Genomic DNA, 144,179 nt, shown 5'->3' on the forward strand with positions numbered 1-144,179 from the left:
AAGTGCACAGCCCAGGTATGCACACAATGCTCTGGTTTTAAACTCTGGAGAGACACTCCCTTTTTCTCAGCAGACGAGAAGAACTGGAAACGCTGCGTGAAATCAGATGTACACCTGAAGCGATGCAGTGAGGAAATAACAGGCACAGCTAAAAACAATTAAAAGTTTCAGTTGTTTTTAATACAAAGTTAAGTGTCATTCTCGGTATTTTTTCATCATGAGACGTCATAACAATGTTAACCACACGAACCAGTCTGAAGCTGCACCATTTACAAAAAACACCTTAATCCCATTCATACATTATTGATCTAACTGCTTAGCATTTACATGGAGAGTGGAGCTAAACTCAATAAATGCTTCAGCAGCGGTAGAACAGGAACAAGTTTTTTTTTTTTTTTCCCCACACACATAATCCCAAATTTCTCTGGTAAGTGGTGACACTATTTCACCAACCAGTCAAGGATGGAATTACCTCCCACCAGGCCCTGCCGTGACAGCTTGTAGAGAAACTCGACCAGATACAAAATTTAGCAGCACTTAACTAGCAGAAGGTCAAGTCTTAGAACAAAACCGCTCCTCTGAAACCGGTCTCGCTGTTTGATAAGTCACATTGAGGCTTGCATCTTCCTCCTCCTCCTCCTCACTTGGCCATCTGGGCGATCAGAGCATCCATCAGTTCCTGTTTTTTGGTTCCGGTGGTCCGAATCCCAAACTGCTTGCAGGCTTCCTTCAGCACGGGCACCGTCAGCTTTCCCAGGGTGCCATTCTTTATGTGGGCCCTCAGCTCGGCTTCTGGAATCTCCACTTTGGGCTTCTTCTCATCTCCGCCTCCGGCATCAGCTGGAGGATCGGACGCAGAGCAGACTCAGTCAAAAGAGACACAAACAGAACAACACATGTCCATTCTTGTAATTTTTGGCAACTACACACTGACATGTTGTTATGACTGTTGTCCTCCAGATGTTTGCTCATGTTACTAAAAACTTAAACAGACTAATCTGAATATCTGGAACATGGTTATAAATGACTGGCCAGGCTTCGAAGACACCATGAAGCCGGGACCAGAGCGCAGTGTGCACATTATCAAAGAGCAGAAATAAAGCAACAAAGAGACAACTAAAGCATCTTTCATCTTCAGCTTCATCAGAGCATCATCAAGAAGGGCAAAACTCTTAAATCACAGACACATTACCAGATTATATTAATAACAGATCAAAGTAAACATTAATTAAAGAAACTATCTTGCCTATCTTCTTTTCCAGGCTTTTATAATAAAGTTAGCAGACTTAGACACATCAAAATTAAACAACCATTCCAGTTTTTGCTCATCTGAACTCCAGAGTATGTCAGAGTTTTGATGGTACAACAATATCATCATAATGTGTGAAGTACAAAAGAATAATGGCGCTCACTTCACCCACATCACACAGCTCAGTCTGTTTTCCACCTGAATATTTTTGAATCGACTAACTTCGACAGCCAGAGGAAGAAGACCAGCTCTGAAAGATCTTTGCCTCCCAGACTACAACTGCATTTGTTGTGTAGTAATTCATTGTAAATCAGCGTCTTTATTGCAGACTCTGATCCCCGTCTCTCACCTGACTTTGCACTATGGGGCAGTAAAAATCATATATTTTATTACGCCTTTAATAAAAACTAAAGCGATTGTAGCCCAGGGAATAAAGCGGCTTGGATCTGAGTTTGTGAGATGAATCCGGCTCTGACCTGTTTTGCGTTTGGCAGCTGGTTTGCTGTCTGGGTTGTAGCTGGCGGGATAGACGAGCTCTTTAAACTCATCGACCAGAGGACCGAGGCGCCTGTCGATCTGCTCCACCTTGGGCACTGAGGAGAGAGAGGTGGATGAAGACAGTGAGAGAGAGTCAACTGGCATCTGTGTACCAGCCGCAGATGAAACTCACTGTGTGTGTGTGTGTGTGTGTGTTTGTCTGAATCTTACTAATGAAGTCTTCTATGGACTCTGGAGCCAGCATGTCCAGAGCCAAGGCCTCCAGGTTCCTGTAGTGCTGCTGGATGACTGGATTCTCAAAAGCGTCACTCCTGTAAACACAGAAAAATAAAAGCTATGTTCACACTGCAGGATTTTATGCTCAGTTACAAAACTGCTGCTCATATCTAATGTTTTTTCCTTTTGGGATCACAGTTTATATTTATTCTAGGATGTAACCTTTATGAAATACCAATATGAACCCATAGCGATGTTGAAAAGAAACAGAGACATCAAATACATTTTCCGACCTTCACAAATCCTGATTTCGCCCAAAAATCGGTCTATTTTTGGGTTATGAAGTGCATTTTTCCCAGCATTAATTCTATTTTTGTGGCAAAACAAGAACACACAGCAAGGAGAAACACATTTAAAAATACAAAAATCTATGAAATGCATCTCTGAGAAAACAACATCAACCAATTAGCTTTCCTCCAGCAGCACCCTGAAATTCTGATATTCAGAATAGTTGATATTGTGATTTTGGTGTTTTATTGATTAACTCGGCAGTCGAGCACAGTGGAGCTTCTCACCTGTATTTGAATCGCATCTTGGTGATGATCTCCTTCATCTTGTCCACCTGTACGTCTGAGGCTGTGGGAAACTGCGGTGTGTCCAGTTTGCGGATGTCATCAGCGAACGGCAGGAAGATGGCGTTAAAACCTGATGGAGGCAAGAGATCACCAGAGAGCAAGAAAAGAGTGATATCTTCAGTCTAAGATACAGAAAAATCAGATTTATCCCAAACAGTTCCTCTTATGGATGAAGACAAGTATTATTTCATGTTGGGGTACAAAGTGAGGCTCTTAAAATGGCTTAATCTGTGAAGTTTGTCGCTCTGCGGCTGCATCACATCCCCTCACAGCCCGGCTGTGCTGTACCTGGAGGTGTGACCTGGACGTTGCTCTCGTCGACCTCCTCTCTCTGGGGCACCAGGGCTACAAATCGAGGTGGGTAGTTTCGACGAGGGGTGTAGCGACACACAGCAAACACCTTCTTTTCAGTGCACTTCTTCAGTAGGGCGGCGAACACACACGAGCTGCCTGGTGGTACAAACACAGGACATGAGGCCCAGTGGCGCCGACACAGCCAGGGTTATGGCTTCCAGACACAAATCAAATTTCATCCTGTTGAACTGAGCACTTAATAATCAAAATGATACTTGGTGCAGACATGCCAACACATATTCAAGCATACATACACATTCGAGGTGCAAGACACTGGCAAAAGTGTCAAATGAACTATAATACATGCAGAAAAATGCCAATAACAGCCTTTAATTAAATATTCGCCAGTCAGTGTCATCTCTCTCTGATATGATGGAGGTTTCTCCCTGACCACAACCACATAAAAGTCTATAAAATCTGCAATGAAGTTTTTCTTTGCACATTTTATTATCAACTTATTTTATTACTACTATTATCCTATGTTTTGCCTTTATAACCCTTTTTAGGTTTTATCGGTTATATTTTCCTTTGAACATTGAGCTCCTTTTGTCTTCTGTTTTTTTTTTTTTTAAAATACTTAGATTTTTTTCTATTGTTTCTCTTGTGAAGCACTTCTAAGTTGCATTTCATGACATGAAAGGTGCTGTATAAACAGGGTTTATTATTATGATTAGTAGAAGGACTAGTAGTATCATTATTATAAATGTATCACAAAGTCTATAGTGAAACACGGAAAGCTTGTCATTTTTGGTGAATTTGTGAATTTAAGTTGTTGGATATCAGCTCAAAATATCTGCCACGGGTGACTTTAGTCTAAAGTCACTGGCATCAGTTTAGAAAAAAATAATCAAGTCAGTCGGACCCTGGTGGACTCACCACTATAAAATAAAATGAATAGATAAATACTGAAATAATCCCAGGCATGTTGTCCGAGCAAATTTGACGCTAAAGCATACATATGTCTCGGTTTGAATGAATAAAACTGTCTTGATTATGAACGCTGATTCATGAGTGAAGATTTATGCAAAATACAACAACATTTCAGAAGGTGATGGCACCTTTCACTCCATAATGACTTTAACATCTTACCATTTGGAGATATTAGCAGACATCTATTTGATTTAAAGTTGTTTTTTTTTTTAATTGGGCGGCCTTGAAATCATATGACACACACATACACACACACCTGTGACCTGTTGCTCCTCTGGGTAGAGGAGGACGGAGGGACGGATGTGGTGGTGCAGTTTGAGTTTCTCCATGGGTTTGAATCCGATCAGGAAGATCTCAGGATCATAAAACTTCTTGATGGTGTCCACCTCGTCCTTCTCCATCACGATCTGTCTGTTACCATACACCTGCAGCAAACACACACACACACACACACACACACACACACACACACACACACACACACACACACACACACAAGCTATAAAAACAGTGCACTTGAATGGTGATGGAGATAAATTTAAATCACACAGGCCAGTTATTTAAAAGCTTGATGCAACATGTCATGAACGCAGGTTAACTACTGTGTTTACTGTGACAGTTATGACAGCGAGGTGTGAGTAAGTCTGTCCTCACCTGAGCTTTCCTGGTCTCACTGGGAAGCAGTAGGCTGCCCGTCTGAGTGTGGAAGGTGCGTGTCTTGCTGTGGACCGGCTCGTTGGTTTCCCTGTACAGCCTGATAGCTGACGGCTTCCGGGCTGTCACTGCATTTGCATAAACTCCCACCGCCACGTTCATTCCCTCACCCAGACACAGATTTACCCTGAGAGGAAGAGAGAGAGGGTAGGAAGACAAGAGGGGGGGAATGAATGAAAAGAAGATGAAGAGGATGGTGCAGAAAGGGAAGAGTAGTGTGGGACAGTAAAAGAGAGCAAAAGTGATAAAAAGGAAGGAAAACTGGGATTTTGCTATGACAGTGTGAAGTCTGGAGGGGAGGCAAAGGAAACAAGAGTAGCATTTCTGTGCTTGCAGAATGAAATGTGTTTCTCTCATCTTTACCTGGCCATGGCTCTCTTCTTCTGCTGCTTGGCTTGGACTCTCTTCTGCAGGTCGTCCAGCTTCCCGCACGGCTCCACCTGCAGCCCGAGCTCGCTCTCGTCCTCTGGTGGACTGACAATGTCGCAGAAGAAGAGCGAGACATCGAAGCCGCCCGGTTTCATCAGGTGCATCAAATCAATAACCACACCTGTGAGAGAAGGAACCGGTCAAACACTGCTTACCACAGGCTAAACATTTCATACCATTGTCTAAAGCTGCAAAAGGTTTCTATGTAAAAATGCACCTGTTTTATCAGCCTATATAATAAAGTGGAGTTAATTTCCCATAGAGACAAAATCCTATTCTATAGATATATATAGTCTATGCAAAGATTTAAAAGGTGGAAGGCTTATACATATGCAATATAAATATTTTAGTATTTTTTGTTTTTATTGCTCTTATAGGGTATGCAAGGACCCCTGTGGGCCCCTGAAACCACTTTGTAAACCACTGTCCGAAAGTAAAGTGAGCAAGCGTCTGTCCAGCTAAAACCCACCGGTCTCCTTGAGGTCCCCGGCCTTGGTGCGTGCCTGGCGGTCCTTGGTGCTGTCGCCCCCGTGTGGCTGGTCCATGCAGGTGAAGATCATCAGCCGCTTGTGTGAGAGCCGCAGCTTAATGTCGCTGTAGAGGTTGGAGCAGCACCACAGGGCGTCACCCAGCGACACCTCCCCGCTGCCCATGGTGTCGGCCGCCAGCCGGGCCCCTCTCTCCCCCCGTAAGGCCTCCACATCCTGCACACGCTTTGCCCCTGGGGTCAGCGAAGGGACAGATGGAGGGACAGAAGACATGGGACAGGGAAAAAAGAGAACAGAAAAGGATCGAAGAGAGTCAGCTTATAGAAAAAATATTATTCAAGAGGAATGAAACAACAAGTTGTGTTATAATGCAGGATTTCTCAAACATACAAGAAGAAAAAATCCAAACATTTGCTGATTCCTGTTTTACTAAGACTGACATTTCTCTGTTCAAATCATCACAAAATCAATACTGTCAGACTAAGGAAGCATTTTGAAGACTTGACTTGGGGCTCTGCTAACTTCCTATGAGTATTTGGCTGTTATTATTGCTATTTTTGATAGATATTTTACCTTGAAATCAAAGCCTTGCAAGCATTAGAGCTTTTCCACCAGTGCATGTATAAACTAACCTAACCCTATAACCACCTGTACTCAGTTTCATCTCAGAACTTTTCAGCCACAAGACCCTTGCTCTGCACACGTGACAACAGTAATGGAGCCATGATCCCAGTGTCACATCTGCAGACTCGTACCGGGCTCGTCCAGGTCGTGGTACACGTAGACGTGCTTGAAGGAGTTCCTGGGGTTCTTGCTCTTCTCTGTGCCGTAGAAAACCAGAGCCACCAGATCCCTGTGACTGCTGATGATCTTACTGGTGTACACACTGCGCACACACTGCAGGAAGAAGACACACACACACACACACACACACACACACACACACACACACACACAGGAAATCTGACTGTTAAAATGGTCAAATGGTGTACGACACTGATACTGACATGCATGAGGAATGTTCCTGTACAGTTTCAATTTCAAAATTCCACCCAACCCTAATACTTTCATTTGATTTGACAGTTTTACTGATTAGAGAGTTATGTTGCTACTAAATATGCCATATCTCTGTAAACATGTAAACTATTCTTTACAATGACCAATATTATATATTAGAATATGTGAGACAACAGGAGTGTAAAGCCACAGAGAATGTATAGCGGTGGTGGGAGCAGAGTACTTTCCCAATCTTTTCTGAAATGCACAAATGACAACCTATCAACAAACTCATATTTCGTACTTTTCCAGGGACAGAAAACACAAGAAAGAGAAAGTGCAAGAGAGGAGGAGGAGAGAGAGAGAGATGGGAGAGGGAGAGAGAAAGAGAGAGAGAGAGAGAGTGAGAGAGTGAGAGGGAGAGAGAGCTAGCTGTCTTACCTGCATAGTAATGTCAAAGTTAGAAGGCTCCCCGTCTTCTCCCTTGATGAACATTTCCTTTGAGGCGTCAACCAAGAAAACCAAACTATCTCTCCCCGTGACCTTGTAGTTCACTGAGGGGGAAAAAAGAAAATAAATAAATAAATAAATAAATAAATATTTTTTAAATTGAGCGCTTCTTTTGTTGTGCAACACTAAACAGACAAAATTTATCATAAGAAGTTATTTTTAAATCAAAATTAATAAACAATCAGTAACAATACCTGCCAGCTTATGCAATATTAAAGTAACAATGCACAGTATAATGCATTAACTAACTAACTAACTAACTAACTAACTTCAAAACTAGATGAATTTAGTCCATATCTCAATTTGTGGGATTTTTTATTAGTATTTACAACTTGACAGCAGAATGATGTATCATCAAAACTCAACATCATGTCTCATCATGATGTTAAAGACTACTGCAAGACGATACACAACCTTATTTAACTGCTACCCAGCAATAAGACTGGATCATGTACCTGGTTGCAGCATCTAAAGCAAGTCCACCACAAAGTCCAACAACAATATTCACTTTCACATTTCACACTACACATTTCAGACTGATGCCCTTACCCAGAGCAAGTCACAATGAATGAAAAAGTGCACCAGGTTTCAAACCTTCAGCTCCGACACTGCCAGCAACAAACAACAAGGGAAGCAGACGACTGAGCGGCTGATGATCAATAACCCAAGGGCAGATATGCAATAATTTATACTTGAAGGACCTTGCAACAACTGAACAGTGCAATATCCCTGTAGTTATGATGCATATAGGTATACTTTTTACATATGCTCCATTTTGACAACTGTGATTAATGCACATGCTTTTTAAAAATAAATTTCTAATGCACACATTTTTATATCTCCTTTTTCTTGTTCTTAAAATTTCACTTATGCTTATATCTTCTTGTCTTGAGAATTGGAGCAACTGCAGCTGACCCAGTTTCCTCTCGTGGATCAATACAGTGCTTCTGATTTCTGAAAACAGATTACTATTGGCACATGATGATGCAGTATGACGGGAGAGTCTGTCTGCTCCTACCTGCAGACTCCTCTCCTTCCTCCTGCTCCTCATCCGCCTCCTCGTTCTGGTAAAAGGCGTTCCACTCGGCCATGACGTTTCCCTGCGCTGCTAACAGCAAAATATCATACACACATCAAAAAAACATGTAAAAAAGCTTTCAAAAAGTAGAAAAGTGCACCTGTTATTCAACCACTGCAGCGTACACGCCTTCGAGGTTATAATTGTCTATCTTTTTGCTCTGTAGCTACACAGAACAAGAGCTGTTTTTGCCTAAAAGGTAAATCACAAACATGCAAAGACAACTTCAGGCGGGCAAACTTAGCTATCTCAGCTAGCGTGTTATTAGCCGCAGTTAGCTTCTGCATTTGCAAAGCTGACCGCCGCAACTCTGTCAAGCTCAAATACATAAAGACTGAGCAAAAATAATAATAATACTATAGTAATTAAAATAACAAAATACCGCACTGTGTTATCCGCAAGTCCAGACTAGTTTCAAATGACGGGCACACTCAAATACAGTGACGCGAACGCGCATGAGTTCCTTCTTCTTCTGTGTTAAAAATAGTGCAGCGCCACAGGTCATCTGCCACACTGCCACCTACAGACTGGAAACAGGTAACACTGCTGTTCTCAACACCCACAAGGACTGAACTGAACTGAACTGAACTGAACTGGATTTAATTTAATACAAAAAGTTGCATTGCACATGGTCAATCATTATTTGACACATTTTTACTTTTTACTTTAACCCTAACCCTAAATTAAATTTCACATTGATGCACTAGTCACAAAGCAATGATAAAACAAAATTGTTTTTTTGTACCGAAACAGAGCAAGTTTTTCAATGTCTAGTGGGAAGTGGATAATTTAGGGCTGTCTTCTTGTCTGCTTTGGATTATAGTGATGTTATCTACCATTCTTAACCCCTATACTCAGTTTATCACTCCGCCCTGACATTTATTACAGCTGACAGTTATTATACTCATTATTGCATCTTGCATGAACAGGCTAGGAGGCCATCTCTAACAGTAAGATGTGACAGGCATTGGTTAACATCTGTTTATAAAACCGTTAATGGCAACTTGCCATTGACTATCATTTCCTTACTGAAGTGGTCCTTGCCTAAAGCTCCAAGTCCTGTGTGTAAACACTAAATTTGGCAAAAATACTTTTAGTTTTTGTGCTGCACACACTAGGCACATCTTACAACCTTAAAACACAAGACAGTTATACACAGTTATACAGTTATACACTAAAACCATGGTCACAAACTATTCCCTGCCTGAATATAACTCTTAACTGTGTCCTGTCACTTGTTTCTGTTTGTTTTTAACTGCACCCTCAACATCAGTGGAAAAGGGGACATGCCCTCAATCAGACCCATATCCAGAAATGACAGGGGGGGCACTAAAGATCCCAGGGGGGGGGGGCACTGCCTGCACTGGCGAGAAATTTTTAAGTGATTTTTTCAGCCAGATGTAAAGGGATATCTCATTTCTCATTGTCATTCTCATTCTCATCATTCTCATTCTAAGTTCTCACCACACCTACCTCTGTGTTTTTGACATAAATCTATCTATCTATCTATCTATCTGTCTGTCTGTGTGTCTCTCTGTGTGTCTCTCTGTCTGTGTGTCTCTGTCTGTCTGTCTGGATAGATAGTGTGGTTTCCATGGCAACATGAAACGTTTCACTGAAACCCACATCAAAAGCCACTGTCAACTTTGTTAGCCTGCATAATGGACCGTTTTGTCAATTTTGATTTTTTTTTTTTTTTTTTTTGGCGACCTAACTTTGGATGAATGGCTGAATGAGGAAGACAAGACAGAACAGAAAAAGCCGAGATATGCGAGAGTGACGAGTGAAGAGCTGGATCAGCTGGAGAGGTCAGGAAATGAAGCCAGTACGGCCCGGTCAACATCTTGGGCCGTCAAATGTCTACAAGACTACCTGAAAAACACCAGTCAAACAGCTGATTTTTCAACGGTAAGGAAAGAAGAGCTGAACAAGATCCTCCGTGAATTTTATAGAGCTTTAATTTCTATGATAAAGAGAATGAAATGCCTCAGAAGATTCAGCACTACGGACAGTACCCGCCTCAGCAGATTCAGCACCACGGACAGTACCTGCAACCGCAGAGTCAGAACCACGGACAGTACCTGCTAAGACAGATTCAGCACCACGGACAGTACCTGCTAAGACATATTCAGCACCATGGACAGTACCTGCTGAGGCAGATTCAGCACCACGGACAGTACCTGTCAGATTTTCCACGGAGATGTGCATGCTATAAGTTTGTTCTTGTTATTAATGCGTTAATGTTATCAGTTAGCCTATTATTTGTTATTAATTTGTTTAGTCTTTATGAGTTTCCTAGGCCATTGATTTAATTAATTTGTCAATTTGTTTACATCTGTACATTGAAATGAACATTTAATAAATCAACACGTCTGTGAAAACTGTCGTCTTTATTTCAGAGGTAAACTGATAATAGCCTGAAAAGGTGATTAGCAAAAGCCCCAGGAAGGTGGGGTTGAAATGATGTAACTGTTCAGCCTTAATGTGACCGCTTACTGTCGTTACTTTTGCTGCTTAGCCACATTAATCAGAGCGTTAAATTGGAGTGACACACCCCCAGCTGAAATAAAACATCTGCTGGTGAGTTTATGAAAAGAGAGATGTTTGCTCTGGCACCAACACTGGAAAGCAGTAGCCTATATTTAAATATAACTGTTAATATAAGCTTGTTGTAGATAAAAATCAGCTGTGTTGGTGAGTCGTTGTCACGGCACCTGTTAGCTTAAAAATGACTGAGAAGTCGGCAGAAGTATAGCTATGAAAAAAAAGGCTATGAAATTTTTTTTTTTTTTTTCCAGTGGATATTCTAGTTAGACATGATTGTGCTAGCAGAGCAGTTTTGTGTTGCTAAGTGTGGTATTTATTCCGTTTTGGGAAATCACGATGTCTAGAAAACATGATAAGCTCAAGTTGGCTGGCTGACAAGGACTAGTTAACGTCAGATCACATGTATTTCCACTGAAACGGAGAGAACACTAGCATAAAACTTTTAGATTTTGAGAGCGAAATGCCCACAGTATGGATACATTTTGATTATACATTTTATTTTGTTGGTAATAGTTGTATAATCGCATTATTAGGGGGTGTGCTTGACCTTCTCGTGTAATAATGCTTAATAAAAACAGTGATCACGCCAACATGGCCTGTATCATGTATGACAGAGCGGTTCACATTCACCTGCTGCATCTCAACAGGGTTTATTCAACAGTCATGTCACGCCAATCAATAGATTCACCTGTATCTCTCAACAACACAGGATTTGCAGCATTTGAAAAATAAAGAACAATAATACAACAATAATAGAACAATACAATCAACAAAATATCCATTTCTAAACCTGCACACAACCAGTTATTTCTATCCTGTGTATTCCACCGTTTGAATGAAACGACCAAATTGATCAACTACACACTAGAGAGAGCGAGAGAGAGCGAGAGAGCGAGAGAGAGCGAGAGAGAGAGAGAGAGAGAGAGAGAGAGAGAGAGAAGACGGACCAAAACACCTTAGCTAGCCAAGCTCCCAGTCAGTGCACTCTGTACCAAAGTAGATAAACATAGCCTACCTTCTGCCTGCAATTGTTTGGCATCCATATTTGTAATTAATTCACTCCGACTTTTTTTTTTTAACAGACTAAAGTTAAGTCTCTCACTCACTCACTCCCCTCCCTCGCGTGGCACGCGAACATGAACGGTGCATTCCTTGGTTGGGATTGGTCAGGTTTTAGGCCAGAGGAGTTTGATTGGTTAAAGTAATATCAGGTAAGCCCAGGGACGTGCACAGATAGACACTAGGTGGTGCTAGAGCACCTGCCCTTCCCTAGTCTGGACCAACAACACCAGGTAACACAGAAACAAAAAGAGTGGATTTGCCCCATAAGCCTCAGTTGCCAAACTACAACTTGCATATTTGTCTTTGTTGTGAAGTAAGTCTCAGTCATACAGCGCCAAACAGCTGAGCCTAAATTAGCCCACCTGCTTAATAAGCTAGTCATAATCAATCAATGGATTTAATGATGACCAGCACACGACCAATGACGGTAGAATTTGTTGTTGGTACAGCATGTGAAGCTATCAGGAGGCTATACTTTAGCTGAATATTTAGTATTTTGTACCTTAGGTTTACATTAGGCTACACAATTAACACTTGCAGTAATCTATTTGCCAAATGATTAAGTCCAAAATGCCTGCAGAAAAAGTAGCCTGGCTTGTTGTAATGTCACCAAGCAGTCTTATCCAAACTGTTGGTCTATTTTGGGAGATTAACCAGTAATTTTTTTTCACTTGAGCACCTGCCCCCCAAAATGTCTGTGTACTCCACTGTGTAAGCCAATAAAATGCAGAATAGCCTGGGAGTCATCGCAGAGATTTAATGTGATGGAGATTTAACCTTCGTCGCTTTTCGTTCAGGTCGGGCCCAGCTGATGATCAGGGCGGGCACGGCCCCCTAAAGCCAGGCCTTGAACACGGGTCTGCCCTCAATGATCCTCAAGATTTAAATAAAGGTTCAATGAGGGAAATTAGGATATATAAAGGGTTTTATGGCAGATTAGAGGGTAAAAGTGCCTTAACATCACAAAAGGAGCATCCTATATTTACTAAATAAAAATATAGACCTGCATCACATCACAACAAGCCTGTAGAAATATTATAAGACTGCTGTAGAATAAAAAATAACAATAAAAATCAGATAATTAGAGATGCTTTTAAAATAATAAACATGTTATTAATTATTCTCATAGTTCTGAGTACAGAGTTAAGTTCTAATTGAAAAGGCAAGAATTTGGGGATAGATTTGGAAAACTTCTGTTTGTGAATGAAAAACTTAGCATACAGGGTAACAAAGTTAATTAAATATTCAAAGGTTCTGGTGACTGGGTTACTATAGTAACAAATTATATCTTTTAGTTTTAGAGAAAAGGGTGCTTTGGAAGCTTTAAGGAAGTAAGTCTCTAGATCAAACCAAAATTGTTTAGCATGCATGCAGTCAAAGAAAAAATGAGAGCAAGTCTCAGTATCATTTCCACAAAAGGAGCATGAAGAACTAATATCAGCAAATTTGGCTATCAGACAATTTACCGGATAGATATTATGCAGAATATTAAAATGCACAACCTTGGAAAAATAATAAACATGAGCTGTCATTTTTCCATGTGGCCGTGTCATACCTCCCTGCGCCCTGATTGGCTGGTTTCTGTCATATTTCCCTGCGCTCTGATTGGCTGGTTTCTGTCATATTTCCCTGCGCTCTGATTGGCTGGTTCCTGTACTGTAAAGGCATCTGGTCCGTCATTGTGTTGGAGCGGCAGTGACACAGCAGCCGGCTCAGCTGTCAAACCGCATCCACACCAGCTGCCTCACAACACTGCTCCTCCTGTCTATTTTTCACTTTTAACCGAGTGTGTATGTTTATATTCCTACCTTAATAACCGTTTACTCGTGGTTACTAACGTGTTATAGACAGTTACACAGCTGACAGAGCACTTTATTCACTGTGCTAGCTAGCGTTTTAGCTAGCCGGCTAACGCTCAGCGGTTGACTTGTAGTTTTAACATCTCGTTTTGAGGAATAAGCCTCTGAAACATGGACCAAAGCGGCTCCTCTTACCCGGTGAAGCTGTACATTTACGACCTGTCCAGAGGCATGGCCCGTCAGCTGAGTCCTCTCATGCTAGGTGAGTTGCTAGCAGGCTAGGTAGCACCGGTGACGCCGGATGGCCGGCGCGGGCTAGCCGCAGGGAGCGCACCCTCCCCCGGGGAGAGAAGTTGGGAGAGAGCGGGGATGCTAGCCGGGCCTCCGGGCAGTTAACTCTCTTGTTATCTTTTGATGTCACTTTGATCCCATTCAGTGTTTATCGCCTCCAAATACATGATTAGCATAGTTTTTAGGGTAATAACATCCTCAGTGTTAAGTATCAGTGTCTACTGTAAGGTGCTGCTTGCTGTTTTAATGGAGATAATTCTTGTTTTTAACTCACAGGAAAACAGCTTGATGGAATATGGTGAGTACAGCCACACTGCAGACATTTTCTGAATTATGGCTGGTTTTGCCATTAAAAATGAGCTGTTGCTGCCTGCTTGTACTGAAAAGCAGTTTTTTTTTGTTGTTGTTGTTGTTTACCTTACAGGCATACTGCTATTGTGGTCCATGGAGAGGAGTTCTTCTATGGAGGAGAGGGCATCGCCAGCTGTCCACCTGTAAGAATCAGCCTGCATTATTGTACTATGACACTTTGTGTTATGTTGGTCAGAGGCTTGAGAAAGAATATGGGTTTCATTCAAGGTGTGTGTGTGTGTGTGTGTATGTGTGTGTGTGTTTGTGTGTTTTAGGGTGGCACCCAGCTGGGGGAGCCCAACTCCATCGTGGACCTGGGATCCACTGAAGTGACTGAGGACATCTTCATGGACTACCTGTCTTCACTGGGAGAGTCTACATACAGGTAGAGTCCCACTGGACAATATTACCGCTGATTGTACACAGAACTGGAGTAGCCACAATTAATAGAGTGAACCAGCTGAAGGCTGGTGACTCTGACACCTCTGCCCGACGATATTTTTTATCAGTATGTTTGATTTACTGTCGTTAGTCCAGTTTTGCTGAAAATCTGGGCGCGGCCTTGGCAACAGTCAGTGTCAGTTTAACTTAATAGGAAAGAAAAAGACTTTGAACTACTGCAAGAGTTACCTTTGATAACACCTACTCCTGGTGTCATAGATAGTTTACACCAAAAAATGTCCAACTCCACTTCCCCTTTCTAAAGTTACCATTAGGGCTGGGCAGTGTAAGTGGAATACATATCACAATACTCACACAATTAAAAAATAAATGCTTTAACACAGTGTAATTTATGTATGCAAAATTACATTTTAATCAAATTAATGTTCGTCTCACTGAAACAAAAAGTAATGTGAGATGTGGTGTGAGCTGTAAAATGTTTGATGCCTGTCAGTTTTTTAATAAAAAATGTCACTGCTGAAAGACAATAAATGATAATAACACTGAATTATCACAAAAATCTTGTTTCTATACAGTTTTGAAGTAAACCTCACAAAATGCTGTATAGAATTAAAATATGCACAACAGTCCACTTGAGTATACAATTGGATATGAAGCAGACAGTCTTATACAAAATTCTTCATTTGTTATCTTGTGATAATTTCACTTCCGAATACATTTGAACTCTAAATAAAAAATGTAGCTTTTCCATCGTGCAAAGAACTATTTCGCAGTTATATTTATTTTGAATATTCTTGAGGAATGGGGGCAAATGTCATTTTTTTAAATTTAGTTTTGGCTGAAGAGCAACACAAGCAGACCAGTCATTCAGTCTTAACTGTCCTCATTGGGCAAAACAGTCTTGTAATCTGCCTTAACAGACTGTCAGTGCTCAGTCACCTGTGTCACCCATCATCACTGAGCTGTGTGTATGTGTGTGTGTAAACACTGTCTCACACACACAGTCACACACTCCACCCTCCTTCCTTTTCTTCATTTTTATCTGCCTGTCAAAATCTCCTCTGTCGCTATCTTGTCGTTTCCTGCTCCTCACCCACCCATCTCCACCCCATCTCACTTCTTGTATTTTCTCTATATGTCTGACTCCCTCTCTCTCCCTCTCTCTCCCTCTCTGTTGCTCTCTCTCTCTCTCTGTTGCTCTCTCGCTCTCTCTCTGTTGCTCTCTCACTCTCTCTCTGTTGCTCTCTCGCTCTCTCTCTCTGGTTATAGAGGTGACAGGTACCACTTGTTTGAGCACAACTGCAACACCTTCAGCAACGAGGTGGCTCAGTTCCTCACAGGCTCCAAGATCCCTGCGTACATCACTGACCTCCCATCTGAAGTTTTGTCCACGTGAGTCAACTCCCAACTTCCCTAAATTTCTGTCATAATAGCAGAATATGTATATATAATATATTTAATATCTAAAAAATATGGATATATACTCCTGCCAACCTGTGAGCAAACCAAAGAATAAACATCAAGCGATGTGGGTAACATTTTAGTGGGTCGCAAATTTCATGGTAAGTAGGTGCTGATTAGCAAGTAATATATTTGAAAATTCTTTGAAGAGACCCCCAAATTACATCAATTTTTACCTCAAAACTTATTGAATACTTTTTCTGTGTCACCAGAATTATTGTAGGTGAATTTTTCAAATCCATTAGATCATAAAAATATCATGAAATCTTAATACAGACTTTACATGTGCAACTTGAATGCAGTTCTACTGGAAAACCATTGAATAAAAATCATAAATGTGGTTTGCAGTATCATTTGGGACGTTCAGAATGAGTTTGGTGATCACAGTAAAAGTAAAAGTTTTGTTTTTTAATGAATTATGAGGTAAATATTGATGTAGTTTTGTAAGCCAGTTTTTGTGGACTGGGATTTAATTCAAATCTGTTTGATGCTGCTGTGCAGTCTGTTTTCATTTGTTTGACTCCTGAGTGCAGCAGTTTACTGTCAACACAATATCCAACCTAAAGCACATGAACATTGTTAAATACAACTGCTGGCAATTTGCCCATTTTATAGTGTAGTGATGTATTTCTTTATTTATTCTCATGACTGTATGAGAAAATTTCAGCCATCTAAAACCTCGGTAAATGTCACTGTAATGATCGTAAAGGCAGAAATCTATCATAGAAGAGGTGGACACACAAATTTAGACCATAATTCAATACAGCCGCATGTCAAGTTATATTTTGAGTAAAAGGTTGAGGTTGCATTCTGGGAAATATAGGAATTTCTTAACCAAAGTAGAAGTAGAGGCAAGTTGAGAAAAACTGGCTGCAACTAAAAGTAAATTACACTTGACACTGGATCACACTGAACATCACAGACTGATGACAAACAACAGTGTAAAAATACCTGAGGGTGGAAATGAGCCTGTGCATATACGCCCTCTGGTGGTGAAAGTATTGAATTTTAATCATAATCAGTATGAGGAGTTAATTTGAGTATCACCGTTTCTTTCTTCTGCTGTCTGTAGTACACATTTTAGCACACTTACAGCTATTGTAATCAGTGCACGCATCATTTCCTCAACCTCAAGTTTTGAATTTTCACCTGCTGTACTTCCTCCTCAGGCCATTCGGTCAAGCTATCCGTCCCATTCTGGACTCGATTGCCATTTCTCCGCCTGGAGGGAACAACTTCACGGGACAGAGATAGATGGGACTGTGCACAATCATATCTTAATCAAGCGGTCTAACCTCCTCATGTACAGGGTGGGATCGGGGTTGGGAATTAATCATGAGCCACCAGCCAGGCTTTGACACCATCTTGTGGACGCAGCTGATAAAGTTTCTTGGAGGTCCATGTCTCCTCTGCATATCATCAGTTTGAGGTGAACCAGCCTGCGTTTGGCTGGTGGACTAACAAAGTTAACTCCCTGCTCTGGGTGGGATAGATCATCTGTAACTCTGGGTTTGTGTTTACAAAGTGGTAGTACTGATAGTGGATCAGTGATAATCTTCCTGGTTTTCCATCTGATTTTTTTCCTTTTAATTAACATCTCAGACAAAAACCCTGATCCTTCCTAGCAGTGACACTTAATTATCACTGCAAAGCTTTGTGAAGACACTTCCTAATCCTTCTGAAGAGGCCCTTCATGATAGTAACTTTGTTAGGGAGTTGGTTACAATGGGATGACTTGCCCAGAAATAAACAACGGATCGACATGTTTAGACTCAGATGTGAGAGGATGAAAGTGACAGCATAATTTTTTAGCTACGTAAAAAAAAAAAGAAAATGGGTTGTGACATGCCGGTAACTCATGCTTAATTTCTGCTCTGATACTGTGAGCTATCCAAACCTCATACCTTACCAGTGCTACACCAGCAAAGCCTGCGTGACCCTGCGAAACCCTGGCCTTAACATGATCTCACCGGACCTCAGCCTTGTGTTTTACCCATTTTTATTATTATCAGACTTGTGGCAGGTCAGGGCTCCTTGGGACAGAGAGCAAAGCTTGATACCTCACAGGACTATGATGAGATGCCTGTGCCACAGTTGTTTTTCTTCCCCTCCCATCATTGCCTCCATTTCTTCATGGTCGTTCACTCAGGCTGGCCTAAGATCCATACATGGAAATTTCCAACGTCCTGTACACCGTGTGCTTTGGGGATTAGGAGATTCAGACCTCTCTTTCCTATCAGGAATGCTATTTATGAAGATTTTATCACAAGCTAAAGCTAAAACTGAATCTACATTTTTAACTTTTCATGTCAGTGGTTCTATGATGGATCTCTTAATCGTTCCCTTTGCAAATCGTGTTGCATCGTCTCCTCTCCCAAGGAGCCGAGGATCATCTGAATGTAAACTTGGGGTGTTTTTTTTTTTTTGACTTCTTGAAGTCCCAGAGCTGTCGGGCTCACTGCTGCACAGGGGTGGGTGTGGTTCCTACTTAATAGTGTTTTAATCGTTCTGCTTTTAATCACTCTTCATTGAATGGTTTGCATCTGTGTTCTTTTTTTATGGTCATTATTTTTGACTCACACACTCCAAAGGTAAAGCTACAGCAGAAGGAAAAGATAAACTGGAATTTTAACTCAACCTCACTCACTAAAGCCGTTTTACTGACTCTTGTCTGTGTATCAAGTGTGTCAGATTGTGCTAATCCACAGTGTCGTCTTGAGACTGTGCAAGCATGTAAAGTGCAGAGACGCGTCTCTGTGTAAATACACACTCAGGAACACCTTACGACCACAAAACCCTGTATCATGCTTTAGAAAATGGTGCACCAAACAACTGCGCATCTTTGAGTTGCTTCAGCAATGGTGTCTAGGAGAATTTGTTCAGTTTTTCTAAAAAGACTGACTTCATATCCAGGAACAATGTCTGGTAAACGTGAATTGTTATTGAAGAATTTGTACTGTTTTATAATCACGTGGCAAAGCCAGATGTAATAAATTATTGTCTAGGCTATATGAGGTGTTATGCCAACCGCTATTCACTGTCCTCACATTCATGTTTTTGTTTTGTGGCCATTAATCCTTCGTTAAAGAGAAAAAAAGGCTAATGGCATCAGTGTCTCTGTTCACTGTTTGTTCTCATGTTAAGGCTGGCTTCTTTTTGTGAGTTACCTACTTTAATATTTTTTCCCTAAAATGTTGTAAGTGTCATCATAAGAATAATTTGTACTCTTACATAATCAATCTTAGTTATACCGTTTATTTGACATTTGTTATTTGACTCAAGTTGTGGTATTAAAATATCCTTACTTATTCCTAAACAATCTTCTGTACTGAACTCTTTTCTGCAGCAGAATGGTTTATGAGTGTCCTGTACTTTTTTAGCCCAGCCCAGTTTAAGATGAAAAACAAAACAAAACAAAACAAAAAAACAAAACAAAACAAAACAACAACAACAACAACAAAAATCAGATGCGTCTGAGAAAAGATCTTGATTGTCTTCCAGCTTTAAAAATAGTTTTTAGTACATAATGATAGGACATCGTGGGACTGTTATGTCAAATTTGGATGGAGAAGTTCAGGGTATTTATTCACTGTGAAAGTTGCAGGCAGCTAAAGCTTTTGGGTTCATGTAGGAAACAGTCCACAAGGTGGCGCTAGAATTGCACTACAGCTCTGACTTTCAGTTTATGTCACTGTGCATCAAACAAGACAAATGAGTTTTGAGTCTTGCTGCATTTGAATTTCTAAGATCAACACATGGGCTGGTGATGATCACAGGGACAAATATGTGACTGCAGGGTCACTGGTTTAAATCCTGGGTGCGAAAATCTGGCCAGTAACTACCCTCAAGGTGTCCTTGAGCAAGGCACTCAACCCCTACTATTGAGGTTGAGTTTATACTGAGCAGATCCTAAATATGAAACACAGCACGTAGACTTAGGAAATCTTCCCTCGTTAGATAAAAGAAAAAGAAAGCAACATAAAAAGTGAAATTAAAACCAGAGAACTGTGGCTGCTATCAAAAAAAGAAAAATAATTGAAAAGAAATTGATGTGGTGTGCACTAAAAAAGGGGCCATTTGACTCTGTTATTTCACCTTCTAATTAGTCGTAGTCTCTTTTTCACATTTCACTCTGTTTCCCTTGGGCTTTATCATCACTGATGACTTTGTATAAAGCTTTGTTGCAAGTCATTTCAAATAGACTGGGTTACATCACTCTGGACAAGGAATACATATGCCCTAATTACATTGTTTTGTTGGTGCAAGCAACTCGATATAATGAAGCACGGCTGACTGCTGTCACGCTGGCATTTGCTTTGGTCTGCAGGGAGTTTGTCCATATTCGATTTGTTGAGTAATTAGCTTAGACAATTAAAGCGCCTGGCTTTTGGTGGAGCTTTTTGCCAGCATGTAACAGGTTCAACATAACCAAAAAAAAACAACAGTCAAACCAAAAGCTGTAAGGTAATTTAATAATCTTTAATATTTCATCTTCAAAAGTGACATCAGTTAATAAACAATCCTCAATAAAGAACATTTCTGGGTATAAATGAATTGCTCGGTTGTAATAAGAACTACAAGATTTTGGCGACATATTACACACCAGTATTTCCTTGGTTTTACTTCCATATTTGTATTCTGGAATTTGTACATTTATCACACACTAAATCATATTCCGTTGTTAACAGATTTCGCAAGGTACTCCAAGGCAATAATATCCTGCAGTGGTTTATGGTACCAAAATGGGGTGAATCCTCATGTTTCACCCATTTGTAGTGCAGATGCAACAATAATAGTGCAGTGTTGAAATATCGCAGCATTGAAATATCGCCTTTTGTCTCGAAGGAGAACTCTGGAGTCTGCAAGTATTACATTTGAAGGAATACTCCAATGTTTTGGGCAAAATACCCAGACTGAGACAAGATGTTCGATACCATATTCACCTCTGTACATCCAGTGGTCTAGTGGTGTATCGTGGTCAGCTGATCCACTGTGTTCAGAGTTGCTGCAGGGTTTCTTTTTCACTTTGATGGAGTGAGGCTAACAACTCCCATTGACTTCAAGTTTTTATGCCAAGCTAACATGAACTGCCACCCATAGGAACTGAAACACTGGATGTACAGAGGTGAAAAACATCTTGTCTCACTTTCTGTAAGTGCTTACAGGAGTATTTTCCCCAAAACGTTGGAATATTCCTTTAAACAGCGGTCCAGAAAGCAGCATACTTGTAAATTTGTAGCTGCAAATCAGATCTAGTACTCACTGCCAGTGAACTGGCTTTTGGCACAATGTCCCATATTAACAGTCAGTTTTGTGTGTAATTATAGAAGCATTACAATGGTTTAGTCAGACTGGCTCCTTCTCTGTGGTCGTTTCAACATATATTACAGTTAATCTGTGTTTTGTCACTAATGTATAAACCCACAACACAGTACTTCTAACCTCCTCTATTGCACAGTAAAAAATTGCACAACTTAAATATATCTCTCTATGCCTGACGTTTAAAACAATCCACATTAATAAATTTCTTTATGATTTGACATCAACAGCAATTCAGGTATAAATACTCAAATTAAAATGACTCGGATCGTAAAGCCCTTATGCAAACAAATGCATCAGAAATTCCATTAAATAACATATTTACACAAGATTATTAACCAACAAAGGTGAATGCATGATTTTCAGATGTTTTTCTCCTCTATAAAACTTAATTTTACATCATCTGTAAGCCATGTGTTCAGAAATAACAAATCATAATGTACACAAGATGTCAGACATTTATCTTTAAATACAAGAAAAAACAAATTTTGGTTTGTTTTACCTAGGAAGTACTAAGGGACGCTGTTGTTTTAGGTGGAAAAAAAAATGCATGATCTCATATTGGGGAAAAATATCGGAAGCACTTGTTCAGTTTCTCAACACGGAAATGATTCTGAAACAGCAAAGAGCTAGACTTCTATTGCTTAAATCTGTTTTGGTCCCTTGAAACCGCCGTTTCCAGATCTTTTCACATCTGAACCTACAAGACTAAGAGTGAGCAACGCCTACCCGTCATTCCTAGCTTCACAGTTAAATACTCAAACTTGAAATCAAACAGGAATCCCACAGGAGTTGTGGCCCTACCTGCTTAAGGTTCGAGTTATGATTGGGTGACGACTAACGGGCAACAGGCCAACAAATTTTATGACCAATCACAGCACTTTGTGGGCATGCCTTACGCATAACATAACATAACATAAACAATAACCTACTGAATGTATTGGTCAGACTTGAGAAGTTTCCAGAATGGGGTTGCTTGTTTCAGTTTAGTTTTTATTGCTTAAAACTATACTAAACTTTTAATTATAATATGGGGTCTCAGTGAACATCAGCGCCAACGCCTCCTTATGCTTGTTGTGTTGACACATTTGACCAAACAAACACTCAAACTAAGCACATTTTCTGTGTAATTTTATTCTATTTTAGTTTGTTTTGTTAGTGCACAATATCGTTTCAGATAGTTTTTGTTTCCTAAAGTTTAGTTTTTATTTTTATTTCAGTGAACTAAAATGGGTTTTTTTTTCACACCTAGTTTTAGTTTTTAGTTGGGTTAGTTTTAGTCAGCTATAATAACCTTGCCTGCAGCACTGTGCTCTTACCATCAACTCCTGTGATCCAATTTGGATGAAACACAGTGGAGGGTGGCTTCAGAGTCAAGAGAGCAAATTTGTCAAATTGGTCAATGTCGAGGCGGGACATCAAAGTTTACCCCATGACAATACAAGCGGCGTATATACTCAAATCTCTCTAAGCCCATTTGTAGCTGAATTTTTCACACCCAATTGTTCACACTTCCCGACTACAAGTTTGACATGACTTGGAAAGTAATCACAACTCGTAAGTGTCGTGTTTACAGGGCAGTTTTGGTAACTTGTCATCCCAGCAGTTTAGAGATTTTAGCATCAGCGACAGTGGGAGTCAAAGCAAATCATCTTCTAGTTCTTTGACTGACGGACATACCAGCAAAAACACAAGAAACAGCTAATAAATCCATTTAACAATTTAGCCCTCAGATCACATTGCTCTGCTTTAAAACATGAGCTACCGGTGCTGGCTGTCAGATGTCAATATCCATCTTCCAATACCAACTTAATCTTGCATTTTGGGGGGGTTTCCAGCAGTCGGCTCAGATCATATTCTTACTTAAATTATTATGATATATTCTTACTCATGAAGGGTGCTGCATGTTCCTTGTTAGAGGACTGCATTTACTGGCGTCTCAATGCAGTTGAAGTTGAAGTGCATTGCTCTCACTGGTCTGGTCTAATCATACTGGTCTGGGTGACGACGCTCAAATATAAAGTGCCATTTGAGGGCTGATTTCATCCACAGTGCCTTACATATGGTATATTTTATGTACCTGTGGCTCCACTGGGAATTGAAGCCCTAACTGTGACAGAATATGGGGTAAGCCCGAGCTGAAATGAGCTGAAGGCAGGGTGGTGGATCAGCTGTACAGTCTGGAGATATAGGACCGGAGGGAAAGGCAGAAATAACTAACTTGAGAGAAGGGACGAAAAAATGGGAAGGTTGGATTCAGAGGGTTAAAGAGAGAAGAAGAGGTTTGTTATCACCAGAATAATGTGAATGAACTAACTAGCCATTATACCACTTCCTCTGCAAGTGTACTTTTGGAGGTTACATGCCAAAGTGGTATTTTGTCTCTCAAACAGCAGTAGTTCAGTTAAATAAAAAAAAAAAAAAGTGCAGTCAAAAATAAGACTTTCATAATGGCTGTAACTGTAGGGGGTTATAGCTGTACACATGACTTCAAAAAAGCGCTTATCGCTCCTTTTTTTGAGGTTAACTTCCTAGAAATCAGTCACATAACTGGCTGAAGCCTCAAGTCAAAAAGTCACTCTGACTTCGATGTCCTAACTAGACTATTATGTAAAAGCCCAGATCAGTTCCAATAATCTCTGTGCTGGACAATCAGAGGGTCGTGTAAAATGATGTAAGCCTTGTATAGGTTTGAAAAGCGTTTTTGGCAACCTAATTTGAGGAGGCATCTTGTTTTTTGGGATACTAAAATATGCGAAGCAGTGGCGCCTAGTTGTTGTCACGAGGATCACAGCTGCTGTAAAGTTTCATACTTCATCTGTGTATCATCTGAAAACATTTGAGGAAGGTCGAGCTTGTCAGCGGCGCCCTGCCCAATCAATAAAGATTTGAACTGTTGTCTTTCAGGACAATAGGACGTTTGGGATCCAGTTTGACATTTGAAATGTCAGACCTATCGATTCCCTGCGTAGCTCTCACAGGAGCACGACTGCACCAGGAGTGTTAACTCTAAGGGGGCGGGCAGACAGAAACAGATGACATGTAGGAAGTTTGTGTGTGGATCTGTCACTCGGCCTTCTTTATCCAGCTGGAGATCCAAACGGAGGCGTGACATTTCTGATAATAAACAGGTGGATAATCTGTGAGCACAGAGCCAAGCTCCTTGCTCTTAAAATTCAGAGACAGCAGAATAGAAAACAATCTAGGCTAAGACTGCATAACATAAATTTACAGAGAAAAGAAAACGGAGAGCTCCACAACCCCGTCCAAGAACTCTTAGGTTTTGAACACAGAAAAACAGCAAAATCCACTTCTAATAGTAGCTCAAATGGTTTCAGTGTTTGATGAACCAAAAACTATGGATAACACTGATAAAAAACAGACATCCCTCCATTCCGTTTTTCATCGGTTTTCAACATATCAGCACTACAGAAAATACACAGGCTCAGTCCATTTAGATAGAAAATCTGTGTGGCCGTCCCCAAAGCAAGCACCATCTATGTGGCAGTGAGAGGAAACTGAAAAATTAGGACTTCAAAAAGTTCTGGAAAGTTTTGGATCGTGCTCTTCAGTATTAATTGATCACTCGGAAAAGAGTCTATGCCTGCCTACAGCATCTCAGTGATCAGGGAAGGGGCGCTATCCTCTTTCGCAGCCTCACTTTTAGCACTTTTGAGGAATGCAAATGGTTTTTAATTTTTTTAATTTTTAAAATCTAAACTACCTGCTAAAAATAGCAGATATCACTGTTTATAGCAGCCATGTGTGCCATGTTATTAGGAATCCCACCACGATGGCCAAGATACGCCAAGTTCAATCCAAAACATGGTGATTTGTTGGTAATTTATCACATTACATTGGTTAAATTTAGGTTATGATTGCCTACCGAAACTGTAGAGCATGTCCTGTATTGTGGCCCACCTAAGCAGGTGGGCCACAATACAGGGAGTTGTAAATTAGAATTAGGGAGTTGTAAATTAGAGCCTAAGCCGATAATTTCCCAGCTTCACAAAGCAGGTCTGAAATGCTGGTTAACTTGTTTACACTGAAATCGAGTCCCAGATAGCCGCAAGATTTTTAAGTGTATTTTTAGATAGCCTCATGTAGCTTTCAAGTGAGGTCTCGCGTTTGGTCAATGCTGATTTAGTAACAGTGTTGTGTTGTTTGTTTATTTGTGTTTGCACCGCACTCTGATCACCCCACATTAGCTCTTGTCGGTCCCGTTGCTCAACTCCTAATCTAATCACAGTTTTTCCCTGTCAAACAGTTTTGCATTATAAAATCTCCTCTTTCACTCTTTCTGTGCAAACATTGGCACCCAACTTTACAGAAGTCTTTACGGACACGTGTGCAGTCGTCAGCAGCTGACTCATTGTGCAGCTCTTCAGGGTCCTGCAGGCGGAAACCTTCACCGACGAGTATCGGTGGACGTGTCGCGGTCGGTGTCGCACGCTCCGCACTGCGTCCTTTGCTGTCCAGGCATCAGAGAGGAGATGTAAAATGTCTCTAAAGCTCCAGGCCTAGAAATGCCTCAGCGAATTCCCCTGCAATTGCGCCCCGGGGGTTGAAAATTACATGCAGGCATCTACACACATTCACACACTGTGACTCATGACCCAGACAGTCCAGTGGTGAGAGACCCAGATCCACAGTGACTCCCTCTCCTTTCCTTCCCCCAAGGAAGGAAAACACGCGCTCATGTGCTTTTGTTTTTCTATTTTTCCTCCTCTCTCTCTTTCTATCTGTCCCCTCTTCTCTCCCTCCCCCCCCTCTCTTACCCCTCTTTCTCTCCTTTCTAAAGAATCCCAGCCTCTGGCTCTCACTCTCCCTCTCTTTCCTCTCTCACTCTCTCTCTCTGGTTCGGATGGAGGCTGATGGGAGCTGACATGATGGTGGCATTGTCCCCACCGTCAAGTTAATGTGACCCCAGGGATGCAGTCCCTGTATGTTGGCCTGATGGAGGGTGGGAGAGGCCGAGAGGGGAGAGAGAGAGAGGAGAAAACAGCTGTGGATGGAGGTGAAGAGAGAAAGAGTTGTTTTTGTAAGGACAAGATGGACCTGGGTGAAATGCTTTGAGTCAAGGAACAGCAGCGCCTGAAAATGTCTAAAACTGTATTACTAAATGCATACATAATGTATTATCTAATTGATTTCTATATCTAAACTTTATATAAATTTTAAGACCTTATATTGAGATACAATATAATTGTAAATACAGGTAAAAATGATGTTAGTTTGATTGCAAGTCATAAAAAAGGGAAAAAATCATCCCAGTCACACTCACCAATTATATGACAGATCTACTATTCTTTGTTTCCAGTTTTATTTCACTGGAGAAACTGACCTTATATTTCACTTTAACTGGTACTGATGAGGTCTTAAATTGAATTTTAACTTGAGGACTGCAGACACTCTGTGCAAATCATGCCAGGAAAAGGACCGTTTTTGTTCTGAGTCGCGGACGTTTGGCAGTTGCTATCGTGCAGTGACAGAAATGTTATTGTCTCTAGGATGTAGTGTGTTTTCAGTGTGAACTAGTGCACAACATGGCAGGTAGTTAGACCTGCCCAGGCAGTGCTCCAAATCCTTTAATGGGCAATACATAAAGTTTTTACTGCCCCACAGCACAAACTTACCATTATATACTCTTATCTACAAGTGATGAGGTTGTTGATCAGTACCAATGACTCAGCTTACTCTCACTGTTAAAACTCAGTACTGATTTCATAGTATTTTACCTGGTGATACTCTGCTCTTCTGACCCTGTTTGAAGTAGTTTAGCTTACTCCTCTGCCATGACAATGCGACATCAATCATCTGCTACCAGTGTTGTAACTCCAACTGGTGGCTGATGGATGTCAGTAAAGGTCATAGATGACATAAAGGATGATGCCAGTGACTTTGCATGTTTAGCATATAATCTACAAAATATACGTTTCTGCCCCTTTTTCCCAAAGTAATCAGTTGTGTTTTAGAACTGCCATGTCATTTTTCCTCCCTTTTATCCAGCTGTTGGTTTCTATTTATTCCACTACAGTATGAAAATGAACTTTCAGAGACTTCAAACTTTCTCCACACTGGTATTCCATCACCGCAATAAAGTCTTCCAAATTAATTTTCCTAAAAAGCAGCAGCACTGTTGTAGTCCCGGGGAAATCGTTTGCTTTAAACAGCCAATTATCAGTTCTGTGGTTTGTGAATGTTGACGACAAGCATTCATAATCACTGGTATGGTCCTTTAACGTCTCATTAAAATGTGACAGAAGGGTGTCTGGTCTAAGCCTCAAGGTGAACAGTAGAGACTGATGTAAGGTGAAGTAATGTGCCATAATCATGTCAAATACAATTAACAGCAGTGGCTGCATGTTTGCATTTAGTGGCTCTTTGGATTGAGAATGGTATAAATTGTGGCCTCTGGCTGTAATTGTCTAGATGTTTTTCAGCACCTCGATACCTAACCATGAGTCAGGCTGTTGTGGGATGATGATCCAAATCGTAAACCCCAAACTCAAGTAATTCACTGAAACTAACCGTTATGTTAACACCGTATCACAGGTGGTGCCCCTCTCCTAAACCAACCTTATGTTTGCTCTAATCCTTGACACAAAAGAAAATATTATTTTCATCACGTGCAGGTTACGAACCGGTTGATTTCTTTTTCTTCATATTCGTGTGTAATGACTTCCATAAGCCCTGCATGACCGCAGTCATGTGGGATCACACTGTAGTGCTGTAATATAGAGGATCTGAAGTACAGAGGAGTTGTTAAGGCCATGTGGCCCTGAGGAGGCTGAGAAGAGGTTTCAAGCAGCCATGACAGATTTCCTTTCAGGGAGTCTGTATATATAATCAGTGCATGAAACTCTTGAAATGCTACTTGGGTTCAATATTATCCGTTTCCAATCGAGTCCATTATCCATAAAGTTATATCACCGGAGATAGAAATAGCGGTGATCCTGCTAAATTGTTCTCCTCCTGAATCTCACCACTCCCGCTTTTTTTTAAAAACTCAGTTTTTCATTCAATGAATCTGCATATTTTAAAGAGTGTCCACCCTTTCTATCTTTGACCTCTTGGCCCACACACTCTGGTATTTAAGTAACACCACGGTTTTCTTTTACTGCATCAGGCTGCTCTGGGAGCCTCAGACAGTCACCTCAGTCTTACTGTGGGTGGAGTAGCTCTTATGCCTGGTGTGGTGGTAGTAGGAGGGATGAGACGGTTGGAGCCCCGGCCCGATACCACCTCCCAACCCTCCATAGCCCCCTCCATAGGGCTGGTTAAAGAGATCAGGCATGTTCTCTATGCTCTGCTGCCTCCTGGTGGAGTAGGCGTGTCTCCGGCTGGAGCCGTGCATCGAGGCAGACGAGTGGCCCGGGGCGGAGGTCTGCCTCTGGACGTGGCGGCCGGTCGGCTCCCAGGCTTTGAAGGCGGAGCTGGAGAGGAACGGGTGGGTGGTGGTCTTGGGGAGGCGCGCGTGCTCCAGGTGGCTGGGGGGGATGGAGATGGAGAGCGGGGCGTGGAGGTCGTGGGGGGCCTGGTGGAGGTAGGACTTCTCTTTGGGCTGCAGTGACACAGGCTGGAAGGCAGGAGGCGCCACGGGCTGGTAGTGGGAGAAGTCCATCAGCGGGAAGCTCTTGTAGTAGCTACGAGACGCACTGTCCGCTGGAAAGGAAGTGAGGAAAAAAGAAAAAAAGAGTGCAGACTGATTTATGTGATGTGCAAACGACATGAACAGCAAGTACCAATTAGGTCAGTAATGCAAATGCATATGCTATAATAACTGGGCTACTTTAAACTTGTTTGTACTTTTGAGTCATTTTCTATTTGCCACGGTCTGATGCAGTTCTGAGTCATAGAGAAGTCGCCTGAAATGAACTGCCAATGTGCAAACACTCAGTCTGTCATTGTCGGAACATTAATGCCTGAATCACTCTTAATCCATGATGCATTTATGTCGCTGCAAACTACGTGCAGAGTTCAGTGCAAAGATCCACTTAACCTTAAATAAGTTCAGATGAAACTGATTGGGAGTGGCTATTGATTATAGCCTGAGAGCATACATTTTTATAGTATTTAAAATACTTTCAGCATCAAGAAGTGACCAAAAAGCTGGTAAAGTAACAGGACAAAAAAAAGGAGGAAGGAAGTGAGACAAAGGAATAAAAGTGTGCCTAACGAGCAGGGATGTGATCACAAGCACAAAATGAAACAGCAAAATAGGACATTTTATCGCCTCGTACAGATACATTGGAGCTGCTCATCCATGAAACTTGAAATCCAGAATTTAGAAAAAAAAAAAATTACACAGTGAGAAGGAGGTGAAGGAGGGTCAGGATGAGTGCAGGCATTTGAGGAAGATCAAAGCGGAAAGCTGGTGATTTAAGTATTCCCAATAGCTGTATGCCCTTAAGGAAAATACTGTATAAGTGGTATTCCTCTTTTACTGAGATACTGGAGGGTGGAGAGTGGGGAGGAGGAGGAAGAGGAGGGTGAAGACGAGACTGTGGAGCTAGTGGAGACAATGGAGGGAAAGGTATAGGGGACATAGGAGGAAAGGTCTATAAATGCCTTTGCCTGGAGTCTGGAGAGTGTGCATGTGTGTGTGTGTGTGTGTGTGCATGTCGTACTGAATCATGTGTAGATACTGAGGTCATTGCCGCTAGCTCTCCTACCTATATGGCAACCTTGTCTGTGTGTGTAAATGTATGTGTGTGTGTGGTCTGACTGTACCTGTGACTCATTGCGTTCGCGCTCTCGCATGTGCTGCAAGGTGCACCACGCTCTAAAACCACGCGGCTCATCTCGGGTTCTGTTGATCTCCAAACGGGGAGCCAACACACACATCAGCGTTATGACTGACTTGGAGAACATTAATACCGCCCTGCAGGGTGTTTGAGGTAACAACACACACCCAGTTATTAGGACGTTCCCCAAGAAACTGCCGGGTTCCTCCTAAACGCTTGTTTGTGTCTGATGAACCTTTAAAAGTGCACAAAGGATGCTTAGCTTTTAGAGTGTAGGACTGTATGTTCTGTACAACCTTGTGCGCTCACCTGTGGGTCCGTCATTACAAATATGTGCTGTGCATTTAGTCAGGCATGATTAAAAAACACAGAAATTTAATTTAAATTTTTGTGAATCGCCCCAGGTTTTCAGTCATGCTGTTTATGTCATGCTGAATCACATGGAAATACGTGTAAAATTATGAAGAGTGCATCTAGATTTTTGCATCCAGTATAACACTCAGTGTAACCAGAAGAAGCAGATACAAAAAGTCACACTGTTGCGCAGTGTGGATCCTCTCAGATTTTTACAAATGGTCATTTCATCTTTGTAAACGAGAAAAAGGACATGGAAACAGACTTGTGACCCGAATGTCACCGCACTGGTTGAGGTGTATGAAGTGAAGAAGAGTTACGGTACGGCAACTCTATACGTGAACTGACCGGCAACAAAATCTGCACTAGTTCATTTTCTATGGGAAGTGACTACTTCACTGCACGAAGCATGAAAGAACCAATTGCAAAATGCACACAGCCAAGAAAAGACTTGTGAAACTTGTGGCATACTTAATAATCTATCCACGTGAAAAATTATTTCTTAAGTGAATCTCTTCATTACAGTAATACTGTTCATGTTAGGCAGCCATTTTGAGATGGTCTTATTGACTTTTTGAAAATAAAACATTTGTGTGGAGGCTGGTAGAAAAGGGAGGATCTTTAATTAGTTTATCTTTTTTATGTAATTATTTTATTTATTTACCTTTAATTTAATTTGATAAACTTAAACCTAAACTTTATTTAGTGCTTTCCAAAACAAAATTACTGAGTGCTTTATAGGACATGGGACGAGTTTGACAAAGGTATTGAAAGAGGACAAAAGAAAGCAAAAAAAATAATAAAATCAACACACAAAAACTAAGTTCTGAGGAGTTATTTGAGAGGTGATACTGGTTTGACTAGTCTCTTTGGTCACTTTAGCCAGGAGTTATAAAGTCGAAGACGTGGCTGGGAGCTTAAAACCTTAAAAGGTTTCTACTGTCAAGGTGTCCTGAAGCTGCTCAGTAGCAAACAAAACCAAACAAAACCAAGCAAAACACAGTGTTTGTGCTGGGCAGTGTTGATGTTCAGGTTTTAATATGTGTAACAGTGTGAGTGTGAGGCTGTGTGTTGCTGAAAAAAGCGCTCACATAACCGACAATGTCAACAAAGTGGGCTCAATATCAAGTTCAGGCAAGGTAATAACAATGTCGTTCTCTCTGGTTTGTTTGAACTTGCCCGTCGATACGTCCCGTTCTCCCTGCCGCTCTTTCAAATTCAGTTCAAACTCAAAAAGCCTTTGCCTCTGTCTCTCAGTCAAAACTAAGTTTAGAATGAAGACAAAAAAACTGTGTGTTATTGTTTGTTTATGTCTTGTCCTTTTTGTCCCTTGTGTGTGTGTGTATGTGTGTGTGTGTGTGTGTGTGTGTGAGGTCTGGACTCTGTCAGGTTGTATCAATATTTGCTGCCAGGCGATGTATGTGTTATGCCTGACTACTCATTAGGGCCAGATGAAATCTATGAGAGGGAATGAGAGAGAGAGAGGGAGAGACTTTGATTGTAACCGAATGCATTTTGGCCTCAAGGAACAAGATCTAGTTTCCATTATGCCGTCCCTCTCTCCTCTCCTCTGTTTTTCCACTGACTCATCCCTTCATCCCAGCAAATAAACTCCATGCGACAGAGGCCGTCCTGTCCTTGCGGTTTTTCCAAAATTTACATTTTACATATGAAACAATTAGCCGAGGCTTCTGTGTTTTTTTTTTTTTTTTTTTTCTCATTACATGCGTGAGCTGCAATTACAGATATTTTTTTTAATGAATTTTGCAAAACGTCTTATGGGCTTATTCACTCTAACAGCGCTGACACAACTTCTAATTCAGTCAATAAAGTTTTTCCATCCCTGTGAACTTGAGCCTGCCAATTGTGCTTTAATTAAAGTTGTATCACAGCTTTAATATCAGACTATGAACTGTTTTATATTAATGTGCAAATTTGGGAATCTGGTCTCTGCTTGTAAACAAGAGGTGAGATACTACTGTACTTTAGGGTGAGTACGTTTCTCAAGCCAAAATAAATCGGTCAACCAATAACTAGCAGCTGTGATTGCAGTTACATTAGGACCCGCTTTCTGTCGGTCACAACCCATTCAAACAAACACCAAGACTTTTCCACCAGCTACAGTCTGTACAACTAAACAAAATTAAACAGTTACTGCTTTAAATTGGCACCCTAATGTTCACTACTAGTGGGCAATTTATTAACCAGTTAACAAGGTATTATAATCATCATTATAGCTGTCAAAATCATGTTTATAGATGGTCTACAAACCAATTATTACCAGTTAACAAAGTATTGTAAAATATCTGGTCCATCTATCTATGCAATGTTTGTAAATGTTTAACAAAAGATTTCTTAAAGGTTTCAAATCAACTGGAATTCATCAACAAATACTTAATAATATGTATAAAATATTATAATGTGTACAACAATAAACTTTTAATACATACTTTACTGTGTGATAAGTAGACCATATTAATTATCATTTTGTTGTTTGTTAACTGTAAAATAACTATTAACTAAAGTCTAATTACCTATCAATTTACCATTTATTAATGATGCTCACTGTAAACCCTGTGCTTATGTGATATTTTTGAAAATAATGGGAAACTAAGACTTTGAGAGGTCAGGCAAAATTGCAGCAGAAACCAATTATAATAAATGAATAGCAAATACGTCTGCTAGTTTAAAGGGTGAAAACACTAAAAATACATCAGTGTCATCAGAGTCTGGTGGTCCGGAGGTTTTTCTGTGAACGGAGGGTGTTAGTGAATAACTAACACCATCCTCCTGATCCACAAGCTTCCTCTGGGGTGCCCTTGAGCAAGGCACTCGCTCCAGTGCAGCTGCTCAGGTGTGAATGTAAGTGTGTGAGCGCGAGTGTGAGTGTGTGTGTGACGCAGGAAGAGTGTGCTCATGCTCAGTTTGTCTTCCCTGGATAATAAAGGTTAAAAAATCCTCCTTGACAGGGCCTGACTTGCCATTGGCTGACTGGCAGAGGTTTATGTTATTCTGATGGGACGCCTGGGGTGGTGTGTGTTTTTCTACCCATTATTCAGAGATGGTGTGTGTGTCTGACCTTTGCATGTATGTAGCCGCCTGTGTGATATATTTTGACAAAACCCTGAAGCCTCCTTCTCCAGCTATATATATATTTGTAGTAGCAACCGTATTTGTCACCGTTGTGGAAATATTTCTAAATATACCTCGCCGGGTTTTAAAAAAGATATACCTGAAAAAGATTGTTGTGGTGTGGGTGTACGCCAGTTCAGATATGCTGTAAGTGAAAGTTGATAGACTTTAAATCTGTTTTCCAAGGTAACTGTGACTCAGGAGTCTGAACCGTCTTTGGTTTCTGCTTCAAAGCACTGCAGCTTGAGAAGAGTCAGGTCCGTTAATCTAAACCAGCAGCTAAGTTTTGGTTTTGTTAGCTTAGCAAAGCAAATTGGCACTAAAATGCAAGTAGGCACCACTAACACCAGGTATCAGAGGTCAGTATTTTAATATCTGAAAGGTGCTGATCTAGACGTGGAGGAGGAAAATGAACCATGCCTATGAAAGGTCCACTATGGGGAATTACCAAAGTTCGAAATGTGAAATATGCACGTAATTTATCAACACCTATCAAATTTCATGCTTATTCCATAGTTTTTGTCAATTCAGTCTATGCAGTCCTCACCAGCAGTTTTGATGCACCTTTAAATCCTGTTAAGATGGTGAGGTTGCACATTTAGAAACATGATCTGCTTTTCACAGCCGCGGTGGCTGAAGAGCTGAGGCCCTCCAACATGGCCGCCTGTGGATGTGTTATGATGTCATGATGCACAGCGGCCCAGAAAGACAATCTGCCATAGACTTACATTGTGAAAGAGACGTCTGTAAATCAGTGGCTAATCGACTTCCCATTTGAAGCACTTCCACAACCCTTATTAAAATCATTAGCTCCTAAAAGTTGTAATGTCCACTCACAGTTTTTTTCCTGGCAAAGTGAACGGGCATCAGAGCCACGGGACGGCGCCGCCCCGCGTTCAGAAACGACCTTCCTGTTCTGCTGCATGCAGCTGCAATATATACATGGACTGTAATTCATCAACTTTATTATCTGATAATACATCCATGGGCTGTGTGTAACGCCTGAATCGTGGATGCGTTAACGTCTTCGTTCCCAAACAACTGGCTGTTGGCTAGCAGCTAGTAGCATGACATGTTTTGATTTGGTTTATTTTCCCATCCTGGTTATGACATGTGGATGCATTAAGCTGTTATGTGTCTCATTAATACATGGAGGCTGCGGCTGCGAGGCTCGGCTGCTACGAGCACGCCAGCAGTCGTGAGTCAAGAGGTTGGGCTCGCTCTGTGGGCCCCAGAGAAGAGGAACATCCTGGTCATTTTATACCCAGAAGTCGAACTCTTTTGGCTTCATGTGTCACTGAGCGAGCTTCATAGGACTGAACGAGGCCCCGTCTCTGCTGCTGCATCCAGCTCTCTTTACACATCCATGGTTACATCACCCGATAGAGCAGTAGTCCCTCAAATGTGATTTGTCATTAGGTTAAGCTCTGCAGAGCTGCCTGAATCTCAGCACGGATGCAAACCTTCCCTGTTCATAAGTGGAACTCAGACTTCACTGCTAAGATTGGCCTTAAGGTGCTGAGCTCTGTGTACTTCATTTATCAAGTTGGTCTTCAGGCCTTTACAAAAACTATGGAGTAAGTGCGAGAAGTCACATTTCACATGAGTTACTGGCTAACGTTTAGAGACATAGCATTATTCATTATCACAACACGGCAGCGGGCGGGAGCCGTGTGAGGGCTCCTCTTTAATATCAACTCTCTCTTTGCCGGGGGGGAGCCGCATCACATGACAGCTCCAGTACCTTGAACCTACTTTAAAGGTTACTGTGTCAGTCAGAGTCAGCGTCACTTTGTGTGTTTTCTGTGTGTGTGTGTGTGTGTCTGTCCAACTTACCCACAGCTTTGAGGGAGGTGTACTTGTTGAGTCCCACTGCGCTGGGGTTGCTGTGCGGGTGTGGAAGCCCTTGTCCAAACTGACCGTAACCTGCATTGTTCAGATGGTACTGCTCTGTTGGTACATACAGTAGAGAGAGGGAGAGAGACAGAGAGAGAGAGAGAGAGAGAGAGAGAGAGAGTGAGTCAGTATGTGTCAATTACATTTGGGGAAAAAAAAAAACAATAACCCTTGAAAAATGTTGCAACAACAAGCACACTTTGAGTGAAATTCACACAGGAGCCACGCAGATTAACATCACAAATCACAGCGGAGCTTCACTTTGCAAGTACTCAGTTATACTGTGTTAGCATTTAATTAAACTCTCTCTACTAAACTGTTGTTACACCCTGGTAAATAGATTATCAGGAGAGTTTTTAATTAAGTGCTAACAGAGGGTTATCATGTGCTTGAAGTTCTTTTCCATAAATTGGTGTACAGGTTCATACACTGGAATAAGACGTTTGTCAACTAGAAAGTCAACCAAAACATTTTCACATTTCTATACAGGTATATTTCTCACATCTTGTCAATTTCTTTATTGTCCACTAATACATGCAATATCAGAAACTTGTTTTTGGCAAGATGCATGGCTCGTATCCCATCATAATAACATTCACACATGAAGAGCTCACATGAAAGAACATATTTGTTGCTCTGTCACGGCGACCAACACTATCCAACTACCAGGGAGGTCCCATTGTATTCCAGTCAAGTTCCCATAATATTCACCACACTGTGTGACATCACAGTAATCCACGTATCCCTCGTAGATCATTTGACCTGGTCCTTCCTGTTAATGTTTAGCATACGCCATATTGATTGATAGTAGGTGAAATGCTTTTAAAGGGAGAACTAAAGCAGAATGTTAAGTAACTGCAAATGAAATGTGGCTAAATCTGCCAGGTTATCTGTAGGTACTCAGTTCAAAATGAAGAAACTGCATTACTTTCCCAGAATAGGGCTTGGCTGGGGTGCAGTTTTGAGCAGAGGTGGGTGTATTTTATTTTTTTAAATTTTTTTTATGTCAAAAGCCCATTTTTCTACATCATGGAAAACAGAGAATCATCAGTGCTGACAAATTTTAACCAATAAAAACATCATATTTTGATTCCTTACGCCCCTCCCATCAAATAAAACTGCCTTTCTCTCCGTAACTGATCACCCACTGGTTTACACTTTTGAAAGATGGTTTTCTGTGTTAAGCCCCGGTCTAAGACGCTGTTTCAACAGGAAACTCATCAAATTAACCCTATAAAGCCATTTGTATCATATATGATACACATTTTCAATTCCGTTTTTCGTTTCCAGTTTAATCAATACTTGACCAAAATACTGTTGTATACCTTTGAACACTTCCCCTGTTCACCCTGGACCATACCATTGGCACTTCAAGTACATATCATATATCATACACCAGAAAGGTTGTGTAGTAACATATTTTTTTATTTTTATTTTTTTATATATATTTTGTTATAGGACCAAATAAAGGGTTCAATTTCAAAAAATTGGAATTTTCTGCCAATTCTTTCATAGTTCAGGCTTTATAGGGTTAAGGAAGCACGATGCTCTCACAATGCCATTTCATTGTGGCTTTAAGGGTTAAACTGGATCCCAGCTGTAAAATACACACTGTGGGAACATCTTTTGAACGCTCGGGCAGCCTTCCAGCTAAGTAAGAGTTAAAAAGCATCTCCCTTTCAGCTCACGGCGGTAACTTTGGGTGACAGAGGGTGAGGCGGGGGTCTGACCGGGACGGCCCGCCAGTCTCGTGTCAAATGACCTGAGGTTAATGACCAGTGGAACAAAGTATCTGGGAGAGAGGAGCGCCCGCTATTAGCTTTAATGAAGTCCACTGATAGAGCCAGAGCACTGAACGCCAGCCCGAGGACAATACACACACATGCACCATGAGTGTGCACACACACATACACACACACACACACACACACACACACACAAAGCATGCTTTTTGAAGTCATTTGGGAAAAAAACAAAGACAGCAATATTCTTCTAGCTCTTATAACACCTTAAAAATACAGAGAAATTGTGCATGTTAAATTTTCACAAAATCAAATTTGAGAGTGTCTTCATGTGCTCGCCAAATCAATTTGCCATTTGTGTGTGTGTGTGTGTGTGTGTGTGTGTGTGTAGGCTGGAGAGATGCCATATTGGAAGAGGCGCAGCATCAAAGTAGGAAGGTTTCATCACATCTGTGACTGTCAGGGCTAAGAAAGAGGTACATATACAGCACAGCAGCTGAATGCTAATCGCCACACACACACGCATACACACACATGAAAGAGAGAGAGAGAGATGCATGATGGGGAATGAGGTGAGCGAGAGAGGACAGAGACAGAAGTAGAGAGGAGAAATGGGAGGATGTGCCGGTGGAATAAATTAGGAAATTATGCTGAAGCAGGAGGGGAGGAGAAATGTCAAGAGTGAGTCTTTATATTAACACTTACAGTTACAACCCTGAGCCTCTACCTTAATCACCACACACACACACACACACACACACACACACACACATGCACCATCATCATTCATGTGCTGCATTCTGCAGTTTAAGCTGATTAGCTGGTGAGATGTTTCACATGTTGTAAAATCATCCAGTGTAATCCAATGGCGCTGACCTCTCAGCATGTGCCAGATTAGGGGATTATGAGAAAGTTCTTTTTGTACTGTCACTGTCACCCTCCTCCTCCTCATCTTCATCTTCATCATCTGCACCATCCATTGTTGTGCATGAAGTTTCTCGAGCAACAGAAAACCACCGACGGAGATGAAGACGCGCTCGCTGGAGAGGAGCAGCTCGGAGGTCCCAGAAGTCTCAATGGTTGACTCTGTGTGTGTGTGTGTGTGTGTGTGTGTGTGTGTGTGTGTGAAACAGCTATTTGTACTTAAATTCAGAGCCAGTGCTATCTATGGTGCTCTTCACATTTAATAAGCTGCTGTTCTCTGCTTATCCGCTCTGATCGCCGGGGAAAAACAACCAGCTGTTACCTTCCTCACCGTTTTTATTTTTATATCTTTATACCGTTTCTTTTCCAGCATCTTTTTTTCAACTCCTTACCCCTCTCTGTCTTTCATTGTGTAACATGAAGTTTCACATGCAGGGGTGTCATTTCAAAACATGTCTAAAATATAAACTCATGCTCCTCCTAGTCACCTGGAGATATCAAGTTAAATTTGCTATTTTCTTTTTTTTTTTTTTTATAATTATAGCCTGCAACAATGGTGGTAAATGGCCAGCAGTACTGAATTATTAGATTACAGTAGCAATTTTGACTTTGTTGGTATATTGTTTTTTCCATATTGCAATGCTAAAGCGCAGAGAAAGACGACTGTTCCTGTTGTATTTTTATCAACTTATCTACTTAATGTGTGTGGTTTTTCATCTGTTTTTAAGAGCTGCACGGGGGCAAAGTCCTATCAGCTGTGTTGACGTGGCAGTAGTCTTAGGCTTAAGTATTAAACTGACTGGAAATGAATTGAACTGAATAGTTTTGGAAATGAAATAATGTGAAATTACTGTCTTCCACCATGCACACATGGACCAGATGACAATTATGTGGCCTGGATTTCCACACGTCCATCTTCATCCTCCTCCTCTCCCTCAGTGCTCTCCAGTGGGTGAAAGCCAATCCCAGATTCACTCTCATTGAGGAACGAGCTTTGTCCACTTGGCGTTTCTCCTTACTATGTTAATAATTTTCTGCATCTGCGATTTTTGTGGCTTTCCATTGGATGTCATGTAATCAATCTATCTAGCACTGCACTGCACTGTGATTGGCTGGGAGCTACACAACCACTACCAGAGGGCAGGGTCTCTGCAGACACACACACACCAACACACACTGCTAGTGGCTCACAAGTGATGACTGAGAGGGATTATTTTTATATGAGAATACAGATTGTGTTTTTCAGGAAAATCCTACTCATTCTAAGGTATGGTCTTGGTTGTCATTATAGGCTAATTAGATAGATAGATAGATAGATAGATAGATAGATTTACTTTATTGATCCCAAACTGGGAAATTCTCATGTTACAGCAGCATCAATAGAAACCTAAAATAAAGTTATGCAGAAGTATATACAATAAAGACAATAAAGACTAAATATATACAATAAAGACTAAAAATATACAATAAAGACTAACCTAAGAATATGATATATGAAATGTGAATATACAGATGGTATTGAAGCATACAGATGGTTGTAATAGATAAAAAGAGAGTTAGCATGAAACCATGAAACCAAGAAACCAAGTGGCAGAACCCGACGCCCGGTACTGGGATTCAGGAACTATCAGACTTGATTCGGCCCCTTATGGAATCACCCCTTCCCCTCCAGTCAGTATGAAAAACAGTATGAATGTATATTAAACTAGGATATAATATATAGATAATAAATAAAGAGTTAACTTAGCTCCTTTGCATTAGTTTGGATTTGAACCCAGTCTCAGATGAAGCTGATTACTTGCGAAGGAAACAAACCACAGGGAAAATGTGAGGATTGTGATTTCCTGAGATGTGGACTCCTAAAATCTATAATCACCATGATGAAATTAAAACTGAAATAAAACAACACCTGCGGTCACATGCATGGCTACATACACACACAGCAGTACAAACCAAACCCCCTATTGAGCCACCCTGCTTGACCGTACTCTCTAAGAAGGTTTCAGTTATTGTATAACGATACAGTGAGTGTGTGTATTTGTGATGACGGCTGCCTCAGTGTATATATAACTCAGTGTGAATCCACAGAACATAAAATGAGAATTGAGGGGAATTAGCAGAGGTCCTGGTCTCTTCGCGTTTTGCCGTGGCTGCACATATTAATTTCTCCATTAACCATCAGCGAGTCGAACTTTTGGCATCGGGACCTTTTAAGCGGAGAGCAAGAGGGCAGGAACGCCGCTTAATGAATTATGTAATATCTCCTCTCTCCCTGGGAATCGCAGGCGGTGTGAAATTAAGGAGCACTACGCTGATGATGAGCCATCCTCTCATCTTATCTCTCTCTCTCTCTCTCTCTCTCTCTGTGTGTACGTTCTGTCTGAACGCTGCAGGGGTGTGGAGACAAGCTGTCAGAGCTGAGGGACAAAGAGAACAAGGAGACATGGCTGTGATGGAGCAGGATGGATATCTAGATCGAAACACAGAGAGAAAGAGAGTAATATTACTGCGTATTAACCCTGTCCTGCATTAATCTAGCGGTGGATATGCTTACTGTGGTCAAGTGAAATTTAAAGTCCCCATAAAATTAACTTCCATTACTTTTACCTCCTGGAAATACTGTACCATAAAAATGGTAACCAGATCTGTTTTTATTAAGCATTATTACACGAGATGGTCAAGCACACCCTCGAGTGTAATAATGCGATTATACAACTATTACCAACAAAATAAAATGTATAGTCAAAATGTATTAATACTGTGGGCATTTCACTCTCAAAATATCAAAGTTTTTTGCTAGTATTCTCTCCGTTTCAGTGGAAATACATGAGATCTGACGTTAACTAGTCCTTGTCAGCCAACTTGAGCTTATCATGTTTTCTAGACATCGTGATTCCCCAAAACGGAATAAATATGACACATAGCAACACAAAACTGCTTTGTTAGCTCAATCATGTCTAACTAGAATATCCGCTGGAAAAAAAAAATCATGATAATTATACTTCTGCCGACTTCTCAGTCATTTTTAAGCTAAAAGGCACCGTGACGACTCACTAACACAGCTAATTTTATATCTACAACGAACTTATATTAACAGTTACATTTAAATATAGGCTACTGCTTTCCAGTGTCGGCATCAGAACAAGCATCTATCTTTTCATAAACTCACCGGCAGATGTTTTATTTCAGCTGGGGGTGTGTCACTCCAATTTAACGTTAGCTCTGATTAATGTGGCTAAGCAGCAAAAGTAACGACAGTAAGCAGTCACATTAAGGCTGAACAGTTACATCATTTCAACCCAACTTTAGGGGCTTTTGCTAATCACCTTTTCAGGCTATTATCAATTTACCTCTGAAATAAAGACGACAGTTTTCACAGATGTGTTGATTTATTAAATGTTCATTTCAATGTACAGATACAAACAAATTGACAAATTAATTAAATCAATGGCCTAGGAAACTCATAAAGACTAAACAAATTAATAACGATTCATAGGCTAAGTAATAACTGATAACATTAATGCATTAATAACAAGAACAAAGTTATAGCCTGCACATCTCTGTGGAAAATCTGACAGGTACTGTCTGTGGTGCTGAATCTGCCTCAGCGGGTACTGTCCATGGTGCTGACTCTGCAGAGGCAATTCATTCTCTTTATCATAGAAATTAAAGCTCCATAAAATTCACGGAGGATCTTGTTCAGCTCTTCTTTCCTTACAGGTGAGAAATCAGCTGTTTGCCCGGTGTTTTTCAGGTAGTCTTGTAGACATTGAAGGCCCAAGACGTTGACCGGTCCGTACCGGCTTCATTTCCTCCAGCTGATTCAGCTCTTCACTCGTCACTCTCGCGTATCTCTCCTTTTTCTCTTCTGTCTTGTCTTCCTCGTTCAGCCGTTTATCCAAACTTAGGTCGCCAAATAAATCAAAATTGGCAACAAAACGGTCCATTATGCAGACTAACAAATTTGACAGCTTCTTTTGATGCGGGTTTTCAGTGAAAAGTTTCTTGTTGCCATGGAAACCACACAGACTCGGGCAATAACATTGCCGGGCGGAGTAATATTTTCAGTGAAGAGGTTTTTTTTCATTTGAGCACGGCTAGCCGTGCTCAATTGCTCATTTGAGCACATTCTAAACATCTGATTGACCAATCAGATTGCTCGGTCAGATCTACGTGTTGTATAATAGATATTTCATATGCATGCACTATGCAATTTGAGTTCTGCTTCGTTAATTGACCCTTGGCCATGCCAAGGACCCCACAGCATGTTACTGTCTGTCTGTCTGTCTGTCTGTCTATCTATCTATCTATCTATCTATACAGACAGACAGGCAGACAGAGAGACACAGACAGAGAGACACACAGACAGTCGATAGATAGATAGGTGGGAAAGTTTCAAACCCACCCGAGCATAGAAATGCTCAAATCACCTTCATGTAACATTACATTTGGGAGAATTAATGGAATTTTTACCATTTAAACAACCCTGCCTACTTCATCACCTGTCAATCAAACAGGTTGGGCGGGGCTGTGATATCTTTCTCTTTGATGGAGTTTGAGTTTCTCTCTCTTTTTGTTTTGTTTTGTCAGGGATGCTGGCACTCTCTGCTCGTGCTAACGGCCCAGTTCTTTTCCTTCTGCTGATTCCAAACAAAACTCTGCTGCTGCTGCGGCCAAAGACACGCTGGTCAGTTGAACTGCCCACAGGTACGAAAGAGTGTGACTGTGTTTGTCTGTCAATGCATGTTAGCGCTGTGATGGACTGATGGGCCTGTCTGTGCAATGCATGCTGGGATAGACTCCAACCCCTTGCTGACCCTGCACGGGAATGAGTGGATTTGGAAATGGAGGCTGCAGACTCTTACTTTCATTTAAAAGTGATATGCATGCACATAACACTGTGAAACAAAAATACAGGTAATACTTTAGTTTCATGCTTTATAAGGTCTTAAATTTGCACTATTTAGGACTTTTTAAGGACTTTTATTTTTAATCTGTCAACAAAAACATAATTAATTATACTTCATAATCAATCATTTATCAAATGTTTGCTGATTACAGCTTCACTTTTTTTGTTTGGCTGCTGGTCAGACCAAGGAAGCAATCTGAAGACATCACTTTTGGCTCTGCTAACCTCCCATGATTAAAAATTAAATATATTATTGTTTAAATTCTCACTGGATGTGATGAGAGGCTTGGTTCAGTTAGAACACATCTCTGATTTTCTAATGTGCCTCCATTATAATCTCAATCTATTAAAACAGAAATCAGCAGCAGCACCACTGAGTGTGAATGCAAGCACGTGATTGGCTGCTGCAAAAATGTTTATTATACTCTTATTCAGGTCAGCAATTCAATCCACTGGTTAAAGTTTTTCTTGTAAGAATACTCTTCTTGCAAACACAGACACACAGACACAGACACACACACAGACACACAGACACACACACACACACACACACACTCACGCATACACGCACATGTACCTATAATGCCTGCTGTTCCCACACTACCATGTCATTGTGAGTGTTCTAACTTGTGGAAACACAAAGAAAAGCATGAGCCCAGCACATGTTTTTGTATATGGTATGTGTGTGTGTGTGTGTGTGTGTGTGTGTGTGTGTGTGTGTGTGTGTGTGTGAAATGATACATGAAAAGAGTTTTAAGTGCCTTGGGGAAATGTGATAAAGAAAGAGTGCATCACATGGCATCTGTCATCAGCAAGATAAAATACGAATGTGTGTGTGTGTGTGTGTGTGTGTGTGTGTGTATGTGTGTGTTTGAAAGAGAGAGAGAGAGAGAGGGAGAGAGAGAGAGAGAGAGAGATGGAGAGAGAGAGAGCATTCCTATATTCCCACACTCCCCAGGGGGTTAGAGGGTCCAGTGGGTCCAACAGAGGTCTGCATAATGTCACCTCCCACACTCCATACTGATGTATTTTCTCCCTAGAGTGTGCGCACACATCTGTAAAATTCATCCTGCAAGTGTTTTTAATCAAGAGTAGTCAACAGTGACCCCTGCACCTTTTGAATGCACCTTTTCCCATCTCAAAATGAACATCAAAGTCATGTTCACCAGTCCTTTATTGAAAACTGAAGCAGTTAACAGTCGGCAACTGCAAGTGGTGATATCAAATGAATAAACTTAATATCATGGTTTTGTGTTCAGCCTCATATTACCAGCTCCATATAGCACATAACTGGAACCTGAAAAGGATGTAGCCCAGCTTTATATTTGGGTGTTTAGGATTAGGGTTAGTGACTGTTAACAGACTACTGAACTGGGAGATATAGGACCCTGGGAACGTGGGACCCTGGGAACTCAGGACCCAGGGAATATTTGACCCTAGGAACATAGGACCTTGGGAACTTAAGACACTGGCAACATAGGGCTCTGGGAACTTAGGATCCTAGGAATGTAGAACCTTGGCAATTTAGGACCCTGTGAACATAGGACCTTGGGAACATAGGACCTTGGGAACATAGGACCCTGGGAACGTAGGACCCTGGGAACTTAGGTTCTGGGAACATAGGACCCTGGGAACATAGGACCCTGGGAACAGAATACTCTTGGAACTTAGGAGCCTGGGAACATAGGAGCATGGCAACTTAGGACCTAGGGAACATTCAGCCCTAGGAACATAAGACCTTGGGAACTTAAGATCCTGGCAACATAGGGCTCTGGGAACATGCGACCTGGGAACATGGGACCTTCGAAACATAGGACCTTTGGAACATAAGACCTTGGGAACTTAGGACCTGGGAATATGGGACCTTCGAAACATAGGACCTTGGAAACATAGGACCATGGTGACATAGGACCTTGGGAACCTAGGACCTGGTTACAGATACACACTGTGAAAAAGCAGAAGAGATAATTGAGAAACGAGATCATAGATGAACGCTGTTTGTATGTGTGTGAGTGTCACTGCTGTTGTAGCATCATTTTCTGCAGGAGAAACAAACTAGACACAAAACAACCATATTCTGCTTTCATGTGGTTCATAATCTGCGCTCTGTGCTTTTTGTCAGAATAACCAACATGACGTGCAGAGATTCATGCTGAGCTCATTCATTTAATTAACAAGAGTAACTAGTTCCCCTCATGACCCCGGGCAAGAGACGGAGAGGCAAACTAGAAAAAAGGAATATGTGGGTTTTAAAAAAAGGGTTAAATGTGTGTTAGAAAGAGTGATATTTGTTACTAGGTCATGCCACTTCTGCGGTCATTTCTCGTTCTTGATAAATAGGTCATTGGTTTTTGCTTCTAGCTTTTCCGTTTTTTTTTTTTTTCTGCAGTGACTCATGTTCGTTGGAGACTTCCAGAGCAAATATTAGTTTCCTGTCCTTGGTTAACATCAAATGCTAAACCGTTTGATACACTGGCCCTGACATTAATGTTTGCCGACTTTCTGATGTCCCTAACCTTTAATGTTAATGCCAGCCACAGAGAGAATGGCAACCGGCCTTTTAACACTTCCCTCCAATCAGCACAAAGGCGCTTAGTTCCTCTGTGTGTCATGAATTTTATGTTTTCTAAAAGCCTCGCTCTGCCATCTTGTTTGCTGTGGAAAAACCAATATGGTTCAGCACCACCTACATTGGCTATCTGCTTTCTGTCCGGCCAATCTATCCACTGTTCCACTGTGTCATGTGGCTTAGTCAGGGCATTGCATCTGAATTTGCACACACATGCAGCGAGAGCCACAGCAAGTTTCAATCTTAGATCAGAAAAAATCCTGCAAACCTAGAATGAGCCAGAGATACAGTATTTATTTCTTACTTCAAGACAGGCACTTTACTGTACTGCTTTCCTAAAGTGACCACCATGATCCACATTAACCAAAACCATTACATCCATGATACTCTGCTCTACCATCATGTTCGTCACAGCCATAGGCCTTTCTCTGGTGCAATTAAAAAAAAAAAATTAAATGCTTTTCTGCCTCTGCTTTTGGGAGGCCTGTCATATAAGGAGGGCAGGCTCCCGGGACACAACAAGTCTATCCTGCGAGGAAAGTCACTGCGATGGCCTCGGGAACCTGAAGCCGAATTTTTCTGCTCATGTTCTCTTCTATAGCGACCGTGGAATGACATGTATAAGACTTTCCTTTGCAAAGTTATGGCAACTTTAGTGTCAACCTCCACAGTGTCACGCTCAGCGATAACAGAGTTTTTATATCACGATCACTGAACTACTTTGACAAGTCACATATTTTTTATGAAACAAGTGATACATCAGGATCTATATGAGCAATAAACATGAGACAAACTGTGGCAAATTTAGGAGCACATGACATAAATTGCAGCTTTTTTCCTGTTTTGTGGACCGACAGCCTTGAGTGATCGACTGAAATATTACAGGCCACGTCCAACGGAAGTATTTTGACTAAATTTGGAATTTAGCATTATATGCCTTTTAGTATCAGATTTACCAAGTGTCATGACAAGCTAATTCTGAAATATAAAGCCATAGTTGGCCAAATGTATGAGATTTTGATTATGGGAAAAATATGTTTTTGATTATGGGAAGTAGGTGCAAATGAGTTCAAAATGACAGAACTATATCATTCATACTATAAGAATAAACCTGGTCCCCTAACAGATAAGAAAGAAAGAAAGAAAGAAAGAAAGAAAGAAAGAAAGAAAACAAAAAAGATAACAATAATTTGGCATCAGTTCTTTTCATTCAATCAATAAAGTGAGCTCTTTGCCAGTGCATCTGCAATGTTCCACCATGCATTTGAAAAAGACATTTAGTAGCAGGAGTCTGCCTGGCTCTCCAAAAGCTGCTTAATGACCATGTCAGTCCCCACATGGAAGAAACAGTAGGTGGTTTTCAGCAATGGGAGATTTAAAACTCCCTGGTGCACCGCTGACAACCGAATCAGACTTAAATCCTTTAGAGGAACAGCAACAGGAGGAGTGGAGGGAAAGAGGGAAGAAAGGAGCAACAGAGGTAATAAAGACAACACAGGAGGATGTAGGACTCTGACAGAGGAGTCTACATGAAATAATAATTCTTTGGTAAGTGAACGATCGAAAAAAAACAGAGGGATCTTGAGAGGAAGAGACAGAAAGCAAGAGAGAGAGAGAGAGAGAGCAGAAGTGTACACACATATCATCTAAATCCCACTTTTCAGAGGGATTCAAATCCCTCAGAGTGGAGTGGTGCATGTGCATGTGTGTGTTTGTGCGTATGTGTGTTTGCGTGCATGTGCATACATGCACCACGAGATCCGGCTTTCTGTAACCCCATCTGCGTGAGTCTCGCCACGCATAATTAACAGAATGATTTTTTTTTTTTTTTTTTTTTGCTGGACTGCCAGCTGCGGTGACGACGCTCGCGTACTTTATTTTGACGGGAACAAGTGATTTACAATCGTGCCATCGTGGCCTGAAAGTCTGCAGATTTTCATTCCGACTAAGCACGACGGCAGCTGAATTTATTGAAAATGATCCTGATTGACTGATCCGGGTCACACGATATTTACAATCTTGAATCTGCCGGGTCCCCTGGTGTCTGAGGATCACAGACCACCAGCAGCCAATGAGAGCCAGGCTTACTTAGTCATATTGAGGCAGAGTGAGTCATATTTTAATTGTCTGCCTCTGTTGTGCTGTGAGTCATGTTGCATTGGGCAAATCCTGCGAGATTCGAGGTCCTCGCTTCATGACCAAGAGAAAACGCGTGAAAGTTTTATGATGCAAACTTAGAATTTTGAATCTTAGTTTGTCCTCCCAAAATCCACCAAAATGCAACCGAGAACTGTAAAACAACTAGTAAAGACAAAACCCAAGGATTGCATTGGTGCAGTATAATGTATGTACTGATTGTCAGATATGCAATTTTGAGTCGTGGGAGAAAAAACAGGACAATTTAGTAGTGAATCTTGAAAACAGGGACATTTTAGTGATTTTGTCAGGACTTCGGACACCCAGCTTGAAAGCGGGACGTCTGGTCACCCTATCTTAGTCGTCACCAGGTTGAACGTTTCATTGAGAAGTGATTTCAACTTCGACTACAGCTGTGAGATGAAGCGCATGTGGATACCTGCTGGAAAAGTTGAACCATTTTCAACTTCATCCCTCCCCATCACAGGGTGTCGTGTCGTGAGCGTCTCACTGGCAGCGCTGCCTCGTTGGGCTAATTTTACCTAACAAACATCTGCCTGGCTCTCGCTGACAGTGAACGCCAAGCAGCAAATCCGCCGCTGTCTGGAGTATTTTCTCGACAGACGGAGAGACGGCGCTCTGACAGGGACACAGGTGAATGCGTCTCCGTTTTTTTTGCCCGGGATTTGTACGTTTACCTTACAGTAACCTCCGTTAATAAAGTGTGTATGATCAGTGTGAGGCGCCGAGGATAAAAGCGTCCACCGAATGGCACTCTGTGTGTTACGCCTTGTCATCAGCGGAGTGTGAGACAGCAGCGGGAGACAGAGGGAGAGCTGCAGGGGGCCCCTCATATCAAACACTCCGCTGCACTTCTTTCCCTCTGACACACACACACACACACACACGCACATGCAAGCACACTCACACACATATGCACATATGCATAACATGAACACAAATACATACTAATGCTCAAGACACACACACTGCCACACAACTCACATGAAGAGCAGCTCAAGCATGAACTAGATAAAAACACTCCTACTCCCTCTTTCCCCCTCCACCATAAACAAACAAACAAACAAACAAACAAACAAACAGCTGTGTGTCCTGTCCTGGTCACAAATCAGTTCTGCTGTATCTCCATGTACAGAAAATGGCATGTGCTCTCTGTGGGGGTGCAGCCTGGATTCATTAACATAGTAATTAAAGTGTGTGTGTGGTGTGTGTGTGTGTGTGTGTGTGTGTGTGTGTGTAGTGCCCCCATCCACAAAGCAGCATGTTCTCCTCATGTATAATGATCTAGACTAGACTATCTCTGTTTTCTTCTATCCACCCCCTTTTACCCTTTTGGAAGCCAAGGAGAGACTGAAACACGCCCCTCTGCCTCGACGGCAGGCAGAGATGTGCCCTTGAACAACACACACACAAGAAAAGTGTGTGTGTGCGTGTGTGTGTGTGTGAAGAACTATAGATGTAGAAGAACTTTGAGCATTTTTTATTTTCCAAAAGGAAAGGTAAAAAAAAAACCCAAAAAACAATTATAGCTCTAAACGTGCGCTCCCTCCCTTTCTTAGTCGGTGTCAAGAGTGTGTGTGTGTGTGTGTGTGTGTGAGTAAGAAGATGGAGAAGATAAAAAGATTAACCATCATGAAGTCAGTGGACGTCCATTCATCGGCTCCACCAGAGAGGCTGGCGGAGAAAAATCGGCCTCTGTCATCGGCTTCAACAGCCAATGAGATCTTTCCGTTTCCATGTTTCCCGGCGAATGGGATTCATCATTTCTTCCAGGCACTCAAAGCCTCCCAGTTCTGTGCAACTTTTGTTTGAGAGACTGAAGGAGATAAAAAAAAAATGAAGCTTGGAGAACAGATGCGTCCGTTGTTGCGACTGATAAAAGCTGAAGTCGTTTTATTGACTTTCCTTGTTTGTTTTTGATTAATGCTGCCGAATAAATTGCTGCGTATAGATATCCATTCCCCACAGCTCTTATGCTTGCCTTTTTTTTTTTTTTCAGCGACATGCATATTTTCCACAGACATGCTCATATTTCCACATTTCCACTCTGTGCACTACACACCAAATAGCAGAGATGCAAATTGATGCCACAAAAGAACAGATGCAAAACGACATAAAATGACAATTTCCGCTTATAGGCTTTATGTAGGAATCCACCAGCCAAGTTGAATAGTGTGAATGCACAGTGGCAATCAGAGCATGCGGTCGCAAACCAAAGCGCTGCACGTTCTTAAAGGAAAATCCCACCACAGAATACATTAGCACTGTTTAAAAAACAGCGGCTAGTGACTTGCAAAATTGTGTTTCTGGCGCTGTTGTGTTGTTTTAGGGTATAATTCTGTTTTTCAGATGTGATGCACATAGAGAGCAGTGGAGCTTATGGAGCTATGCTGCATTTCTGCCTGTATGTTTGTTTAATGCCATTGCAAATCACTAAAGAAACCCTCACTCTATTATTTGTAGAGTTTAATACTGAATACCCTGAATTGAATTAGATTTTTTTTTTTTTTCCCATTTACCTTTACCATTGTAACTGTAATGTAACTGGATTTACTTTTGGCTGGTTCACTGCAAAATGACAAAAAACACAGCATGAAAAGAACAAGATACATTGCCAGTCCAAGGTTTTAAACAGTGTTAATGTATTTTAGGCTGGAAATACATTTTCCTTTAATGTCTTTTATATTTGTGCATCATGGCTGCAGGTTGTTGTTTGGCTGACTGAAGTTATATGCTGTTCTGCTCTGTGTTTCTGAGGCAGAACGTCATGGCTTTGGATTAGAGTTTCCTCCACAGACGTCCCACACATCATTTCGCTGTGAACCTTCAGTTGGCTGTGTGTTCCTCCCTTGCACCTGTGTGTGGAGGTTATTTCACACTGCATATATTGGGTGTATTTTCATGTCATGCATGTTACAAATGCATTTTTTCTTTGCTCGGTAGGGTCTCCTGCTGTTATTCCGCACACCAAAATAAGTTTTGAAGTGTTATTTCCCAAACATCGTGCAAATGTTGATGCTGTTTTCTTATTTATGCTCGATTTTTCCTGGGTTTTCTCCTGTCACTGTTTGATAAGTTCCCCTTGGGGATCTTTAAAGCTTCATCTTACCATAATGTGTTGTTTCTGCACATGCATCAGTGCCAGTGTTTGTGTGTGTATGTGCCTGTGTGTGTGTGTGTGTGTGTGTGTGTGTGCGTGCTCACCGCTGCGGCTGCGCAGCATCCTGGCTGAGATGCCGTTGGCTCTGCCTCTGCTGGGCGAGCCGGCGCCCGTGTTGTCCACCGAGCTCACCTCCCCTCCCTGCTGCTTCAGCAGGTCCGACAGAGTCCTGGAGATCAGCACACACACACACACACACACACACACACACACACACACACACACACACACACACACACACAGAAACACAACACAAAAGCTGTAATTTGAAGCTCAGCTTGTCTTCAGCTGTGCGGCATGCTTAAATAAAAACTATATTTATCTTAGATTATCTTATCTTGATCATCTAAATGAGATAATGCTGAAACATTTACACTTTATTAAACAAATGGTGAAAATGCACTGTTCATTTGTTTTAGTTTTGTTGTAAATGAAAGCAGGCAGCCCCTCCTCTTATAAATGATGTCACTAGAATTCAGACCAGAAATAAAAGAGAAGAAAGAAAGAAATCTTCCTCAGTTTTTTCTTTAATATTTGTTTCTTAAGGACAATCAAGTCCACATCAGAGTCATGACATGTTCCTTAACCGCTGGATTGTTTGCACCTGTGCTCTCATCCCAATAAGTTGGAAGTGTGTGCCAGCTGATCCTAATTAGCATACAGCAGGTAAAGGCGCCGCCCATCCCCATAAAAGGGCATGAAACTGCAGGGCCGTGTGCACACACAGATCACACACTGAACCTGATGGACATGAGAAAAGTCAGGAATGCCCAAAGGAAAGTCTAAGAGGGTGGAGCACCAGATTCCAGACGTACAAACAAACAAACAAACAAACAAACAAACAAACAAAAAGCTCCTCTATGGGTGTGAAATGGCTGCACTGCAGAAAGCGAGCACCAAACCACCTGTCATGCATCTGTTTTACTGTACAGGAGAGTGATGATAAAACAAAGTACAGGGACACATAAACAGATGGAAGAGGTCATATAACCTCTTCCATCTGTGTGTGTGTGTGTGTGTGTGTGTGTGTGTGTGTGTGTGTGTGTGTGTGTGTGTGTGTGTGTGTGTGTTGTGTGTGTGTGTGAGTGTGTGTGTGTGTGTCACAAGGGAAGGTGTGACAGGGGACACTGCAGTGGCGCCACGGGAGCTGAAATCTGTTAGCCTCACAAACTTGGGCTGCTGCTCCCATGCGAGGGCTTTCCTAAACAGCTGGACCCCCTACACACACACACACACATACACACACACACACACACACACACACACACACACACACACATAATGTACTTCTATTTTAAGCCATCTCAGAGGAAGGTGTGTGTGAGCTTGGTGTGTGAATGTGTGTACAGGCATGTGGGAGTTTGTTTTTTTAATGTGTCCTCTTGCATCTGGCACACTCAGCATGTGCACTGTACATAGCTGTGTGTGTGTGTGTGTGTGTGTGTGTGCGATAGGGGTTCAGTTCTCTTCATCCTCTCTCTGTTAGCTTCCTTTTCCTGTTGTTTCCAACTGAGTGACTATATAGGTGTCCAGACTACAACACAACCCGGAGTTTTAAACCTAATTCGCTGCGTGTCCAAAATTCTCCATTTTAGTGGCTCAAATACGGCAGAAAAAAGAGGAAAAAGGAAAACGCAGATTATGGAATCAGAGAGCGACAGTTGTTTTCAAGTCATCATCTCGTATATATGTTTTGAAAAAATTTTTGCAGGTTTATATTGAGTTTAGCCACCAACTGCACATTATTGTCCATCATGATCAATTTCCAAAATAACACGTGGATAAAAGCTGCAAATCCTTGGCCCACATACAGGCTGTTTTTGAAATTTGCATGTAAGGCTATTAAAGCCAGATGTGACACTTTCTGGTTATCCTGTGATTTTGATATTTGGCTCTTTGACTATTGATTTGATCCTAATTGTTATTCACACAGAACTTTGCAATTACAAGCTCACCTGTCAGACTGTCAGAGCGGATTTCAACAGCAAAGCAAACTTTTTCACTCGAACGTTTCTGTGTTTCACGTGCATATCGTATCATTGCCATCATCGCATTTGTGACGCTTTTTGCCGCCTGGCACGTGGTCGAGGTTTTGCTGTGAGGTTTTTGAACGTCGTTTCATTCAGACTCCAGGCGCCCGTGAGCCGCCTCGCCGCTCGCCTGTGGAGTGTGTGACTGACTGGAGTCGCCGTGTCGCAGCTCAACACTAGCTGGGTTTCCATTCAAATATATCGAAATTTTTGAGTGAATTTTGTCAAAATGCGCAAAAGAAAATGCGAATTTGTGCCTGTTTCCATTAGTTTTGTTTTGCGATTATGGGGAGAAGAGTGCGTCGTGAGATGATGTCATAAGACAGCGTCTGTGTGTCGACTGAACAACAACAAACACTCAGCTGACACTCAACAGCTGATCAGGGACAGATTCCTGCTGAACTTGTCGGCTCTTGGGAGAAGTCTGCTTACTATTTTGGCAGCGCTAACTTCGTACCGAACCATCCTAAATACGGAATAAGAGACTAATAATAAAATAATAATAATAATAATAACTAATAATAAGACTGTAGCGTAGAAGTGTGACGTGGTATCCGGTCCAGTCATCGTTTATTCGCAAAACCTGTTTCCACAGCAAAAAGTCGCATTTTCTTTTATCGATACTCTGAGAAATCCACCCCCTCCAAGCGTAAAAACTTTTTTACAAATTTTCAGCCGTTTTTTGAATTTCTGGCGTTTCCATCCAAGTTTTTTTTTTTTTTCTGAAAATGCAAATAAAAATAGGTGGATGGAAACCCAGCTACTGACATGATCACCGACAAGAGGCTGATCCTTTGACTCGTAACACATCCACGCCTGACAAGCTATTGTAGACAGGACGACACACACACACACACACACACACACACACTTATACAGAGAGTGTGTTTGAGCTGCATACATTTGAGTCACTCATACTGAATCAATAATTAATAAGTAAGTAAGTAGTAAATTATTTCACTCAGACGTCACTCTGATAACAAAAGTCCTCTGTGACCGCCTGATTGTCTCAGGAAACTAAATGTGCATTTAAAAAACTAAAACTGGCATTAAAAGTGAAATAATAATCCAAAAACCTCATCATATTCCTCATTCTAAAAGAGTAAAATCAAACTTCCCGTTCAAATCATGTAATTAGATTAATAGCATGGATGTCATATCTCTTTTTAGAGCTATTTTTTTTAAAATAAACCTTTTATTTGAAGTCAGTTTCATCTTTTAAATCAGAATTAAACACTCTCTTGTATAGACTTACTGTTAATTGTTTTGAAAAGAGCCATATAAATAAAGTTAATTTTCATATTTATTTATCTTTTCTTTTCTTTTTTCTTTCCTCATTTATCTTTCTTCCTTTCTTTCTTTGTCACTTTGACTAAACTGCCTTTTTCAGCTGCATCACTTTCCAGTTCCTGCGCTCAATTATGACATTTTGTAGCTATTTATTAATTAGAGACGTTTTCTTTCATAAACCCAACTGGGTTTCCTCAACCTTTTCGGCACATTTTTTTTTCATTAATAGGCTACTGAGGTTTTTTTTTTTTTTTTTTTTTTCATTTTTTAAACTGTACAATAACACAGCAGCCGACTGAAACGCAGCAGAAGATTAAAAACTCACGTGCACGCTCATGAATCTCCAAGGTAACAGTAATGAGGTTCTTTGGACACAGAAACCACACACACACACACACACACACACACAATCATACACTGACTGACCATCTTACCTCCTTCCTACAGCTGATAAACAAACAGCTCCCTGCCAGTCACACACACACACACACACACACACACACACTTCATCACTTTGAATAAACACATCTCTGCTCTCTGTGCGTTTGCTGGGTTTACAGTGTTGACGGTATTCACTCCCTTGATCAATAATTCAAACACTGGTGCCTCTGTTCCGCTAACGAAGCTCATGTACATACCCCCGACAACCACACACACACACACACACACACACACTCACAGGTGCACACACACACACACACACACACACACACACAACCTAGAGTACAACCATGCTCAGTGAGATCGCCAGAGGCAATTTGTTCACACTCCAGCTGCCAAATAGTGAGCCCATTTGGCCACGTGCTGCAGATGTGTGTGTGTGTGTGTGCATGTGTGTGTGTGCGATGATGTGAGTCAGTAGTTTTGTCAGCTGTGCCAAACAGCGCCCCCTGCAGGGAGGATATAGACGGCAGTAACAGCGACAAACGTCTCATCCGGGATGCAACAGCGCTCATGCCGTCAGTCCCGGTTTCAGGTCTTTCAAACAGCAACGGAGAGAAAAATCCAACCCCAAATATTTAAAACCTTTGAAGTGTATCCAGTTTGTCGTTTGGTGCTGTATTTTTTCTTGTTTCTGCAAATAACTGACCAAACGTAGACGGTGACCAGAGCAGCGACAGCGGAGTTTGATTTCAGCGATCGCTTTGGTGTCACGTTTCCAGTCCGTCACGCTCAAACAGCAGGAGTTTCTATCTAGAGGTGCCGTTTTGCAGCGACGTTCAACAATCAAACAGGGAGAAATCCATCGCAGAAGTGAACAGAACACGGACCAGAATGCAATGCAGCAACAAGACAAGGTGTGTTTTGAGTTAAGAAAGGTGGAACTCGCCCCTTTTTCCCCACAGGAAAAATACTCACTTCACCACTCTTTCTCTGTGTCGCTCTCCGTCCCCAAACCCTCACGTGTACGACCCACAGCTGAGAGCAACAAGTTCACACTCACTGGGGGTTACTGAAAGGCATTCTGGGAAAAGTAGGACAGTGCAAACTGAACAAATGGGAAAGTGGGTATCCTATAAAGCAACAAAACAGATGCAAGAATCGAGTGTTTCATCTGGAAAAACTGCACCCTAATAATCAAACAGTGTCTCTGCACATAAACCGACACTACATGATGATTTTGGATGTTGAAAAATATTGAAAACTCTGCATCGTGTTTTTTAAATCTCATTATGTTCGTCTGTATAAAGTGCTTTAGCCTGTTGTCAGCCACTTTGTTTATTGATTTCCAATTATAAAAACATTATAAACGGTATGATAGTGCAGGGAAGCGCTTTTTCTTTTAAGGGTTTTGAACATTTACATTTATATTCTGCAACATCTTTTTATTTTGTGTTTTTAACTTTAGACTGTGTTTATGAGCTAATTTACAGTATAATCATCTGTTTATACTGTAAATTTGCACATTGCCCACATCTATGCACACGGGTTTTTTGTTTTTTTGCACATTGTTTTTTGCACATTGGGTACTTAGTTCTTTAGATCTCTAGTGTCATCTTTTATTCTTTATTTTTTATTTATTTAATCTTGTACTCTGTGGATACTGCTGAAAACTGTGAATTTCCTTCGGGATGAATAAAGTATCTATCTATCTATCTATCTATCTAATTTTGTAATAGAGAATCAATATTGTGAACCTTTATGTACACAGTGTGTGTGTGTGTGTGTGTGTGTGTGTGTGTGTGTGTGTGTGTGTTGTATGTTTGTGTTGGTCTTTGTGATTGTGTTTATAAGATAATGACATTAAAATGAATGAACACCTCCTGTTCCTCTCCACCTCTTCTTCATCGCTCTTCATCTTTCTTCATCTTTCTCTTCTTTTTCCTCTCATTCTTCAGTCTCAGCCCTCCCTCCCAACCTAAACAGAGCCCTAAATCTGTCTCTTCCTCTTCTCTCTCCTCCTTAAACCGTTCGCGCTGCTCTCCTCCATTCTCTCCCCGCACCTCGTCTCCTCTCTGACTCATTCCAGCCGAGCGCCTTGGGCCTCCGCGCTCCCCTTCTCTTGGCTCACCGCTCAAACAACTTGCTGATTTGGACTTTTAATCTGCCACAAAACTGCGCCTGCCTCGGGGCTACGGGGTGTTTATGGAGCCTTGGCTGAGCTTCAGGAGAGCTTCCGCGAGATGTGAGGAAAGACTGAAGATGGCCACGTAGCTGGTTTGAAGATTAAGACTCGCAGGAAGGGGGAGGGGGGAGAAGAGGAGGAGGAGGAGGAGGAGGAAGGGCTAGATTTACAGAAATAGCTCCTGCTGGTTGCACATAAAGAAGTCTAGATTGATGATACACTCAAGGATCTGTTGTGTCTTCATCGAGCCCGGGCGGAAACCAGCTTTTATCACTACTATCACTACTTTCTTTAAACTTCACAACGTCTTTGGTCTGGCCTTTATATAGTGTCTTATAATATTATAATATTATAATTTTATAGGTACTATATTTCTTATTTACTATTTATTATTTTGTCTGTATTTTTTATTGTTATTTTATTGATAGTTTCTATATATTTTATTCTGCATTCTATTTTATTGTTTTTCATATTGTTTTTATATTTTACTCAATATCTTATTCTTGAGTTATTTATTTATTTATTTGTTTTTTTTTTTATTATTATTGCTGTGTCTTTATTGTTTTAAATGGTTTCATATTGTTTTTATATTTTATTCAGTATCTTATTCTTGAGTTTTTTGTTTTCTTCTATTGCTGTGTTTTTATTTTTTTTAAAATCTTTTTATTCACTCTCTTGTATGATCACTCTTATTTCTTGATCTTTTTTTTTTTTTTTTAATTAACCATATGTTATGAGTGTGCATCGGTCTCCTTGTCATTTTACTTCTTATTTTATGCTTATTTGTCAATCAAGACGTAAAGCACCTTGAATATCATGCGTTTGTTTGAAAGGTGCTATATAAATAAAATTTGATTGATTGATTGATTGATTGATTGAATTAAAACAACTATTTTTAAGAGTTTTTATGTGCTTTAATACAGATGCCTCTATATGACCTACATGAGCGAATGAGAGCATCAGGGAGAAGGTTGCCTCTGCTGGGTTTAGCCTCGCTCTGCCCAAAGACCCACAGACGTCACTGTGTTCCTTCCTGCTCCCTCCCTTGCATTTTGCTCTGTCGGTATCTTTTTTTTTTTTTTTTTAGAGAAGCTAAGCCACCTTTTAAGCAGCACCGAGGCGTTTCTTCTCACGTGACGTCATCCTTTCACTTTCACAACCAAGGCCAGATCAGGATTTTTACGACACGAGGCGGTGGTGGTACATGTGGGAAACGCAGTGTTCGTTCCAGGAGACGCTACCGCTTTTGTCCACAGGGGGCGCCAAAAACAACACAAAATGAAATTCCATGGAGTTGCTGCAATCATCACTTGTGAGCCACTAGCAGTGTGTGTTGGTGTGTGTGACTCTGGATTTTCTCGTTCGGCTGAGCTCGGGACTCTTCTGGGCGTCGGCCTTCGGAGCTCCCAGCCAATCACAGCGCAGCATGGTGCCAGAAGCTATGAAAGTCGTGGACGCAGAAAAAAGGAAATCTAGCGAGGTGAAACGGCGAGCGGACAAAGCTCACTCCACAGCGAGGGTGAATGTGGGGTTGGCTTTCTTTTGCATTTCAACATGTCCGCCGTGACAAGGGGTCTGCTGTGTTGCCCTGTGCGTGACCTTTGACCCCAGCCCCGCTGCTTTACTCCGTAACATCTTACATAACAGCGATGTGCCTGTGATTTGTGAGATCATCGGCCGTCCTCCGTGCCGTCCCGTCCCGTTACAGCCACAGTGAGATGAGGCTCAGCTAATACCCTGTAACAATCAATTACCCCGCCCAGATCACCAGGCAGGACACACACACACACACACACACACACACACACACATGCATCACACACAGTAATTAGTCACAAGCAGAACTACTGCTAACCACTGTCTCTCTCTCTCTCTCTCTCTCTCTCTCTCAGGCTCAGTATCGATGTCTGTCTCTCTCTCCATCATCGATTGCATTAATACAAAAATGTCCCGAATGCAGCGAGACAGGCATACGTGTCTCCTGTGCGGCTTCATCTCCTCGGTTCATCTGAACTTCAGCGGGGAAAGACTTTAATTAACATGCATCAGTCCTCCTGTACTGTACATTTGGATGCCCTCACCCCAAAATTGCATAATAATATTCTCCTTTTTTTTGTCCGTTTGTCCAGTTCATTCTGCTCATTCTTCTCTTATTCTTATGTGTGTTTTAGCTCGAAAACTCTAAATCTGGTTCTCTGTTTTCCCATTTTGCATCGGGCATACACATCGTTGGGTATCTGGTAACGATGACGTCCAGCAGATGAGCGGCGGCAGAGAGAAAAGCCGATGGAGTTTTGAGTAATTAGCACTTATTGACGGACCGCGGGAGGCCACAACACCCACCAGATTAGCTGTTGATGAGCTGTGTTGGATGTTTGTTGTCTATGACCTTGTCCTGAGGACAGCGGTTAATCCCTATAGCTCGCACACACACACACACACTCATGCACACACACACACACAAAAGATACACACAGATCACTGATACCCCTCTCTCAGTCTCATCAATCAGTCTGCCTGTGAGTGCAAACCAGCTCCTCTTTACTCCTGTTGCTCTTCTATCATACATTTATTATCTTTCTCCTCTTCTTCTTTCTTTTATTCCTTCCAGTCATTCCTGAACTCGCTCCTCCTCTTCATCTCTACTGTGATTCTCTGCGCCTTGCAACAAGAAAGAAAAAAGAAAAGAAAAGAAAAAAAAAAAACCTAGCTCCAGAAATGTCGGCTTCGGAAAGAAGCTCTTTATCGTGAGGGAGCGACACCAAAACCTGACGTTTGCTGTTGATGTTTTGCACACGTAGCTGAAAAAAGTCTCACTTTAAATTCCATTATAGCTGCTGGCATCAAGACATTTACCTCCAGGAATAAGAGCAACACACCACCGGATATCAAATAAAACCAGAAAGCACATCACTAATGGCTGTTTTTTTTTGTTTTTTTTTCCAGTGGTGAAGCAAACTCAGTCACCAAAGAGCCTGTATTGAAAAATTACAGCCAGTTCACGGGCCAAACAGAGCCAATATTTGTTTAATGCTTTTGACCCCAAATATGTGCTGGATAAAAATAATGATTCACATCCAAATATGAACTAAACATGAAAACATTCCCCCTCAGAATGTCTTTCTATGAGACAAAAACGAGGATTTCTAAAACCAAAGTGATGAGAGCAGAAAATGACATGAAGCGAGTTCACTGCATTGTTCCTTTCATTGTATCTGTAAGCCCGACGCCGAATCCTTGCCGGTGACAAATATTTCATCACATGGAATGAAAAATAACCAGAAAACTGAATTTATCCTGAGGAGAGATCTACGGAGATCTATGAAAGCGGGTCAGTGTTAATAAAAAATCAAAAGTCATCTCGTGGACCTGTGGCACAATTATATCTGGCCCTCGGGCCTCCAGTTTGACACGTGTTGTAAAGTGACTTAGGGTGAATTTTCCTTTAAATATGTATGTTTTCACACCAAAGTGCCCCATATATACATGCTACAGAACGTACTGATGTCTTTTCCTGTCCCACCAGCGAGTGTGTGAAGGGTGGGGTCACATCTCTCACACGTTGGACGTCCTGACTCCTCACTTTGAACGTGGAAAGTTATTTTTTCATTCTCAGTGATTTTCTGAAGCTAGCCAGCAGCCGGTAAAACCAAACCTGCCTCAAATATTTAGGATGCAAACGGCTACCAGGGAAACGCTGTAAACGAGAGCGAAGTCAAAGGCTCGATCGTGACTTTGTCTGTTATTTTTTGATCGTTTGACATGGGACAGGAAAGTGGTGTTCAGTGAGATCCTGACGTTTTTATTGATGTTCTGTTTCCACGTTTGGTGCTGGGAGCTCAGTGCTGTCATGTTTGGCTTTAGGAAGCATCGTCATTTACCTGAGAGAGAGAACAGCTCTGCATGTTACTCATTTACAAATCACTTCTCGGGGATTATTCCGGGGTATTTCACATCACGTCTTTTAAATTATAGCTGATTTTATAAGTACAATATGCAGAATCTGTTGAAATCAGTCTCTTACAGTCATTTTAGATCTCTGTTGGCTCTGGAGCAGTGTAACTGTGCGTTTTTATTTTATTGATGTTACTGTGGCTTTTGCACTTTTATTGTTTTTTTTTTTATTTTATTTTTTTAAATGTTTTCTTGCATTTTTTATATGTGTTTATTGTTTTTACATTTTTATTTATATTTTGTTTTTATGAGGTGTTATTGTTTTCTGTTTTTATAGATTTTGCAGTTTTCATGTACTTTTCTTGTTTCATGTACGTTGTTTTATATGTATCGTAAACAAGGCGTCTATGGAAAAGGCCTCTTTATTTAAGTAAAGGTCGTGATGATGAGGATGATGATGATGATGGTGATGTTTCTTCACTGCACGTCCCAGAGATCACCTGTCAATCAAACCCAGTGGGCGGGACTTTCTGTTTCCCCTCTGCTGTCGCCGCTCTCCTCACTCGCATCTCTCTCTTAATCAGACGAACAGATAAAACTCACTGTGGCAGTCGATGATTGACCGATCAAGAGCGAGGAGATGATAAAAATGCCACATCTGAAACACGCACACACACACACACACACACTCGCCTGCACAAACACACAAGCCCACCTGAGCATGGCCAAACACCTGAGCCAGCACACAGAATGAAGTTTTTTGCCTGTTGAATTAAATTGATCCTCCCTGCTCTTGCTTGAACATTTCATCTTTTACATTCTAGCCGATGCTCCTCTCTAGCGCCTTCAACAGGTGAATCAGTAGAATACAGTAGGGGAGCCGAGGTCAGAGGCCCCGAACACAGATAAATTAAAATATACCTGCATAACAACTGCGAGGAGCTGAATAATTATCAGTAAAAGATGAATGTAGACGGGCTGATATACAAAATAACTTTCCTGGGTTTCTGACAAACACACCTGAATACTGAGTGACAGAAACAGGTGCAGAGAGGTTAAATGTCTGCAAATTGTTTTAGCACCGAGAAGGCCCTGACGAGGGGCTGAACGCCGCGACGTTTGATGCGCTCTTCCACTTTGTAACCGGGATAATTATTTTCGCGTAGCCCGTGACTTTGGTTGTGCCTTTGAACACGAGAGATGCTTTTTAAAAGTGAGCTCAAAGGAGCCGGCACAATCAGCGGCGCGCCAAAATCGGACTCTAAAGTGTCGCGAACACAATTGATCATGGGATTGAAAGGCTCCGCGGCCTCTTCTTTTAATGGGCATTTCACTTTAAAGCTGCATCAAGAGTGATTTTTACCACACTCGTAACACAAAATAACCATAAATAACCTTTCATTAAACATCGAAAACCACATTTGGATGATGGCGATGCTGTTGATTCATGAACATGTCAGTTTTCTATAATGAGTTCAATATGAAGCCAGAAGTCAGGACGAGAAAAACATTAGGCCTCAGTGGAAACATGCAACATCAGTGGGAATATAATTGAATATAATTATGTGTCCTTACTTTAATTGCTTGTGAGCTTTCTAAGAGACAATTGTTTGTCTGCAAACTTTTGATGGATATGGTGTGCGTATTTTATATATATATATATTTTTTTTTAACCTCCGGTATTCTATTTATTATTCCTATTTGATTATTTAATTTTCTTTTTGGTTGCCTTTCATCTTTGTTTTGGAGTGTTAGATGTAAGTTAACCGGATTCAAATTCCTTGTAGGATGCAGCGTGCTCGGCCAATAAAATTGATCCTAATGTGTTTTTGGGGGCTGTAAATCTTTTATTCCGGGGTCTAAATTGCTGTTCGACGAATTTAATGGATTCCACTTTCATGGAGCTGAACAGATATTAAATGAACTTTTGGTGAACTATTCCTTTAAATAGCCTCATATATGGACACATTTTCAAAATAAGAGCACCAGCCAAAGATTCAAGTTTTAAGATGTTGTCCACCCTGCCCAGGTCTGACGAAAACACCAACCAAAACACACACACACACACACACACACACACACACAAGAAACCACCCCCTTGAGCCAGTGGGCGCTGACCCACATTTAACTGTGTGTGGGCCAGCGAGGCCTGGCAGGACCGAGGAAGAGGAGGAAAAGGAGGAGAGAGGAAGGTAAAGCGGCCGCAGGGAGAAAATTGTCACATCTTATAGAACCAGGAAGCTGTCGACTGTTCTGTCCTTTAATTTGGGGAAGAATCGCAGCGAACGGTGATGCAGACGGATGCATGTGCACATGTTCACACATTTGCACACACACACACACACACACACACATGCTGGTGACAGGTGAGAGGTGATAGAGAGTGACAGCCAGACCCTGAAGGTAATCAGAGGGCGGGAGAGATGGAAGCAGCCGTGAAAGTGGAGCGGAGGAGGAGGAGGAGGAGGAGGAAGAAACTCCCTGAAAACTTCTTTCTCTTTTCACCTCAACACATTTCCTCACGCGGCGGCTTTTTAAGATGACTCACACGTGTGTGTGAAGCGCTTCCCGCCCTCACTCTCTCTCTCTCTCTCGCTCTCTCTCTTTAAACCAGACGAAGCCACACACAAGCAGGATAATGCAAAGAAATGTGAGGATACCTTTTAAAGTGATGCCTTGTTTCATTAAAAAATAATGGCCTCCTGGTCGAATGCATCGCCTCATTTGTGTATTAAGCGAATAAGCAATACCAAAAAATATGACTTTGATCTCTATGATTGTTTCTTTTTTTTTTTTGACTGACTGATAAACTAGGCCACGTGAAAAAGCTCTACGTCTATCGATTCATTTGATTCGGTCACATCATCACGTCAAGATTTTCACTGCTGGAGAATGAGGACGAATTTGAAAATTAGTTTACAGGCCAATAAATCCCATTTATTTACCAGTCCATGCCTTTGTTTCCCTGCATTTTGTGCTTGATTGGTGTTAATTCTGCATGTGTTGGTGTGTGTGTGTGTGTGTGTGTGAGCGCAAGTGGGCATGTGCCACGGGAGGAACGATGCCTCAGAAAAAAACCCTTTATTGTATTTCACCCCATTTTTTCATTGAGTTGTCACATTTTCACACACGACTGTGGCCGCTGTCCCCTGTGGGCCACCGTAGGTGAGGTCGCGGCGGCCTGTGACAGCCGGTTCCTCCCAGAGCATTCTGGGTGAGAAAAAAACAAAAGTGTCTCTTGACCAGAAAACGAGCGAGCAGGAGGAGACGGCTTCCGATCGTTTCTCCGTTCTCGTGTCGGTGCAGCGATTTGATGTTTGGACGCCACCGTGCAACACAAACGTGCAACTTCAAAAAAGAGGAAGACGCCCCAAGAAACCAGATCAAAGCAACAACAAATGCATCCTGGGTGTGCATGTGTGTGTGTGTGTGTGTGTGTGTGAGAGAGAGAGAGAGAGAGAGAGAGAGAGAGGAAAAGCAGTCCCATGTGTGCAGAGCGGCTGCAGCCTGTATGTCTGTATTGAGTGTTTGTTGGTTATCAGCACAAGTAAGGTCAAGCCCTTTAAGTGGCAGTGTCCCTCATTACATAACATGATGGCCACAGAGCCTATGGCAACGCTCCGACACACACACACACACACACACACACACACACACACACACACACACACACTCACACACACAGATAGATTCCAAGCAAACGAAGGCAGACGTACAGAAAAGCTCACTATGCATGTTTGGTGAAAACCTCATATCTCCAACATGTCGGCTTTCCAGGAACGTAGAAAAACTGGATCACATTTCTTTCTTTCTTTTCTTTTCTTTTCTTTTTTTTTTTTTTTTGAAATTATCCAGCGTCTTTTTGAAAGCGTTCTGTCACCTCGAGGGCTCGGAGAGTCGCCTCGACCCTCTGAAAACCACGTCGTCCTTTGAATAAAAAAATTGCCAAAATCGGAGTTGAAAGGTTTTCACACACTGGAGCGCTAGGGCACACACATGCCACATACACATGCACACACACACACACACACATCCATGCACTCACACGCCCACACTTTTCCGATCATGTGACCTCTCCGCTCGCTCTCTGGCGGCCATGTTGGCTCTCAGCCCCTCTGGACTTTGCAGGGCGGCGATCTCGCCTCGTGGCTATCTGGCCTCTCGGAGCACGACCGAAATGCTGCCGCTATCATTCTTGTTGTTAATTGAACTATAAATCACTACACGTGAGTGTGTGTGTGAGTGTGTGTGAGTGTGTGTGAGTGTGGGGATGAAGGTCATTGGTGTTTGTTTGCTCTGTGAGGGTGAATCCGGCCTCGTTCCACGTGACGCGTGTGACCCGAGGCTCTCCTTTCCTCCGGCTGGACAAGGATTAGTTCGGCATACAAACACACTGAACCTGGTTTGGAAAGCGTGTGTGTGTGTGTGTGTGTGTGTGTGTGTGTGTGTGTGTGTGTGTATGGGTGTGTGGGAAGCAACACTTTGCTCTTTAACTTTCACAGGTGACTCGGCAGAGGTGGCAGGATTTATGTGGTAATCAGGTGGCGCAATATATCAGGATGTTGTGGGGAGAAAGAAAGAAAGAAAGAAAGAAAGAAAGAAAGAAAGAAAGAAAAAGTGCAGGTGCATGGGAGGGTTTACCTGCAAAAAATCTCCATCTTAACTAGTTATTTTAACAAAAATCAGCCAGTGGGTTGAAACCATCCCTCTTGTTTCCTGTCAGAAGTTCTTCAGGATTTTTTTTTTTTTTTTTTCTAGGAACGAGAATAAATGCACTGAAACAAGGCAGATTAAGGCAGATCAGCCCACCGGGATCAAGAAAATGAGACTTGATTCAGTAAAATTCTGGAAACAGCTCGACTGGCGCTGGAAACAAGTGGGATTATCTCATCCCACAGGCAGATTTTTTTTTGACTTTGTGTGAGGAAAAACCAAGATTTCGACACTGAATTTGAGACTAAATGACTCATTAAGATGAAGATTTTTTTTTTGTTGAGGTGTTGAGGAGCAGAAGCTGCCAGCTCTGTGCTTCGCCACATTACCTTCCAACCACAAACCGGCTGCATGTATTTATACGTCTGACCTCAAAAAGTGCACACGGCACACGAGGTTTTAGTTTGCGTGTACATTTTTGGACCGGGGATTTGTGTCAGCGGGGCTAATAACGAAACAGGCGAGCAGGCAGAGCAGCCCGGAAACGGTAAAAAAAAAAAAAAAGCTGTAATCTCGGTGAAATGTGTTTAATCTCAAGGAGGAGCGGTAATCTGGTGAGATGGGCTAATCGAGGGAGTCTGTTTATACCGCCGGAGTGTTTCTATTTCAGTGAGGTGCTACCCTGCAGGAAATATTAATCCTGGCTGTGTGTTATCCGCCGAATGGGTTTGTAGCTCAGGGTGAGGCAGAGCTGTTGGTCCAAATTTGGACGCAGGAGACACACAAGCAGCATGAGGAGAATTTATTCTTCTTTTTTTTTGTTTGTTTGTTTGTCTGGAGCCTCTAAAATACAAAAATAAACCACAGAAAATGAGCGAAAATGCGAGGGAAGAGAGAGATACAACAGGTAAGACTGAACGCTGACGGAGACGGAGTGAGGAAGCAAGATGAGAGCGGAGGGAGGGAGGGAGGGAGGGAAGAGATCGAAGTTAAAAAAGAAATGAGAGTGATGAATAAAGATGGGAGCTGCAGAAACCCTGTTCCCCCCTCTGGCCCTGATCGTCCCCCGGGGGCCCGCGGGCCCCAGAGGAAGGCTGCAGGACGGATGTACAAACACAGAAGTGACGGGAAGGGAGATGGAGAAAGCGATTAATTCACGACCGGGAGAGAGAAAGGAGACGAAAGGCTGATAGGAGGAAGAGACGGCTTTGCGGCGCGGAAACGACGCAGTGTGAGACAAACAGGCGATGACGAGATGAGAGCGTCAAAAAAACAAAACAAAAAAAAAAAAAAAAAAAAATTGAGATTGAAGGAGAGGAGCTGGATGGAGGGGAGGGCGAGGGAAGGCGGTGCAGGGTGAGGTCGCTTTGAGGGATTGGAGCCCATGCTGCCGTTTCCTGAGGGGAACTTGACTGAACCCTGAGCCACATTTAAAGGAATATTCCCAACATTTTGGGCAAAATATCCCTTTTCCCTTTTCCTACCAAGACTGAGACAAGATGTTTGATACCATTTTCACCTTTGTGCATACACACACACACGACACACTGCGTAAATAAGACAGCTTCAGAGCTGCTGTAAGGTTATTTATTTATTTTTTTTTCACTTTGATGGAGCTAGGCTAACGACTCCCATAGATTTCAAGTCTTTATGCTAAGCTAAAACGAAATGCTACCCACAGAGGTGAAAATGGTGGGTAAGTCGGAAAATGGGTATTTTGCCCAAAAAAATGTTGGACTATTCCTTTAACCCTGCTGCAGTTGGAATGTGTCTTGGTGTGTGTGTGTGTGTGTGTGTGCATGTGCTTATATGCGTACATGTGTGTGTGCTGAGAAACAGATGAGGTTTAAATGTGAAGTAGAAGCTGTCTGCTAATGTGTTTTTTTGTTTTGTTTTGCCCCATGAGGACAAATTTAAAGGGCAGTCCAATAAAAACACCATTTGTTTCAATCTGTTGGAACGTGATTATAATCTGTGATTTGACTCCTGTTTGCCTCGTCGTAAAACCAGAACCGTTTGCACACCTTGGACAAACTTGGAAGAGCGAATTCCCTCGAAGGACGACGTTCCCTCTTCAAGTTTGTTTCAGACACCTCGCAGAGATGGTTTGCTCAAGTTTTCTTTTTTTTTTAAAATGCTTTGTTTATTTCAAATATAAGTCATGCTTACAAGCAAAAGCAAACGGTACATGATGAGGGATGCAGTACAAAAGAAATATTGAAAAGAAAAGAGGTGGAAAAAGGAGAAACAGAAAACAAAATGGAAAATTAGAAACATAATTTTAAAAAATGAGCACAGGCAAAGTATAGGTGTGATCATATGGGTCTATATGGGCGAATGCATGTATATGAAGACATACACATGAGCATGTGCCCTTACAAAACCCATTCACAGCATGCATACATACACATGAGATGAAATTACTTTAATCATGTGACACAATACTTGGCAAAAATGGCAAAACATGATTTGAAAATCAATATCAGACATGTGACTGTCTTCCTGCAAACTCTTCTCTCTCTCTCTCTCTCTCTCTCTCTCTCTGCCTCTGTCACTCTCTCTCTCTCTCCTAACTTGATTTCAGGCACACAGCATTTCCATAATTTGCATTAATCGTCGATATTGTGCGGGACAGCAGGACAGGAAGCACAGTGACACCTCGCAGACGAAGCGATCAGCTCGTGCTCTAAACAGATTTTGTGAGATTGACATGAGCCGGCCAGATGACGCGACGTGTAGCTGGAGATTAGTTTTCACACGACGCACACACACGCACACACACACACACACACATGCACACACACGGGTGTACAAACACATGCACACACTCCTGCTGCATTTCCTGCAAAGTCGGAAGTTGGAAATTCCCAGTTGGTAAGTTCAAAACTTGCCTGATGATGTTTTTCTCTCCACGTGAAGAAGACTGCGAGCTATTCGAAAGTGTGTTTTTCAAGCAGCGTTTAATTTGCTGCCACAAGAGGGCGACAAATCACACGCCGCTGGAGAGGTCTGCGTCGCAGGTTTAAGGTCACGTGGTGACGATAACAGCGTTTTTTTTTGCAAAGATGTTGAAAGTTTCCTGCTTAAATTTCCAGCTTGAATTTCCGTTCAGCTGCTTCTGCTGGGATTTCTGACTTTTCGACGTCTCTGGAACGCAGCATAAGAGGCATACACACACACACACACACACATTCATGCACTAGCACATATATGCGAGCATGCAGTCATGCGCACACACAGACATACAAATACACACACACACACACACACACACACACACACACACACGCACAGGCCTCTATACCACCCTTTGATCCCATAAATCTAAAGCCTCCATCGATTTCCCCCTCCCACACACACACACACACACACACACACACACACTCCTCATGCTGCACTCCTCACCTGGAGTTGCTGATGTCAGCGTGGGCCACCCCGGCTCCGCCCCCTCCTCCTCCTCCACTTCCTCCCCGGCTCTTCTCCAGGCCGAGCTTGGTGAAGATGCCCACCAGCACCATGATGGCCACCACGCCGCAGATGATGTAGACGATGAGGTGGGTGCGGTCCCGGTCCTGGTCGCCCTGGCCCTCGGTGATGGTGGCCACGGGCTTGCCGGTGTTGGCCCAGATGGGCGTGTCGTAGTTGGAGCAGATGCTCTGGTCCAGCCGCTGCTGGCGGAACTGGCAGCAGAAGCGGTAGAAGCAGGTGCCGCAGCAGTACAGGAAGACGCCGGCGTTGCAGTTGAACGGCGGGTCCCACTGGCCCATCACGTCGTAGTAGCCCTGGCAGCGCGTCCCGCCGGGAGGGGGGATGTCCTCGTCGTCCGCGTCCCCGCCGCTCGTGGGCGTGGACAGCCCCGTCTCCGGGGGCGTGTTCTGCGTGGTCGCCCCGTAGCCGGCGGCCGTCTGGTTGGCCAGCGAGGTCGGGACGACGGACGGGTCGCCTTCCGTCGTAAGTCCCGTGGTGGCGTCCTGGGTGGAGGCGGGTCGGGACATCAGGAGGGAGAGGAGGAGGAAGAGGAGGAGGAGGCAGGAGAGGGGGCTGGCGGCCGCCATGGTGCTCTGAGACGCCATCACCTGAGGTCCCACCTGCAGGCTTAGAACAGGAAGGCGGGAGAGAGAGGCAAGGCTGTTAAAGACACAACGAGGGTTACTGAGCGAGAAGTGACTCCGGGCGTTTTCCACACAACAAAACACCAACAGAGGCTCTTTTATTTCCGTCTGCGCACAGAAATCCCACTTTCTTGCCGTTACTGACAGCTGACATTCTAGCCCAAAGGTGGAAGCTGCTTAAAAACCAAACCTCGCCAAAAATTGTTGATAACAATTTACAAAATGTCAACAGTCTGTGGAAATACATATCAATTCCTGTCAGGCTTGGTAAAGTTCACTTTTTTTTTTTTTTTTGCAAGTCTCTGCTGTCAAATATGAGTTTTACAGGCCACCGAATGAAGTCAAATGCATGTTTTCTGTTGGTTCGAAAAACCCAGGAACAATTGATTCAACACGCATGATGTAAGTCTATTGATCGTATATACTTATGGAATCGATGAGGCAGAGAGGGCAGAGGATGTTTTGAGAAGGTCAGTCAGTCACCGTTTCAGAGAGATTTCAATCTGTTACGGTTTATCGGTCGCCGCGAAAGACAATTACATCTATTTTTCAAGTTCAAACGAGAAAAATGAGGTGGTGAAAGACTGAAAGGGCATAAAAATTGAATGATCGTTTACACTTTTTACACAGAAATGATTGTAAGTCTATTTTTGTGCTTTTAAACGAGCAACGTGGCAAATTAAGACGTAGGAAATGAAGGAAAACTGAGCGTTAAAAATTTCTCTTACCTCAAATGACAACAAATCAGAATCCTAGTTTTTCTGTTTTTCTGTTTTTTCTGTGTTTCGATTAAAATAGCCCCACAAGACAAAAGAAAAGACAAACTCCTGGAGGATTTTTCTGTTCCCCGAATACGCTCTCACCTTTTTTTTTCCCCGTTTGCAAAGTGCACACAGTCAAACCTCCTCTGTTGCTCTTCCCCAAAGTTCAAGGGTGAAAAATTCCCTCTAGAAATATCCACAAACTTTACTCAGCGACATTTTTTTTTTCATCCTCCGAGCGACCCCGCGGTTCCCAGCTGTTCTCGTCCCTCATGTGTTCTCCATCTTCAGCGGGCTGGCATCGGGGGGGGGGGGGACTGAACAGTCACAAAACAACAACCCCTCTCCTCCTCTTATCCTCTTTCTCTTTTTCTTCCCCCCTTTTTCTCCCTTATTCCACCTCCTTCTCGCTCTCTTCTCCTACTCTTCTTCTTCTTCTCCTCCTCTCAGCGCTGCTCTGTCCCTGCTGGCAGGTGTGAGTCCAGACCGGTCCAGGTCAGTTATAATCCCATAGGATGCTCACTAGTGCTGCCAAGCCCCCCTGTGTGAGCACGAGTGTGTGTGTGTCTGTGTGTAAGTGTGTGTGTGTGCATGCATGTATGACAAGAGAGAGAGAGTGAGAGAGAGAGAGAGAGTGTGTGTGTGTGACAGCACCGAGCGCTGTGAAATGCAACAGTTCAGGATCCAAATGAGATCCCCGCCTCAGCACCACAGAGAGAGAAAGTGAAAAAGAGAGAGAGAGAGAGAGAGGGAAAAGTGGGAGGAGGGTGGGTGGAGATGATGCAGGGTGGGGGGAGTTTGTGTGTGTGTGTGTGTGTGTGTGCATCCAGCTATATCCAGCTGCAGCTCCTATCACCCCCCAGAGGACAAAACCCTGGGAGGAAGGAGGAGGAGGAGGGAAGAGAGAAAAAACGTGAGAAAGAACTGAACGATGGACCAAAACTGAGAGAAACGAGACACTTTTGTCAAATCTCTTTACTACAGAACCCCCCCCCGACTTGCTCTGTGTGTGTGTGTGTGTGTGTGTGTGTGTGTGTGTGCCCCCGTCAGACTGTGTATATGTTGAATGTGTTTATGTTGTGGCAGACGGAGGGCAGTCAACATCTGCTGCCGGTCACTCCTGCTCATCCTCTCCTCATCGCTCCGCTGCTGTCGCCTGCCCCCCCCCCCCCCCCCCCCCCCCCCCACACACACACACACAACACACACACATGTATGCATACACACTCCCCGAATTCCCCCCAGCACACACACACACACACATACACATCACCACCCCCCTCCCACTTCATCATCTCTCCTTCTCCCGTCTCTTAGCGTCTCTCCTCCGCTTTCCCCCCGTGCCTTGGGCGCAGATAAACACATCTGTGTGCAGAAATGTATGTGTGTGCATGTGTGTGTGTGTGTGTGTGTGTGTGTGTGTGTTGCGAGCGTGTGTATCTGCGTTCAGAGAGATTAAGTCGACAGGATCCAACTCCGGTTTCTCCTCCTTGCCACTCACTTCTTTTCTTTTGTTTAAATCCCAACCTGTTCAGGAGACCTGGAGATACACTCGGACTAAAACAAGGAGGCGACCTGGCACACCGCACCTGCTGGACACACACACACACACACACACACACACACACACACACACTCACACACACACTCACACACTTCAACATGCATATACATGTAGAAATAAAATGCACGAGCCGCCTCTGCCAAGGCCAATTATAAGAGCCTTTTCACAAAGTAAACGACCAAATGTGTGATTTTAATGGAATTATAATCCAGATTGACAAGGCGCTTTTTGTTTTGGTTTGGCTTAATCGCCTCGTCCAAAATCCCCTTCCTTTCATTTCATCATTACAGAGTAAACTCGACGCTTTCTCTCTCTCTCTCTCTCTGTCTCTCTCTCTCTCACTTGTTTTTTTTTTTTTTCCTCGCTGGATATCAGACGAGGGAGAGACGGGGAGAAAAGTGTAACAGGAGAATGAAAAGAAAGGGGTGAATGTAGGGCAGAGGGGAGGAGGAGGAGGCCGATAGAGGGAGAGAAAGGAAGAAGGAAAGAAAGAGAAAGAGAGAAAGAAAGTGGGGGAGGGAGAAGCAGAGAGGAGGAGAAACAACTGACTGAAGACTAAAGAAGAGACGGCGAAGAGAGAGAGAGAGGGAGAGAGAAGGAGAGAGAGAGGAACAGGCTTGGAGGAAAAGTGGGAGAGAGGGAGAGACAGTGACAGGGAGATCAGGACGGAGGCAACAGGGAGCGGAGAGGTGACCAGGACGGAGAGATGAGAGGAGGGAGGGAAGGGATGGATGATAAAGGGATGAAGAAGGGAAGGGAAGAAGAGAGGAAAAAGTGATTTCTGCAGGATTTTATAGTTTTTTATTTGAATATGAATGTGTGAATGTAAAAAAAAATGAAAACAGAAAAATATATTTTTTTATTTTTTTAAATTATTATTTTATTTATTTATTTATTTTTTATTTTTTATCAGTTTACTTCCTCAACTCTAAAAATACTTTAACTGGACACTGATTTTGTATTTTTTTTTTTTTATGGGTGGGCTCCCTATGTATTTTCTTCATTTATTTATTTTTTTCCTATGTCTGTCTATCTATCTATCTATCTATCTATCTATCTATCTACATACTGATATATTGTATCTCTAAATTTATTTGGTGGATCTCCATGACTTTTGGTGACACCGAATTACATCTGTAAATTTTTGTGACCCTTGGACTGGAACTGCAACAATTAGTCGAATAATCCATTAATTGCCAATCATCAAATTAATCGCCTACAATTTTGATAATCGATTAATCATTTTGAGTCATTGTGAAGAGGAAAATTTCAAAAATCTTCTCAGTGTGACTGTTTTCTGGTTTCCTCTGTGACACTAAACTGAATGTCTCTGGATGTTTGAGGACGTCACCCCGGGCTGGGAAAAACAGTGATCAACATTTTTTTCCACCATTTTCTGACATTTTATGAACCAAACAACAAATCAGTTCATTGAGAAAGCAGATCAATCGATAATGAAAAGAACCGTTAGTTGCGGCGCCACCAGCAGGTGACATGCTGAATCTTGCACAGGGCAGATCTCCAGATTTATCTGCCGGGTCGCTGCTGAGGTTTGGTGCCAGCGGTCAGAGGGTGAAACCTGGCAGTTTGGGGGACTCCATGGCCTTCGCTCTAGCGCCACCAGCAGGCCAACAGGTGCATCTGCATTAGAAATAACACACTTGTTGACCATGAAAAGGTTGTGTTTGGGAAAAGAAAAGCTTCAGACACACTGCAACTCACAACCTGCCGATGATGAGTGTCACACACAACACCACCACATCAGACAGCAAAATGAGACGAAAAGCAGTATATGAGCAGCGGAAATTATTTAAAAAAACAAAACAAACAAACAAACAAAAAAATGTGGGAATGTCCTGCACATTGTGGAAATGTAGTAATTAATTTAAGACCACAAAATCTGTAATTCATCAGAATGTAATTTATCACAAGATCATAATTTATCTCAAGGCCTCAAATGTGATTTTTTGTGCACACGAATTACACTGATTCTTGGGAATTTGGATAAAACAGGTTTTAATTAAAAAAAAAAAAAAAAAAAAGTGAGTTAAATTACAAAATCTGAAGGTATATCATTATAGGCCAAGGTCTTGGCTGTTCAGCAAGCATTTTGCATTTTTTTCATAAAATAGGTTTTTCCAGTTATTAGGCTACTTTGTTTTTGTCAACACCGTCACTGTAATGTTTTTTTTTTATTTGAAAAACATATTTTTGTATTAAAAGAGACTATTACTTTAATAACTCAACAGCACCAAAGAAACATATTGTAAGCATATTCATTTAAAACCAATATAACTGCCTCTGACGGTGGTGACAGTGGCCTCATTAAAACATACATTTCCAAAATTTATACCACTCAAGTCAATGGCTTCTTGCTTAACAACTTTATTTAACTATTTGGTACAAAAAATAAGAATCCTGAGCTCTGTTATAAGCATTTTTCAGACTTCAGTCATCACCGTCAGACAGAAAACCTGACGGTGGTGACGTCTGACGGTGGTGACAAAAACCTGCTCTTTCACATGATAAGCATGAGTTGTTCACATTAGCCAGCTTGTTTTCGCCATGTTGCTACCTGCATCAGACCTCTTCTTAAAAAGTATACATTTATGCCATAATCTAATTTAATATTTTTTATACGGAAGTGACGGTGTTGACATGTCATGGTTGTGACAGTAGCAGTGTCCAAAAATATGAAGAGATTTAAGAGAAAATAGCAAACTTCCAGGAGCCTGAGTGGTCTTGAAGCATGCAGTAGAGCTGAAGGTTTGAAAAGGGCTCCTCAGGAATGGAATTGACCTTGTAGTTTTTTTATTATTATTTTTTAAATATATATCTGACGGTGGTAACGAATATCTGGGACACATTTTGAGCAACCACAAAATAATGGTAAATATTGTTCAAAACTCATTGTTTGTAGTTTTTAATACATATTATGATGTACTCTTTGATGTGGTAAAGATATTATTCAATGAAATTATTACTTTTTGTTGTTTTAATCAAGTTGAAATGATTATCTCCTATCTGAGGACAACTGGTTTTGTAGGCCATGGGCCAACATATAATCATTAAATTAATAAAAATTAAAAATAAACCTATAAAAGAACCTTACAAATGTGCAAAGGACCCCCTGATTATGCCCTTGATTCTTTTTATTCATTAAAATGTTGTAAATTTCCAACAGAAATAGCATTTTTCTTAGTGGGACATGATTTATCCAAATTCCCAAGAATCAGTGATTACTCATTTGTGGAAATAAAATACATTTTCTTCTCATGTCACCTCCTGAGCTCCATACAAATAATTGGTTTTCTGTACCGATGATTTTTGTCTGTATCGCCGACCGTTTTGCTCATGATGATTGCAGATACAGAGAAGTGCACGGAGCAGAAACAGGGAAATAGAGAAAATGTAATTGTATGTGCCTTTGCATGTGTGTGTGTGTGTCCGTGTGTGTGTGTGTGTGTGTGAAAAGGAAAAGGGGGCTGTTGTCACCACATGAATTCTAAATAATCCCATGGAATTAATGTTGAGCTTGAACTAGATTCACTAAGTGCCTGCAGGTCTATGATTTACAAGAGCAATGTTGCCTCCTTCATCAGGAAACACTTTGAATACCCCGAACATGTTGAATATTTTATCCCGCTCCTCATTTGATGACTCCAGATTCTCTCTGCATATTCATTAATTTGCTTTGTGCGCCGCCACTGATAGGTGTTAAAGGGGAAACTCCTCCGTAAAACACTTCGGCTGCTGGCACCGCCAAACATTTTGTAGATTGTTGTGTGTATTTTTTTTTTATCATTTCTGCAGATAACTGGCCAAATGAAGATGGTGTGACATCGCTGCCTGATATTTCCATTAGCCGCCATGGAGTTTGATGGCAGAAAATGTCTCAGGGATATAAAACATCAGGTTGTGCAAGGCCTCTTCTCTGGAGCTGCCAATTTGCACAGATCTTCAACAATCACACAGAGAGAGACACATTGTGGAGAAAGCACAGAAGTCAATTTCTCCAACAGAGGAGCAGCAAATAGAACAGAGTGTGATCTTAGTTATTTCATTAAAATCGTTTTCACCCATCAACGCCACACGATGTGCAGAGAGTAGCGCAAAACAGCTGTTCACATGAGATGACAGCCGCTCAAAAGGAACAACTGGCTTTGTTTTTGTGATTTAGGCATGCGTTATGTAATGCAAGCACTATTTTTTTTTTGGTGTTTCACATGAGGGTGCAGTGGTATGGTTTCTCTTGGCATCGCGGCAGCACCAGGAGCTAACCACCCAGGACTGGGGACTTTTTTCCGGTCTCCAAGCCCCGGTCAGAGGGGCCACCTGGAGCCCCCGGAGCACATCATAGATCACAGACGTGGCCCAGCTCTGGAGCAGACCAGCATACCTGCGGGATTTTCAGGGACGCCCCATCTGAAATCACTGTATTAAAAGTGTCCACACAACCAAAGACTGTGGAGAAAATCCTTCAGCCAGCTTTACTTCCAGCCCCCATGGGCCGGGTGGCTGGAAATAACATGAGTGGTCCAGCCCGACAGGCACTGGTCACTCCTAAACTCCACTACCTATACAGCTATTATTGTAACACCTACAGGGAATATGTATCTTGTGACATATTGGTTGAATATTGATTGCAGCGGTGGTGAATGGAAGGTTAAAATGTGCTCTTGACATGCCTTCCTTTAGTTAATGCTTTGCCGCTTCCTTCTCCTGTCTTCACTTGTCTCTGACTTTAAATTATTTTGTGCTAAAAACCATTACAACTCCCGTGATCCAAACGCAGTGAGGCTACACACCTGTGTCTATTTGGTAGCTGACACTGTGAAGTGACCCATCACCAACATGTTAACTGCCCCCTTGTAGTGTGGCATACTAATACCCCGAAAATATGAACAAGTCTTTCATAAAAGAAACCAAAACCACCCATAACGGCTCCAACAACTTAGGTGAGCGGCGGTGCCTGGGATTTTGGGGACACTGCCGTTAAAGTGAATATTTTTGTCGTATCGTATCTAGACGGAAAGAGGGAAGGAGGGAAGTTTTAAAGTGTGAATGTATTTCCAGCTTTGCCGAAATCTCACCAACTCACACATGGGCCTCAAGTTTTGTGCTCTCGGTTCTCAGGAAGCTGGGAGGCTGAAGTGGTTTTGTGCGCTGATCTGCCAATCTGCAGCCATCACCAAGCAAATCACCTTCCTCCTGTTGTGCTCCTACAAGCCCACAACCACAGCCACCATGTTTGTCATGAAGCTCCATTCAGACAGATCAAAGTCTTTTATATCAAAATTTGGTAGTATTAGAGCGAATGTCACTGCAAATAAACTCTATGCACAAATCCACTGATGAGCATTTTTCAGTGTTTCATTGTGACATAAAATTGAAAAATGTTGGTGAATGAACGCGTTACTGTGCCAGCATCTCCTCTCTTCCCTCCACGCCACGTTAAATCTCTAAATCTGCACGGTAAAGATTTACTCGTTTTTTCTCGACCGCAGAAACTCGCTCTGAATGCAACAAGTTGAAGCGTCTCTTGTGGAAAATTATTTTATTAAAGTATGAAGTTACTCATGACATGTAACTTGGTGATGTATATTTTTCTTACTCAATATACATTTTTTTTTTTTTTTTTTAGCAGGGTGTGGAAATCCAAGACACAGCTATATCAATTTTAATAGTAATAATCATATCGTCTGTAAAAAATAAAACTGGTAGGAGGGATCTTGATCTTGGCCCAAATATGAAGGTGGAGTTGATGAAAGTGATAAAAACAGGTGAAATACAGATTTTGAAGATTCTGACTCCTGGTTTACTGAACTCTGACTGAGGTGATATAATAAACCACTGGACTGCATCTGATTTTGAGTTCACTCGGAGTTTTTATAGGTAGTTAATTGAAGAAGTAAAAGTGTGGAAGAGGACCATCCCTCAGCCAGACTAGTGGAAAAATCCAGGAAAAATCTCTGATCTGGTTCATTTACCTGATCGTAAAATAACTCCTGGAATGCAGTGAACAATCACAGATTATGAAATATAGCCAGAATAGCTGGGATTTTCCTCTGAGAATCAGAAAATACGATTTCATTCATGTCTCCCTCCTTTGCTCGTCCTCCCTCCTCCCTTTCTCCCTTTTCCCCTCCATTTCTTTTGTAATTATTCGATCCTTTCCACTTTCACCGCCCGGTCCCCTCCTGTCTGCTGCCTCCCTCAAACACAATTAAGCGCTAAATCTGTTTGGGATGAAGCTATTCTGAAACACTCCCGGGGTCTTTTCTCGGTGCGGATCAGCCTGGCGGGAAACGTAAGGGCTCGTTGCTCGGGAGTGTCCAGATTTAACTCCAGTTATTTACATACCTGTGGGTCTTTATCAGGATGTGAGCAGGAAACAAACAGGCGAGGAAGAAGACGTCGGGCCTCTATTACAAGGCAGTTTGAGGGGCTGAACATCGCTCGTGTCTCACTCCTGCTAAAAACAGACAATTCTAAATTGCCGCTGTTGTATTAAGGGCTGCCTGTGTGTGTGTGTGTGTGTGTGTGTGTGTGTGTGTGTGTGTGTGTGAGAGAGAGAGAGAGTTTGCAGTGCAGGGCTGTGATCAGAGTGAAGCCCCTTAATGAGGAGATCCAGGCAAGGCTTTGATGCGGCTCTGCTCAGGGGATCATGGGAAATTAAAAAAGGGGGAGGGGGGTGAGATGGATTCGAGTGTGTGTGTGTGTGTGTGTGTGTGTGTGTGTGTGTGTGGTGGTGGTGGTGGTGGTGGTGGTGGGGGGGGGGGGGGGGGGGGGGGGGGGGGGTTAAGGTATGACCTTTAAACTCTTACAATCAATACATAAATTCACAATATTGGACTTTCTCACAGTGACTCATGTCATTATTGTCACTGAGACGCCTCTTTGTGCTCTTTCATTCACATTCTAATTTACATTTTGTTCAATATAAAATTGCTCTTCATTTTAAATCACATCATTTCGTAGGAAAAAAACAACACTTATATATCAGACATGTCATGATATGACAACATCAGAAATCCCAGGTGATATCTAGTTTCATATCACAATATTGATATCTATATATCGCAAAGCACATATATACACTTTATTTTGTGATTTCCAGAGTCTGAATTTTGCACTCTCGTCCTTTCAGATTTGCATGGGACAGCTAAAACCTTTTCTTTTCTTTACCAAAAATAAACTCTTTATTTACGTAAAACAAAGCGTAACAGACCAAAGTTAGACAAACCAAGGAATTTTACACCTAGGAGAAAAGAAAACCAAAATATAAAATAAAATAAAATAAAATATATAATAAAAAGGCCTTTATTTTGCTGGTGAATGTATGACATCACAGTGCAAAGGCCTGCTTTGAAAGCAACAGCCTTATGATGACCCATATCTCACCTATATCTACATACACACACACACACACACATAAACACATATTATGTTGTATCGACAGGCCAGATGGCGGCTGCTCTGTCGGGGTGTGGGGGTTTTGGGTCAGAGGATTATAAGGTCAGCTACAGCGGGACGAGCGGCCTCTGGACCGACCCCTCCCCACTAACAGGAAGCTGATTGATCACAAACATCAGCTGATCGATCGGTGCTTATAGGCCGTTATGTCACGCAACCGCAACATGAGGGGAGCTCACTTCACTGAAACATACTCACACCCGTGATGAACTGCCAGACGATTATTAGCTACTTGTTTTTTCCGTTAATGAATGTCTGGTTGTTCATTATTCCACTCATTCTACAGCTACTCATGAAAGAAAGCAATAATAATCTTAATTTTAAAAACATTTCATTCGCCTCCGCTAAAAAAAAATAGTCCCCACATCCTGTTTGCAGCTCCACCTGGACGGCTACACGTTAGCAACATTTCAGCTAACCAGCCACAGGTTATAGTTTACCTTCTCCTTTGTTGCTCTTGTTGTTTCCTTCTGCTTTTCCTTTTCTTTTCTGGTGATAATTCTGCCTTGAAACATGCGTCAAACATTTCAGGGTAGATAAATACATTTATAGTGATGTTGACGTGACCTTTCAGCTCCAGAAGTTGTCATCATTGACTGCGTTTACATGGTCTTTAGTATCCCGGCTTTGAGCGTATTCGGGATATGATGTTTACATGCACAAACACAAAACCGGGATACTTAAAAAACCCGATCAAAACCGGGATACTAAAGACTAGGGTTGTCCCGATCCGATCATGTGATCGGAAATCGGGGCCGATCACATGACTGAAGACTCGATCGGGACTCGGACGTTATGTCCCGATCAGGTATCGGATAAATAATATATATACATATGTATATTTATTGTTATTATTTTTAATCACATTTTCAATATATGGGCTATTAGTGATAAAAAATAAATGAGAATAAAATACCAACGTTTACAGGCCGGGTCTGTCTGTGACAGACACCACTGACCAGCACATGCGCGGAACACGGCAGCACACAGCAGTTTGTTTTGAAGCTGAGGCGCGTGATATCAGAGAAACTCTAATACAGTAGACGGGCTCTGGTGAAATGCTGCTAGTATCACGGACGGAATCGCGGAATTAGCCAAATAAAACGGAAACCGACTCCAAAAGGCAGATAAACTTTCCAGCTACAGCAGCGCACTGACATAGATTGTGAAACAAAGCGAAGAGGTGCCACTCCGCTAAAAGCAGCACACTGGCTTAGCTTGTCTATTCAGAGAAGAGGTATCACTTTGGCTTATTTTTCGATCTATGTTATCACATGCATACTACTGCTCATTCATTGGTAGCTGAATTGTTAGGTCTGTTTGATAAGCAATTTACATTGTTAAAACAAATAATAATTTAACATATTGTTACAGCAAAAAGTACTCTGTCAACCCTCAGGTGAAATAATTACTGATACATCCTCCTATCATTTTTGTTCAATCATTAATAACATATCATTTCCTGGTTTTATAGAAGTATCGGATCGGGACTCGGTATCGGCAGATACTCAAAATCAAATGACTCGGACTCGGGGCAAAAAACGTGATCGGGACATCCCTACTAAAGACCATGTAAACGCAGTCATTGTTAGCTAAATGGATGAACGTCAATACGCGGAGTGATACATCAAACCTGCTTACAGTGACCGTTCATAGCTACGGTCAGTCATTCATAATGTCCATACAGTCATATGTTTGCTAATTAATTAGCCAATTAAAGCTGATGATCGAAGCTTATGCAACTAATGTAGAGTCACTTTTAAACTCTAATTTTGAAAATAATTGAAAATAAATCTTTTCGTTCTTACCTTGAGGCACACATGCACATATTCTAATCATATGTATATTCAGAAATATTGGACAGCAGAAAGGCCTTTATTGACCAATCAGAGCTGAGGATTCCACACAGCCATGATTATCAATATATCATGATAAAACAAGCTGACACCTTGATGTAGTAACTGTAAAAAAAAAAAAGAGACCTTACCTGAGACAACAGGTAGCCTCTGTCTGACACAGTGGTATTGTTAGTGCTGGTATTAGTGCTCTAAATTAAGACTACATTTCCCATAAGCCTTGCTGCTTCGTGCCACGACATGTGGGATTTTCTCGTTCTTGTTACTTAAAGAGGAAAAACAGGGTGGGAAGTCATTTTTTTCCATCAGCATTTGACTCTTTCCATCCGCTATGACTAGAAACTCTGAAATCGTAGAAACCTCATTTTGTGGCATGAAGCAGATTTGACGAGAAATTCGACCCCGTAGTACAAACTGGAAACCGCAGCGGCCTCTGGTGCTCCCCACCATCTCGGTATCTCTGCACATGGTGTGTTGGAAGTGGCGGAGCTGAAGCCATAAAAGCCGAACTTGAGTCGGCCGGCTCGGTGACGGTGGAAATCCAATATTAGTATTCCAGAGGACTCGGTCTGATAAAGCCGTGGCCGTGCCGGGGACTTTTAATGAATACCAATTACATATGTTAATTCAGCCAGTGCTTTATCTGCCTTTATATGGTCATGAGTGCGAGTCGGAGTCTGTGTGTGTGTTTCTAGGTTTGCAGCATGTGCGTGCGTGTGTGTGTGTGTGTGTGTGTGTGTGTGTGTGTGTGTGTGTTTGTTACTGCTTCCAGTCGTGACCCTCAGTCGAGCTCTTGTATGTGAGGGTCTCATTGGACCACAATCTAATATGAATGGTTTATACTCCAAGGAGCTGGAAAAGGTAATTACAAATTAAATCCTGAGGTGAGTCACCTTGGGTTAGGGGCCTTTTGTGTGTGTGTGTGTTTGTCGTCTCATTCATACGCATTAGGTTTGTGCGGTGCGGTGTATAGGTGCACACACATATACACACACATTGTGGTGAGGTGTGTTGTGCTGTGGGTTTTTCAAAGTGTGTGGGTTTTGTTCTCTCTTTTGTCTTGGAAAGGCATCAAATCCCTTTTTTGAGGCATCACACTGTCAGTCCTTTGTCTTTTATCTGCTTGTGTGTGTGTGTTTACGCAGGTTAACGCACGTTTTGTCTGTGTGTGTGTGTGTGTGTATGTGTGCCTGCCTGGTTTAAGGTTTATACACGTGTCTGTGTGTGCATGGATCTACACTGTTTGAGTACAAGCCCATACGTGCATACAGGTTTGAGCACCTGACTGCACACGTTTGTGCATGTGTGTGTGTGTGTGTATGTGTGTGTGTGTGTGTGTGTGTGTGTGCGCTCATCCTGACAGCCCACACCGTGAGTTTCTTGCCACACTATAGCAGACACAGATTACGACCGATTCAGAGGCTCCTAATGCTGCAGGACTAAATCCGTTTAGCGCTCCATCCACACGCGAGGCTGAAAGACTGACGCGTTGTTTATAACCAGAGAAATGTTGGCGTCGATGTTTTGACCAGAATAAAATGTTTCTGACTTCACCGGGCTCCTACGGGGGGAATCTGTTGGTATGAGATGTGACATGGGGAATTGTTTGCTTCAACTTTACTTTATTTGCCCGGAGAATAATTTAAATCTCTGCGCCTGTCGCTTTGGGTTCCCTCATGCAGCAGAGCACCGATAAGGTCATATTGTGGCTGCTGCTTTAATGAGGGAACACTAGGTGACACCTTGCATGACATGCCGATTGTACTTCATAATCCCTTGAACTATGATTTTGCCTTAAATTTCCCCTTAAGAAGCTTCAAAGTAAGAAAAAAGTTTTTCCATACTGTAGTACAGTGCTATATCCATATTGTGTATCTGCTGGTGGCAACACTTCATTGAAGCTAGAAAGCCAACATGCCACTGGTTTATAGCTGCAGCATCACATCAAATCAAGATGTCTTAATTAATAATTTTATACACATTTCCCTGTAATCAAGCAAAGTCAAAGTCAATGTGTCTTTATTTGTCTCCTGTGGGAGAAATTTGTCTCGGACAGAGGGTTCTGCTGCAGACAGGACATTCCACTCACACCCACACAATAGTCCTCAATAAAGAGAGCAGTTAATAAATAGAAATACTTAGGATACATATGCAATAACTAGTCAATAGAAAAATGAAAGAAGAAGAAAAATACTCAGCAGAGTCACATAAAAATAGTGCAATACATCTGTGCGAAATCAGCATCACATCCCTTATCCCTTATTGTTTCTGTCCATCCTGTGCAATCTGCTCATTTATGAGCTTGACTGAGAGCGGGATGAACGAGTGCTTGTATCTGTTGTTGGAAATAGTTGTGATCTTTGGAAACCCTGGAATCTCCACTAGAATTTGAAGTAAAGTTCTGCAGGTTTGACCAAAGCTCGGCTGCACAATCTGCATTTGTAATGACAAAAGGTAACATCCAGAGGTGGCTGTTACAACAGTCTCCTCATGTGTTTATACTGCATCCACTGTGCAATAGCGTCACAGAAAACTCTGAAATTCTCCTCAATAGATAGATAGATAGATAGATAATACTTTATTGTCAGTCAGGGCTGAATTTTTTTGTGCATCGACAGCAGCTCTATCCGTAACATCACACAACGAAAAAAGAAAAACCATACATTTACATAACACCACAATCACCGAGGACAAAACTCAGTGCAGGTATCAAGGTGTGTCAGCGGCCACTCAGTCTGAGGATGTGTCTTTGGTTTGACTTTAGGATCGTCTGGTACACAAAAGAGTGTTTCAGTCTGATCCCACTGGACCCTGTATCTCCGGTTTGATGGCAGATGGACGTCTTCACCAGCCTTGGCCAGCCTCAGTACGTTGTTATGGTAGGCTGATTCATAAAGTTTCTCAAGCGGGTGTCCAGCAATCGTTGAACATTTGATTTTCATTGGTGTAGCAGTTTAGATTTTGAAGTTGTGACTCTTGTATGATGTGGCATTGCAATACTCATGATCACAGAAGTAAAAAATAGAGCAAAATTTGTTCATTAGCACCAAAAAACCTAAGATGTTGGAGAAAATAAATTCTTTGTTTGCTCTTTTTGCAGACAAGGCCGATGTGGTCTTTCCACAATAACGGATAATAAATCATTACACTCGAGTATTTATATGAAAAAACCTGCATGATTTTTTTCTTTATGAATAACAACAGGAGCTTTTTAGGAGGCAGGAGGTAAACCAAAGATGATTTCCTCTATTTTCCTCGAGTTTATCTCCAGATCATCATTGTCACTCCATTCTACCTCTTTATTTACGCCGAGCTGGTGCACGTCATGGTTGTCAGAGTATGTTAGCAGAGATATTAAGGCTGCATCATCAGTGGGCTTTAAATTGTGAGACGGTGAAGTCAGATTGGGATACTGCAACACAAACGGTAGGGTTTCTCACCTGAAGCTGCACCGGCCCAACATTCTGATGTAAAAGCACATCCACTTTCCCAGCCTCAATCACAAAGTGGAGCTGCAACAGAGAGAAAAAAAAAACAAAAACATCCCTTTTCCACTAATTAAGATGCTGCAGAGACGACACTACTCCGCCCACAGGAAAGTGATAAATTGAAACAGTTGAAATGTAATCTGTCTCCTAAACAACAGCAAGCAGCTCCGTGCACCAACGTGAGATCCTTATCCTCTCTCTCAGTTTTTGTTTTGGCATGAAGCATCACAGCCTCACCAGGACAAGCTACATTTTACTGGAATCACATTTTATCTCAGCATATTGATATTCATTTTTTTTTTTTTTTTTTTTGCAACCATTGGATGCGCCAATGTGCAAAGTTACCCAAATTACAAAAAAAGGCAATAGATACTGACAAGCTATATCTTTCAGCCTCTAAATTGTTCTGCTTGAGGGCGGATTGATACGGTTTGACGGTGTTTTTCAGCAGGAAATAGTTCCCACTGAAATTCCAAGTGGATTACGCATATGCTGTGGATTATTTTAGATAACTGTAACTCCATAAACAATCCCCAGGGTGAAGGGAGACACACTGGAAACCTCACCAAATCACACTGCACTGGGAGTACATGGGAAAATATCTTGATGGTGTTTTGGGTGGACTATTTCTTTAGGGTAATTCAGATTATGTCTTGTAACTTCCAGCAGCTGAAAACACAAACGCTGCAGGAGGAGTTGAACACCACCTGTTGTCATGCATGTACTTTTATTATGTAAATCTAACACGACCGTTATGTCTGACTGCCTCAGAGTGAGTGTTACCAAACACCACATTGATAACTGATGGGCCTGTGTGTGTATCTGTTGACCGCTAACCAGCCTGCGTTAGTTAATCCCAGGCAGCACAAGCAGATGACGACCACAAGCAATCCATAAAACAAATCTAGATCGCATGGATTGTTTTCGCTTATAAAATCTGATGCCTGTAAACAAAATATCCCGTCCACAATATAGCTGCGGGACGTTTGGCTTATATTCAAACTTTTGAAACCTGCAAACAATAGCTGGAATATGCCGATATTAGCCAAGATGCAGGAGTGTGTTAACATTTTATTCCATTTACTCTTGTAGATGTCCAAGCAGCATCAACTCTCTATCCAGGGAAATACCAGGAATATTTAATTCATGCACACAGGGTCCTAAAGTTGGAGACGAGTAGTATCTACAATACACTGGCCTCACTAAAGCTGGGAAGAGAACTGTGCTGCTGCAGATATCATGACAACAAGCAAAGGTCGGTATCACAGGAGCACAAAATTGTCACAATATGACATTATGGCACGATAAAAAACAGTTTTAAATTCATGTAAGAAGGAGCTTTTCAGCAGGAGGAAGGGGATTTACCTCAGAACAAAGAGCCGGAGATGGAAACTGTGACGGTAGCAGAAGAGCGACTGGTATAAATCAACAATTTTCACATTTGAACATGCAAATTATTACATTTTGCTCCTAACTCTGGACAGAACAACATGCACTAGATTCACATAGTTTTTTTTTTTTTTTTTTTTTTTTTTTTTAAGAGGACAAGCACAGAGAAGATTTAGCTCTGAGGTTTTGTTTTCATCAGGAATATTTTGGATATTTTCAGTTCACTTTGTTTGGGTCATTATATCATAACTCGTCTATGTTTGCAGGGAAACAATTAAACCTTTTCATTTCTGAGTATCTCATGTTTGGGGAGTGTGGCAAACAGGAAAAACAGCAAATGAAACATGAGCTAATTCTCTGAGGATAACTTGTTTTTGTGGAGATGGCTCCGAGGAATTTAGATGTTTTTTTAATTAGAAATGTGCTCGGTGTGGATTTTCATTGGTGGGATTTCTCAGACTGAGACTGCAGAGTGGACACACAGTGGACGAGTGCATTCACAGAAGGTCAAAAGGTTGATCTGAGAGCAAACACAGACAAAACAGGTTGAGAAAATGAGATGAAATGAAATGGAGACTGCAAAACGCAACAATAAAAAGAAATGAACTGCTTAGATAACAGGCACGGAAAACAAGGGCCAGGAGCGGCATTATCTCCCACCAAGGTGCACATAACTCTTCCTTGTGTGTACGCTGATTTGTGTGTTTATGTGTGTGTGTCGGCCCCGTGTGTCCTCATGCTCAATCCTCCCTGGACCCCCTGTCAGCCCTGACCTTTACCAGATGAAGGGAGATGCAAATACCCAGCTTCATTTGGGCCCATTATGGCTCCAAACACGGCGACTTATAGAAGTGAATGGGCTCTGTGCAGACCCCCGCTGAGACTCGCTGTCACTCTTCCCGGCCGGCTTTGATTACCAATTTGAGCGTCCTCGGCCCCGCAGCCGACTCCTCTCGCCAGATACAAATCAGCCTCGTCTATTAGCGGCATCGTTTCTGGAGAGAATCGTAATGAATCTCATTTCCCTGCAGGCTTTTTGTCTCCCTGCTCTGTTTTGTCTCCTCCCTCGCCTCTTTCATTCACACTCCTTTATGATCGCAGTTCATAAACATTTTTGGCCCCACAGTTCCTAAAAACCAAGCTGCACCGACTCACGACCACCTGATGAGAGCGTGCACGCGCACATCATCAACCATAACACCAGGTTGTGTTTTTGGCTGCATCGCATGGCGGGCCTTACACATGGCCCTGTCTCTGAGTGAGTGAGCGAGTAGGATACTATTACCATTTTTTATTTTCCATTTTTTTGTCTCTCTCACAGAGTGTTACCTCACTTTCAAACTCTCTTCCAAACTAAAAAGCCCTCTAGCGTTTCAGTGGATAGAATCTATTCATTCCCTATGAAGCTTTTATTGTGAAACATTTTCATGGCATGTTGTGGAAAATTCAGTGTCTTGCTCGGTTCTCATACCTCTCAAACCTTTATTTCTGTAGCTTCTGCTGTTTTGTAACACGCACTATATTATACCATGACTGAAACACAACAACAAAGAGTTTATTATTGTTCAAATTATTGCATTCAAGTGATGCAAGGGTATATTTCATTTTTCTCCATTAATTCAAATGGTGATAGGAGGCTAAGTGTCAAATCTGACAACACATGTCGACTACAAACCAATCAGTGTCGAGTACAGGGAGACGCAGACACACTGCAAAAACGCAAAATCTTACCAAGATTATTTGTCTTATTTCAAGTCAAAATGTCTTATTTCTAGTCAAAATATCTCATTACACTTAAAATAAGACATGATCACCTCAGAAGTAAATTGTTTTTAGACAATTTTCACTTGTTTCAAGTGAAAATTTGCTTGAAACAAGTGAAAATTTGCTTGTTTCATTGGCAAAATTTGCCAGTGGAAAAAGTGAAAATTCACTTGAAATAAGTGAAAATTAGCTAGAAACAAGAAACAAATTTTGCCAATGAAACAAGCAAATTTTCACTTGAAACAAGAGACAATTGTCTAAAAACAAGTTACTTCTGAGGTGATCATGTCTTATTTTAAGTGTAATGAGGTATTTTGACTAGTAATAAGACATTTTTGACTTGAAATAAGACAAATAATCTTGGTAAGATTTTGAGTTTTTGCAGTGCACGCAGTTGATGACGACTGGACACGGGCATGTCATGTTTAATTGCAATGTGAAACCAAAACTAACTGGATCAAATTTATATAAATGTAAAGAATGCAACAAACACTTGAACCTTGGTTCCGACCTTGGTTTGAACTTTCTTAGTTTGCAAAGTAACGACAAGTGGCAAGAGTTGGATTTCACGAAAAGTTTAAGAATTTGAAATACATACATATGCTCTCCATAAGGCTTATTACTACTATTAGTTATAGTAGTAGTTGTAGTAATAGTTGTAGTTGTAGCAGTATTCTAACTCAGAGTGACTAATGATAAAAAATATGTTGTTTGTGGGCAAAGCATGTTTTGAACAGTAAGTAAGTATGTAAAGTTATATTTCTATAGCATGAGATTTCTGGAAAGGCTTATGGAGTCTTACGGAGCCGCTTGAAAGAGTCCAGCGATTCAGCAAAATGAAAATGCTGTGAAGTTTATTCCACAGGGTTGGGCCTAAAACAGAAGCTGCAAAAGCACAGTCACCTTGTGTTTGGTGTTTGGAGCTGGGGAGGGTTTAAAGGGCCAGGATTTGAGGATGGGAGCGGTGGAGAACTGGTGTGAGGAGTCAGGAGGTCGGCGATGTAACTGCGGGCAAAGTCGTGTGCAGCTTCATATGTAATCAATAGAATCTGATAGTTTATGCTGAATTTTACGGGGCTGAATGGAGGGAAGCGAGAACGAGGGCATTCGTCACAAAACGATTTGACACGATGATGGAATTCAGTGTTATCTATATACATGTTGTTTTCCCACTTGTGTAAAAATGACCTGATGACCCCTGATGGCTCCCGAGGTGAGGAGTGGTGAAAGCTGGGGGAGTCGACCCGCGGGCTACAGGCCCATGGGCGACCCCACATCCAATGAGAGAGAGAGAGAGAGAGAGAGAGAGAGAGAGAGAGAGAGACGTAAACAGCCATTAGATCAATGCTGGAGCTGTTCGCCTGGCGCTGCTGACCTCTCAGAGCTGCGATGACACTGATGGGACAAGACGGATGGATGGACGGATGGATAAATGGATGGATGGATGGATCATATAGACACATGTTATGGCCACATGGGTTGACTGAAAGATGACCGAGTTCATGCATGGATGGAGAGGACGGGTTGACAGAAAATAGATGGGTAGATGAGTGAAATGGACGCAGGAACAAAGTCATAATACACTCAAACAGACGAGCACCGAGTGACCCGATGTCAGGTTATTGAGTGATGGATGGATAAATGGATGGATGGACAGATAGGCAGATGCATGGATAGAAAAAAAAGACTGAAAAAGGCCATCCTGTCATCACATATTGAAATTTTTATATGTATACCCTCATGTTTATATGTACGTCGTATTTAGAGATTAATTTTTAAGTGATTTAGGTTTAAATCATGAACACAAACAGAAAAATCAAAACCGACCCCCTGGTTCTTTGTATTATATATTTTCTTATTCGTTTTATCACTTATTTGTACTTACATTCTGTTTTTCCTGGCTGAGCTGTATGACTTTTACAGCTGCCAGCACCCAGTTTCCCCTCACACGTCCAAAAAATTTCACCTTGTCTTATTTGTCTGAAAAAAAAAAAAAAAAAAAACACCCAAAAAATTCAACATTACAACATGAGACATAAAATCCATTGATGAAGTCGAGCCATCGATTTCTCCTCAGCTTAACCTGTAGCTGTTTTTTTAAGTAAAAGGTCAAAGTGTCAAACTTAACCATTACACCAGCCAGTCACGGCGCTTTGTGTGTGTGTGTGTGTGTGTGTGTGTGTGTGTATGTGTGTGTTACCCAGGCTGAGACAAGATTTTCGATACCATTTTCACCTCTCTACATCCAGTGGTTTGGTTTCTATGGGTAGCATTTCCTGTTAGCTTAGCATAAAGACTTGAAGTCTATGGGAGTCGTTAGCCTGGCTCTGTCAGCGTGAAAAAATAAACCTTACAGATACTCTGGAGCTGTCTTATTTACACAATGGATCATGTGTTTTTTTTCCTGATAACTTGTTTTTATTTTCTTGTTTTTCCATGTGCTACAGCAAATAAATGAATATAAATCAGATTTTTTAAAACGAGAAATTCTAAAAGCTTTGGCTCTGTTTGCTCTGGAAGAACAGCGCCATTGTCCTGTTTTGTGCTGTAAAGCAACACAGCAGATTTCCCTCCAAAAACCTTGAAAATTCATGCGGTATTAATTCATCGATGCTCAAAATGCTGCACGTGCTGCCTTTAAATCAAAGAGTGATGTGTAACTTTTACATGTGACACCCCCCCTGACAGCAGCGCCTCCTCTCTGTGCGTCAGGCTCCCTCTATAAGACGATGTGCGCCGCCTCGCCGTGCACATTTGCAATGCTAAGCAGCAGCCAGGTGAGTGGCAGTCGGAGTAGTTGATTTTAATAGGGAGCAGCTATTTCGGTAAGTCCTCCAGCAGGCCTCTTTCTCCGGAGTTAATCACACTGAAGAACTCACCTCATCACACCGCATGCTGCACGTCTCCTCTCCTCTCTCTGGGGTTTCCACCGGCTCTCCTTTCTCCTCCTCCCTGTCTGTCTCTCTCTCTTTCTCTCTGCCTCTCCTGTGTTTATATTTATCTGCATCTTACCTCTCCCAGTTCTTCTTTCATTTCCCAGTTCATCATCCACAGTCTCACAGGGATGCTGGTGTTGTAGCTGTAACTGCTGCTTGGTAATGCCCATTAACCCCTGCCCGTCCCCTCACTCCCACATGAGGACTCCAGTGTTCCCAGTAGCAGGGTCTTCATCAGGGGTCACCGATCCACTCCCACGTCCACTAACCCTGCAAGGCGAGAGACAAACCGTTTGTTTGTCCACGTGAGGGTCCTGGTGGCTCACCTGTGAGATAGATAGATAGATAGATACTTTATTCATCCCGCAGGAAATTCTCAGTTTTTCAGCAGTATCCACAGATTACAGATTAAATAAATAAAAAAAATAAAAAGAATAAGATCTAAGTAGAACAGAATAAGATCTGAGTACAACCCAGTGTGCAAAAAGCAATGTGCAAAAAAAAACAAAACGTGTGCATGGGTGTATAAAATGTGCATAGAGGTAGGTCAATGTGCAAATTTAGAAGAAATATACAGTATACACAGATGAATAGCAGTAAGCAATATAAACACTATAAACAAGGATTATAAAAAAAATAGAAATATGAACAATTTAAACAGAAGTAACAGAAGTGTGCCATTTATGAAGGTAAATGGTGAATTTGTGATGCGAGGTGTTGCACTGCTTCCCAGATTCGGATGCTTGATGGGCGTGGCCTCTCCTGATGATTGACAGTTTCTCTCTCCTATAACCGCCTAAACACTTTGTCACTGCACCTGATTGGACGAGTGCTTCACTAGTGGGCCGTCCTCATTCCCGGATTTCAAACCAAACCAACATGGCAGCACAATCGGAAACTTTCTTTGATATTAACGAAAACAGTTCACTGAAATATGAAACATCTGAGGTGAGGAATAAACCCTGCAGTTCTCAGGCGTTTGTAGAGGCAGCTAGTCATGCTGGACTGCTATAATTTACATAAAACAGCCTGGACTTCAACTTTATGCCAGTGAGGACGCAAACGGCACCAGAATGCATTGCACAGCTGCTCACACAGACAATGAATGGGAGGTGTTGGAATGGCTGATCCTGCTGAGACAGCAAATCGCTTTCAATTCTGGACTCTTGCCCGTTGCTGCATGTCGTTCCCTTTCTCCCCTGCTGCTCCTGCCTCTCTAATGTTGCTGTTGAATAAAAGCAAAAATAAACCAATAAATAAAAATCTTTAAACTAATAAAAAAAAAAAAAAAAAAAAAAAAAAAAGAAGTTCATGGACACAGCATACAGACTACAGCCGACTGTTGACATGCAGAATATTCTGCACCTGCATGAAAGGAAATACCTCTCCATACCAGCAGGGGGCGAGATAAAAAACAAACAAACAAGCAGTAGCCCAGCATTTTCACACCATGCATGTGATATGTTGATATGGTGCTGTTGTGAACCCCACCAGAGTTCCGGGCAAGATTATGCCCACATGATTGAGGTTAGTGTTTTTGGTTGGGCAAGGGCTCCTGAGACCGACAAATTCTCTGACCACAGGACTTGTGGGTGTATCTTGCCTAGAACTCTGGTGGGATCTATACTGCATTGGTACTTTTGAATTGTTTTGTTTCATGAAGCAAGAATATGTCTGATGAGCAGTTGCAAGTTGTTCCCAGGCTTTTTCCTCAGTACAAAGTAAAATGCCAGGGTAAAGGTGTGCAATTACTGTGGATAAAGGATGGGAGCTACTAATACCAGCCCACTGTCTGATCATTTGTCTGATCATGTGCGATTTGGTGACACAGGCCAGTGGTGAGACCCGCCCACAGAAATAACTGAAAAAGGTCCAGTGAACAGCCCGTCCCAGAGTCTGATTCACTCAGATCAACGCCTGGAGGTCCAGGACGGCTGGAGGCTGGAGGGTCATCGGGGGGTTAGGGTTAGAGTCAGGGCAGGGTGTCTGACCTGGAGGTCCAGGACGGCTGGAGGCTGGGTGGCTGGTGGTCAGCGGGGGTTCGCTCATTCGATATCGCATCATCGACCACTAGTTTCTCACCTTCATGCTTTGCCTGGGGAACAAATTAGTGATGCAGTGTGGGCGGGCGCAGAAAGGAAACCTCAACACTTACCAAGTAATAATGGATGTTTCGTTGAGGTAATTTGTTTGTTAACCACAGCTAGCCTTCTTTATACCATGCTGGTTATCACAAGTCCTGCCATCACTTCCTGTGTGTTTTTCTACAGGAGGTCTTTTTTTTGTTGATCATTTAGGAAACCAGTAAATAAAATTTGTTAATAAAGGTTGATCTCCATCTTCTGAAAGTACAAGGTTAGATTCAACACACTGTATAAGGGCGCTGATGATGGTTTGTGTGGTTTTACTTTGCATAATTACAATTATCTTGCTCTAACCTCCTAGGAATATTGTATATTTAGCTGTTTTTGTGACAGTGTGTGAACATACTGACTCATTCCCTGGTCTTATCAGCTGGTACTTTGTTGATGTTTGACTGCCTGTTCTGTGATGCAGCGATTTGTTATGCATTTTTATTTTAAACCCTGTTTGCAAATTAAATTCCCCTTACAATAAAGCCTTGGCATGAATTGAATTGGATTGAAATGAGTTGAATTGGATTTTATTGGACTGGACAAGAGGGCTGCAGTGACAGCTGTGTTTGTGCTGATATATGTGTGTGTGTGTATGTGTGTGTGTGTGTGTGTGAGGTTGTTGGCCTCTCTCCAAACTCCTTTTAAAACCAAATTCAACACGACGGCTGTGGAACAACTTCCAACTCACGCGGCTTATTTTGTCATCAGAAGTGTGTGACGCCAGTGAAGAGCTGCGACTCTCCTCCTGAGGATGCAGCTGCAATACATCAAGTATATCGCTAATGATATCCTTGGTATTAAGGGTGCAAATGAACAAATATACAGCTTGTTTGCATGCATGTGTGTGTGTGTGTGTTTGTGCATAAAAGGGGTGGAAGGGGTGGCATTTACCAGTGGGATCAGTTTCCCTCTGACTGCAATGTGTCTGAAAAAAAAAAAAAAAAAAGCCGGACAAACCCCCCGCTGTCAAAGACAAGAGCGCCACAGAAACACAAACTCCACCAGCAGGACGTCCAAGGAGAAAGAAGCCCCGCCCCCACCATTTGATTGACAGGTGATGTCTGGGAGGTTCAGTGCAGGAACACAGCAATGAACAGTTGGAACCAAAGATGGAGAAAAAGTAGGATTTTGTAGATTATCACCTCAAACACACACTTTTTCATACTTATAATCAGTGTGAACACTCATCATTATACACACACACATACACCTCTTGATGTTCCCACTGCGATGGGAACTGCGGTGCTGCTTCAGTCTTACCCACAATCCCTGTGCAGCGTGCCCTCTCGGGTGTTAACGCCGCACTAATTAACGTAACTGACTTACAGTACAATTGGCTTGATCACGTTGCCGTTCCCTCGCCTTTGCCCCAATTAAAGCCGGCGCTCGGGGCCATTTCAACTGTACCAGTCAATTATTTGATGCTCACATGGCGATGAATCTGCTTTTATATTGTCCTCTCATCACATCCACTCCTCTTGAAATCATATCACCGACAAAGTGATGTGAAAGTGTTTTTTTTTTGTTGCATTTGTGTGCTCATACACATAAAAACTGATCTCAGCGTCAGGTGTTTAAGCTGCCCTGCCCACATGAAATAACTTGCACCACACCAAAAAAAGTCCAGTGCTGTTTGTCCAGGTTTAGATCGAGGGATTCACACAGAATCCACCTTTTCTAACATATACAGAGTGAAAAACAAGAGTGAGCTGTGGGGAAAAAAAACTTGTGAGTGGGAAGCAAAATAAATATACATCTAATAAATTAGTCCAAACATTTAAAAAGATGGATACACTTTAGATAAAGGCAAGATTTTTGCATTGTGGGCTCTGTGTAAAAGACTAAAGACAATAAAAGAAAATACTAAAAGAAAAGAGTGAGTAAACGAATAAAAAACACCATAAAGAACAACAATGTTTGACAGTACTTCCACAATTTTACACATTTGGGCAAAAACATGTAAATATGTGAATGTTTCTTAATTGTCAAACTATGAAAAAGGTGTGAAAACAGTTTTACTACAACACACACGTCTTTGTTCATGTGTTTTCTGGACAAACAGGCCTTGTCGTGAAAGCCTCTTGTTTCACATCGGCTGGTTGACTCTAGTTAGTTACAGCGGGCCCATGCTGCATGTCAAGCTGCTATATGGCTGCTGTATGGTAATGCACAGCCATTGATCGTCAATGGAGATGACACAGCAGCCCATCTGCCCCGTGCCCAGCCCGACGCCTGTGCCGCATCCTGTATTCAAACTACAACACATGCCTTTTTCCCCGCAGAAACGCCTCCTGCAGCAGCTGAACCGAGCTCCCCAGCCGAGCCCTTGATGCACAATCTTCCTCTTTTTGTAAATGATGGTGAAGTAAACCCTCATCTTTCTCCGCTCCCCTCCTCCCTCCTCGCCACCCTGTGCCGAGAACGGAACAAAAACCTCTAATCCAGGCCAACATTGGCACGTTGCGTAACTCCCGCTCACACAGTTCAGCCGTCCCAAGGTTACATTAAAAGACAGAGGCCACAATTATGTAATGACCGGTCAATTGTTGCTGCAGCAGGCCCGTCGCCCTCCCACCCACAAGGCCTGCGCGGCGCGGACTTCATGTACGGGACATGAAATCCACCTCTTTTGTGCAGAAAAATTAGCTGCCAACATGACCTCCCTTTAAGTTAGCTGCTGGCCATAGTAGAGCTCATGATGTTCGCTATTCATACTGTGGGCAGAACTCTGTTAGTTTATATAAGTCGCTATATACATGTGGTGCATTGTTATCATGACTAATAAATCCATCCCTTTCCTACACGACACAGCGACAGTTTTTGCACCAAAATGTTTACCAGCTCGGCTTTCACAAACAAAAGACCACGGCAACAGGATACAAATTTGAAATAGTGTATTTTATGATGGAGAGCTGAGATGATGAGGTTCCAGAGGGAAGGATGAGGGATGGAGGGATGGCAGTAGTGGTTGAGGGATGAGGGGATGAGGGTTAAGGGACGAGGGATGAAGGGATGGAGAGATGGGATGATGGTTGAGGGGTAAGGGATGAGAGGATGGAGGGGGAAAAGGAAGGAAAAGGGTCAAGAACGGTATGATGATTGGCTGATGAGGCTGGAAAACAGGAGGAACCGCAGGTTTGAGACTCTGACTGTGGGAGCTGTCTCTCCTACAAATACTGAGAGAAAGGGGAGAGGAACAGGTTGAGATGTGCCTAAATATTTTTTTGTGTGTGTGGAAATGGGAAGTGTTCAAGGTGTGGTCTTAGTTCCTGGACTTAGTTATAAAGCTTGATCAGGCGAAAACCTTCAGAGTCATAGTGACTCCTGTTGTTCACTGAATTCTTCACTTTCACATTCAGAGCCCTGGGCGGAAATCCCATAAGAAACCATGTTCCCCTGGTGCTTCATAACCTACAAGGTAAACCCTTTTTGCTTTTCATATGTTAGCTATAGTGCATTTCCTGTTTTTACTTTTGTCTTTTATTTATTTATTATTATTTTTTTTTTTTACTTTGGAGGGGGTGGGGTATTTCTTATTGTTTTACTGTGTGAAGCACGTTGTTTTTTTTTTTTTTTTTACATGTATTTGTATGAAGAGTGCTCAAGTCTGACTGACTGAGTGATTGACCAGATGTCCAGCCACCCTCCACCCTCCAGCCTCTGACCATCCTTGAACTCCAGGCATTGATATGAGTAACTTAGATTTAGGGAGGGCCCATTCACTGGATCTTTTCAGGGCCCCAGCCATTTCTGTGGACGGGCATGACCGTCCTACGTTGAGAAATCGCACCAGGAAGACGTTAAAAATGTTATTATTATTATTATTTTTTAAAGATCTACAGAAAGACAGTCTGATGCTTGATGTTTATCGTGTTGAGTTTGTGAAAGTTTAGCTTTCATGTTGAATGCATGAAGTGAACATTCCCCATGAGGAAACTTCAGTCAGAGTCGAAGGGAAAACACCCCTCACTCGAGAGGGAAAATGCTTGTTTGCTGCTTAACACGAAACATAAATGGAGACCCACACACGCTGCTGGGTGTCTTTGTGTCATCCGTTTCTACCATCCAGAGAGACAGATACAGCGGCGGAGCGGTGACATTTTGTTGTGCGCTGTCTGTCTCGCCGTCTCCTCTCCCACGCCCTCGCTCTCTCTCGTGTCTCCTAAACAAACAGGTGTAGAACAAAACTCGCTGCTTCTCTCCTGCCAGTGAACCCCCTCCGCTGCTCTCCATGGCCCCTGCCCATGCAAATGTCAGCCTTCACATCCTCTGCTGTCAAAGGGCCCGCAGTCGCAGCAGGATCCGCCGAGAGCCGACTGCTGCTCGCACGTCGTGTGGGTTCAAACGGGAAGGTGGCAGAGGTGGAGACAAGAAGCGTTTTCCTTTCCCTGGATCAGAGAGCGGCTTCCCTGCACAAACTGGCACACAGCCATGAGCACGGAGGATATTACATGTGCTGGTGCACGTCTCCAGCAGCATTAAGCAACTTCTTCTTCTCTACTTTTTCTGCCATCGCGCAACACAGACTGGCACGACACACACAGCAGTGCCCGCGCCGGCGAAAAAATTTTAAGCCATTTTTTCAGCCAGATTTAGAGGGAAATCTCATTTCTCATTGTCATCCTCATTCTCATCATTCTCACTTCTCAAGTTCTTACCACACCTACCTCTGAGTTTTTGACATAAATCTATCTATCTATCTATCTATCTATCTATCTATCTATCTATCTGTCTGTATGTCTCTCTGTCTGTGACAGTAACCTGCAGTGGGGTCCTTGGCATGGCCAAGGGTCAATTAACACAGAACTCAAACTACATAGTGCATGCATATGAAATATCTATTATACAACACGTAGATCCGACCGAGCAATCTGATTGGTCAATCAGACGTTTAGAATGTGCTCAAATCAGTATGACAGCACGGGGAGCCGTGCTCAAATGAAAAATACCTCATCACTGAAAATATTACTCCGCCTTTATCTTATTGCCCGAGTCTGTGTGGTTTCCATGGCAACACGAAACTTTTCACAGAAACCCGCATCAAAAGCTGACACACCGTCCCAGCTGAAATAAAACATCTGCTGGTGAGTTTATGAAAAGATAGATGTTTGTTGTGGTGCCGACACTGGAAAGCAGTAGCCCATATTTACATATAACTGTTAATATAAGTTTGTTGTAGATAAAAATCAGCTGTGTTGGTGAGTCGTTGTCACGGCACCTGTTACATTTAAAATGACTGAGAAGTCGACAGAAGTATAACTATCAGTCCATGAAAACAATATTTTTTTTTCCAGCGGATATTCTAGTTACGACATGATTGAGCTAGCAGAGCAGTTTTGTGTTGCCATGTGTGGTATTTATTCCATTTTGGGGAATCACAATGTCTAGAAAACATGATAAGCTCAAGTTGGCTGGCTGACAAGGACTAGTTAACGTCAGATCTGATGTGTTTCCGCTGAAACGGAGAGAATACTAGCAAAAAACTTTTATATTTTGAGAGCGAGATGCCCACAGTATGGATACATTTTGATTATACATTTTATTTTGTTGGTAATAGTTGTATAATCGCATTATTACACTGGAGGGTGTGCTTGACCGTCTCGTGTAATAATGCTTAATAAAAACAGTGATCACGCCGACATGGCCTGTATCATGTATGACACAGCGGTTCACATTCACCTGCTGCATCTCAACAGGGTTTACTCAACAGTCACGTCACGGCAATCAATAAATTCACCTGTATCTCTCAACAACACAGTATCTGCAGCATTTGAAAAATAAAGAACAATAATGAACAATACAATCAACAAAATATCCATTTCTAAACTTGCACAAAAAACCATGACCTGTTCCTAACCTTAACCAAGTTTTTAAGTGTGTGCAAGTTGTTTTGTTTTATTGTTTTTTTTTTTTATCATCTTTTTTTTTCTTTACAGTTGGTGGAAGTAGGACTCATACACTTAACAAACTGCTTTCTGCTTTACATTTTTATTTCAGTTTTCCAAGCCTACATAGACCGAATAACCGTATAATCATGATTTCATCATCATTTGACAAATTCTGTAAGCTGAACTTGATTTTAATGCTTGTGTTGATGCAGACTTTTCATCAATAGCCAAAACAATCATTCTGCAGTAAATCAGCTGCGCCTGGCTCGTGGTCTGGTGGACATCCACAGCTAACAGTGTGGATGCTATGCAGTTTCCTTTGGTTCCTGTGAAGCTGCAGTCACATCCTGAGGTTTTTGTCGGCGGCTGCGTGACCAGTGGCTGCTCGGTGGCGAGTTCCTGTCAGAGCAACACAGAGGAGGGAGATCTTTCGCCCCGTGGAGCTCGCTGTGGTTAATTAGTGGCATGGCCTCGGGACTTTTATCTCCTCTCTGCTCCTTTTGTGTGTGTGTGTGTGTGTGTGTGTGTGTGTGTGTGAGAGAGAGAGAGAGAGAATGAGAAAGAGAGAGGGAGGGTGGTACTGCTGCTATACTGAGGAACCACTGACCAGCATGTGCAAGTGTGTGTGTGTGTGTGTGTGTGAACTGAATGTGAAAGTGTGCACTGAGCTGGATGTGTGTTTGCATGCTGGGGATTTAGTGTGTGTGTGTGTGTGTGTGTGTGTGTGTGTGTGTGTGTGTGTGTGTGAGGCTGTAAGGCAGCACAGAACCATTGAGGCTCATCAGGATCTGTGGCCGAGCGAGGCAGGGATGACTGCGAGGAGGAAGAGAGCGAGGCGATGAGGGCATGACAGCCTGATTCAGTCCAGTCACACGAGGAGGGGTGATGATGATGATGATGATGATGATGATGATGATGATGATGGTGATGAAGAGGTCACTTTAATCTCAGCAAGAGGTCTTCTAATTACTGCTTCTTGTTCCCCTAAAAGGGAAGATGTGTGTGTGACTTGACAGTTAATGTGCATATCTATGCATGAATTTGTGTGTGTGTGTGTGTGTGTGTGTGTGTGTGTGTGTGTATAAGGAGGTTTCATGTGCTTAATGTATGTATGTGTGTGTGTGTGTGTGTGTGTGTGTATTTGTACTTTCATCTGTCAGAAGCAGTTTGGGTGTTACGCTTTCAGATTAAGGGCATTTTTTTGTGAAGTGGGGTCATTTTGCCAGTCATCTTTGCTTTGGAATTAAAGGGACAGTTCACCCAAAATACAAAAAAAAAGCTATTTTCCTACTCGCCCCTCGTGCATTGTATCCACCCATTTAATTTCTGTGTGATTTGGCGAGGTTTCCAGTCTGCTGCAGTCCTCCCTGCCCCCCTCTGTTGGTGGAGCTCTTTGGAGTTTTACATGTTGGGAACTATTTTCTCCGGAGGAACATGGAAAACTGTAGCTCTGCGCCCCCAGTGAGTACGAATTTGTGGCTGATTGATACAGTTTGCTGGTGTTCTTTAGCATGAAATAGTTCCCAATAAAATTCCCAGTGAAATTATGCTGGATGTCACCAGCGGATCTACCACGGGGGCAGAAATAAGCTTTGCCACCCCAGTTTCTATCTGCCACCCTGTGAAATTTCCCCCATTATTTCTCTACATCTGGATATCTGTGCCATTTTTTTTCTAAAGAGCTGTTGCAAAATGAACAGAGACGAGAAAATATTTCCTTTTGCATTTTGGGTGAACTCTGCCTTTAGAAGTTTTGTTTTTGTGTTTAGGATTTAAAGGGAAATTCTGACCCTGTTACAGATCATTTCCCCCTGTATGATTGTTGAAGGTTGCTGCAAAATGCTGTGAGTCAAGAAAGAAGCTCTTGCTCTTTGTTTCTGAGAGACTGAACCCCAAAGCTGAAGTTTACTGTTGATTTCCTGTCAGTGAACGCACCATCACCATTATTTCATTTGGGCAAAGAGGGCGAACTTGTGTGACCTCGGTTAAACAAGGAGCGTGACAGCCTCAATGAAATATTCACCGTTTGAAAAAGGGACGCATCATCACAAAGTGATGAGACCACAGGAAAAAAAAAAAAAAAAAAAGAAAAACGTACATTTTTGCATTTTAAAAGCGCGTGTGCTCCTTGGATCCACCACTGGCAATGTGACGCTTCCTGAACTTGAACACAGCTTCTCATTTGCAGCAGAAAGTTTTGTTTTCGGGGGAAATGAAACAGAGTGAAAGTCTCACCAGGAACCAGTGCAAGAAAGTGTTCTGCATTTCTGCTGATCTGAGGAATACAGGTGAAAAAAAAAGAGAAAAGAAAAAGAAAAAAAAACGAGAGCTGATGCAATTCATCAGCAATAAACGAAGAAGCCATATAGCTACATAAGTTCTCTGCACTGTATGGTGTGTCGTGTGAGATCATTTTCTTGCATTACTGACTGAATTATTGTTATATTTACTTTAGTGAATTCAGCAGCTTTTGTGTACCTTTGTATACATTTATGATTTTCTCTACATTTGAATTTCCATCTCTTACCTGATCACAGGCATCACATTAGATACTCAATAAGTGCTACAGGCCCATGACTCTGGTAATCTGGCTTTACTTTGCTTATGCACTTTGTCATTTGTTTCTTACAAAGAAAATCTGGGGTTCCCTTGTATAAAAAAGTAATTTAAATGAGCATTTCTGTACTTTTACACGTTAATTTCCACTTCCACTAGAATAAAAAGTAAAAACAGTTAACACACATATAAAGAAGGATGCAGAGGAGTGTGCCGAGGATCTGAGGATCTGATGATCTTCTGCTCTCAGGGGCTGAAAATACAGAGGAGAAAAATACAGACGAGTGCCTTGAAAACAGCCTGAGCAGATTAGGAGACGGTTTCCCAGACAGAGATTAAGCGTACAGTCACCGACTAAATTGCCTTTTAAACTGGAATAACTCTAATTCACCCTCTGGGTCGTGGAATGAAAAAAAAAAAAAAAAAAGTCCTGGATTTGATAGTATGATGCTCAGCTAGAGAGGCTGAACAAAATGAACCCCTGCTGCTGCTGTTGAAAGCATGGCTTAATAAACATATTAAAAAAACAGTAACATAGCATTATAACAAGCAATTTACTAGATTCTTTAATCCAAAGTGCCTTTCAACACCACTGCATACATTTTAATCTTAGTAGTGTTGGTAAGGCAGCTCAAACATGCATCTCTAACTGTGCGGCATTAGTACTGCAGGCAGCTTTCTTAGATGTTACAGGATCCAGATTTGCATATTTTGATACAAACCGCAGTTTCTCTTGACCAAAAAGACAGAAACACTTCACTCCTCTAAGTGACATGGCATACAACATCCACATCTGCACAAGACAGCACTGAGGCAGTGGATTTCTTTACAATGGCGCCCTCTAGTGTCCTTTTTCCTGCATCACCAGAGCTGGCTAAAGTACTATTTATGGACTCACAGGTGGCAGCTTGTATCTCTATTTCAATATATTACAGAATGTGAAAGAACAACAGACGCATCTTTGAGTTTTTATTGCATGTTTATTTTTTTCTCACTTTTTTTTTTCTTAAAAAAAGGACAAGATCCAAGGTGTCTGGAGGCACGGCCCTCCCCCTCTGTCCCCCAGCCGGCCAGCTCGACTCTAAGCAACCAGCAAAGAAAAATATTCATATGGACAATTGATAATATACACCCCATATACAGCAATGCATAGTGGTCTACCATAAACATCTCCAATAATACCCAACCTCCAATGAGGCTTCAATTCATCAAACTGTTGCCACTGATGTGGTTCACCGCAACAGCAACTTTCAACCTACGGTGCTCGACTCCTCCGGGTCGCGTTCAGGCTCCAAGCCGCCGCCGCCACCGCCGGCTCAGCCGATCCACACACACACACGAGATGAGCAGGGCTCTCACAAAGCCACTCGTCCAGACAGTGTTAGGATCCGGCTGTTGGCCTGAGCTTCACCTGGAAAGCCCCTATTTAAACCAATCAGATTCAGCATAAGTGCAAAGTTGGAGGCACTGACACACACACACACTGTGCTACCTGTGTTTTGTTTTGTTCGCCACAGCGGGGCGCTGTGAAGCCTGAGGAAACTTCACTGACTATCCCTTGTCACCGCTGATATATTAAACCATTTGTGGGTTTATACAACCTTTGTTTATCTGACGTTTTGGTTGTCAGTCCAGTTTCTGTGTTAATGCGAGTTAAGGAGGAGAAAGGGATCTGATTGGGCCTCATTAAATTACAATTCAAAGATGGCCGACAGTCCATTTCAGTTCAGTAAAGCCCAATCCACGAATTTAACCTCAACATTTCTTCCTCATGCTGCGTACAGTAACTGTCGGTGAGAGTCAGGGCAAACCGAGTGTGTATGTGTGTGCCAGTGACCCCGCAGTGGTAGAGACAGCATAGAGAAGGTGTGTGTGTGCATGAAATGAAGATGGAGCCTGTGCACGGTGCGAGCGCGCACGCGTTCGCCTGCGTGGCTACAAGCACGACTCCCAGTGCAGCTGCAGGTCCGAGCTGTCCAGAAAATCGGCCGAGAAGACGCTGGGCGGGGTGTGAGGCGCCAGCGGGGCGAGGCTTGTGCCCCCGTCTCCCGTTCCCAGCCCTCCGCCGCCGCCTCCTCGCCCTGCTCCGCCCCCGCTCCCTCCCCCGCCGCCGCCCCCCGCCATGGAGATGTCCAGCCAGTCCATGCTGTCCAGGGTGGGGTTGCCAAAGTCCAGCCCCGCCGGGTGGGGGGAGAAGCCCAGGTCGGACGTGTCCATAGGGGAGGGGGGGTGGTCCAGGATGCTGGGCGTGCTCAGCATCTGGCTGTGCAGGTCGTCGATCAGCGTCAGGCTGCTGTCCACCTCCACGCCCAGCAGCGGAGCGCCTGTCGTGCTCTCCAGGAAGTCTTCCAGGCGTCCGACGTCCGAGATGTCCGAGCAGGGGTCACCTGACGACGGCTGCGGGGAGATGAGGGAGGTGGGCGAGGGAGGGGTCGGGGGGGAGAGGTGGAGCGGGGACGGGGGAGAGGACGGGGAGGGCGGGTCAGAGTGGAGGTGGGCCAGGGAGGGGTCTGGGTTGGCCTTGAAACCGGAGATTTCTGAAAGAGGACACGAAAAAGAGAGAAGAGTGAGAAAAAAACAGCTAACAAAGCAGAAGACGGACGTTTGTCTTTTTGCGTCGTGAATGTTTCTAAGACTTTTCCTTACCTCCGCTCTTCAGCAGGATGTCGAACAGGTCGTCCATCTGCTGGCTGCTCAGGCCGTTCTCCTGGAAACAGACAGGAACATGTTAACTACCAGCTCTAACACACACACACACACACACACACACACACACACACACACACACAACATGGCCAACTGCTACAAAGCAGCCAGACTCAAAGGAAAAATCCACCCTGAAACATTTAAATACAACAAATAAATAACAAACGATATGTGTTGTATTTTTTGCCCCTTTTCTGGTCTTTGGTGGTGTATTTTTCTTATTCCTGGGAATAACTGGTCAAACACAGATAATGATTACTGGTACACTGGAGTTTCAGGAAATATTTCAGTGATCTAAGTCAGCAACATTAAACATCACAATCAAAGAGTCAGGGCTTCTTTCTAGAGGCGCTGTTCCTCATTAATGTAGCGGTAAATAGACCAGAATGCACTGCAGCGAAAGGACAGGTTGTGATTCGAGTAAAAGGCAACTCTCACTTTGTCTCAGCTGGAAAAAACGGCGGAAATGGAAAAACTCACTAACTCAAGTTGAAGTAGACAAGGCAGGTTGAGGAAAAGCAGGTGCACCATAAAAGTAAATTACAAAATACTTCACCCATTAATGATCTTTTTCAGTATCTCAGGTGGATTTTTCCATTAACTCAAACACAAACAAACAAACAAAAACCTCAGCATAATTTTAGGTTCCAGTCAACCCAACGCCATGCAACTGCTTCACACAAAATGCTCCAACTGCTCTCTGACTTGGGAAAATAATTCCTTCATGTGTCCGGACACAAAGTCAAACACTTCACGCACGGCTCAGTGAAAGGATGAGGAAATGGATGGACAGACCGGGAAAAAACAACAACAGTGTAGCAAAGAAGGGACACATGAGGCGTTTGAGGACGTACTTTGGGGCGCTGAGCAGAAAGAGAGTTGGGTTTGGGGGAGGGAGGGGTGAACAGTGTGTGCCGGTCGTAAGGCGGACACACCTCCTCTCTCTGCCAGGATGAAGGGATGAGGAGCGAGAGGAGAAAACGAGGAGAGAGCAGAGAGAGAGGAGAAGGAAAAGAGAAAGTCAATGAAGTCTACAGAATATAAAAAGGTGCCAGTGACAGTGAAGATGAAGCGATGTGAGATCGACCGGAGCGGACGAAGCGGCTTCACCTTCAGAGATGAGATTATGGTGCTTTGGCTTTCAGAATCGGACGCGTCGTCGAAGAAAGGCTGCAGGTTGGGCGGAGCCGAGACCGACAGGCTGGGCTGCGGCGCGCCGTTGGTGTCCAGGTGTAGCCCCGCCTTCTGTCCCTGAGAGAGGACAAGGGTGGAGAGAAGAGGAAATTACAGACCGTGCAAAACAAAAGACCTGCAAGTATATTTTTATACAGCTTTGTTGAACGCTGAGTTCTTATGTCACGCCCAATTTGCCCAGTTAATTCATTCTAAAACATTATTTGTGATTATTAGACTGCGATTTCACAACTAAATCCTACTGACTCCACAAATTCAGTGCATTTCACTATGTTCAATTCTATCTAAATAGTGACACCTTGTGGCAAAATAATGTTACTCCTTAATGTTACTCAACTTTTTTTGGTGCAAATGACTTCAGCATGTAGTAAAAATAATTTTGAATGACAACAATTAGTAATATTATTATTTATGTTTCTAAATAAAGGTACAGAGTGCTTATAGAGGATAAAAAGTCAACAGTAAAAGCTATTTGACAATCAAGTAAATATAAAAGCAAAGCAAGGAGGTTGAACAATAAATGGTTACTATTAAGCATTATTATTAAAGTGATTTAAAAAAATAATAGAGAAATATTTATGATCAATATTTTGTATTTGCTGTCAGTAGTCATCTAAGAAGTGCCATGCTGTAAATCATCCCTTGCATATGCTACAAATCCTGCAAGTATGTACAAAAAAAGGTACATTACAATAAAGAGCGGTGAGTTTGTCTCTTACCTTTTTGATTGGCTGGCTCTCAGGCTCCGGCTGTATCGGCTCTTTTGATTGGGTCTCAGTGCTGTTAGTGTCACCGGCTGATTCGCTGGGGAGTTTAGTCGGAGTCGACTGCAATCTCTGACAGAGGATGACAAGAAGAAAGAGTTTCTATACTGTATATTGTCATCCTGGAACAATTAATTATTACTCTGCGTTACTGATATTGTGGTATCAGTGAAACACCTGTTTGACCGTACCTGCAGTGTGATGCGCCCGTTGGTTTTGCCCAATGAGGACACTCCGTTCTGTCCGTCCGTGGTGTGATTGGTCAGCGCAATCAAGTAGTGGTTGCCGTTTCCATCGGTGACGAGGGTCGGCGTGCCGTTGGCCTTGAGGAGGTCTAATGAAATGGTCTGGGTGGGGAGCTGCGTGCCGTTCTGCTGGCTGATGAAGACCGGAGTCACCTGGAGACACAAGGCAGAGTCACACTGAGGATTAACGCACGGTTTGGATTAATGCAACCAACCCAACCCAGTAGCATCAGCATCTTTATCTGCAGGATTTGTTGATTGAAGAGCAGTGATGGGCAACAACTGAGATGGAAATTATTTTGTTCGGCATGATTTGCTGACCCCAGATATGTGTGTGTGACCTGTGGATTCTTAAGATGTCATAAACCCACCTGCCAGCTCATTATTAGTTAGTAGAGATTAGTAGAGATTCTGGCTTTTGCTCTACTTAGATTTTTTTTGTAGTTATGTATCGAGTTATTATTATGGATTTCCTATTTCTTTTATGTGTCTGTTCTCACTGATATAAAAAGAACATTGCTTTTGTAAGAATGTGAAAATATTAAACAACAATAGAAAAAATGGAACAATGGAAAAAATTCGTTATTTGAATGTCTGTGTAGAAAACTTCTGGCACTTGGACAAATGTAGTTGATGACCCCTATTGTGAGTGTTAATTTACACTTTACATTTTAAACATTTAAGCAATTATCTAAACTGTATTAACCAACAGTGGATACAACAGCAAAATAAGTGCCAAATGCAAACAGAAGACTAAGCTTACAGACACTTCAAGAGACAAAACGGTTGATTAATGGCATTATTGTGTGTGTTTTCAGTCTCACAACCTCATCAGTACCTGTTGTGTTGTGACTGTCTGCTGCAGTTTCTGCTGCCTCTGCTGTGCCCTCTGCTGCTTCCTCTGCTGGGTTTGGTTCATCACAGGCTTCTGGGACACCACCGTCTGGTTCTGGACCTGCTTCAGCTGAACCTGGTTCTTCTGCTGGTTCTGCTGAGCCTGGACCTGGTTTGGGTTTTGCTTCAGCTGGTTCTGCTGCACCAGCTTCTGCTGAGCGAGTTTCTGCTGGGCCAGTTTCTGCTGGGCCATTTTCTGGGCCTGCAGCTGCTTCTGTTGGGTTTGCTGGATGATGAGCTGCTGCTGCTGATGGAGCAAGATCTGAGCTATCTTTTGTTGGCTCTGCGGTTGTGGTTGTTTTTGAGGGTTTGGCTTGGCCTCTGCTGTTTTCTGCTGCTGCATCTGAATCTGCTGCTGCTGTCTGAGATGCTGCTGCTGTTTCTGCTGTTCAGTTTGTTGGACCTGCAGCCGGTGGATCTGCTGCAGTTTGAGCAGCGTCTCCTGAGAGCACTGCATCGGCTGAGCTGGTTTCTTTGTCTGGGCCTCCTCTGTCACTCCCTCCATTCCCTCCTCAGGCTCCATCTCCTTCTTCACCTTCACCAGCATCCCGTTAGGCAGCGTGGGGGGCTGGATGGCCGAAGCCTTGATCAGAGTCTGAGGTTTGGTCTCCGGGGCTGCTGTTCTGCTCCTCTCGCCACCTTCCTTCTCCACCACCACTCCCCCTACCATCTTCCCCTGCTCCAGCTGGGACCTGAGGGTCTCCACCAGCCTCTGCTTCTGCCTCAGCATCCTGGTTAACTCCTCAATCTGCTTGTCCTTCTCCTGGAGCATCTGGTCCTTGTCCAGGGAAGAGGTGTCCATGGCCACACCGCTCTGAGGCTCCAGACACTGGATTGAGGAGGGTGAAGACCTGGAGAGGCTGCACGAGTTCTGTAGCTGCCCCTGGTTCTCCTCTTTGACTTGGGGGAGTGGAGCTACATTGGACGGGTGCTGGGGAGAGGGGTGGAGGGTGAGCTGGGTCAGGGGGGAGCTCACCTGAGTGGAGACAAAAGAGAGGGAGAGGGTGTTAGGGAAAGGTTCAGGGAAAATTCTCAATTATTTTCCTAAGCAGCATAACAAGCACATCAAACAAGTCCTATCCAACAAAGAAGAGCCTTTTGCCCCTTAATTCCACCTCACCATCTCTCCAAACATGTCTCCATTACAGCTGGTCTCATCAGGACTCATCCCGGCCAATGAGCGCTCAGACGGAGTCGGTGACACCGGGGGGCTGGAGCTGGTGCTGCCAAAACGCATGACCCGCCCGGGAGCCGCAGCTTGAGCCAATGACAACGACGTCACCTTGGCTCCGCTCTCTCCTGTCTGGTGATTCGGAGTGGCGTTCGCGGTCGGAGCTGATGTGTTGCTGTTGGTGGCCGGGGTTGCAGCGTGTGATATGCCATTCTTAGAAACTGCCGAGGTGACGCCATTTTGTTCCTGGTAGTTGCGAAGCCTCTCGATAAGGTCATTCTTAGTGCCTGAGACGGTCAGACCGCGCAATTTCAGTTCCTGTTTCAACTCAGCAACCTGGAGGAAGATAAACCAGATCAGTGACTCTAATATCAAGTATTTAATCACTGTGAGACAGAGGAATTATTAATAACAGAAAGACATTAAGCATTCAGAAGAGTACATCTAAAGTTAAGTTAGAATTTTTGAGGGTAGCTCTCCAGACACCCAAATCAAAGATTCAGAAGTTTAGTGAGGGGTAAGTAGGGTCCATAAATTACCACAAAAAATATATATATCTTAATTTTCTCCCTTACAAGTGCTCAGCAGGTGAACCAAAAAGTTAATATTGGACACTGGTGCAAAGCATCTGTGTTTGAACTCACTTTAAACTCATCCAGATTGGCTGGCAGAGAGGCTGGCTTGGCTCCTCCCACTGCGGTTTGGCTCTGACGGCTTGTGGCGCTCTGATTGGTGGGGGCCGAGGTGGTTGTCGTGGGAATGCTGCGGGACGGGGAGGGGCCAGGGTTGGTTGAGGGGGGCTGCTCAGCCGGCGGTCTGAGAGGAGACGGAAAAACAATCAAGTGTGAACTCAATAGAGGAGAAAAACAACACTGTTATATGACAGACAAACAAGGAGTCAAACCTGAGGGACCGGAAGGGAGTGTGGTTTTAAAACCAAACTGATAAAATCAACCTGGTGGAAGAGGGAATATCAAAGGAGCCGGCAAAACAGGGAGCGCTCAAACCAGCTGTGAGAAGCTGCAGACAAAAACAAGGCAAACTGTGTGCAAAGAAAAGCACTAGTCTTGCTCACCGTAGAAAAATATAGACTTTTTTTTATTATCAGGCTACATATATCCAAAATACATGACTCTTTGGCCCACATTTCCAACAGGGTCTTCATCAGATTCCGTCATAGCTGCAGCCAGACTTCACACTTAAAGACTAATTTTCTGGTAGTAAATGCATGAATTAGTGGGTTAACAATGAACACAAGGAAATAGTTATGGTTATATTCATCTATAAATCTATAAATTTCAAAATAATGTTGCAATATACAGATTTCATCATATTTGTGGGTTTCTCTTTCATTGTAGCAAACAATCTATGCTTGACAATTGGTCTTACATCGTAGTTCACTGGTTTTCCCCACCAAAACAAACCAGTTGAGCAGGGATTGACTCATTTTAATCGATTATTTCTGACCGAAGCAGCAGGAGTGCAGAGCGAACAGCTACACAGAAGCTGGAGAACACAGAGGTCGTAATGAGAAGTGCCTGCAGGCTGCACAGCAGAAATGAGGCTATTGGCTCACAAATGGAGGAAGAAGGGGAGTGGCATACAGATAAAGGTCTAGTTGACAGTTCACACACACACACCAAAAGTCAGTCAAGCCACACTTCCACCTACACACACACCTACACACACACACACTTGGCACTCACTTGGGAGGTGCAGGCAGGATGGTGTGGTAGTTGTAGTGCTGCTGCTGCTGGCTCAGGATCTGCAGCTGCAGGAAGAGCTGCTGCTGCTGGAGGATCTTCGCATATGAGGAGTCCAGCTGTGGAGGAGGCTCCTTGTCTGCCTTCTGGTCTGGGGGGATGTACTGGTGGTACTTCAGCTTCTTCACCTTCACAGTGACAAATAGCCAAGTTAAAGGAAAAATCCCTCTTCGGTGTTGTAATTCATTTATGTGATGTACCCAAGGCGTGTACCAGTTTCAGAGGGTTAAATATAATGCTGTTTAAGACAGATTTTAATGAAATTTAAGCCTTTTGATAACTTTTAAAGCCTGATATTTGAAAAGTTGAATTTAAGACATTTTAGGGACCTGTAGACACCCTGGTACTTACTTCCCTTCAAACTCTTTGTCTACTTCTACTCGCTGCATTCATTGTGTGTAGGTGGAAAGAGCAATAGTGAGGGTGAAACCATAAAACAGCAAGAGAGCGAGTCTCTTTAGTGGATTAACTGTCGGTTGCGCCCTTTATTCAGAATGCAACCTGTCTTACAACTGCAATGCATTCTGGTCTATCAGCTGCTCCTGTGGTGGAGGAATTGGTCTCTTTCTCGTTGTGTGACTGTTGATCACTGGTGCAAAATGGCAGCTCTACAAAGAGGCTTGTGCTCTTTGATTGTGAGGGACTGACACCAAAACTGTTCATGTTTCAGATTGCTAAAACATTTCTGCAATTTCTGCAACTTCTGCAATGCGGCTGCTGGAAATCTCCAATAATAAGAAAAATGCATCATCAAAAAACAACAGATGCCTGGAAATGCAAGGTGCAGCACCATGATTAAGGGTTTTAGGATGGATTTATCGTTAAGTATTATCCATATAGCTGCTAAGTGGCATCCCCTTTTGCAATATTTCCCTGCGAGTTTAGGGCGAAACCTGATAGGCTGCCATCATGATGCAATGTGCTCACAACCCTCCAGATTCAATTTCTCTGTTAACACCCAGCCAGAGCAGTAAATGCGGTGTCACTGCCAGTTAAAATGAAAGGAGAAGGAAACAGGCTGCTGACCTTGGGTTTGTTGTCCTTGGGCTTCTTGGGCCTCTGGGGCGGACGCTCTGAGCTCGCCTTGGCCTGAGACTGCTGACAGAGAGAGGAAAACAGAGCTGAGCAGGTAAGTAAATAAAAATGGATAGAAATGGGGGGAGAGAGGAAAAAGTCTGCCAGCTCTAGCTTCTAATACAAGTAGAGATTTAGTGATACTTGGATTTTTACTTGCAGCAGGTCAATACTTCATGATGGCCAGGGGGATATTTTGAAAATGCAGACTTGGTTAGATAACTTTAATATCTTCTGAAATTCGATTTATTTAATTTAATCATCAGCATGGATGACTGAATCATATTCCTAAACCTAATGATGATACATGGGCTGATAATAAACATGTATTGATATTAATACAGTAATAATATCAGCTTCACATTCAAGTTTTCTTTTGTAGATTCAAATCTAATCTTTTCCACAGTTATCTGGCAAACTCTGTAATCCTTTTTTTGTGGGAAACCCCTCAGTTTAGGTCAAACAGAGGAAAACAACAGACGCTTCTCACCTTAGCCTGTCCTGTGGCCGGGCGGGAGTTCGCTCCAGTCGCCATCCCATTGGTCAGTTTCTGAGGCGGGGGGGAGTCTGAACTGTTCATCTGGGAGGGAGGAGGGGGTGGAGGTGGAGGAGGCGGCTGGGTGAGGAACTGAGAAAATAATCACACGAGTTAGCTGTGAAATCATGTTTACATTGACCAGCAACTTCATCACACACGATTAGTTTGTACTATTTATTTCACCTACTTCTCCCTTTATCCTTTTATTTCTCCTATGAAAGCTCTGCTGTCCAAACGAGCTTCATGATCATTCAGTTACTCATGGCTGGGAGTGATTAGCCACTGAGCACCTAAAGGGGAGGGTGTCTTGCTCAACGGCACCTCAGTAATAGGTGTAGAGGGAGGGGAGTTTCCCAGCTGGCCTTGAAACCAGTGATCCTCCACTTCTAAGCTTACCACTCTAACCATTAGGCCGCCCAACCCCATTGTTAACTATTTCAAGTTCATGTGATGCAACGTGGGTAAAAACCACAACTGAATTTGCCATGAATGGTAATCAGTCTGATTTCCTGTGCCGGTACCTGTGTGGGGGAAATGCTCCCGTTCTGGGTGAGCATGTCAGAGGGAGACAGCTGAGGAGCGGCACCCAGCGGAGAGTCGTGATTGGTCAGCTGGTCCGGTGACAGCGCATCACTGCTGTCTTCGTCCAATGAGGAGCTCTCTCCTCCGGCTCCCTTTGGAGAATCTAAGAGGAGGTGTGAATATCAAGGTTCAGTGTTCATCCACTCTACTCTCCTACTATCCTAAAAAATCTTTTGAGTCCTGTAGTAAAATTTGGTAGACAGCAGACCAAAGAAGCTTCACCGTGTGCAACACAATGAAACAGCAGATTGGTAAATGGCAACTGATCTTACAGAAGTTATACAACACGGTGTGTCACACAGTATTTCAAAACAGGCGTGTGTCCAAACAGAGACGTTGTGACACTGCTGGGAGAGTCACGGGTAAAAACTTCTGTGGTTCTTTAGTTAGGCTGTGATGCAACTTGTAGCCACTGAGAATCATGAGTGTGTATGTGAGTGTGTGTGTGTGAATGTGTTTTCATGTTGACCCTGTTACATGTCCAGATACCTGGCTGTTTGGTCGTCAGTGTGCATGCAGGTGTGTGGGTGTGGTTTGCACAATGTCAATTCTACAAGTGTGGACATGTGTATTGCTGAATGTTGGGTATGTGTGCATGCGTGTGTGCGTGTGTGTGTGTGTGCGTGTGTGTGTGTGGACATCTCTGCAGCAACAAGTGCATGCTTGTTTGAATGTTGTAATCATATATGCTTGTGCTGTTTTTGGAGTGTTTGTGTGCTTGCCTCTGTATGAAGACTGCATGCACACACAAGCAATCCTTACTCACACATATGCCATTTAATCCTTAACGATTATCTCTGGGTGCATGCTTTGTGTTAGGGTGAATGTATGTGTGTGTGTGTGTGTGTGTGTCCCTACCCAACAGTGAGTGCTGCAGGGAGCAGCTGAAAGGCAGGATGTTTTTGTGCACCAGCTCGATGGGACCCGGTCGGTGGGAGATTTTGTCGTTGAGGTCGTCGGCCAGCCGGGCTCGCTTCAGCTGCAGCTGCTTGGCCTGCAGGGATGGCTCTGCCGACGTCTCTGTGGCACACACACACACACACACACGCACACAGGATGGTTTATTTAGATGTCTGTCAAAATTAATACAACCACGTCGGTGCATTGCACATGCACGATGTAATAAATCACTTTATGAGTTCAAATATTCCCATGAAGTCAGAGTACCTGCCAGTTTCAGACAGAACTTTTCAATGCTACCTGGAACTGGAATGAAGATTTTAAATCCAAAAGAAACAAAGTTGGCAAATTAGCCTATTCCTGACTGACACATTAATAGAAGTTTTGAGACTAAGAATAAGGACACCACGTACTTGATTAGAGGACAAGAGGCCAAACTGTATTTAGCGAAGCAGATTTGATGACAAAGACAACACAGGTTTGCATGTTGTGTGAATGACCCTGTCCTGTCCTGCCGCCATGCAAAATAAAACCTCGAAAAAATGAATTCAAGTCATGTGAACAGTTTTAAGAGCTTAAGTTTGAATGATTTCCACATGTTGAAAGTCCTGTAGATATCCTTGAAGAACATGGAAACAGCAACATTTAATACGATTAAAAAAATAACAAGACTTGATGTAGATGGCTCATGTGTTTAAAGATAAGCTCTCATCACAGCATCATGCCCACTGTATAGAGCCTTCAAGTGGCGCTTGTGGAAAATTACCATTCTTTTACACATAAGTTGCAGTAGTGCGGTGCAATTAAAAATAATTACATGTAAAACAAATCACAAGAAAATATCAACAGTGAGAAGCATAATAACTTCTATTCACAAACCTACTCCCATGAAAGTGTAGTATCATGGTGTAAAATCAGTTTTATCTGTCTCGGAAAACAGAAAACTTTCATTCTAAGCTTTTGATTTCAAGCTTCTCTAACAGTAACTCCCATTATTTCCGTGGTGTCTGTGCTCTGTGGAGACTCACCCTCCAGGATGTGCATCCTGACCAGCTCCGAGCGCTCTGGACGACTCCGGATCTTCCTCTTCAGATAGTCCTCAGTCTACGAGGAGAGGAGAGGAGAGATGGAGGGATGATGGAGGATAGAGGATGGAAGAAAAGGACCATAGGAAAGATGAAGAAAGAATGCACATGAGAAAGGGAGAGCAAGAGAGAGTGCAAAGAGGGGGAAGGAGCAACAGAAGAAATAAGGAAAATAGGAGTGACACTGGAGTGACATTTCAGTAACACCATACTCTTCCTCGGCCATAACCAACATTTAGAATTAAGTTATAATCTGGAACACCTATGTTGTTTTTCTTTATTTTGTCTCCATTTTTGATGCTACATTCTCATCGCTGTGGTGTTCCTGCACTGCATTTCTGGAATGTCACCTGTCAATCAAATGGGGTGGGCGGGACAGTGATGTCTTTCTCCTTGGATTTTCTGATGGTGAAGTTTGAGTTTCTCTTTTCTCTATCTGTTTCAGCCACAGTGGCTATCTCTGCTCATGCTAACTACCCAGTTCTCCTTCTATTTATACAGAAAAGAAGTTGCTGTTGATGAATCAGAAAACATAAAATGCATTGCTTCCTGTGCACCAGGAAAGACCTACTGTACTCGACACCGGGTGTTTAGAGCAGCAAATGTAAAGGCTTCCATGAACTGGCTATAGGCTGATTCATTATTTTCATCATTAGAGAGTATTGTGGATTATTAATTTAAAACCACCCTACATAAATTTACATGTCCGTGGCTCCCAATGCTGGTCAGATGGGTTTATTTTTACACAAACACAATGCAAATCCACTGAGAAATAAAGAAACCCTCTGCAATTGTAGACACTCACCCTGGCTCTCTCCAGACTCTTCCTCTGTTCGTGAAAGGCCGCCGGGCTCTTCAGTGCTGCACCGAGCGAGGGATGCAGGGGAAAGAAAGAACATAAAAAAAAAAAAAACACAAAAAGGAGGTGAATTCAGCTCACGCAGACTCTAATGGAAGTCTTAACGCTCCTTTGGGCGAGTGACAATGTGAGAACAGATACAGCTGTGAAAGAACACAGACTCAAAGCAGAAGTGGCTGCAGGAGGAGAAGGTCAGGGGAACTATTCTGAAGCACACACTCTGATGATGATGGCTCGGCAGCAGGTTTACAGGCTGCTGCATCATGCTGCATGTGCAGGAATAAGACCCGGTTCGCCTGCAGTGGACGCCGACTCGATTCCCGCAGAGAAAACACTGAGTACTGTCGTCTATCTTGACCTAGTAATCCGGTTTTCCGATGCCAGTCTTAGTCATAATAGGAGTGTCAGACAAAACATGTGAGACGGAAGAACTAATACTATATTTTCAGTTTCAAAACTTGCAGACTTTTTTCTACACCTTCATTTCTCGGCTCCATTTGAATGTTTCAGTCAGCATTTATGTGGCTGTACTGTGAAGACTGGCAAATCTGATACTCAACTAGGCGCTATCATTCTAAAGATTACCCTGCACAGCAACAAAAAATACTACAAGTTGCATGACAGTGGGTATGTAACTGTATAAAGGACTGTCAGACTTTGACAGTTTAAACCAGCACAATAACCCCGTTAATAGCTATACATGCAGTATTCAAAGTTCAAATACAGACATAAAAAGAGGCTAGATTTGTGTGTGTATGACTATGTCTGAAGTGCTTTTCCTTTCAGATCTGTCGATAGAAGATGGCCCAGACTCTCCAGCCGGCTGTCTGTCTGCCTAAGTCAGATAGATGGGCTCTGGCTGGGAGTCTGAGGAATATCAATTGTCGATGACCAGCAGTCTGGTTGGGATCTTTAAAAAGAGGAGAGACAAGAGAGGAGAGGATGGGCTGATGGATAGACTGCCTTGCAGAAGGAAAATCTACATCCATCACTGCACTCAGCCATGACCGTCCTTAATGTACCTGTGGGCGTGGACCAGCTAAGCCTGAGAGTAGCTTACATCCCTCATGTCCACCCATCAAAAAAAAAATAATAATAAATAAATAAATAAAGAATAGGATGGCAAATCTCTAGGCTGAGAAGAAATGGCCCCCAAAAAACAGATGTAGTTACATTGGGAGTGACAGAAAGAAAGCCCAAAGACCAAAGAGAGAGCCATGTTGGTTTTTCTTTATCTGTCTAATTGTTTCCAGTTGAAAAAGTCCGCAGTGACCATGATGTCTCACAGTTGGCACAAGGTGCCCTGGGTGTCTTTTTTTGTTCATGTGAAGTTTGGTGTCCCAAACCTGCTTGAAGCTTAGGAATTTTTTGGCCTGTTGGTGGTGCTGTGGTGGGCCAACCAGATTAGCTTTGTGGATACTGGATATCATCGTAAAAACACATCATTCACCAAAGGCTCATCAAATTTGAGCCAGCAGTGTTCGAGACATTGAGCAAGAACTTCAGGGCCTTGTTGGCCTGGAGGTGGTGCTGTGGTGGGCCAATCAGGTTGACAATGTATTCACAAAATAGGGCTTAAAGGGTATAAATGAAGTTCATGGGGTCAAAATGCATGGGGTACAGTTGCCAATTAGAATAAAGGCTCTTTAAATGACTTTTTGGGGTGCCTTGTATTTTTCAGTTTAGTCTACAAATACTAGAAGACCAAGAAGTCACCCAACCCAACAATCACTCTCAGCAGAACCATGTAGTAGTACTAAGATGTCTCCTAAGGGATAAAATTAAGCAAAGCTGAAGAGACACAAAAGAAAAGATGTTCAGTGTGTTCAGGGAGGATGTTGGGAGAACAAAGTGGCCGTTACGGTGATGTAAGACAGGGCTGTTGTGATTGATTAAGAGCTGACGAAATCCCCTCAGGCAGTGTTTAAGAGAAGACGCTCTGGTTACAACGGGGCGTTGTCTACATATGTGCCAAGGAAGACTTTAGGGAGTGGAGGGGGGGGGGTGCTGCATGCCTCAGGTCACAACCCCAGACTTACAAAGACCTACATACTAATGACATGATGTAACCAAAGGGTCAGAGTACAAAAACAGCCTGAGAGACAAATATACAAACAAAGCTGCTTCTGTCATGACAGATAAAACATCATTGTTGGATTTTGCACACCGTCATTAAAATACTTCTTCCGTATGAAATTAACATTAGACCAATGCGTCAGTTTGCTGATATTCTGGGTTGATATTGGGCGTTTATTAAATGTTGGATATCAAGTCATCGGTCATTCATGCCGATGATGGATGGAGCTTAATGATCTGCAGACGTTTCATTTTCTTTGCTCATTTCAGTGATTTTTTTTTTTGTCGATTCAGTTTTCATTTAAAGACCTTAATCAATCCCAAAGTTCCTCTGATATTGACCAGTTGTGAGTCACCTGCCTTAAAGAGCTGCTGTCCCCAGTAGAATTTCCTTAGGCTGAATCCTTAAGCTGAATTTCAATGGAGGTTAAATTATTATTTGTTTTAAAAATGTAAATTACTTATCAAACAGACCTAACAATTCAACTACCAATGAATGAGCAGTAAGTCTGCCTGTGATAACATAGATTGAAAAATAAGCCGAAGTGATACCGCTTCTCTGAATAGACAAGCTAAGCCAGTGTGCTGCTGTTAGCCAGGGAAAATAGAGCAGAGTGGCAACTCTTCACATTGTTACACAATCTATGTCAGTGCGCTGCTGTAGTCTGGAAATTATCTTTGCCTTTTGGACTCGTAAGGTGCCGGTGCAGTTGTTGTAATTTTTTTCTTGGTGGTGCAGGTGCAGGTAAAACGACTGGAGGGGTTGCGCCACCTAGATTTGCTTCCCTCCATGCAATTTTCCCCAGACATACGTTGATATTCCACACAAAAACAGCATTTCATTCAATTTATGTCAAATTCCGTGATATTCCGCGTTAAAAATAGATTCCATGATCGCGGAAATTATAGGGCCCTACAATGTTCACATTAACGATAACATTTGGGTCGTTTTCACAGGCTTGCCTAAGTAGCTTTCTCTTGCCCTCTTCTCTCCCTCTGCGTGCGCGCAGCAGTAGAATCAAACAGGCGGGTGATGACTCCGGTGTTCATTTTTCAAAATAAAGTTAATGGCAGTGTAGTGTAACATTTCATGATATTTAAATTATCAATTCAAACTCTGATTATAGTAAGTATATGTGCGCAAATACAGGCTGTATATATGTGTATATATATCCATTCATACAATATACTGAAAAAAAAAAAAAAAAATCATCATTCCGAAGGCGTGGCGGCTTTTATTTTGCTGTGGCAGTGCGCCACGATCAATTACATGTAGCCGAAACCCTGCAGAAGTATGGGTACAGTCCTTTGTGTGATTAAAGACCCACAAATAAAACTGGCTTGGGTGTTAAGGACGAGAAGGGTTAGCAAATGCACAACTCCTATCACAGATGATTGGCTGCATTAAGCCTTTTAATGCCTCTGGCATTGGACCTTTTAATGCCTCTGGCATTAGTGCGGTGTCCCACAAACCACTGCCTCCAAACTAAGACTGATCAGACCTGATCAGGCCTTTTCCTACACAACATGTTACCCAATTATCTCTGCAAATTGTGGCAGGGCTCAAACGTAAATGTTTACTGGTTAGAGTCAGATTTACCAGCCAGCTGCCACGTCACACAAGGCTTCCTGTTGAGTTGCTGGACTGTGTGACTCCATGTGAAAATGAGTTACCTTCACATCAGGCCAGCAACAGTAGAAGCAGCAACAGATAGATGTATTTTCTATTTATCTGTGCATTATCATTGCCTATTTACAGTCCATCAGGGGGCTAAACAGCTGGACAAGCTTTGCTTTACTTTGGGGGACTGTGTAAAACCCTGTGTCATACTGTTAGTCTTCTAGGGCTGCAGGATATGATATTGTGATTGCGCCAATAATATTGATTTTAATGGGAGTAATAATTTCTGCATTCTGTCATTTTAACTGAAAAAAACCCAACAAAACATCATGTTTTTTTTACATCTGGAGAATGTGACTTGCAGGTATACTGTCACATTTATCTTTTATCAAAATTTGCAGCTGCTGCGATTTGGATGTTGGGCTTATCCATATTGCAATTTTAATATGATTTTGATTAATTGTGCAGCCCTGCTGACTACCTCTTTTGTCTTTATCTCTCTAAGAGTCTCTGCCTCTCCAAAACCACGATTACTGTGTTGAGACAGGGCGTCAAGCAGTAAATTTGATCTTTCTTAAATTAAATAGCAAATCTGTTAACACTACTCGCGTCCTGACACTGACGCTCGGTTTGACCTGGTTTTGACAGATGGGCCTGTTCTATTTTTTGACACGACGCACAGAGTTTACGGGAACTCCCACTGCAGGTCTGATTTCTCCTGTCAGAAAATATGTTGTAAACACAAAACAATGGATGAGGAAAGACGGAACATCAAATACCCCTTTTCCATCAAGCGAGTTTGAGGGCTGGTTCGGTGCCTACTCTTGAACCAGTTCTTCGTGTTTGAACAGCCAAAGAAGTGGCTCTTTGCCAAGAAAACTGGTTCCACAGCGGCACTGACTCTTTGCTGGTCAACAACATAGAACTGTTTACGTGTGAGGGTAGGATTATCGATCAGATCCGAGTCGAGATCCGGCTGAATACTGCACAGTGTCAATAAAAAACCCAATATGTCACATCAAAACAGTCATGAAGTGTTAGGCTATGTAACGAGCCAATTTAAACCCTGCTTGTTAAAAGATCATATCAACCTCTTACACTTTTTACAATTTTTTCCTCACGTCATGCTCGCTGCACGTCGCTGGGAAAGCGGATGTAACGACGTGTCTATCTAGCCAGCTTTAGTCCGTGGAAATGCAAACTGGTTCTTAGAGGGTTTGCAGCTTGAACCAATCTTGAACTGGCACCAGTACCAGCCCCAAACTAACACAAGGTTCTTGTTGGTGGAGAGGGAGTAAAAGTGGAAGGAATCCAATCAATGACTATTCACATCAGGATTTAAAAACAGAAGAAGAAAGTTTAGGGGCAAATTTCAGCGGTGAGTTGCTGATTTCTTCAGAGTGGTTTTAAAGCCTCTCACTACAGCATGCCTAGTACAATCATGTCTTGGTCTGAATGCTCAGGTCACTCTTTCATGCCAAATCCACTCATTTATTCCAGTGACCAAGCTAGGTCATGGTGACTGTGGGTTGTCCAAACGATTAGTCAACTAGTCACTCACAAGAAAGGTTTTTAATTAAAACAGGCTGTTCTGTGGATAGGTTTAAGAATGAAGAGGTTTCCTGATGTCAAAACAATGAATGGTCAATCAATTCGTCTTAAGAGAAAGGTCAAAAAGGAATGTCAAGATCTTTTTGTTTTGTTTCTGACTTTGTGCTCGGATTGAGCAGAATTGGTCTACTTTCATATTTCGTCATGATGACAGTTTAATAATGAAACTTTAACAGGGCGTATTAAATGCCTAATAACTTTCGGGACTGGGAAACTCAAACAAAATCTAAATAAGCTATGTCATGTTATTATTCATGTTATGAAACTCATGCAAAGGAAAAAAAAAAAAAACATATCAATAAGCCTTGTTGAACATGCGGCTGTTGACTGATGAGCTTTCCACTATTTTGGCTTTTCCCTCTAGTTTACTGAGAGGCCAAATGTTTCATCCAAGACTGAAAAATAACCACCAGCCAGTTTGCCTGCTCTACCAGCCAACCATCATCTGGAGATCCTGTTCACTTCCGCAGTCTGCTTGGCTGTGATGAAGAAGTGAAATCATCTGGTGATTTTTGAGGGTTTATTAAAATGAAGCTGAACCTTCAGGGCTGGCCCTCTTTTGAAAAGACAACAACTTCCTTGTTCTGTCCTTGCACCGAATTAGGCGAGCACGGTTCTTTCTTAAACTCAACCCAACACTCAGAGATAGACAAGAAATGTGTCCTCTCGTCTCTTGACATGAGCGGAACTCTGAAACAGGAAGTGGATTCAGTAGAAGGGGAAGCTGCCCTTTTTGATAACACAGAGCGGTGTGAGGAGAACATGTCGCCACACACAGAAGCAGACAGGACAGCGGAGTCTTTGTGCAAGCAGATAACACATGCAGAAAAGGGCTGACACATTCTGCAAAAAGACGCACCGCACAAGTTAACACTCGATCGTTACAAAACTCCCTGTGGAGGTTTAAACCCAGACAGGCAGACTGTACCAGATATCCTGTGCAGCAGATGTAGCTAGTCAAATGGGTTATAGCAGATGGCCTAGTTAGCGTGTCAATCCATAGGTGCAGACGGTGCAGACGGTACAGACGTAACTCAGCGTTAGCATTATGTAACGCCTCAGCCCATCTGGGCCAGGTCCTGGAGTGCAGCTGCCGCACCAGGGAAGGGTTAATAGTCTGACCTCATCTCATATGAACACAAACGCTGCATGGATATTAGCTGGCTTTTCATTTCATAGTACTGAATTGTCACACTGTCTGCATCAAGATTATCTTCAAATGAGATGACTCGGGGTCAACTGGAGATTTTTATTGAAAGTGTGTGGAATTAGAGGAAAAACCGTGCACTTCTGGCTGCGGTTTCAATGTAAACTTAATGATGAAATGCCAGTCGTCAATGTCAGGTGAAAACCCTTTGAAGATTTTCGTGAGTCAACTCCATTTGAGGATTTACCCGCTCATCTCCTGTTGTCAGAAAGCTCTACAACAGTGGGCTCGAAATGATTGAGATACACTGAAAAATGCACAATGGTAAAGCTAGAAATGAGTCAGTTTTTCTTTGATTCTGAAAAGCTGACACTGTGCAGATAAAGTCGTTTTCCGACAACAAAGATGTGCTATCACACACACACACAAACCTAGATATCATCTGGGATGTCGTAATATCATCACTCTAGCACAAGTGTTGTATTTTCCTGGTTTTGAAAGGCTGCATTACAGTTAAGGAAAGCAATTTTCTAAACTTATTACACTAGCTGTTTTGTTATTATTTGCCTCTACCTGCTTGGTTATCATATCCACATTACTAATAACTGTGTAAATATCTTATGAATGCCCTAAAAGTCACTCCTACTATAGGAATATCAAGGTATTTTGGTCCAAGATATTTGATTTTGTCCGTGTTGCCTAGCACTACGTACACCAACGATGTTAGCATGCATTCTGGCAGTTTGCAGAGCGTGTTGCACAGAGAAAGTAGTTCCCGAACATTTCTGGCTGTCGAGGTCGAAGCGGAGACTTACGTGGCATGATCCCTTGGCTGACCAGTTCCTCTCGGGTTCGTCTCTGCTGGAGTTTGAGCTGGAGGACTGCATGGAGACGGAGGAGATGAGGGGGGGAGAGGAGAGAGAGAGAGAGAGAAAGCAGACGAGAGTCAGTGGCAGCCGGTGAAGAGCAAAACAACAGCGGCGCAGCTCAGAGCACGTAAAGCCTCCCCTGTTGTCTCTCCTGGTATCTTATTGTCCAACTGGTCAGCAGTCCATCCGCCATGCTATTGTAAATAAACACACACGGGAACATGGGCGGATTTGGACTGACATGAAGAGGACCTGCTCTCTCTCTCCCTCTCAATTCATTCTCTCATTTCCCCCTTCTTTCGTTCTTTTTTTTTTTTTTTTTTAGCAACATAGCAGGAGGAGGGCACAAGGAGGGCGTGAATGGCATAGTACAGACTTCCTGTTTCTAAAGTTTTTCAGTTCTGTGTGCCATGTCTGTGTGTGCATGTCTGTGTGTGTGTGTGTGTGTGTGTGTTAACATAAATACTCATCAAAGACTTGAGTGTTTCAGAGCAGGCAGGGCAGAGGAAGGTGAGAGAACAGACAGAAAACGAGACAAAGGGAGAATAAGAATGAAGAATGAGAGAAAAAAAACAGCCTTGACTTGAGAGTGAATGAGAAAAAAACAAAACACCTATTGCATGTGGACCCGCTGTTCTGTCATTACAAAACAGGAAGCTCTCGTTACATAAGAGGGAGGGTGGTGGGAGAGATGGTTTAAGGAACACAGAGCAGGACACAAGGTGCAGCCTGCAGGCCCATGTTCCCTAAACTGTAGGTAAGCTGTGTTTAGTCTGCTGTGATGAACCTGAGTCACAGGACAAAACCGAATCTGCTCACTTGAGCCCCCAGCTGAACACTAAATACCTTTTTCCCCTGGCCTCATATTTCAGCCTTAAATAACTGAAATGATAACCACATTTTAATTAGAAACAGACTAATAATACAATAACAAATGAATGCTCAGTTGTAATTAATCAGACCAAAGCTCGCTGAAGACTATTTCATGGGAAGAGATGATTCAAATATATGACCACTGCAAAAACATTTCTTAACAAGTTATTTAGTTTTTTTTTTTTTTTTCAAACAATGTGAAAAATCTGCCCTTGGGATGAGATAAGACCACTTGTTTCCAGCGCAAACCTGCGTTTTTCCCCAGAATTTTCTTGACTCAAGTGCTGTTTTCTTGATCCTAGCGGGCTGATCTGCCTTATCTCAATACATTCATATTTCTTCCGAGAAAACAAGTGAAAACACTGGAAACAAGTGGGATTATTTCACCCTGCTGGCCGGTTTTCACATTGTTTGAAAAAAAAAACAAAAAAAACAAAAACCACTGAATATGAGACTAATTAACTTGTTGAGAGGGAGATTTTTTGCAGTGTTTATATATTTGAATCTTCATCGAGCTTTGGTCTGATTAATTACAGTTTAGCATTAATTTGTTATTGCATGACAATATTAGTCAGTTCCTAATTGAACACTTGGTTATCATTTCAGTTATTCAACAGTGAATTATGAGAGCTACATATTTCATCATTGTGCAACAGGCTTTGTTGCAGTATGAGTTTCATTGCAACACAGTTTGGGGAAGTGGGCCTGACCTTCGAGTCAACCATACGGAACAACTAACCAGCTACAAACTGAGTCAGAAACCTCGCACCTCACTCCTGCGCTGTTAATTCACTCACTTGCTTGTGGTGCGGTGGTTTGTCTAAGGTCAGCGTGTAACTGAGAGTGCAATATACTTCCACTGTGCTTCTTGGCAACTTCTTCTGTTTCCATTTAAAACTTGACGCAGCAACACACTTGCAGAGGTTCATCTGGGGTTTCACAGAATTTAACAAAATCATGGAAGGAAACCAAGTGCGTGTTATGTCAAATTTTTTTTTTTTTTTGCTCAGGGGGTGATAAGACACTTTACTTTTTTTCTGCTGTCTCAATACTGGGGCTCGTATTTGTTTGTGTGTGCCAGCTGTCTCTGCTGAAGGTATGTGTGTGTGTGTGTGTGTGTGTGTGTGTGTGTGTCCAGTGAAGCCCCCCTCCCGTACTGCAATAAAATCCCCATCTTACCAAGTCATTTAGTCTCATATTCAACCACAAAATCTTGTTTTTCTTCAAAGCAAGTAAAAAAAAAAATCTCCCAGTGGGATGAGAAAATCCCATTTGTTTCCAATGCAATGTGTCTTGTTGCAGGATTTTTTTCTGGAAAAAAGAAAAATGATTAGCTTCGGAGACAAGAGGGATTATGTCACTAGCAGATTTTTAACCTTGTTTGACATAAAAACAAGATTTTAACACTGAATATGACACTTAATGACTTAAGATGAAGATTATGTGCAGTGCAGTGTTTCTCCTGGGCTATCTAAGGGGTCGAGTCTGCTTTTTTAAGGCCCAGCAGCACCTGTTCCTTCCCACTAACAGTATGACATCACTGGCACTTTCAAGCTAGCTGACCGGCTAGCTGTCGTGCTTAGCTGCCTCTGTGTTAGCTCTCTCTCTCTCTCCCAGGACAAAAAACACAAGGAGCAGACACTGACACTGAAAAACGTCTGAGTCCGTCCACTCGCTGGCTCTGAATCCCTGCTGGCGCCCCTCAGCTATACTGACCTTTGTGTGCACTGCATCTTGGGAGATTAGTCTGTCTGTTGAGGCTCTCCGCTGAAAGCAATAACATGTCAGCTCGCTCTCGCAAACACTCGGGCCCAAACACAGACGCAGGCACGTTCACACATACGCTCCAGCCACGCTCACGGGCAAAAACTGAAGGAGTGAAAAGATTAATCTCTCCGCCTGCGCCACACACACAGGCAAACACTTAGGGCGCTCACGTGTAGCCTGGACACACACACACACACACACACACACACACACACACACACACACTCAATGCCAAAGCAGAGTGCAGGATAAGATGCCATGCCACTTGGCACTTCCAGGGAAGCGGTTTATTCTGGGAAAGAGAATCTTACACTTTCCCTCTATCCAAGCCTCGCATCCCCCCTCCCTCCTCTTCTTTCACACACACACACACACACACACACACAAACACACTCCCCCAGGAGGAGGGACACTGAATTATTTCTCTCCCGCTTTTTACAAGTAACTTCACATTTTATGTCCTGTGCTTTACTCTCTCTTCTCCTCATTCTTGTTTCATTCTTCGTCTCTGGGAGAAAAGAAACTGGCGGCTCGTGATGTTTTCAGTCCAGCGGCTTGTAAACCCCTAAATTCAACAGCCACTATCACCACGTCCCCAGTTTCGGTAGACTTTTACACGAATTAGAATCGATACAGAATTTAGTAAAGCATACATTATGACCTCCGAATGATGACTGATTACCGTAAAGGTGTTAAACAGAGTAGAAAAACAAGCCCACTGAAATTCAGCATTTAGTCAATTGTAATTTCCTCACTTGTGTCCAAGTAAGAGACATTTTCTACCTCATTGCTGTACCAGTGTGAGCCATCACACTGCAAAAAAAACAAAAAACAAACAAACAAACAAAAAAAAAAACAGGTCAGTTAGTCTCACCTTCAGGGTTAAAATATTGTTTTTCCTTCAAACAAGTTAAAAATCTGCCACTGGGATGAGATAATCCCAATTGTTTCTAATGCACTGTGTCAGGATTTGTTCTGAAACAAATATCATGAAACAAAGCAGAACACGGCATAGCAGCTCACTGCCATCAAGAAATGACAATGAGAAAATTATTTATTTGCATTAGAAATGAAGAGATTTTTTCCATTGTTTCCATTTTAAGACTCAATATGAGACTAAATGACTTGCAGAGATGGACATTTGTTGCAGTGCATTAAACACAGATTCTTACTGGAGCAAAGACGACATGCAGAAGGAAGACATCATATCGCTGGTACATTTACACGTCTCATTCCGACAGCAATGCTGATAAAATCAGTGTTGAAAACTGCAGCGGTGTTAGAATCATGAGACAGCCCGGGTATTAAAAACAACGAGGTCTTCCTCTTTTAGAGCCCAGGTCTAACTCTGAGCTTAATTCAGGTTTGAAGGCCATTTCGGTTAATTTAGGGCAAGGATAGAAAGGCAGGACAGTTTTATTGGGATATTAGGCCACTGCCAAAACTGGCCTGTGCGCAGCCTTCCAGAGTCACAGAGCGAAGGAACAGAGAGGGAGAGAGACAGGAAGACAGCAGAGACGGTTATATATTTTAGGCTTTTGGCTGAAAAAGTGTGATCCATAATGAGTGAAAAGGTGGTGGTGGGAAGGGGGGTTGTTGGCTTTGTAAAGGATGCCTTGTGTGAGGAAAAACTGTTGTGGGAATTGAACCTGTGAACCTTTTGATTACAGAACGGCCTTTATAATCACTACACTGCTAAAAAAAAAAAAAAAAAAAAAAAAAATCCATGTCAACTAGTCATTTAGTCTTATCTCTGGTGTTAAAATCTTGTTTTTCCTCAAAAAAGGTTAAAAAATCTCCCGGTGAGGTGAGATAATCCCACCTGAATTTTCCTGAATTAAGGCTCACTGTCTTGATCCCAGTAAGCTGATCTGCCTTGTTTCAACACATTTATGCTCGGTCCCTGAAACAAGTTTTTATTTATTTATTTATTTTTTATTTTTTTTACATTTTTTTCCTTTTTTTTTATCCTAAGAGCTGTTCTGATGAAGAAGATGAAGAAAAGGTGTGGCTAGGCGATATGTGAAGTAAAAAAAGCACCTTTCATTTTTTTTTTGTGCAAATTCCTGACTTATTCAGCACCTATAAATCACCATACACTTTCCTACACACATCTCCAGATCTGAAAAAGCAAAATGTGCAGAAAAACAGGCCTCCGAGCAAGATAGACGCTGCAGAGAGGAGGGAATGAGGAGGAGGAGGAGGAGGGCAGGGAGGAAGAGCCAAGGTCTCCATGGCCAACTGGGCTAATCTGGCTGTGCTCGTGTGTCATTAGGTCTGATTAAACATGTCTGAGTGCCGTCACTGTCCCCAAAGACCCCCAAACGCCTGGCACAGCTACAACCGCAGCCACACACACACATGGAGGCGCATTGCTTCATGCACACACACACACACACACATACACACAATCCGGCTGAGGGATGTGGGCAGATGAAGAGAGAAACACTGCCGGTGAACACATGCGAGCCCTTGTAATGCGACCACAATGCGACGCACCCTGGCTAACGAACCCCCGAACGCAGCGAGCCTCGCAGACAGAGCGGAGCAGGCGCTTTGGCAGGGCCGTTGGAAATGTTCTATTTGCAAGGCCTGTTAATGGACTCTCACATGAGCTCATCATTCGCATGACAGATTGATCTGATTGCGAACGCTGGACAGAGAGACAGATGCGGCGCATGTCTCACACATCGGCGACGGTGGAAAAGAGACCAGAGGGCATCAACAATGCGGGGTTAAGGCCAATTCGCTCCTTGGAATCAATCCCGCTGCTTTAGCACTGCTGCGCTGTGAGGTGAGGCAGGATGACAGCAAGAAACGTTGGAGGGAATACCAATTACGTTAAAGGAACAGTTCATGTAAAATATTTTCCCGTCCATCTGGGTCATTTCTATGTGATTTGGTGAGGTGTCCAGTCTGATAAAAAGCACAAAAGTCAACAGTTCTTTCCAAAAACAATGAGACCTCAGGGATTAAGAGTTTGCTGAAGAACTGGTGTTCTTCAGAAAAAACTGTATATATCCGCCCCCAGCGAGTACAAATTCAAGACAGATCAATATGGTTTGCCAGTGTTCTTGGACAGTAAATGGTTCCCAAGAAACTCTTTGCCCCCGTGGGCTGTTTTTCAGAGTTTTTCATGTAACTTTTTGACCGTTTGAGATTCACAAAACAATACCCGTCCAACCCTTTGTATTGGAGTGAAGGGGTACTGTTTTGGTGTAAATATCACCAACAATCATCCCTACAAAATTGTCACAATATCGATATTTAGGTATTTGGTGGAAGATACGGTGATATTTGATTTTGTCAATATTGCCCCGCCCTACTGCAAACCTCGCCAAATCACACATATACTATCTGGTTGGATATGTTGCATAAGGAGTAAGTGAGAATTTTTTTTTTTTTTTAGTATTTTGGGTGAACTGTTCCCTAAGTTCCCACCCTAACCTGCGCCTTCTCTGCCACAGTGAAATGTCTCCTTTAAGAACTTTGTTTCCTCAAGACAACACACCACACATCAGTGTTTTCACAGCCATTAGTGGACGCATGACTTCAAATCCTCTGGGTCAGCAGGGTTGCACGGCACGCCGCTTTGGATGGTGAGAAAAGTAAAAGCCACAGATTTAGACTTAAGACATGTTGATAAATTCTCCAGCATGTCCTTCACTCATAGAAGTGACAGCTGCAGCAACAGCGCTCGTATGATGTGTCAGCTGTTTGTTTAGTTTTGTTTTTATTTGGGTCTCTCTCTCCTGGCTCTTGTTTCTCATTTCTTTTCCGTCTCCAACTTCCCTGATCGTTCTGGGTAGCGGGAACATTTTGTCTCATTTGCGGTTTGTGCATTACAACTCTGACCTGTGCATTCCTCGCTAGTGGCTGCTTGTGACGTCTGTATGAACTGAAGCTCATTCTGCTGTTGAACTCACCCTCCTTGTGTTGTTTTACAGCTGTTTTGTGTCACTGTTGGTGATCTTGACTTTTGCCTTCTTGGTGTCGATGTTTTTTGCAAGCCACTCATTTTTTTGTCTCATCAGCAGATACTTTTTTTTTTTTTTTTTACTCTCTTTTTCCAGCAGTTGTACAAATGAAACCTGAAACCTGTATCTACCGTAAAATGTATGTGGTAGGAAATGGCACACTTTCATTACATTTGATGATGCTAGACTACCTCTGCATATATGAAACTACTGCAAATACCTTTTAGAAGAGGTAGGGGGCAGCTTCCATTTTGCAAAATGAGATTTTATCAGCTTTACGACAAAGGGAGATGATAGTAAGGATAACCTCTTACTAAGGCAACAAATCAAATTATTAACAATCTCCCAAGCCATTTGGTCAGGCAGGAAAAAAAAACTCTTGTAGCTTTTGCTTTTACACATCAGTATTTGCTCCAGTTTCATCATAAACATCGAAAGCAATATGGAATATACTATTAGCTGACCACAGGATAAATCATTAAAAGCTGTACCTCTCCTATACTTCCTCTGCCAGGGCTCTTAAAAAGGTCCCTGGTACAAGGAAAAAGACACTTTTGACTTAAGATATCTGCAGAAACCACAGGCCAATAAATCCAATCACTTATCTTTAGGAAAGCCCCGTAAACTATTTATATGGACCTATAAAGTGAAGATATGAAGCTGAATCCTGACGCCCACAAACACCAATCAGATCAGATTTCCTGCGTCTCTGCGGAGTGTGTGCAGATCTGGATCTCCCACCTTCTTTCAGGCTGTGATAGATGTGCTTGTCGTGATCCGTCCTCAGGCCTGGCTTCTCCATGTCTTCTCCTATTGGAGGAGAGCCCAGGGGGGAGGGCTCGAAGGACAGGCAGTGGTTGGTGTCCAGCATTATCGGTCAGATCGGAGAGAAATTATCCTGTCAACATTGAACTTCTCGTTCCATTCAAAAGCAGTCCTCTGTCCAAAGTCCTGGATGTTACTTGAAAATGCTTTGGCAGCTCTTCAGTAGAAAGGTTTTGACGTGTTAAAAATGTCCCCTCAATTAGCCGTCCTCTCTTGCCAAGGGGAAGACGTGAATCAGCTGCTTTTCCAGAAGACTCTCGTGCTTCATACAAGTCAAACAAAATCTCTTTCCGAACCAAAGCGAGTTGGAAAAACAGCGCGACCACCTTTCCTCTCCCGATGCCTCTCTCCTCTGTTTCACAGTAATCGATTGTTCTGTCTCCTGCTTCTCTCTCTCTCTCTCTCTCTCACTCTCTCCTTCCTCCTGTTCTCTCCTTCCCTTGCAGTGGCAGCCGGCTAGTCACGACAGCTCTGCTCTGCGAAGGTTTCCCAGAGAGACGAAGGAGAAAATCCACAGGGCGAATTGCAGGATGAAAAAGAACAAGAGAGCAGAGGGAGGAAACTGAAAAGAGGCCAGTGGCAGAGGAAGAGAGGACAGCTCTGAGCACAGTGGAGAGAGAGAGAGAGAGAGAGAGAGAGAGAGAGAGAGAGAGAGAGAAGAGAGAGAGTGAGGCTGCTCTGGTTGCAGCTCCTCCCGTCTCACTCACACACACACACACACACACACACACACACACACACACACACACACACACACACGCAACCAGGCAGGCAGCACTGGCGATAAAGTTCTCCTGCTCAGCTGTTGCCATTCATTCACTGTTACAATCTAAGCAGGGCTGCCACATGCATACCCCTCCAGCAAATGCGCACACACACACACACACACACACACACACACACACACACACACACACACACACACACACAAACACATACTCACAAACTTCTGAGACAGGCTTCCGACCCACACCGACATGACAAATCTGTCAATAAACAACAAAAGCCCTGCTCTCGGAGATGATGACTCAGTGAATCCGTGAGCAGTTTTTTATTGGACGATTGAAAACGGCGGCGAGTGCTATCAACGATGACCTCATCCCACATGGCTGACCTTTGTCAAGGATGCCGCGGTACATCTGATAGCGCGATGAATCACACCCATTGACTTTTTGGGAGGGATTGATTGATACATGAGAAAAGTGTCCCATTTGGTAACATAATTACAAATTCTCAGGGACGATATGAATATTATGAGGAAAAGAAACTTCTGCTGAACTGGCGCGACTTGAGAGTCAAAGCCCTTAGCGATACACTTCTTTTACAATCCATTTATTCCTGTGATATGAACCCAACAATCCTGGGCCATTATCGTAAAAGGGTAACCTGCACAGTGATACAGGACATGCTCAACATTTTGGACAGACCAGTGACTTCAGTGTAAGCTACAATAACTGAGCTTGAAAAAAAAAAAAAAAAAAAAGGATTGTTTAGATCAACTGAACCATTAAATGACATATTTATTGCACACATGCCTGTCAAGTCAACCTTCACTCAAACAGTCCCTTTGCAGGTTTGATTTTTGGAGCCTTGCCTTTTTGTAAAGTGATAAATCACCGATAAATCACCGCCTTCTTGACTTATGTGCAATAACCTATAGTGCAATAACTCCTGTCCATGTTTGCACTTGTACATATATTTTTTCTTTCTTTTTATTCTATATATATTTATATTTATATTTATATTCCTTTCTTTATTTTTCTTGACTATTTGCTCTTTTTACTTTACACTTTGAGTGGGAGTTGTTATTGTAACAAAAAGTAATTTCCCCATGGGGATCAATAAAGTATTCTGATTCTGATTCTGATTATTGCGGAGGTGGAACTTTGGAGAAAATGCTGCGTTTGTTTATTGGCGTTACAAGATTGTGACAGCAGTTAACCTGGAAGTGAAATGTGCATCTGGGACATCCGTTTATGTAAACAATGTCACACACTTTTTTTTTTTTTTTTTTTTTTTTTAAGCAGGTATTCCCATGTAAAATCCACATGCACGGTGTAAAAGTGATATTAGTGAGACACATCCTAATCCTGGTCAAGACCTGCTTGCCTCAGATTCCCTTGCAACCCCCCACGCCCCCATGCCCCCCCCCACCCACCCTGTGGCTCCCACAGAATGCTGATGGTGGGCGCCGGCCTCTGCCCAACCCCCCTCCCTCCCCCTCCCTCCTCCTCCCCTCCTCCTCTCTGTTTTAAATAGTAAGGCCAGCTGGCCATCAGGGGGCTATATTCAGCTTGGTATCACCTGTGCAGCCATTGGGTAAGGTTACTCTGAGGCACACACATCCTGAAGTGGATGCAAACACACACACATGCACACACACACACGCACACACACACTTTAGGTCCCATTTCCTTGGGATAAAATAAAATCATTATTTTATGAGGCTTGTAACGGGGCTGATGCATTGCTTCCATAGACTGCATTCCACCACACACTCGCCATGCGGGAAGGAGCCCGACTATAAATAAAACAAAGGCCCGAGTACAAACACTAAACTTGAGAGCTTGGCACATTGGCTTGCAGCGTGACATCATGGCTATTGTACAGGTGACACACACACACACACACACACACACGACTGTCATAGCAGAGAAGCAGACAACACCTTGAACAAACACCGGCTGGTATCTGCAATAACGATGTGTTATGAGCGCCCGGTTAAAGTCCATCTGCTGTTATGATTCACAGTCTGGGCAGGAGACACAGAGCTGACAACACACACCGGGATTAAGATGTGGTTGTTTGTCTTCAGTTGGTCTCTGCCACTCACATACTCACATAAACACACACATACACCAGACTGTACACAAATAGCATCCCAAACACATCTTCCCTATATGTTTGTTTCAATATCTCGCAAACCTATTGATTCCATGTTATGCTGTGTTTATGTTCCAATTCATTTTTTTCCCACAACTCAGATTCAGCAATTCTGTTTTCTGCAAAACAGAAAACATAGGAGCCTGATTCCCGTGGGAATTAATAAGGCTATTTGAGTCCAACAATTTATACAGCCTAACGATAACATAAATAACATTTGATTACTGGCCTGGTCTGTGCTGTTTGATAACTGTCATCATCACTGTGGCACAGGGACTAAAGCAGCAGAGGTGTTTTTATTATTTTAGGACTTTCTAGCCACAGTGTGTGTGGAAGTGCAGCTATGCCATTTCCCATGACTTTAGTGTACCTGGATTAGTAGCTATGGACTACAGAGTTAAGGAACCGGTAGTCTAATGATCAACTTTTAACTGGTTGACCTCTAATTTACCAACACCCCATCCAAATTAGCCAATAGCCTTTATTTTTATGAGGGCTGGTACCTCTGAATGAGAAAAAAGTTGCAGTAACTCTAATAAAGTTAGAGGGCTGAATCACGCTGGAGCCGCCAGTGCTTGAAATGACCACAGGTACTGTTGCTGTGAGGTGCTAAGGATAAAAGTGTCACTCAAATCCCCATGTAATCTTCTCAAAACTCTTGGCAAACTCTACTCACAGCCACTTGGCAGCAAAGTTAAAATCAGCAAACAGAATTCCTGCTTCTGGCACATTCCAGTGTAGCCTTGGACATCCTTATCTGGGCCTTTATTTCCTTTACTGAAAAATGTGTCAATGAAAAAAAAAACACACACACTTTATTTTGTTCCTGCAAACAGGATATAGTAATTGTAAGCAGTCCCAGCTGAAATAGTGAGTCAAAGACTTCCTGTGGATGTGTAAATGAATGGGAAAATCCCCCACAGCTTGCAGTGGGTCATCATGTCCTGGAGCAGACCCGAGGCCTGCAAGGACAGAAATAGGGGTGGATCTTGGAAAATGTCACCTACACATACTGTTTGATTTTGATGCAGGGAGCTTTACTGGGAAGATTAATTCAGCACGGTCAGACAGATAGAAAAAGTGTCTGAAATTGAGAAGATAATGATCACAGCCAAAACACACAGCAGTAGTGTCCTGGCCTCGCTGTGGGGCGTCCTGACCCTCAGCACAGAGTGTACGTCCTTCAGACACGACCTGCCCAAAACAATTAGCCAAACAAATTCCAAAAAACCTCCCCACAACATCCCTGCAGATTCCAGAAACTCCTCCAATTGCTCTTCAAAAATACTGTTAGTTTTTCCAAAATCCACAAAAAAAAAAAAAAAAACAGAGCCCAAAATGACATGCATTTACACAACTGCTCCAAAACAAAAGAGGAGCCATCCCATCACTTCTGCACACCTTTTTTTTTTATCCTTTATATGAGGGGCTTTGGATGCCCAAGTTGACATTTACAATTCCACAAACCCCAATTGGAGTTTTTTTTTGCCCTTGGGACCCTGATATGAAAAGATATTTTGGTTTGTGTTATGGATTACATTGTAGATTTCATACTTAAACACGTAGCTTCAAAGTAGGGAGATTTAAAAATAATGCTAGCTTCTAGTAAATTAAATGATAGTAAAATTAAACTATTACTCATTTCGCTGAGGACACCTGGAAACCCCTCAAAGACTCCTCGCATTCCCGGGAAACCACTGCTTTATATCGTGGTATAGTCAACTGGGCAAACTTGATGCTTTTCCTCCACATTCCCACCTGGAAGACACTGCAGTGGCTGAGGGTTCGGTGTTCAACAGCACTTTGACACCACATTTTCCCAGCTGATCCTGAGGTTTGAACCCGCGATCCTTTGGTCACGAGCCAGCTCACTATCTATGGAGTGAATGAAGAGCGAGTCCACGGATCCACACAACCTGACCTGACAACAAACCAGCCCGGCCAAGCTTTGGTCTACCACAGGTCAGACCATCCATTAACATTCCACCAGTGAAAACAGAAGGTGTTTTTCCCCCTCTGTTGCTTCCTGGTCTCTCTCTCTCTCTCTCTCTCTCTCTCTCACACACACACACACACACACACGCACACACCCTGCCCCTCACCCCGGCCGGCTGTGGAATTTACCAGCACTGTTTGCCTTTGGCTGTGACTCAACATTGGCATCAGGGCCAGGATTTCGGAGTGTTGATCCACTGTCAGTTCTGAACAGCGAAATGACACGACCCGAGGGATTCAGTCAATGATATTTGGACCAAGACACTCAACGCAGAGAGGCTTGATAATTGCACAAAAGAAAAGGGCAAAAAACCTGCCTTTTTCCTAGCGTAAACAGTGCGTATAGTTAGCCCACCCTAAATCACTTTCTCACTCTGTCTGTGTTTGTACTGAAAGGTAAACTCACTGCAGGAAGTTTGTAATCCAACTCACATTGTTCACAGATGAAGCCATCGAACAAGCTCCGTTCCTTACGGCACTGCTAGTGGCATAATGGCAGGCTGCAAGAACACTGCACCCCTGCTAATTCCCAAAAGGAATCAAGTTTTATTCTCTTGAGAAGTGACAAACGACAAGCTGCTAACTAGCTAGCTGAGAGAAATAAGATGTTTTGTTTCGCAAAAGAATGATTTTTTAAGCTCCATCCTGTTGTAATGCATTCAAAATGCATTACAGGCCACACACAGGATACACATGTGACAGGAGATTTTTACAATGTGAGCAAAGTTGCTGAAGGCATGCAAAATGACTCAAATTATAAGTGGTGTTGGGTTTTCACCTCACACTTCACTTCCTCATTAACTTTTAAGACTTTTGGGTCATAAAAATCAGCAGTGAACAGACTTGCTTCAGTGATTTAAAATAGAGAAACAGTGCAGTGCATGTTGCGGCACTCCCAGGGGTCAGAAAGGTCAGGCTCACATGAAATAACAAAGCCCCTGGTTGTTATATTGATGCTGTAGCATAAAGGGGGTCCTGGTCACCCGAGTCATAACACGGTTTTTGTTTTACGTGGTCAAAGGTTGTTTGTTGAGCGGCTATCTATAGGCTGCAGCGGCACGTTCGTCATGCCACAGCTTGCCAATGAAAAGTAGTCCCACTGTGGTCTAATTGTAAACTGTTGAGAGGGAGAGAGAAGCATCTATTAAGAGTACAAGTGTTGAAACATAAAGCTACAGGGCAGCTGGCAGCTGTTTGCATCTGATAATATGAAGCTGTACTGTACGGTGGGATGGATTTGGGGATGAGGGGTTGAGGGAGAGTTCAGCAAGCTGAGATTTTCAGGAAAGAAGAGAGCGGGAAGAAGGAAGAGGGAAGAGGGAAGGGGGAAGGGGGAAGAAAAAAACAACAAGAGCACTGGAGCCGGGTGTTCCCTGTCCAGCGGCGGTTTCGTCACAGACAAAAATTACATAACAGAACATCTGAAAATCATTTTATTTGGAACGAACCCCATAACCTCCTGCCCTACTTATAGGGAAAGAAACACAGCCTTCCCTGTCCCTGCTCCTTTACGGCTGGTTACTGCTCAGTCCTGCAGCTCTCAGGCTGCCGGGCAGACTGGCAGCGAGGAGAGAGATGAAGCCAGTGAGAGAAAACAGAAACAAAGGAGGCAGAATTAAGAGTTGAAGTGAGGGTGAGAGCATGTGTAAGAGTCTGACAGAGAGGATGAAGCTGAGAGTAGAGGCTGTTTGCGTCTGCAATACGGGACAAAACTTTCCTAATGTACGGCAGATGGAGGAACACACCAAAACCCTTTTAAGGAAAACACATTAAATCACATCAATTATTTAACACCTTGGATTGCTGATTTGCATTGTGTTTCTGGTGCTGTTTGATGTTGTATTTTTGTTATTTTGTGACAAACAAGTCAAAAAAGTCAATCCACTAACATTACTGGAAGATTTTCTCAGCACAGCTAGTCAAATGGGGAGAAAAAAACAAGTCAGTGAACAGAAACACCGTCTAAACACTGTCTTAAAGATGCTGGGAGAAATCCAGCACAGAGGAGAGAGAGCTCACTCCGTTCTGCCATTAAGCTCCACTGCTCTCTATGTGCATCGCTTTAGAAAAACAGAACGGATGTATCACACCCTAGGATATCAGAACAGCATCAGAAACACAATGCAAATCATCAGTCCCTGTTTTTAAATGGGGATAACACATTTTAGGGTGGAATTTTCCTTCAAGAGTCCTATCAAGCATCAAAGGCTGCAGCATTATGAAACGGGCAACATCAAAAACTGGATCGCATTACCTCACCACAAGGGCTATTTATGTGCGTGCGTGTGTGCGCGCGAGCGAGCGTGTGTGTGTGTGTGTTCTTGCCAGTTTTTCCTTTCTCTTTTGGTGTTTCACAGGCCCCGTCTTCCTGCCTTTAGCTCCTCTCCTCCTTTTATTACAGCACATAACCTCTGATAGGAGCCCAGCTGCTAATTTGCTTCAGAGACCAAAGTGGCATGGCTTTTATTAGACACAGACACATTATTGGGGACAGGTTTCTATTTTATCTGCATGTTGAAACGAGATGCGAATATTGAATAATACTAGAGACATGAATTCATAGGGAAAAAATCATGGCAAGGAATCCAACCACCAGCCACACTGTCGGGTTCATCCTAAAATGAAACCGCCACTTTACTATTTTACCAGCCAGCTACATTTTTAGAATAGAGGTTGCTACCACAAGCATAAATTTACCAGGATTTGGACGCTGGATGATGTCAGTTTTCCAATATTTATATTTGTGCAGTGACATATTTCAATTTTAAGAGCTAGGACTGGGCAAGACGGGAAAAAAATATAAATATATATACAAAAATATACAAAAGCTATTTTAATATTGATTTTTAACAGTATCTTTTTTACATATGGAAACTAATACAATGTACAACAGAAGTCAAATTTTAAAATAGCCCTTTTTCATTCATATCACATTCTTAAAGGATATTTTATGAGAATTTATCATTACTTAAGATGGCAGAATTGTGCATCACATTATATCATTCGACTGAAAGATGTCAAAATTAATGTTACTGAATTATTAAGAGTTAATGAATTCTGAGCTATTAAGACTGATAATAAGCAGAATTTAGAAAAATAACAAGGTTAAAGTGATGTATAGACTCTGTTCCTGCGTCACTAAGGAACTGCACAGATGCATATTTGCTAAATTTGAGAATTTCCCACACACACGGTAGGATGTGGTTAGTATGTCGTGTCTGTACTACCGGCCAGATAACCAAGCGTCACCTGCACGTTGTGTAATCGCACCTTTGGGAAACTCCCTTCTCAAAAATCAACTTACATTGCTTTTCTTATCATACATTTAAAGGCACCGTCTCATCCCAACTGCAGAGGGCTCCTGTGCCATGACGAGGAAATAATCTCTGTTCCTAATCACTGATCTCTGCTACCTCCATCACCTCCTCCACTCTCACTTGTTTTTCAGGACTTGCAGATCTTGCACTCTGTTTATGGAGAGAAAAATCTAGCATCGACATTCTGATGCACCCGAGCGATAAGAGCACTCAGTCACAGCTCTGTCTGACCGACTCAGCTGCAAACACAAAATATACTTGAAAAATGACCTGGTCTACAGTTTTTCTACCAGTTTTAAACAAACCGACTGCACAGAGCTGTCTAAAACTCCTCGACGGAACGTGCGAACGTGACTTTGACTGAATCCTGGGTGAACATTGGGTACCTCAATCTGAGCGCAAACAGGTGTGTTCTTTAGTTTTGGCCGTAGAGAGCGTGCACACCTGTGGCCGTGAGCTGGCGCCCAGAGAGCGATAAAGTAGTAGAACAGGAGCCGAGCACACTGAGCTCTCCCTGGAATGGAGTCTGGTGACACTGCTGATGCCATCTGCTGTTTTCAATACAGCTTCCTGTTTGTGTGTGTGTGTTAGAGAGAGAGAGAGAGAGAGAGAGAGAGAGCAAAAGAGAGAGAGAGAGAGAGAGCTGACTTCACATACTCACTAGGGACATCCTATTCAAGGATTTTTCAATAACTTTCCAGGTATTGTTTAGTGAAGTGAAAGGACTCACCAAGTGGCATGTCCTGGGGTTAAGACCGCAAGCTTAATCCTACAGGGATTAAGACGGCCGAGGCACAGTGAGGAAATCTGGGTTCTATATTTTTAACATTAAAAAACATTAAAAATAGACCGGCATGCCGTAGCTCCTGTGTAGACTTGCCTTACCACGAGTGATGAGCGAGTGAAGTAAGTCGAAAGGTTGAGCTATGGTGAGGTGTGGCGGTCTATTTTTTCACTTCTGGAGAGCGTTTTTTTGATCCAGAACCTGACTCATTTTTTAAGACATCGCATCAGTTTTGCCATTTCTGGTTCTGTATGTGAACAAAAAATAAGTACTTTCAAGACTGACCATTCACTTTCAAAAACTTTCATGAACTTATTTTCATGGCCTGGGGGAACCGGGCTATCAACACACATCAAAACATCAATCACAGAATTCATTTTAGCAAAAAAATATTAATACAAATGTAGACTGTTTTTGTATGAATCATCCTTTTGTGATTCACATCAACATGCAGGTGAGTATAAAGGTGAGTACTATATAGCTGGTCCAGCCCAGCGGCTGTTCATTAACTAGATGATTGCATGAAATGTTATGACAGTTTCCTTTCAGTTCGACAGCAAATTACTCCTGTGATAAATCTAAAATGACATTTTTCCGTAGGCGCTGTGACGGATAAGTCCAATATTTTCTTGGCCTTTTCCCTGACAGGTTAATATAAAGTAGGCTGGATCATTTTCCCACAAGGTAAGTATAAAGCCATGAGGTTATAAAGGTATTGGATTCAGTAGGTTTTATTCTTTTATAGCGGCAGAAATGTTGACCGAGACGCAGAAGAACATGACACATTTGGACAAAGAGAAATTGATTGATAAAGTAAGTTAAATAAACTGTGTATGTTGAAATTAAGACTTAATAAATTCAAATTTAAGGCAACCAGTATTTAATGTTTCTGCAGGCAGTGGTGGGAACCCTGACTGAGTGTGTGCATTGGTCTGGTGTTTCTGCATATTTGTGTGCTTAAGTGTGCAGGTTCACTGCACCTGTGTGTTTCTTTGAGTGTGTGTGTGTGTGTGTGAGAGAGAGAGAGACAGACAGAGAGAGAGAGAGAGAGAACAGTAAATGATTAGGGCCCTAGCTCACAGTGATTGGCCCCTGCACATGACTGGGTGTCTGAGTCACTGCCACAACATAACAAGAGTCCTGTCGACTCACAGCGACCTCTGCTAACGTTTAGCACGCCGCACGCGCTCCGTTAGCCCAATGAGTCACAGGCTAATGGCTGCTGAGTTACTCAGAAACACAGGAGAGAGAGAGAGAGACAGGCAGAGAGGTGAACTCAGCCACCCACAGCATCCACATCCTCCTCCTGTTGGTGTGTGTGTATGTGTGTGTGTGTGTGTGTGTGTGTGTGTGCTCCCACATGCATGTTGTGAGAACAGTGAGATTTCACTGTGTGTGTCTGTGCGTGTGGGTGAGTGTGTGAAGCCCTACTTGCATGTTGCAAGTAGCAAGATTAGTGCAAGAATAGTCGACTGTTTAAGAAAAAGTTTGGAAAAGTTACTCTGAAAAATAATCAGCTAATTTACTGCACTACTTTAGTAGCTACTTGTGTAATAGGATTGCGTATAAAGTTAAAGTACTTTGAATAACCCACTCTAACTGCTTGCTGTAGCGGTACGCTTTGTCCTGCCAGGTGTGTTTTTTGATTGTTTTAAAATGTAATGTAAGACTACTGCAGTTTCCACAGTGGAAAGAAGCTCCTGAGCCTCATTGTGCTTCCCTAAATGGCTTTTAAAGCTGTGTGTGAAGATATCTGTTGGCTGAACCATGCAATTTTTTTACAACCTTAGACATGTAAAGTCAGCACTTAGAAGTAATAAAAAAATAGATAAAAATACATCCATGGTAGTCATATAAACATGCTGATTAAATGAACTGCTTTTCCCTAAAAAAAAAAAAAAAAAAAAAAAAAAATTAACGCTACATTGTCTTCCTAATTTTAAAAAATTTGCTGGCCTGATAAAATCTGTTGTATTTGGTCTGCAGACCCATTACAGTGTTTTAAACTGAGCACAAGAAGGTCAAAAAGTTACATGTATGACCTTTAAGACAATCAAATAAATTCAATAAGTCAATCAATCAATTATCTCATTGAGATCAAGCAGCCTTACAGTCGACTGTGTGTTTTCATTTGGCTGCATGTCGTCTGCACAGGATGCCACATTGGATGTTTTTTTTTTACTTTTAAGAGGAATGAAAAGATCCTGATTTTTAAAAAGCAAGTGATACGTGAGTAGAAGTGATGAAGCTGCACGTTCAGTAACCAGCTACCACAAACAAGTCATCTGAGCTCAAAGTTAATGCATAAAAGCTCAAACAAAACTTGTGAATATGCATGTGCGAGTGTGTGTGCCCAAACCCTGTGTATTAAAGGACAGGTGCGTTTACGGAAAAAAATCATGTGTGCCCAATTATAGTAAATTAAAGGAATATTCCAACATGTCGTCATGCATCCAGTCAAATCCACAATACACCGCATAAATAAGACAGCTTTGGAGTCACTTTGATGAAGGCAGGCTAATGACTCCCATACACTTCAAGTCTTTATGCTAAGCTACCACAAATGCTATCCATATGAACCAAACCACTGGACGTACAGAGGTGAAAATGGTCGAAGATCTTGTCTCAGTCTGGCTAAGCTGGAAAAGGGGGATTCTGCCCAAAATGATTGAACAAGTATTTCAATAAAACATAGTATTTGTGAATGTGTCTGTCTGTGTGTGTCTGTACCACACACACATCTTATGACAAGTATTGTGTGTCTGTGTGAACCCTGATGTGCATGTTACCCTGCTGATTGCTGGGTTTGCGGTCATGTTTTAAGAAAGGTGTACTTCGGGTGAATGTGTGTCCTTGCTTGCCCCCATCTGCATATTTTAAAATCGGCGTATGTCCAACATTGTGGGCTTATGACTCCAAAGGTGTGTGCAGTTTGTTCTCTTTCTCTACTGGCAGGCCTGCGAATCACTGTGCACATTTAGCTGATAAAGCTCTCTTTTTAGCTCGAGGCTATAGATTTCAACAAGACTGGCTATGCTCTCGCTTCTCATTATCTAAAGAGACTAAAATGGAAAACAAATCAAAGGAGCTGTGTGCGAGCATGTTGAAATACCGTACTGTCAGGGCACACTGAACACGGGAAGGTTACCGGTGCCTGTAAGTGCAAGTCCAAGTCCTGGCATTGACATGACTTATGAAGGCAGCCGGTATGCGTGTGTGTGTGTGTGTGGGCGTGTGTCCGTGCTCTGATGAGTCGTGCAGCCTGTGGGTGTGTGCGTGGTGTGGTGGACACATGAAAAATGCACGCTTTTTCCTCAAATGTAGACTCGGTTGCATAAATATGTTTCTGCCTGTATGTTTATGAGGCTGATGGAGAGGGAGAGCGTGCGGAGCTGTTTAGATTTGCAAAAAAAAAAAAAAAGAAAAAAAAAGAAAAAAGAACCTACAACATTTGGTCTCCAGTTGTTTAGATTGTGCGAGATATGTTACGTAACTGGAAAGGTGGGCGCTGTGCAGTTTAATACGTCCCACGCCTTGCACACACGCACACACAAACACATGCTCAATTACATCTGATGAAGAAATAGCAACTTCTTCAAAGAAACATAAGCAATCGAATAAGATTTACTGTGGATTAAAGTCGAAACTGCCCTGCCTGGTGATTTGGGTGTAAAAACAGAGAGGGGGGACAGAAAATTGGGGCAATTACAAATCACTACAGTTTTAGTTCCCAGACGTGTATTCATGCATTTGGAGGTGGGTGGGTGGGGGGTGACAGTGTACCCAATGTGGTGACAAAGTCATTGACGGAGAAAAACAGGAGACAGACAGCTGTGTTGGGGTTGCTGCAGCTGTGTGTTTGCTATGAAACACACACTGCCGCCCCCTCGCCTTTGCTTTTCCTTCCTCCCTTATTTCCCCTTCTCCTGTCCTTTTAACATCCTTTTTTTCATGCATCTGCATTTTTCTTCTTTATCCCCTTCCCTTCCCTTCCCTCCTCTCTCTCTCTCTCTCTCTCTCTCTCTCTCATGCTTATGTCTCATTTTTCTCTCCATCTATCAGCCTCTCCATCTCGTTCCTCCCTCTCCTGCTCCCTCCCACTCTCAGCCTGACAGAGTGATGTGGGGCCTCTGCTGCTGGCAGCTTCCCATACTGTTACATAACAGTACCAGCGACCACTCTGATTCACTGCTGCGCCGGGCTCGGCAGCTAGCTAGCGATCATATATTAAATATAGCCCGATGGTGTAGCCTCTAGCCATGTGGGGTCTGATAACATTTCACTTTTTCATTTCTGATGGTGACTCGTTAATTTCCGCCTCCAGCCAGGCAGGACGCAGCTCTAATAACACCACATCACCGTGGTAGTTAGGCAGAGCAAAACAGCCCATCTATTGCCATTACGTGAGGGTGGGGAGGAACAGGGAAGCGATCTGTATCTCTTTTTGTTGACAAGTCTGGGTGACGTAGCCTGCCCAGCTCGCCCGAGGCTACACCCAAACCCTCCAGCCAGGCTAATGGAATGTCACCCCCAAGCCAGCCTCCGTCCCTGACAGCACACGCAGCTCCTCACCCCTGATATTCAGCTCCGGTTAACCACAGAGCGTGAATCACAGTCTCAGCTCTTTTCCTGGACGCTTAACTTTCTCAAAGTATTCTGCGCCGCGGTTTCTCCAAGCCCTGGCAACTTCTGCAAAACCCAAAGCTTTTTACCTCAGCCCAAACTGTTTACAGTCAAACTGGTTACTGGCAGGAGTCTGTAAACTAATTAGTGCACTTTTAACCCGAGAGGAGTGCCGTCTTTGGTTTGAAGGATATCCTGCAAACTGTGAGCCATCCATTGCACATGGTTTGACTTTCTGGCCACCAAGCTGACTCTTGTTAAGCCCTGGAGCCCTGCTTGAGGTCATTTTGCCTTTAGGACTCCGATATGAAAAGGTGTTTTGGCTTTTGTTAATTATTTAAGTGTCTATGTGTCAAATACATTGAAAGTGGTGAGATGAAAACATAATCACTGATGTATGTCATCGCAATGGCTTATGAATTAACTCTTGAAACCTGAGCAAATTTGTAAAACTTTCAAAATCATGCAAAAAAAAAGGCGACTGGCAAATAAGCAAAATATTACTGGAACATTTGAATCTTCAAATGCCTTTCAAAAGGATTCAAATTATAGTAAACTTAGTCCTCGTTTTGCTGAGAACCCCCTGGAAGACCCTCAAGGAACCAGGAAAATCACTTTGTCTAGACTGGCAGACACTGATGCCGATCTAGGTGACTGGTTTCCAATTATCCAGCACTGCAACCCAAGAATCTGTAGGTTTTCATTCCTACCAAATACTAAAGTAGCCGATTCCCTGAATTCTTCCTCCTTTTTGATTGA

At 42.6% G+C, this 144,179-nt stretch overlaps 4 protein-coding genes across 12 annotated transcripts in view; 1 reads left to right on the top strand and 3 right to left on the bottom strand.

Moving 5' to 3' along the window:
* Window positions 1–213: 213 nt before the first annotated feature.
* xrcc6 (X-ray repair complementing defective repair in Chinese hamster cells 6) lies at window positions 214–8,585 on the bottom strand. Of its 4 annotated transcripts, none has more exons than XM_030078537.1 (13): window positions 8,480–8,585; window positions 8,038–8,124; window positions 6,951–7,063; window positions 6,269–6,410; window positions 5,495–5,746; window positions 4,960–5,146; window positions 4,537–4,723; window positions 4,139–4,307; window positions 2,887–3,048; window positions 2,539–2,668; window positions 1,958–2,058; window positions 1,726–1,842; window positions 214–840 (listed from the first exon to the last, which is right to left on the bottom strand). In XM_030078537.1, the coding sequence occupies exons 2-13, from the start codon at window positions 8,108–8,110 to the stop codon at window positions 641–643; spliced, it is 1,833 nt and encodes a 610-aa protein (XP_029934397.1). In that variant the 5' UTR covers window positions 8,111–8,124; window positions 8,480–8,585; the 3' UTR covers window positions 214–640. The 4 variants fall into 4 exon arrangements, with proteins under 4 accessions (XP_029934397.1, XP_029934399.1, XP_029934398.1 ...); XM_030078539.1 differs by having other exon boundaries at window positions 8,485–8,555; XM_030078538.1 differs by having other exon boundaries at window positions 8,038–8,127; window positions 8,480–8,542.
* A 4,824-nt stretch (window positions 8,586–13,409) lies between these two features.
* On the top strand, window positions 13,410–19,326 carry desi1b (desumoylating isopeptidase 1b). The gene is made up of 6 exons (XM_030078458.1): window positions 13,410–13,767; window positions 14,073–14,094; window positions 14,221–14,290; window positions 14,423–14,532; window positions 15,819–15,941; window positions 17,180–19,326. Exons 1-6 carry the CDS (start codon window positions 13,677–13,679, stop codon window positions 17,262–17,264), a joined length of 501 nt encoding a protein of 166 aa, XP_029934318.1. The 5' UTR covers window positions 13,410–13,676; the 3' UTR covers window positions 17,265–19,326.
* A 9,147-nt stretch (window positions 19,327–28,473) lies between these two features.
* Window positions 28,474–70,917, bottom strand: shisa8b (shisa family member 8b). Its single transcript, XM_030078057.1, has 5 exons — window positions 70,328–70,917; window positions 68,758–69,447; window positions 50,964–51,088; window positions 35,399–35,512; window positions 28,474–28,994 (listed from the first exon to the last, which is right to left on the bottom strand). Exons 2-5 carry the CDS (start codon window positions 69,423–69,425, stop codon window positions 28,474–28,476), a joined length of 1,428 nt encoding a protein of 475 aa, XP_029933917.1. The 5' UTR covers window positions 69,426–69,447; window positions 70,328–70,917.
* Window positions 70,918–102,285: 31,368 nt separating this feature from the next.
* The window catches only part of mrtfab (myocardin related transcription factor Ab), a 53,009-nt gene continuing 11,115 nt past the window's right edge, over window positions 102,286–144,179 (bottom strand). For 3 of the 6 annotated variants that reach the window (XM_030077616.1, XM_030077618.1, XM_030077617.1), the window contains 16 exons: window positions 122,323–122,388; window positions 114,999–115,054; window positions 114,137–114,212; window positions 113,067–113,228; window positions 112,148–112,311; window positions 111,579–111,716; window positions 111,041–111,112; window positions 109,958–110,142; window positions 108,896–109,067; window positions 108,201–108,587; window positions 107,025–108,056; window positions 106,133–106,339; window positions 105,897–106,013; window positions 105,094–105,234; window positions 103,924–103,984; window positions 102,286–103,814 (listed from right to left, as the gene is read on the bottom strand). In XM_030077616.1, coding sequence (XP_029933476.1) covers window positions 103,213–103,814; window positions 103,924–103,984; window positions 105,094–105,234; window positions 105,897–106,013; window positions 106,133–106,339; window positions 107,025–108,056; window positions 108,201–108,587; window positions 108,896–109,067; window positions 109,958–110,142; window positions 111,041–111,112; window positions 111,579–111,716; window positions 112,148–112,311; window positions 113,067–113,228; window positions 114,137–114,212; window positions 114,999–115,054; window positions 122,323–122,388 — 3,638 coding nt within the window. In that variant the 3' untranslated portion in view covers window positions 102,286–103,212. Of the gene's footprint in view, window positions 103,815–103,923; window positions 103,985–105,093; window positions 105,235–105,896; window positions 106,014–106,132; window positions 106,340–107,024; window positions 108,057–108,200; window positions 108,588–108,895; window positions 109,068–109,957; window positions 110,143–111,040; window positions 111,113–111,578; window positions 111,717–112,147; window positions 112,312–113,066; window positions 113,229–114,136; window positions 114,213–114,998; window positions 115,055–122,322; window positions 122,389–129,734; window positions 130,255–144,179 lie in introns of those variants that run through there. The other 3 variants (XM_030077614.1, XM_030077615.1, XM_030077619.1) reach the window with 3 other exon arrangements.

Source organism: Myripristis murdjan, chromosome 19 (assembly GCF_902150065.1).
Source record: "Myripristis murdjan chromosome 19, fMyrMur1.1, whole genome shotgun sequence".
Classification (NCBI taxonomy): Eukaryota; Metazoa; Chordata; class Actinopteri; order Holocentriformes; family Holocentridae; genus Myripristis; species Myripristis murdjan.

Excerpts from the sequence above, each read along its gene's own strand:
- xrcc6 (XM_030078537.1), bottom strand. The coding sequence starts at position 8,110 with ATGGCCGAGTGGAACGCCTTTTACCAGAACGAGGAGGCGGATGAGGAG. Across the intron at positions 3,049-4,138 it reads AGAGGAGCAACAGGTCACAG|GCAGCTCGTGTGTGTTCGCC; the intron begins GTGTGTGTGTAT and ends TTGTACCACCAG. Across the intron at positions 2,669-2,886 it reads CGTCCAGGTCACACCTCCAG|GTTTTAACGCCATCTTCCTG; the intron begins GTACAGCACAGC and ends TGCCTCCATCAG.
- desi1b (XM_030078458.1), top strand. The coding sequence starts at position 13,677 with ATGGACCAAAGCGGCTCCTCTTACCCGGTGAAGCTGTACATTTACGAC. Across the intron at positions 14,291-14,422 it reads GCATCGCCAGCTGTCCACCT|GGTGGCACCCAGCTGGGGGA; the intron begins GTAAGAATCAGC and ends TGTGTGTTTTAG. Across the intron at positions 15,942-17,179 it reads CCATCTGAAGTTTTGTCCAC|GCCATTCGGTCAAGCTATCC; the intron begins GTGAGTCAACTC and ends CTTCCTCCTCAG.
- shisa8b (XM_030078057.1), bottom strand. The coding sequence starts at position 69,425 with ATGGCGTCTCAGAGCACCATGGCGGCCGCCAGCCCCCTCTCCTGCCTC. Across the intron at positions 35,513-50,963 it reads GATGCTGCGCAGCCGCAGCG|AGCAGTACCATCTGAACAAT; the intron begins GTGAGCACGCAC and ends ATGTACCAACAG. Across the intron at positions 28,995-35,398 it reads CACCTCCCTCAAAGCTGTGG|CGGACAGTGCGTCTCGTAGC; the intron begins GTAAGTTGGACA and ends CTTCCTTTCCAG.